Source organism: Ictidomys tridecemlineatus, chromosome 4 (assembly GCF_052094955.1).
Source record: "Ictidomys tridecemlineatus isolate mIctTri1 chromosome 4, mIctTri1.hap1, whole genome shotgun sequence".
In the NCBI taxonomy this organism is placed as follows: Eukaryota; Metazoa; Chordata; class Mammalia; order Rodentia; family Sciuridae; genus Ictidomys; species Ictidomys tridecemlineatus.
The window spans coordinates 40,635,313-40,779,491 of NC_135480.1; the positions used below are offsets into that span (position 1 = coordinate 40,635,313).

The following is a 144,179-nucleotide window of genomic DNA, read 5'->3' on the forward strand; positions in this document are numbered from 1 at the left end:
GAACTCATTGTTCCAGTCTGCAGTGCAGTTGCATTTGGTCATATAAACGAGTTTTCACCAAGAAAGGCTTCTGGGGAATCTAATATCTTTCCAGATAGAAAATAAAGGTAGAAGCAGAATGATTGCTACAGATACCTCACCTTTTAAAGGGAATGGTGATCATATTCATGGTTATTGATTATCATTTGAATTTCCTGGCAGAGAACTTAGGGTCTTACAATTGGACAGGCATACAATCTAAGCCCATCTGTCAGAAGTACCCTCATGAGAATGATCTGGAAATGAGCACTGTTAGGAACCAAGCTCTGTGTGGCACATGCAGGTGTGATTGTGGCTGTTTGGTAATGGTGGAGAGATCTGCCTTTGAGTGTCATCAATGGCAGAGGTGATGGTTTCCTGGTAGAAGTGAAGTACGTGTCCTTCTCATCCTGGTTTTCCCAGGATTTCCTGTTTTACCGTGTAAAATCCTCTATCCTGCTTTTGGGAAACTTTGACAGTTGATCACCCAATGGCTAGAATGACATAACTGATCCAAGTGTGTTAGTGAACAAGCTTCAGTATGTCCTAAACATACTGCTGTTAAAAACATCACAGGGCAATTTATAAAGAAAAGAGGTTTATTTTGATTCACACTTCTGGTTTAAAATTGAGGGGCTACCTTTGGTGACATCTTTTTGCTGGTAGTATTCTGAAGTGGTACATGGCATAACATGGCAGGGGACAGGAAGCACGTGAGAGGACTACCCAAACTGACATTTATCGCAGACCACTTACAAGATACCCCATTAATTCATTATCCATTAATTTCATGAATGAATAAATCTACTTGTGACTAAACAGCCCTGATCTCCTCTTACGCGTCCTACCTGGTCTCATTTCTTCATATCACATAATGGGGATTAAAGTTAACATGAGTTCCAGAGGAGACATATTTTTTTTGAACTGTAGCACAGTGAAAAAAGTTTCTGGAATTTAGTGCTAAGCAATGAGAGTGGCAGAAGCTTCTTTCCTGTTTTATGGTGGGATATGGGTTTTGTTTCCTGGAAGCTGGGCCTGGGGTCTTTTTACCCACCCTTTCAAAGATTTTTACTAGCAAGCAAATATGTTTCAGAGTACTCTTAAACTTGAATTAGCAGGAGTGAATTTGTTGCTTCCAAATATGGTTTCTGTCTAATATACCTTTTTTTTCTGCTTCAGTTACCTCAATGAAACCTGGAGTTAGAGTAGCCATCTTGTAATGTGACATTTTAAAAATAAGCATAAATACCAACAGTTAAGGATGGCAGATTGGAAAGAAAGAATGAGTTGTTTTCCTGCTGGTGTAATTGTTTTTTTAAAAAGATGAACAAGTCCTGGAACTGCCTATCAGGAAGACTCCTTGTTCCTGAGATCTTTGTCACTGTGTTTCAGTTAAGAAAACTGTGTGTTGATATGGATCAAGCATACTAATAGATACCAGCTTTTCTACTCATTTAATGGTATGCCACTTTGTCTTTACCTGCCAATAATGCAGTTAACAGCATCTTTGATGGTAAACTCTGTATTTTCTTGGATGCACATCCTATTTTTCCACAAAGTCTTGTTCTGTATTTTGAACTGTTTTCTATTTTTTAGTGTGTGTTTCCTTCTTGGATATGTTAGTGGGTGAAATTTATTAAAATATGAATATATTTGAATATATCAATAAACATTAGCTATACAATGATTAAAAGAATGGTAAAAAATACTATTCTAAAGCTGGTAGATAATTTTTGCTCATTTGTGCTATCACCATATTTCTGTAGAACTAAGTAAATACTTTCATTTTTTGCTACTTCAAAATGATATGTTGGGACTCTGAAAAATTGGTCCTGGAAGAGAGAGAGAATGGTTTATTTCTCTTGCAAACAAGGAGTAAGACAGTTTTCAACTGTGAAAAGTTTTACTGGGTTCCTTGGACCAGGCAGAAAGAGAGGAGAAGTAAAGAAAGAAGAGGGAAAAGGAAGAAAGGATATCAAAATCCATGGATGCTCATGTCCCATATGTGAAATGGTAGAGTAGTTGCATATAACCCATGAACATCTTCTAGTAAAATGTAAATCATCTCTAGATTACTTATAATACACAGTACAATGCTAATGCCATGTAAATAATTGTCACACTGTATTTTTAAAAGAAAAATGACAGAAAAAATATCAATATATGTTTAGTAGAGACAGAAGTATTGTAGGTCTAACTACATAGTATTGAATGAAATAAGAGGTGAACAATACTAAAGTAAGGAATGCCTGAGAACATACTTCTATTCCACTCTGTGAAACCCACTGTTGACAATTTGGTGTGCATACTTATTAAACTTTTTCTTTTAAAATATGACAGAGAATAATATTTTGACGGTCATTTGTGTACTTATTTATATTTCTTAAGAATGCACTACTCACCTTAGAATAAGATACTAAGATGAAATAACTAAGATTTATTTTCAAAAGAATATAATAATAAAGTGTAAGCTAATGTTCAATCCCTAAGTGGAGAGATGAAATTTGTGGGAGTTCAATAATCTTGAAATACAGGCAATACATATACTGAAAGGAGAAGCATCTACTAAGTTTATTTAGATTTATGTTATGACTCAGCAGTTCCATTCCTGGGTCTATAAGAAAAATGAAAACTGTTCTCACAAAAAAATTATACATGAATATTTAAATCGGAATCATTTAAGGTATCAAATGGGCTTTGAATGCATAAATTCTGTGGTAGGTATATATGTCTCAATAAGGCCATTTTTAAAATAAATTTATTCAGATTCCTTTTAGCAAATCAAGAGGTAAGCTTACAGGTGCCATTCATAATGTTCTTTGGTGCATAGACAAAGAAACTTTGGGTATTCATTCAAGTTTAAGCAAGATTGGATTTATAATTAGGAAGAAGCAAGGTGTAGAAAAAGGAAAATCTTACTGCTTATAGCTATAGGGGATGATAATAAAAAGATGAAGTCAGGAGTAAAGTCTTTTGATCAGATGTGGGTCTCCATTTCCTCCTCAGGGCTTTAGTCCATGTGGGGTTGTGCATCATAATAACATGAAGGGCTATAAATAGATGCCATTATTGTCCCACCCATTGTTCCTTCTTTGTCTAAGGCTTGTCTGTAAATTCTGTGGACAATTTCTATAAAATGTGATGGCATTGTACCCCAAGTGCTAACATATCTCTATTTTAATGTTTTTTTTTTTTTTTTTTTTTTTTTTTGCTCCTGGGTATTAGAATGTGCTTGACCGGGTTGGGCTCCTGGGACTGCTGAAGAATGATCATTCCTAGAAGCAATTCACTCAATCCATGAGGTATAGAGGTTGGTAGACAATGACCCTGTCTTCTGCCTCTCTGAGTGTCATGATTCTGAGCTTTGATTTAAACAGTCTCTCAGTGAGTTTCTTAGTGGAACTGAACTTCACTTTCCCATAACGGTAGTCTGCTGATAAACACATGCTTTTTCTCTTGTCTTAGTTCCTCACTCTTTGGAATCTCATCCTAAACACCGTACTTCATTCATGTCCTTATTGAAATTTTCTACAAGAATCAGGGGAACAATGAAATGCTGGAGTCGGGGGCAGGAGGTACTTGCTTAACTTTCCAGTTGGGGTATCTCATAGGAAATCAGGAGGCTGCAAAGAAAAATCTACATTGACGTAGGTCCACTCACATAATAACAAGGAGTGGGTGGCTATGATCAGGAAGAATATCTAATTCATTTTCAAGCCTCCCTTAATTTTTATGTATACTGTATACTAAGCAGAGAAACTGTGAAGTTGCTATTGAGTGCACTGGGGAAGAAATAGGGTGCTACACAGCACAGGCTGAGAGCAGAACACTGGATCAGGGTATTTTGGGGGAATATTACATAAAACTAGGGGCTTTTAGCTAGCAAAATCTAAATGAGAGTAAAATAGTAAGCAAGTGGAATACAATCGTTCTTCCAAGAAGTATTATCCAAGTCAAAAGACTGTTCATCAGACTCACTGGCCAGAGGATGCCCGCCTGGCTCCCAATGACCGGATAGATAAGTGATATGATGATCTTGATTCTTTGGTAGAATGTAGCTTAATTTGAGATTGCCTGATACTCTTGTCAGGATTTGATGGAAGTTATGCATTTTGGCAAGAATACTAAATCAAACCAAACCTAACCAAGCCAAATCAAACCAAACCTAAACAAGCCAAACCAAACACCAAAGACTGGTATTGTGTCCATCTCAGTGTATCCTATTGGGGATACATGGTATCAATATGTGTTGTTATTGGTGATTAACCCTGACTTCTCAGTAAAACTAATGTACACCAGATTTCTATGTGGTAAAGTTCTTATTTTTTCCTCAGTAATAAGCATATAACTTGTGGGGAATGATATTATAAGTTTTTGCAAATATTCTACTTTTTAAAAAACATTTTTTGTAGTTGTACAGAATACCTTTATTTGTTTGTTTGTTTTTATGTGATTCTAAGGTTCAAACCCAGGGCCTTGCATGTACAAGGCAAGTGCTCTACCACTGACTACAGCCATAGCCCCAAATACTCTACTTTTTTAAAAAATCATGCTTTACCATTAATTTTAGCCTATAACTGTTGCCATCTATCCTTGCTGGTGACCTAATGCTGGGATCACAAAATCTGACTATTCCAGTAACTCAAGAAAATGACAAAGAAACCACGCAACCACACAGAATTATCTTTTCAATAATCTGGAGGCTGTTCTGCGACCTTAAGGGTCCTTGGAAAAAGAGAGAGCATTGTAATTCTTTATTCTTATATAGGGAACACACAAGGGGAGGTTCCATGGAACATTCTATCCCCAAAAGGGCAAAGGGGGTAGCATTACAAAGGAATAGGTGAGCTCAATTCCTCTGGGTGCCATCTACTCCTAGGCCACACCTTGTTATGCCAGCAAGGGAAAAGCCCAAGTCATGGCACTACTGCACCAGACTATGGTGATCTTTCAGATCCCAGTGGTGTATCAGGACTTAAACGTGCATGCACTTGGAGTGGCTCCCTACATATAACAATTATTATGGTCTCCCATTCCTTAGTTTATCATTTTCTGAGGTCTTGAGTTATAATACTAGATTACTTATTTGGTATATCTCTCTCTCCTTTTTTAATGTAGGAGCTCTGTGCTTATATACTTTCCTCTGACAACTACCTTCATATTGCCTTCAACTGCCTTCATATTCTGAAAAGTCTTCTCTGTCTTTGTTTATTTCTAAGAATTTTTCTTCCTCTCCTGATTTCCTCTGTACTTCATTCATAATTCAAATGTATATTATTTGAGCTGGCATCTGAAATTCCAGCAATTTATGAGACTGAAGCAGGTAAGTCACAAGTTCAGGGCCAGACTCAGCAACTAAGTGAGGCCCCAGACAGCTTAGTTTAAATCCTGTCTCAAAATAAAAATCAAAAAGAACTTGTGATGTGGTCAGTTTTAAGCACCCCTGGGTTCAATCCCCAGTACCAAAAATAAAAGTGTAGTATTTAATCTTCATATTGTTAGAATGGTTCACAATCAAGGAATTATCTCTGTGTGTGTGTGTTCTCTAAGATTTTCTTTGGGACTTAAAATATGATCTAGTTTAGAGAAAGTACCATGTGCCATGAGAAGAGAATCAATTCAGTTGTCAATGGATGAAATATTCCATAGATCTCTATGAGGTCTATTTGATTAGTAGTATTTTTAAGTTCTGAAGAGTCTTTACTTAGTTAATATCTGTATGACCTATCTGATAGAGAGGTGAGTTAAAATCACCCCATATTACTGTATTGTGGTCTACTGATTCTTTATATTGTGTAGGGTTTGTTTTTATGTATATTGTTTGGGGCATAAATATTTATAACCATTATATTTTGTTGGTTTGATTCTCTTAACTAGCATAAAGTGACCTTCTTAATCTCTTCTGATTAATTTGGGCATAGAGTCTACTTTGTCTGATATGAGAGTAGTTAACCCTGCATGCTTTTGGATTCCATTTGCATGGTATATCTTTTTCCATTCTTTCACCATCAGTATGTGGATATATATGCCTATAAGAAGGTTTCTTGTAAACTACATATGGTTGGGTCTTGATATAAATTCCTTCTGTCAATCTATATCTTTTGGTTAAAGAGTTAAGACTATTTACATTCAATATTATTATAGAGATATGATTTTTATTTTCTACCATGTTGATTTCTTTTTTTCTCATTTCTCCTGATAAATTAGTAGATGATTTATATACCTGAAATTACATAGTTAAAAGTGCAATCACTTGACTTGATTCTCCTTTAATTGAATATTTTTTTCTAGTATAATTCATTCCTATGCTGATGTTCATGCTTATTTTTCCTTTTTTTCTGCATGAAATATTTCATTGATTATGCTCTGTAGCACAGGCTTAGTGGTTTTGTATTCTTTTTAGTTTTTGATTATCATGGAAGACTTTTATTTCATCTTCCTTTCTGAAGGGTAGTTTATAGTAATCTTGGTTCACACTTGTTTTATTTCAGGGCTTGGTATGTATTTTTGCAAGCACCCCTAGGTTTTAGGGTCTGGGTTGAGAAACCAGTTTGGAATCTGACTAAATGTGACCTGCCATTTTTCTCTTGTGGCTTTCAAATTTTATTCTTATTCTGTATACTACACATTTTAATTATAATGTGGCTTGGAGAGGAACTTTTTGATGTTTTCTATTTGAGGTTCTATATGGCTCTTGTATTTGAATTTCCAACTTGTTCCTAAGACACGAAAAAATTTGGTATTATTTCACTCAAAAGATTGTGCTAGGTGTGGTGGCACACATCTATAATCCCAGTGTCTTGGGAGAATAAGCCAGGATGGATGATTGAAAGTTCAAATCCAGCCTCAGCAAATTAGCGAGGACCTGAACAACTTAGTGAGACTCTGTCTCATAATAGAAAATAAAATGGGTTGGGTATGTTGGATGTGGCTCAGTGGCTAAGAACCGCTGGCTTCAATACAGAAAATAGATAAATAAATAAAAGAACGTGCATTGCATTCCTTTAGTTTGTTTTTTGGAGACTTCTTCACATAAATGATTCCTAGATTTGGTCTGTATATGTTATTTCAGATTTCTTGAATATTTTGGACATAGTCTCTTGACCTTTTCTTTATTCTTGACTTTATTTTCATGATTGTATACTTTGTCTTCAAGTCCTGAGAATTTGTTTTCATAGTTCTGTCATCTATTGGTGATACTTTCCATTTAACTTTTAATTTGATTTATTGAGTCTTTCCCTTTGAGGATTTTCATTTTATTCTTTTCCAGAATCTCTATGTCATTATTGAAATGATTTTAAACTTCCTGTATTTTCTAAGTTCATTTCTTATATCTTTTTAAGAATTTGTTCTAATTAGTTATACATAACAATAGAATGCATTTTGACACATCATACATAAATGGAGTATAACTCCTCATTCTTTTGGTTGTACATGATGTAGCATTACACTGGTTGTGTAATCATATATGCACACAGAGTAATAATGTCTGATTCATTCTACTATCTTCCTACTCCTGTACCCCTCCCCCCCATCACTCCTCTCTGTCTAATCCAAAGTACAAAAGGGTCCTCCATTCTTCCCTAGCCTCCTCCCTACTTACTTTCAATTAGCATCCGAATATCAGAGAAAACATTTGGCCTTTGTTTCTCTGGGATTGGCTTATTTTGCTTAGCATAACATTCTCAAGTTCCATCCATTTAGCAGCAAATGCCATAATTTCATTCTTCTTTAAGGCTGAGTAATCATTTCTTACACCTTCTTTTAACTCATTGAACATTTTAACTATGAATTTTCTAAATTCTTCATCTGACAGTTTCTCCACTGTGGTGTCAATGGAATCAGTTGTTGAAGTGTTACTAATTGTTTGGGATAGTTTGTTTCCTTACTTTTTCATATTGCTCATATGTCTATTGGGATGATTAATGACTCTACTTTTATGCAAGGGACTATTTATTGAGCTTGGTTCCTTTAAGAGCTCTGGGCTGGGCGAATATTGAAGTATTGGTACTTTCACTCAGCACTTTTTCTCTGCTGTTCCCAGTATCAACACAAATTTTGAGAAAAGATTTTAAACCCTATTTACTATAACCACTTCAGAGCAAAGTTTCATAGTAATCATCTTTTGGAATAATTAAAAAAAAAACTTGTCAATAATGTTCTCCATGCTTTCTCTAATCCAGATATAAAATTGTAGTAATGTTTTGGAATAGGTTAAGAAATTAATTATTAAAGATATTAAAATTACTATTATATTTTGTAAGGATAAAGAAGAGGTGGAGAAAAATTGGACAAAAGAAGAAAAGAAAAAAGTCATACAAGGAATATTTAAAATGGTAGAAATGAATAATGCAAATCAAAGGAAAAAAAAGACAAAATTTGATGGGGGTATTTGAGGTAATATAAGAAAGAAAAGAGGGGCTAAGGTTCTTATTGGTCAGCTCAGGTGCCTGGGGCTGCATGTTTGGAGGGTGCTGTTTTGTGTTTTGTGTTTTGTGTTTGTTTGTTTGTTTGTTTTTATATTGGGTGCAGGTGTACAGGATGCAGGCCTGAGGGATGTCAGTTACAGTGATTGCTGCAGGATGCTATACACTTGTTCCCCTCCACAGGGTCTTGTTTAAACTATCATAAAGTCTATTTCTGCATCTGAGGTTTCACTGTCAGCAGCTGTGAATATGGGTGCCCCTTTCCTCTGCTGGCTGGAATAGAAACTTGACCCACTTTTGTCTGAGCTTACTGCCTGAGGTTGTGAATCACAGGCATGTTTCCCTCAAGTACCTGGGATGAAGACCATTGGCTCACCTGGGTCTGTGCTCTCACTGCCTGTGGCTGTGAATCTCATCCATCCACTCCCATCTTTGCCTGAGCTCCTGCAGAGGCTGTGTTAAGTGCTGGGTCAGTGCTAGCACTCCCTGGGAGGATTAGCTCTCAGATTTTCTCCATCCTGCTCTACTTCCCTTGTCCATGGTGGAAGGGAGAGAGTGTCAGTTACTTTCAGCTGGCAGTGATCCCTGTACAAATTCCTTGTAGACGAATTATTGAGATATCCTGTTTCACAAGTGTTCCCTCTGGTTATATTTGTTGTTGTCTTTTTTTTTTTTTAAGAGAGAGTGAGAGAGGAGAGAGAGAGAGAGAATTTTTTTTTATTTATTTTTATTTTTTTATTTTATTTTATTTTTTTTTATTGTTGGTCGTTCAAAACATTACATAGTTCTTAATACATCATATTTCACAGTTTGATTCAAGCGGGTTATGAACTCCCAACTTTACCCCGTATACAGATTGCTGTATCCCATCAGTTACCCTTCCATTGATTGACATATTGCCTTTCTAGTGTCTGATGTATTCTGCTGTCTGTCCTATTCTCTACTATCCCCCCTCCCCTCCCCTCCCCTCCCCTCCCCTCCCCTTTTCTCTCTCTACCCCTTCTACTGTAAATCATTTCTTCCATTTATATTATCTTGTCTTACCCCTCCTTTCCTCTTATATATCATTTTGTATAACCCTGAGGATCGCCTTCCATTTCCATGCGATTTCCCTTCTCACTCCCTTTCCCTCCCACCTTTCATCCCTGTTTAATGTAAATCTTCTTCTCAAGCTCTTTGTCCCTACCCTGTCCTTGTTTACTCCCCTTATATCAAAGGGGTCATTTGGTATTTGTTTTTTAAAGATTGACTAGCTTCACTTAGCATAATCTGCTCTAATGCCATCCATTTCCCTCCAAATTCTATGATTTTGTCATTTTTTAATGCAGAGTAATACTCCATTGTGTATAAATGCCACATTTTTTTATCCATTCATCTATTGAAGGGCATCTAGGCTGATTCCATAATCTTGCTATGGTGAATTGTGCTGCTATGAACATCGTTGTAGCAGTGTCTCTGTAACATGCTCTTATTAGGTCTTTAGGGAATAGACCGAGAAGGGGAATAGCTGAGTCATATGGTGGTTCCATTCCCAGCTTTCCAAGAAATCTCCATACTGCTTTCCAAATTGGCTGCACCAATTTGCAGTCCCACCAGCAATGAACAAGAGTGCCCTTTTCCCCGCATCCTCTCCAGCACTTATTGTTGTTTGACTTCCTAATGGCTGCCAATCTTACTGGAGTGAGATGGTATCTTAGGGTAGTTTTGATTTGCATTTCTCTAACTGCTAGCGATGGTGAGCATTTTTTCATGTACTTATTGATTGATTGTATGTCCTCCTCTGAGAAGTGTCTGTTCAGGTCCTTGGCCCATTTGTTGATTGGGTTATTTGTTATCTTATTGTCTAATTTTTTGAGTTCTTTGTATATTCTGGTTATTAGGGCTCTATCTGAAGTGTGTGGATTAAAGATTTGTTCCCAGGATGTAGGCTCCCTGTTTATCTCTCTTATTGTTTCTTTTGCTGAGAAAAAACTTTTTAGTTTGAGTAAGTCCCATTTGTTGATTCTAGTTGTTAACTCTTGCGCTATGGGTATCCTATTGAGGAATTTGGGGCCCGATCCCACAGTATGTAGATCATAACCAACTTTTTCTTCTATCAGATGCCATGTCTCTGATTTAATATCAAGCTCCTTAATCCATTTTGAGTTAACTTTTGTGCATGGTGAGAGAAAGGGATTCAGTTTCATTTTGTTGCATATGGATTTCCAGTTTTCCCAGCACCATTTGTTGAAGATGCTATCCTTCCTCCATTGCGTGCTTTTAGCCCCTTTATCAAATATAAGATAGTTGTAGTTTTGTGGATTGGTTTCTGTGTCCTCTATTCTGTACCATTGGTCCACCCACCTGTTTTGGTACCAGTACCATGCTGTTTTTGTTACTATTGCTCTGTAGTATAGTTTGAAGTCTGGTATCGCTATACCGCCTGATTCACACTTCCTGCTTAGCATTGTTTTTGCTATTCTGGGTCTTTTATTATTCCATATGAATTTCATGATTCTTTTATCTATTTCTACAAGAAATTCCGTTGGGATTTTGATTGGCATTGCATTGAACTTATAGAGAACTTTTGGTAATATCGCCATTTTGATGATGTTAGTTCTACCTATCCATGAGCAGGGTATATTTTTCCATCTTCTAAGGTCTTCTTCTATATCTTTCTTTAGGGTTCTATAATTTTCATTATATAAATCTTTCACCTCTTTTGTTAGGTTGATTCCCAAGTATTTTATTTTTTGGGGGGATATTGTGAATGGAGTAGTTGTCCTCATTTCCATTTCAGAGGATTTGTCACTGATATACAGGAATGCCTTTGATTTATGCGTGTTGATCTTATATCCTGCCACTTTGCTGAATTCATTTATTAGCTCTAATAGCTTCTTTGTAGACCCTTTTGGGTCTGCTAAGTATAGGATCATATCATCTGCAAATAGTGATAATTTAAGTTCTTCTTTTCCTATTTTTATGCCTTTAATTTCTTTTGTCTGTCTAATTGCTCTGGCCAGTGTTTCGAGAACTATGTTGAACAGAAGTGGTGAGAGAGGGCATCCCTGTCTTGTACCAGATCTTAGAGGGAATGCCTTCAGTTTTTCTCCATTCAGAATGATGCTGGCCTGTGGCTTATCGTAGATTGCTTTTACAATGTTGAGGTATGTTCCAGTTATCCCTAATTTTTCTAGAGTTTTGAACATAAAGGGATGCTGTACTTTGTCGAATGCTTTTTCTGCATCTATCGAGATGATCGTATGGTTCTTATTTTTAAGTCTATTGATGTGGTGAATAACATTTATTGATTTCCGTATATTGAACCAGACTTGCATCCCAGGGATGAATCCTACTTGATCATGATGTATAATTTTTTTGATATGTATTTGAATCCGATTTGCCAGAATTTTATTGAGGATTTTTGCGTCAAGGTTCATTAGAGATATTGGTCTGTAGTTTTCTTTCTTTGAAGTGTCTTTGTCTGGTTTCGGAATCAGGGTGATGTTGGCCTCGTAGAATGAATTTGGAAGTTCTCCCTCTTTTTCTATTTCCTGAAATAGCTTGAAAAGTATTGGTGTTAGTTCCTCTTTAAAGGTTTTGTAAAACTCTGCTGTATACCCATCCGGTCCTGGGCTTTTCTTAGTTGGTAATCTTTTGATGGTTTCTTCTATTTCCTCTATTGTTATTGGTCTGTTTAGGTTGTCTATATCCTCCTGACTCAATCTGGGCAGGTCATAAGACTTAAGGAATTTATCTATGCCTTCACTATCTTCTATTTTATTGGAGTATAAGGATTCAAAATAATTTCTGATTATCTTCTGTATTTCTGAAGTGTCTGTTGTGATATTACCTTTTTCATCCCGTATGTTAGTAATTTGAGTTCTCTCTCTTCTTCTCTTCATTAGCATGGCTAAGGGTTTGTCAATTTTATTTATTTTTTCAAAGAACCAACTTTTAGTCTTGTCAATTTTTTCAATTGTTTCTTTTGTTTCAATTTCATTTATTTCAGCTCTGATTTTGATTATTTCTTGCCTTCTACTTCTTTTGCTGTTGTTTTGCTCTTCTTTTTCTAGGATTTTGAGATGAAGTATGAGATCATTTATTTGTTGGTTTTTTCTTTTTTTGAGGAATGAACTCCAAGCAATGAATTTTCCTCTTAGAACTGCTTTCAATGTGTCCCATAGATTCCGATATGTTGTGTCTGTGTTTTCATTTAACTCTAGGAATTTTTTAATTTCCTCCTTGATGTCTTGTAAAACCCATTGATCATTCAGCAACCTATTGTTTATTCTCCAAGTGATGCTTGATTTTTCCTTCCTTCTTTTATCATTGATTTTCAGTTTTATTCCATTATGATCAGATAAGATGCATGGTATTATCTCTACCCCTTTATATTGTCTAAGAGTTGCCCTGTGACATAATATATGGTCTATTTTTGAGAAGGTTCCATGTGCTGCTGAGAAAAAAGTGTAACTACTTGATTTTGGGTGGTATAGTCTATATATGTCAATTAAGTCTAGGTTGTTAATTGTGTTATTGAGTTCTATAGTTTCTTTATTTAACTTTTGTTTGTAAGATCTGTCCAGTGGTGAGAGAGGTGTGTTGAAGTCTCCCATGATTATTGTATGGTGGTCTATTAGACTCTTGAACTTGAGAAGAGTTTGCTTGATGAACACAGCTGCACCATTATTTGGGGCATATATATTTATGATTGTTATGTCTTGTTGGTGTATGGTTCCCTTGAGCAGTATGAAGTGTCCTTCTTTATCCCTTTTGATTAACTTTGGCTTGAAATCTATTTTATTAGATATGAGTATGGACACTCCTGCTTGTTTCCGCATTCCATATGAGTGGTATGATTTTTCCCAACCTTTCACCTTCAGTCTATGAATATCTTTTTCTATCAGATGCGTCTCCTGTAGGCAGCATATTGTTGGGTCTTCTTTTGTGATCCATTCTACTAGCCGGTGTCTCTTAATTGGTGAATTTAAGCCATTAACATTTAGGGTTATTATTGAGATATGATTTGTTCTTCTAGCCATATTTGTTTATTGATGTTTCTAAAACTGATTTGTTATCCTCTTTGACTATTTCCCCCCTTTACTGTCCTATCTCCCATTGTTGGTTTTCAATGTTATTTTCCATTTCCTCTTCCTGTAATGTTTTGTCAAGGATTTTTTGAAGAGATGGTTTTCTAGCTGCGAATTCTTTTAACTTTTGTTTATCATGGAAGGTTTTAATTTCATCTTCTATCCTGAAGCTTAATTTCGCCGGATACACGATTCTTGGTTGGAACCCATTTTCTTTCAGTGTTTGAAATATGTTATTCCAGGATCTTCTAGCTTTCAGGGTCTGTGTTGAGAGATCAGCTGTTATCCTTATTGGTTTACCCCTAAATGTAATCTGCTTTCTTTCTCTTGCAGCTTTTAAAATTCTCTCCTTATTCTGTATGTTGGACATCTTCATTATAATGTGTCTAGGTGTGGATCTCTTATGATTTTGCACATTTGGCGTCCTGTAGGCTTCTAGGATTTGTGATTCTGTCTCATTCTTCAAGTCTGGGAAGTTTTCTTGTATAATCTCACTGAATAGTCTGTTTATTCCTTTGGTTTGGAGCTCTGTGCCTTCCTGTATCCCAATGACTCTTAAATTTGGTCTTTTGATATTGTCCCATAATTCTTGGATGTTCTGCTCATGGTTTCTTAGCAGACTTGCTGAGCTGTCTATGTTCTTTTCCAGTTGAAATACTTTGTCTTCATTGTCTGATGTTCTCTCTTCTAAGTGATCTAATCTGCTGGTAGTATTCTCAATTGAGTTTTTAAGCTGGTTTAATGATTCCTGCATTTCTAGGATTTCAATTTGTTTGTTTTTTATTACCTCTATCTCCCTGTGAAATTGATCTTTTACTTCCTGGATTTGTTTGTCAATGTGATCTTTCATTGTCTGATTTTGCTCTCTCATGTCTTCCTTGAGACTCCAGATCATCTGAAGCATATATATCCTGTACTCTTTACCTGACATTCCGTCTGTTGCAGCTATTACCTCTTCTAAAGTTGAGTTGACCTGCATTGCTTGTGGTCCTTTCTTCCCTTGTCTTTTCATACTGCTTGCGTTTCTTTCTGCTTGGTGCAACTGTTGTGTTTTTGAAATTTACCCTCTATTTATTTATATTGCTCTTGTATAGTTGGGAAGTCTCCCTTGCAGGGCGGGTAGTGGCTGTGCTCCTCCTCTAATTACGGTGGTCTGTCAACCACGCTAATTGGTCGCAGGTCTGCCCCCACTGCAGGCACTGGTGGCTGTTCTGCTCTGACCCCACTCCAATTGTGGTAACGTAACTACCACGCCCTGGGGTCGTTGGTCCTGATCTGGATGTGGGTGGCGGCTCTGCTGTGCCCCCACTCCAATTGGTGTGACGTGTCTACCACGCTGGCAGACCTCTAGGCCGGTGGGTCGCAGTTCTGCACAGCCCCCACTCCCAATGGGGGTACCTGACTACCTCTCCAACGGGTCGCTGAGCCCCCCCCCCCCCCGGACCCGGGCGGCGACCCTGCTCCACCCCCACTCCAACCAGTGTGACGCGACTGCCTCAGTGTTATGTGTCCACCACATTGGCAAGCTACCTGGCCTGTCTTGCCAGTGGATCGCTGGTCCTATTCTAGGCGTGGGCGGCTTCTCTCTTCAGCCCCAGCTGCATTTGGGGTTTCATGATACCACGCCGGCGGGTCACTTGGCCTGCTCTGGGCGCAGGTGGAAGCTCCACTCTGCCCCCACAGCATCCAGCAGGACCCTGGCGGAGAAGCAGTCACCGCCGGTTCCCTAGCCTTGGGCCAAGGCAGCTTAGGTAGCAAGAACCCCGCCTTTCTGATCCGGATACACTCTCCGCTGGGAGCTGGCTCCAGCGAGCGACCCCCACGGGTTCCCCAGCCCCAGGCCAAAACTGTCCGGGGAGTCAGAACCCAGTCGCCCCAAGCTCAGCGCACGCTCCACTCGGAGCTCGCCTTCACAGGCAGTCTCCGCAGATTCCTCAGACCTGGGCCCGGTTAGCCCTGGGAACCCAAGTCCCGGGAACCCAAGTCCCGCTGCTCAGTGCCCGGCGCACGCCTTGCCAGGCACGAGCCTCCAAGAGTATTCTCCACAAGATCCCCAGTCCGGATCCTGAGCAAGAAATCTGTCTGCTAGACGCAGGCAAATACCAGCCTGAGATCACCTGTTCCATAGCTGAATGAGCTGAGATCAGCAGAACAATGGGATGATTACATCATCTCTCCGAGATGGCGGCTGCCGTCCTCCTCCGTGGTCAGACCGGTGACTGGAACCACCGCTTCTCTCCTCTGTCTCAAAGCCGGAACTCAGCACCAAGCGCTGCTGATGTATCACTGGCGGGAGCCCCCGAATCCGTATCGCTGTTCTCCTGCTCCTCGCTGTTCTCCCGCTCCGGCACCCTGCCGCACACCACAGACAACCAGCCGCGGAGCAATCAGGCTATGCGACCCTCCGTGCGGAGAAATGGAGCTCCCACAGCCGAACCTCGCACGATGGAAACCTGTCCATTAGATTCTGTAGCGCCTCAATTTCACTGGAAATTCCCAACAAGATATCCTTCAGCCGTTTCATATCGTCTTTCACTGGCTCAGTGACGCGGCGCACTGGGGTGATGCACTCCCTTCGCCGCCATCTTCCTCCTCCGAATTTTTTTTTTTTAATATTTATTTTTTAGTTGGCGGACACAACATCTTTGTTGGTATGTGGTGCTGAGGATCGAACCCAGGCCACACGCATGCCAGGAGAGCGTGCTACCGCTTGAGCCACATCCCCAGCCCAATTTGTTGTTGTCTTAAGGTAGAGAGTAGATGTATCAATTTCATTTCTCCTAGAGAAGCTGCTAGCTGTGGCTGCCATGTCGGGCATGGCTTTTAGCTTACAATTTGGTTAAACAGCTCCATCTCCTTCACTGATTTTGCTGTTCTTCACTGATTTTATCATGTTTTAACTTGGTTTGCTTTTCTTTCTCTCTGTTGTCAAGGAAGTAAGCTTATGTGCTTTTTCCTCTCCCTGTTTCTCTCTTTGTTACCCCTCCATCATAAATCCATGTTGGTCCTGGTTCAGGGGTAAGGATTTTGTCCTTATTTTATGCTTCAGTGACCAATCTTCAAGTCCCCACAAGTCTCAAGCTATCCAATATTGAGTTTTAGAGTATGTACTGTCATCCATTGTAATGCCAGATTCTTGGGACCCCAATAGACCTCCAGGAGCTGAATCCAATGCAATCACACAAGAGTCTTTATTGCAAGCTCGAGCCTGGTCTCACAACCATTCCTGACACAGCGGTCCCAGGGAGTCAGTTTTGGTCCTTTGTTCCAAAAGGTCTTTGAGTATCAACACATGGAAAGGTGTCCAGAGGGCTCTAGCCTGTCTCCATTCTCCTCTCCTCTCTATATTCTGCACTTCCTGATCAGCAGTTGGTCCTAGGGCCATGAGTGAAACTTGGCTGCAGATTCAAAGCAGCAGCACCTACACAGAAATATCCCTTCATGGACTTCAGGAGCTCTCTTTCCAGTTCCTCTTCAGCACTATTTGACCCTGCAAGCTCCAAGTTGTTCTCCCATGACAGTGTTTCAGGAGAGATGAATAATGCCTTGTCAGATTTTTCCTGATCTTTCTTCTAGACCATTATTACTCCCCAGTCTTTTACAATTACAAAAGGTCAGTTTTGTTAATAAAAATTCCTTTTCTTCCCTACAATATTATTATGGTTTAGATATTAGGTGTCCTCCAAAAGCTCACATGTGAGACAATGCCTGAGAGTTTACAGATTTTTAAAAATCTCCTTTCTCAGTGACTCTGCATCTAGAGATCTGGGATAGTGCCTAGGAAGTCTGCATTTCCAACAAGTAGTAAGTAGTTCAGATACTTCTAATGGAAGTCGTTGGGGACTTCTTTCTGGGAAAAATTTCAACACATTGTTTTTCCTTGTGGATCTTTCTGCTCACCTTTATCATTTTCCAAAGTAGAAAAACTAAAGAGACAGTGAAATAGGAACTACCACATTCTCCCATTTGCCAGGTTTTGGGGGGACACTCTATGCATCACAAATCACACAGCAAATCACTCCATACTGCAGGAAAATTAAACAACCACTCTTAACATTGATTATCACATTCACTAGCAGGAACAAGTTGGGTAAGGGTGATTAGTTAGTACAAGAACGGGATTCCTTTGAACTGATTGGTTTAAGCCACAAGGAGTATACCTGCTAAACTACATGGTTTCTCAGCATGTTATCAACCACCATAAACTACTGGGGGGTCATCTGGTATCCTAGGTACTTTCCCTGTCTCATGTTGCTTGATTTCTGTCTGCCTCTTTGGCTAAGACTATCTGACATCGTATAAGGAAACAAATTCATAAAAATAAAGCTCCAGCTTCACTAATTTGACATAGTAGATACTGCCATGGAGATCAAAAATGAAAATTAGAAAGTTTACTTGGCCATTTGAACTGTATGATTAGTAAAATAGGTTTAATTTACCTTCTTAAATTAATAACTGAATAATAGAATTTTCATTCTTTTCAATCACAAACATTTAAAAAATCTGATCAAATACCAGATCATAAAAAAAGCCAAAACCAATAAATTTTAAGACAGAAATCAACCAGATAGGTTTATTTTCACATAGTAAAATGAAATTAGAAGAGATAATTAAAATATAACTAGGAACATTATGTGATAAAATTTTGAAATACCTTGCATCAAAAGAGAAAATGAACTGAAATTTAGAAGAAAATTTAATTATGTGGTCCCAAAAATATTGTACAGTTTAATGGAAAGTATTTCAACACATTGTTTTTCCTTGTGGATCTTTCTGTTCACCTTTATCATTTTCCAAAGTAGAAAAACTAAAGAGACAGTGAAATAGGAACTACCACATTCTCCCATTTTTCTAGACCTTCTAGCTTCTTACTTAAAGGATCTGCTCTCTGTGTGAGTAAAAAATGTATTTCCTGAATGAACCATGATGTATGTGTGCATTTAAATATCTCTAAACAATAACTTGGGTCAAAAATCTCTCTTAAAAGCACTCAACCTCAGAAAAAGTATATCTGAGTTTTACTTGAAAAATAAATTTAAGATTATGTCAAAAGTTTGTTTGAATATCACTTTATTCACTGAGCAAGTTTAAGTCTCTTGAAATTTATGTACATATTACTTAAGAGAATTTTTTTGCATACATGTGTATCCTCTTCCTGAAAGAAGAAAGAGAGAAAACAAAAAGGAGCACTTATTTTCTGGATTAGTCCCAGTGCATACAACCTCACACAAACAGAGAAATCTAGTCAAACATTTTTGGGGACTGGAAGCATGCATCTCACACAAATTAAGCCACACTACATGTTACTTTTGAACATTCTTATCATTTTTTACATAATACTGGAATAGTTATGCTTAAAAATCATTTCACAGAAAATTGAACAGTAAAAAATGTGTATAGAAAAAGAGCATCACAATAGTCACAGGATTCTTCATGGCATACTTCCAGTCCAGCCAATGGTCTTCTGTAAGGCCATTCCTTTATAATCTTCAATTACATAAGAGCTATTCCCTATTCCTGACATAAAACACAGATGAGACAGGTTCTATTTTCTTTCTTTCTTTTTTTTTTTTGGTACTGAAGATTGAATCCAGGGGCTCTCAACTACCAAGCCACATCCCCAGACCTTTTTGTTATTTTGAAACAGGGTCTTGTAAAATTTCTTAGGGCCTCACTAAGTTGCTGAGGCTGGCTTTGGACTTACCATCCTCATGCCTCAGTCTCCAGAGCTACTGGGATTTCAGGTGTGTGCCACCATGACCAGCCTGAGAGGTTCTTTCAAAACAATAGATTCCCTTTATGAATGGGCAGTATAAGTTCCTCACCCTCAAAGGGAGTAAGTTCCCAGAGATCCATAGCTACTCTGATAGGGCCTGCAATTATTTTGGAACCAACTTTTACTTTTGACACATAATAGTTGTCTCCTTGAAGTTTCTCCAATTTTTCTCCTACTTTTATAAGATGGCATGGGAGAGAGGTGCTTCTTTCCACCCACAGTGGCCATGCATCTGCACAGTACCTCTCTCTCCTAAAGGAACACAAGCAGGATCCAAAGGAATAAATACGTTCTTCTTCCTCCTCCTTTGCTCTGCTTCTTTTTCCTCATCTTCTCTGGAGAAGTTGCTTAATAGTTTGGCTTAAAAGAAGAATGTTAAAGCCAGGAACATCCATGAGATGTAGCAAACTTAAGAGAGCATTTAATTAGGACCCTTCCTTTTTGATAGATTCATCTAAAATAAATATTTTAAAGGATTCAGTTTATTGTATGCAAATAAAAACTGATGAAGGTAAGACTGACAGAGAACATTTGAAAAGAGTTATGTGTTATTGTTTTCTTTTTTTGGCTAAAACATTTTATTTCACATAAGATCTCAAATGTTCCCTGGAACATTTCTGAAAAGAAAAAGTGATCTCAATTTGATTAAGGGACAAAAACAACTCGAATGCTAATAACCATGAAGTTATACTTGGTGTTCAGGTGCTCTTAATCCAGCCCTCCAATAAAAACCAATGGATTTGGTTAGATGAAACAAATATTTGAATACATTTGGCTTCTGATTTTCGTTAGCAAACTATGAGGAAAGTGATACCAATATTTAATTTTAAAATCTCTAAAACAAGAAGAAACTTCTCAGTAAGAAATCACAAGGCGAATACAAAGAATACATCAATATATTTTAAAAGGAAAGTACCATCAATCATAAGAATTAATTATCTTAAAAACAATTTCCTCTTTTGCTGGTTTATTCGTATATTCTCTATTAACCCAACACTCGGGTACATTTGTTTTAAAGCTGTAGTGGACAGGTAACTTTATGAGTTAAATTTGTCTTTATCTTACTATCTCGCTCTTCTAAATAAGCCATAAAAATAAAATAATAAAATTGTATATCCAAGAAATTAAAGTCCATGCTCTTCCTTATTTTCATCAGCACCCAGGAAGGAAACAATATGAACTTGTGTACAATGTTCATTGTAATAATGCAGTTTGATTTGACGAGGTAATAATATTATTGTGTCTGGGGCTTATTTCATGGTAACCCTGACTGGTTTTCTCAAGCATGAAATATATCTCCTCCACATATATAATCATCTTTCAATTATGAGTTCATTTCAAGTTACCCAAAAATGTTCATGAAATATGGATGACAAATTGGTTCTTCCAATACTGGGGTAATGGCCTTACAGTTTTATAGAATGCATAATCCCCAGTTTTAAATGCTTAATATTAATCAGTAGTTAATATTGTTCATCTGTCATATATTTAATATTATTAATGCTATAAAATTCATTTACATTAGATTAAGAAATACTACTTTAAAAAACCTTGTGATACAGTTTCTTTGTGTGTGATAAACACTATTCCTTTGGAACTGACCTGTAATTTGAAACTAGAGAATCATATGGTATATAATCGGACTGCATCTCTTTTTCTCTCTAGTTGTAACACACAAATATAATACTTTGTTAAAAAGAATAAGAGCTAAAATTGTTGTACACGTACACAGGTCTAAATTTGAGAGGAATAATTTGACAAATATTGTTCACTTGACTATCAAGTCCATCACATTATTTTTACTTTGTTGATTTTTCCCTTGGTGTTAAACTTTTTGGTCATTTCTCTAAGACAAATTTACATTTGATATATTGTGTCAAATCAACAGCCAATAATATGATCTCTCATGTGTCAAAGGCATAGGAACAAGGCACTGGGCATTGTGTACAGTGATACACCGATATGAAAATGCTGTAAACTTATTAAGAGTTAAAATTCCTTTAAGCAAATAGACCGCATTTCATAAATAACTTTACTTAGCTTATACAAATAACTTGTGCTCAAAAAGGCTTCATGATGCAAAACAGGCATTCCAGAAGAAAAGCAATTTAAAAAACTTTAACAATTTTCTAGATTGAAGTGAATATATAAATATGTATTCTTTAACTGCTAAGAAAACACAGGTAATTTTCTCCAATACCTTTCTTTCACTCACTTGAAGACCTAACAACTTTGTAATGTGGTTTTCCAGATAGGACAATCCACAGTCTAGAAATTATAGTTATCAAAGTATTATCATTAAGTAACTTGTTGTTAGTCTCTGTTGAAACTCAAACATTTAGTCTTTAGAAAAAAAAATGAATTCTGCATTTGCCTGGAAGAAGTATCTGGGAGTATGATGGAGTTTAACTTGTATTGGACAATTTCAGGAACAAACTCCTGCTATGATATTTAACCAATATTCTTTAATATGTGAGTTTTATTATGTCATCTGATTTTGGTGTTTCACTTGCAGAATTTAAAATGGCAGGATTTATGCGACTCAGGAGGTCTCTCTGCTCCCTTTCTTTATGTAACACTTTTCTTGATGGGGAGGAGATATAAGCAACCCAAAAGAAGACCATAAAAATGTGCAGATGCACTGCAAGGAGAAGGGACAGCCCCAGTCCAGTGTTTCATTCTGAACTGCAAAACACCATGATTTCCCATAATCTGATTCTACATGTGCTTTCAACAATCATTTATAGGACCCCAGAAAACAATATCTGGGAAGGGCCCAGAGGATTATGCGAACAATATCACAAAGTTGGCCTCTTATGAAAGTATATAAAATTGAGTTAAAAAAAAAAGGAGTAAAATTGACACATGGCTTTTGGCCTCTGGCCCTAAACCCAGAGAAAAAAATTGAAGTGAGACAGGTAACCAGCTGCTTTTTCATTATGCTGATTAGATTGTTGATTTAGCCAGCTGTACTTTGCTTTCTTCCATCATGACTTGCTTGGAAAATAGATCTGAATTAATTCCCAAGTTCTCTTTTAATTTCTTGAGCTCAAAGTCATGGAGAATCTTGACAGTCATTAACTTTTCTCGTTTGAGTCTCTCCTCAACATCTTTTGGAACATCAGGAATCATCCAGGCCAACAAAAATTTAACCAAGAACACAACGTGCTAGAAAAAATATAAAGGGAAAACAAAGATACTGTTAGAATTGTTAACCATCTGGCGGGAAATCCTTATAAATAATCTCACTCATTCAATGAAATGCATGAAGCTTGAAGTTCTTGGACTACCAAGAACCCTTTCCTTCTATCATCATCCATACACTGGCATTTAACAAGTATATAATTTAAATACATTATTAGAGAAAAATCAATTGAGTTTAATTACTGAATATACATTTTATTTCTGTTTATTCCTGATGAGCTAGTAAATATTTGTGAAAGAATTAGTTTCAAGTATAAAGGAAACATTTAAACTTGGTGATGTGGTGGTTGAGAGTGGACACTGAAAAGACACAAGCAATTTTGTTTTAGATCTTCAGAAAAGTTCAGGAAAGAAATCATTATATAGGTTGAACTTGAAAACAAGAGTATTAATTAAAGCTGGGAGCATTGATTCAAGCCTGCAATCCCAGCAGATTAGGAGGCTGAGGCAGGAGGATCACCAGTTTAGAACCAGCCTCAGCAATTCAGTGAGTTCCTAAATCAACTCAGTGAGAACCTGTCTCTAAATAAAGTATAAAAAGGGCTGGGATTGTGGCTTACTGGTAAAGTACCATTGGCTTCCATCCTGGTACAAAAAAAAAAAAAATTAAAAATTTTTGCAAGATGCCAGCAGAACATTCAGACCTTCTCTCTCTCTCTCTCTCTCTCTCTCTCTCTCTCTCTCTCTCTCTCTCTCTCTCTCTCTCTCTCGCGCTCTCTCTCTCTTTCTCTCCATACTCCACCCATGTAGCAGCTGAATAGTTCACTTTTACACAAGACAGCTGTGGATTTAGAGACATCGACATATGTTGAGAGCCACAGCCAAAGGAGCCCCAGCAAACTTCCAGCTGCCGGCTGATGATTGGCTCACAGCGGCCCCAGCAACATCTAGCTGATTGGCTCCTCCACCGAGCTGCTCATTGGGCTGTTTCCCTGCCCTTTCAGACCACGGAGCTGCTCATTGGGGGACTTCTTTGGCTCCACCCACACGACCCAGCCAATCAGCCTCAAGAGCAGGAGGATTGTGGGAGGTGGTGAGGTTGGTGTGGGGGAGAGGCTTGTGGAAGCCCGTGGTGGCAGTTGGGCTCTGAGGGTTTTTTTCCTGAGGAGCTGTTTTGCTTGGCGTTTGTAGTTCTAAAAATAAAGTTAGTTTCTTTTGACAAGTGGCTCCTGAATTGTGCCCAGCCAGACTGCGGCAGACATAGCCAAGGATGGCATTGTGGTACATACTGAAAACAAAAGTTTATGAAAAGGAAGTGCAGCATAATACACTAAGAGACCCCAGGTTCACTTGCCTTGCTCAGCTCTCAGTACACAGGCAACCATGAAATTCTCCATGAACAAGAAGTTGGAGGATTTTTCCCCATGGGTAAAATAACCCACTGATGAAAGTACAACTGCATTTACCAAAATTTTGTGGTTTTCCAATGAAATTTTTTATTTACTCCCTTTACACTCTACAGTGAAATCTCTCAAGTGCAATCCAACTGTAGGCTTATAAAGTTTAGAATCACCTTTTAATTGCTTCTTTCTTAAGCATGAGCAAAACTACCAACTAGGTAAGTCTCTAACGTGAAAGAAAAAGAGAGAAATATACAAACAGGAAATAAAAGCAAAAAGGAGCAAAAGAATAGTAGAATAAAAAACAAAGGTATCAATCTATCACATTATAAAAGAGAAAATAAATGGTTATTAGAATTTGAAAATATGAATTATTTACCTGAATAATAAATTAGAAACAGAGAGGTACAACAACAACAGCAAAAAGAAACAATTATTAAGGAAATGATACAAGTAAATGCTCTCAACTTGAGAGGTAAGTATGTTTTCAGATCTAAGTGTCCACAATGACTACGTTGTTAAATAGTGAGGAACTGTTATAAAAAATTACAGAAGTAGGGGTTACTGAGAAAATTTCTAAAGCTTATTGAGCTTCAAAGGAGACCATAAACAAAGAGTAGGAAATAAGAATGACATTTAATTTCAAAACAACCCTGAAAGCTGAAAGATGAAGAAAAGTCTTAAAACATTTCAAGAATACATAAAGCTGATGGAACAATAAGGAACATAACATTCAATCTTGAATTCTGTAACAAATAATCATTTGTGAACAAAAAGCCTTTATGGAATATTCAAGATATCAAAAGTTGACCATCCCAAACTGAGAAAGTTACTGGAAGATGTGCTTCAACAAATTAAACTAGCAAACCAAAAAGGATTCCCAATACCATTTACTGGATAGAAAGGTGATCTTCTGATGAAAAATGTAGAAATAAAAGAGTAATAAATTAATGAAGAAGTAAGTGGGGAGGGAAAAATAGAGTATGAAAGAGGGACAGCAAAATTACAGTAAAATCAATGTATTCAGAATATAATCCATGAAGCAGATGTGACTATTATTTCTAAAGTCACAATTTTAGAACTTGACTATTGTCACTAATCTACAATTTCGTATTCAAAACTCTTTGCATAGGGATGTTGTTTTGCCAGAGGTATGATATCAGAAAAGTGGGTTTAAGAAGCTAAAATATTTGCCTTTGGAGATTAAGATGAGGATGAGGAGAAATGCGTGAGAAGGCTCCTTTATGGCCATGTCAAACTATTTCATTTTTAAACTTCCATGTATAACCTTGATGATAATAAAAACAAATTCAAAAGAACCTGAATGGAATTGAATGTCTATGTGTCAGAGTTGTTTATTCTGGCGTTTTCTGCAGGGTAAAAGGTGCCTAACTTTGTTTTCCTTCTTCCTTAATGGCCTTCCTTATGATTTGTAGCAATCAAACTTAGCATTTGTAACACATCAAATACTCCCTCTGTATTGGTTATCTTTTCATGCATGTCTTGTCTCTGTAAATACATTAGATATTCCACAAAAGAGGATCCATAATATAATGAATGGTGAGAGATATGTGAGACTGGAGAGACTGGCTTGCTGGATGTTTAAGATCAAGAATTAAAGACTGAATTTAAAACAAAAGGGCCATGAAAACCATCATCTGGCTCTTGCCCTCTAAGTCCGCCTAAACCCAGGGAATAAGGGAACTTCTCTAAAGAGCTTTGCAAAGGAAAGCCAATCAGTGCACTTGCAAGAGTGGAGTCATTGGAGAAGTGAGATATCCCTGATGCTTCCAAGCAAATGGCACTAAAGAGCTAAGAAGCTGCTCTTAAGTTCCTGAAGACTGACTCCCATGAGAACTCAGCTGACCCAACAATAGATCTGAATGAAGTCCATTTGACCAGCTTGATCTTAAACACTTAGCCAAAGCAGTTAAAACAAAACCAAAGTAATTCCTGAGCATATAAAAGAAGAAGCAATAGTTAACTGTAACTTAAGATATACAATTGTGTTAGCCCCTAAGAATAAATAAGACTGGAGGCTACAAAAGACAGATTCTTAGGCAGGAATACCTGGTAACTATCAAGAAAAACTGCCAGAGTCAGAAGTTTTTAGTCAGTTTAAGGCCTATAGATTTTCCTAACCTCTACATGGGTAGGCTCAGTGTTTGCTAGTATGATTAGTATGATTATCTAGCCTGAAGTACCAAAATAAAAAGATCTTTACTAAATAACAGGTCACACCAGTAAAAAGATATTTTACAAAATCAGATGACGTTAAATAGCTTAACTACACCTTATGGAGACAGACATCTGTGACATTAAAAGTGTGTGTGTACATTCCTGATAACTCTGACAATGTTAAAGATTTATATTCCCAAATAAAGGCCTTGCCCTCTCCAGCCTCGTTAAAGGATAAAGGGACAATTTTATTGACTTCTTTCATCTTCATGATATTCACTGACATGTTCCAGATGCTGCAGCATTTATTTTGCATTAATCTCATTTCAGTACTCATGTCTTTTTGTTTCTCTCTCTCATAGAAGTACCCATCCCCAGATAACTCTATAACCTATTCCCAACAGCTTCGAGCTGAGAGGGACTGACGTAATTTCTAAAAAGGAAACCCCAAACAGCTTTCCCCACTCCATGTCACCTCCTCTCAGCTCGAAGCCGTAAGAGAAGTTGTCACCCCTTCTCCTTATAGTTGTAAGGAGTTCTTAAAATTAGAGAGGAGAATGAAGCCAGAATTAAAGACAAGAATTCAGTATAGACAGATATATCGGGTTGGATGAACAGAATGGAGGCAAATTTCGGTCTGGGAAGTAATGTCCTCACAGTCCTTTCTCAACTCTTATCAAGATAATCTGCTCCTGCTCCAACCTGTTGCTAAGGTAACCTATACCAGGAATTTTCCCTCCCTATAGGGAATTGTAAAAGTTGTTAATTAATGCACCTGGGCCCTCCCTCTTCCTGCCCAAATCATTTCACGTGGGCCCCTCCAGCCCATCTGCTTCTCACCTTTTGGCCATTCCACTGGAACATCTCCTAGGCCTAGTCACATATGCAGGAAGAAGAGAGAAATAATGAGGAAGAGAGAGGAGAACAAAGAAAAATATATAGAATATATAAAAGAGGCAAAACACTCTCACTTCTAAGGATAATAGGACACCAGCTATGGCCCCCTTCTCCCTACTGGGAGAAGTCTGTATTACCCCTTTTTAAATAAACCCTGCATCTCTTATTTTTCCAAATGAATTTCATGGTTGCTTTTTCTAGTTCTATAAGGAATGTTAGTGAGATTTTAATAGGAACTTCATTGAATCTGTATAGCACTTTTAGTAGTATGGCCATTTTGACAATGTTAATTCTGCCTATCTAAGAGCATGGGAGATCTTTCCATCTTCTAAGGCCTTCTTCAATTTTCTTTCAATTCCTTTCTTTCTAAGGCCTTGTTCAATTTCTTCTTCAATTTCTTTTAGTGTTCTGTAGTTTTCCTTGTAGAGGTCCTTCACCTCTTTTGTTAAATTGATTCCCAAGTATTATTATCATTTTTGAGGGTATTCTGAGGGGTAGTTTTCCTAATTTCTATTTCAGAGGATTCGTCACTGATGTATAGAAATGCATTTGATTTAGGGGTATTATGCTATTATGTCCTGCTATTTGCTGAATTCATTTATTAATTTTAGAACATTTCTGGTGGAATTTTTGGGATCCCTTAAGTATAGAATCATGTCATCAGAAAATAATGATAGTCTGAGTTCTTCTTTTCCTATTTTCATCCCTTTAATGAGAAGACCCAGAATAGCCAAAGCAATCCTTAACAAGAAGAGTGAATTAGGAGGCATCACAACACCAGACCTTAAACTATATTATAAAACTATAGTGACAAAGTAGCCTGGTATTGGCACCAAAGTAGACATGTAGACCAATAGTACAGAAGACACAGAGACAAACTCACGTAAATATAATTATTTCATATAGACAAAGGTGCCAAAAACATACATTGGAGAAAAGATAGGCTCTTCAACAAATGGTGCTGGGAAAACTGGAAATCCATATGCAGCAAAATGAAGCTAAACCCCTATCTCTCACCATGTACATAACTCAACTCACAAGTGGATCAAATACCTAGGAATTAGACCAGAGACACTATACCTAATGGAAGAAAAAGCAGGCCCAAATCCTCATCATGTTGGATTAGTCTTCCTTAACAAGACTCCTAAAGCATAAGAAATAAAATCAAGAATCAATAAATGGGATGGATTCAAACTAAAAATTTTCTTGTCAGCAAAAAAAAAAAAAAATCAGTCAATGAGGTAAAGAGAGACTCTACTTTTTGGAAGCAAATGTTGGCACATGTGATAGAGCACTAATCTCCAGCATCATATATAAAGAACTCAAAAAACTTAACACCAGAAAAACAAACAACCCAATCAATAAATGGGCAAAGGAGCTGAATGGACACTTCTCAGGAGAAGATAAACAACCAATCAACAAATACATGAAAAAATATTAAAAATCTCTAGTAATTAGAGAAATGCAAATCAAAACTACCTTTATTCTAGTCAGTCAGAATGGCAGTTATCAAGAATATAAGCAACAATAAGTATTGGTGAGAATGTGGGGAAAAAGACACACTCATATATTGCTGATGGGACTGCAAATTGGTGCAACCAATCTGGAAATCAATATGGAGAGTCCTTAGAAAACTTAAAATGGAACCCAGCTATCCCACTCCTTGATCTATACCCAAAGGACCTAAAAAGAGTATACTACAGTGATGCAGCCACTTAAATATTATAGCAGCACAATTCAAAATAACTAAACTGTGACAGCAACCTAGATTCCCTTCAAAAGATCAATGGATAAAGAAAATGAGGCATATATATGCAATGGAATATTACTCAACATTAAAATAGAATAAAATTATGGCATTTGCAGGTAAATGCATGGAGTTGGAGAATATCATGCTTAGTGAAGTAAGCTAATCCCCCAAAACCAGGAGTTGAATGTTTTCTCTGATAAGTGGATGCTAATCCATAATAAGGGAGGGCATGGGATGAGTGGAGGAACTTTGGATGGAACAAAAGGGATGGGGTAAAGGGAGCATGGGAATAGGAAAGATGGTGAAATGAGATGGATATCATTACCCTAGGTACATTCATGATTACATGAATGGTGTGACTCTACTTCATGAACAACCAGAGAAGTAAAAACTTCTGCTTCATTTCTGTACAATGAATCAAAGAGCTTTCTGCTGTCATGAGTAACTTATTAGAACTAATAAAATAAAGAACAATCTATTGGAAAATAAAATCAAAGAAAATTGACCTTACAATAGCACCACAACCATGAGAAATATACTAATTCACCAATGGGATACAATAAAGAGCATAGAAATAGGCACAGAAAATAAATAAACAAATAAACTCTGCTTTATATGCTTGCCTCAGCATGCTTCTCTAATGTTATACTTCAGTGTGTGAGGCAGCAGGACTTGTCACCGATAACTGGTGGTATCAGAAGCCTACCTCTAAAATTTACTTGATTTACCTTAAATCAACCACCTATTTCAGGAGGGCATCAATTTATTTGTCAAGGTGAATAAGTACAATTTATGAGATTGTTGTGACTTAAAATTGCCTCTGGAACCAGAATATAATAACTAAAATCTATAAAATCAGTGCACCACTTTCGTTCTCTCATCTCAGGGAAATGTGGTGACATTTTTCGTTACCTTTTCTGTCACCATGGTCTCTTTGACATGAGTAAGTAAATAGCGGGCAACTCATCTGCATTGAAAACATTCCTAAACTGCCTCTTATGACAAGAAATATTTCCTTCAAAATAACTTATTGAGATAAAGCTAATGAGATGTTCATCATTACCCTAGGTACATTCATGATTACATGAATGGTGTGACTCTACTTCATGCACAATCAATCCTTTTAATTGATTCTTTTTAGTTATATAAAATATTAGAATTCATTTTGAATCAATTATTTAAAAAGAGGTAATTCTAACTTTCTGATGAGCAGGTACCTTTCGAAATAGCTACCTAAAGTGAGAGGAAAGAGTAACTGGAAGGAAAGTTAAGAACAGCTTACTTCCATAACTATAATGAAGGTCATCCTAGCAGCAAGGACATGCCAGAATTGCATATTATGAATGTATTTATCCTTATCTTCGGGAGGGTTTCTATAATCTCTGTACCTGAAAAAATAGAAATAAAAGCAAAAAAATTAAGTATAATTTCAACTATAGAGACTTGGCATGAGCTCTTATTACCCTGTTCATTGACCTCAAAAGTCAGGTCATAGGATGATAAAACAAATACTTTATTTTTTGTTAATATAAAACATTTTCTTGTTTATATAAAACCATGGCTGCATGCTATTTATATGCAGAAGATCTCTAAAGGAAACATACAATTGAAACATCTCTCATGTCCTCAAGACAAACTTCCAGTTACCAAACTCTGCTGTCTCCATTTTTCTCTCTTCCTACTCATCACCACTTAGTTCTATCCCTCTCTCCACCAAAACTGCTTGTATTCTGTTACTAAATTAAAAGAACAGTTTAATCTTCATTTTGTTTAACCTTTGAATAATAGGATTTGAGATTGTTGACCATTTCTGTTTTCTTGAAACTGTTTTCTCTTACATGTAATGACACAGCATCAATCATTGTTTCTTACTAAATTTCTGGACTTTTCTTAATGTTCAACTCTGTGAGCTCATTCTCTTCTACAAAAGTCACTAGATATGGGATAACATTTCTTCTGATGCTAGAAAGTGATGAAACAAAACACAGTGCCCATGTTCTTAAACATTATACTATGATTCCTTTATGTCTAAGTATGGAATATTACGTGTTTCTGTCTTTTTGCCTTGCAACATTCTTCTCATTCTTTGTTGGAATCCCAAAGGAGGCAGTGGTTTAAGGCTTAAATTAGGTTAAGGTATCTTGATGTGTATGGGTATCTACCTACCCACCTACCTACCTATCCACCTAACTAATACTATCTTTAAATTCAAATAATATAAAGATCCTCACAGTGTATGACTTACTGAATGTGGAAAAAAATAGTTCATATCCCATTTCACACTCCCTACACAGAAAATCCCTTAAATGGGAAGACTCTCACATTATTATGTTATTTCTTTCTAATTCTACCTTTTTTTCTGAGGACACATAGATAAATTCAAGAAAGTTAAATGCACACATAAATATGATCATGCCGCGTGACAGACAGATATTACACATTGAGACTAAGGACATTTGTTGGTGAGCATTAATTTTGAAAATAATACACCAATATTGGGTCTAAGCCACAAAAAAAGCTGATTTATAGTGAGGGATTAGTATTCCAAGATTTTATAACTGCAAAGTGGCTGAGATGTGACTCAAACCTAAATGCATTTGTCTCCCACCAAGCATGCATGTTCTTTTCACCCACACTTTGTTCTTCTTACTTTTCTGATTATTTTCTTTTACAGTTCTACTATCCTTATCCAAAATAAGAAACTATCTGATATCAACATGATATTTACCCATAATATATTGTTTTTACTCATTCTATTTTCCCAAATTGGAATCAGATAATGTGTGAATTGTAGAATTAGCATGCATTATTTATCAAAGGTTTTTGTTGACTCCAGTAAATCCTTTACATTGTAAGACAAGAAAGAAATGGATAATGTAAGAAATACAGTTAAAGGGAAAAATTAAAACCTAGACAAAAAGAAACCTGCAAGTGGTGAACTCTCGTTTTTCCGAAGGTGCAGTGTGGTTTGGAAAATCAGCTATCAGGAATACCGACAGACTGTTATTGACATATCCTTTCAAAGGATGCGTGATATTTGTTGAATAGGCGTAGTAGTACACTAAACGGGGGATGATGTCTGATGTAAACGCGACAATAAAAGCCTGAAGGACAAAGCAAGAGAAAGATAGTGAGCTGTCAATCTTATTTTTCAAATGTACTATCTGTATATTTCTCAGTACCCAAGAGACATGGATGAAAAATGATTAAAACATTATTGTAAATCATTCTACTCATATGCCAGTCTTTGGTTTAAAACATGAAATAGCTTATTTATAGTGAGAGATGACTATTCCAAGATTTTACAAACTACAAAGCTGCTGAAATGAGAACTAAACCAAATGTATCTGTCTCCACGAAGCATGAACTTCCCCCCATGCCTTGCTCCTTTTTACTTTTCTGATTGTTTCCTTTCACTACTGTCCTTAACCCAAATTCTCATGATTAGAACAGCTCCATAATCTAGCTGTGTGTGTGTGTGTGTGTGTGTGTGTGTGTGTGTGTATTTTTACAGGAGGAAGATAAGGAGGAAATGGAAAGATAGAAGACTAGATGCTGATTAACCATACTTAATTGCTCAGTACAATTAATCTCAGCATTCAATTTCATGTGGATGTTAGTGTTCAATTCTTTCATGAAGTGTTGGAATTATACAAATAGCATGTTTTCTTTAGAACAGATGAGTCAATTTAAATCCATCTGGCTATGGCATCTTCATTTTTATCAGATTTTTTTTAAAGTCATGGTTATTACTTTTTGGCTACTAATCTATTTAGGTTTTCTATCACTTGTTGAATAAATCTGACATATTTTTATTTCTTAAGAAACTGTTAGTTTCAAATACATTTTTTTAGAATAAATGGCTACATAGCAGTCTCTCATATTTTTTTTCAGAATTTTGTTTTTTTATTTCTTTCCAACAAAACAGTTCTTGATTTAATTAGCAATTATGTTACTTTTGTTTGTTTTCTAATTTGGTTATTTATGATTTTTTTTACTTATTCTTTTTTTACATATCTTCTACTGATGTGTTTCATAAATTTCCTTTAGTATCTTAAGTCAAATGCTCAACTCATGTTTTCCTTTTTAAAAAATATAAACATGGGGTTAGGGTTGTGGCTCAGTGGTAGAGAGCTTGCATAGCATGTGTGAAGAACTGGGTTTGATTCTCAGCATTGCATATAAATAAATGAATAAAATAAAGGTCCATCAAAATCTAAAAAATATAAAAAGTTAAATTAAAAAAACATGTATAGGTATGAAATTTTTCACTGTCAGTGTGATTTTAATTCGTTCCTATATGTTCTCCTTTTAATTTTGTTCTGTCTATAATTTCATCATTATTTCCTATTATACAAAGCTTACTTAGAAGAATAAAAATTAAGTGGTTAGATTTTTTTCTTTGATTATGTTAGTATCACCTTCAGTTTTCAAATATATTATGGGTAAATATGCAATGTACAATTAGGATATTTTATCTTCTTGGCCTACTCTCACGATGAAATCACTATAACTAAAGACTGAGTTAAGTATCATTCACATGTCCCCATTCCTATGAAAACAAAATAGGACACAGTCACTCAACCAAAGTAGGTCCACTTACATTAGTTGCAACAGAAACAACGGCCATTCCATAAAGTATGTCTTGCCAAACGCCTATGCTATGAGCTTTGGCAGCTACAGGTCTCCTATACTGAGTAGTAAGTTTCCAGGCATCCACTCGTATCTCTATGATGTTATTCAGAAGGGCAAGAAGAGGGGCCAAAGGAAAAGAGGCCACAAATAGCGTGACAAATCCAAACTGGATAACTGTAGAGATTAAAAAAGAACCATTAACTCATGAAGAAGAAAAGAGAGGAACATATTTTCAAACTCCTGCCTCTTCTTTCATTTGAAGAGATCTATATCAGTAAAACAAACCAGGCCTCTTTCCTTCTGCCTATTGCATCCTCCACATAGAAGGCAGAATGACTTATCTGTTAGAAGTGGAAAGAACTTAGATGCATAGCTCAGATATTTTCTTGCTTTTTTTTTAGAGATCTGCTTGTCTGAAGAAAGAATCTATTCTTTGTCTTTATTTTATTTTGGTATGGGGGACAAACTCAGGGATGCTTTGCCACTATGCCTTATCCCCAGGTCTTTTAATTAATTAATTTTAATTTTTTTTAAATTTTGAGAACGGGTCCCACTAAGTTGCTTAGGGCCTCACTAAGTTGCCGAGGTTGGTTTCGAACTTGCAATTCTCCTACCTCTGACTCCCAAGTTTCTGGGATCATAAGCATGTACCATCGCGACTGGCGTTCTCTGCCTCTTATTTATGGTAAGTTTAGGTTTATGCTAATCTTCAAATTTGTATTCGAATTTAAATTTGTGTTGGGATAATTGAGTTTTTTTTTTCTGTCTTGTTATCCTACGTACATTTTGAGATGAATGACATCTGGATGCTTCTAATACCCAACAAAATTTCTGGAATAAGGTATCTGCTAAAGCCCTGATCTTATGTATTACCTTGTATCTTTCTGAGTTTCACTCTCTCCCCTCATTAAGACTTAGCAGGGGAACTATACCTTTGCAAGTGGGCTTCTCTTCTCATTTTTGCTCTTTTGATTCTAGCAATGCTGGAACCCATGCAGCTGACAGCCTGAACTTTTCTTCACATGAATGAAGAAAATATAATGAGAAATACAGAAATGACTTTCCATTTAAAGAAAAAATAAAGAATCTTCCACCAGTTTTCTATTTTAAAATTAGTCCTGAATATTTCTGTATTTCATCTTTTTTCATAATAATGAATCAGGTGTGTTATTAAGTGAATACATATTGACTCTCTCCTCTTCTACTATCTTTCCTGACCTAATAGAAAATTAAGAGAAAACATTTAGTTGAAGCAGTATGAATTTTCCAGGTTCAAATCTCAGAACTTTACCTAGAATATTTGTGATTCACAGAAAACTAATTAGGTTAAGTTTCAGTATTCTCAAAAGTAAAATGTCAAATAATGACTAGTCAGCACAATTATTTTAAGGTTAGAGATAATGAATGGAAGTTTCCAGAACAAATTGACTCTTAATGGGTCTCAATAAAGAGTAGGTGATTGAGGTCATCTCATGCATTGCTCCATGATTTTATGAGCCTTGGAAATAAATGAAAAAAAGTTGTCATCTATAATTCCACCAGAAAAGGATAGTCACTTGGGTGAAATACTCTAAGCAGATTATAGAGCAGTCCCCAGCACTAACTTTCCTAACATATCTCAACATTTCTTTTCTGTCCAACGCTTGAATATTTTATGCATTTATTATGTTCAGTTTGTATCTATCCTGCAAAACTGCTTTTACATTCTTCTCAGTCTGACATTAAGGATATTTACTAAATGCATGTCAGACTCTGGAAATGTTTTCCAACTTATTTTCTCTCTGAGCTTTCACTAAGGATAACAAGGAAAAAATAGCCACTGAAGTAATTTGAGAAGGGTGTTAATCTGTGATTCTGACTTAATTTGTTTCAACAATATTAACACTCAATTGACAGGAAAAATATCTCTAAGATTCATTTGTTTTGAAAATAAACTTTAATTTGTGTTCTGTTTAGTGAGACAGAGAAATGGTGAATTAACTTATCCATTTTTATCCACTCATCTTTTCACCCTCTATCCAATGATACTGAACATCTACTAAGTACAAGACAGAAAAAAAATATTAAGATCTGAAAAACCATTCATTTTATTCAAGCCAACTCTTTCAGAATGGTGGCTAGAAATTACCTGTTTCTAAGTATTCATAGAATAACCCCAGTTGTCCAAAAGTTTCAAGGTCATGATCCTGCTCCCAGCGACTGTACAATTTCTCAGAGTTGGTCCGAGCTTTTCGGCGTCTCCACCAATTAAAAACCAAGCTGTTGGAAGTGACAGAAGTAAATACATGAAAGCGAGCTAAAAAGGAAGAGGTCAGAGAGCTAGTGTGCTGAATCTGGAAAATGGCAGTAAGTAAATAACTGAAGGCTACAGAACAAGAAGTTTATAATTAAATTTTAAATCAAAATCTATTATTCTTTTCACCACAAATGTGGAGGTCAAGATTTCCTCATTGGAGTGATTAAGAAAACAAGACCACTCTGAAACTGATCATGGAAATATATTTGCTCAGATACAGATTTGTTGATCAACATGTGAAGAAGATCGCCACTAGAACCATTTAATAAACTTTATATTATCACAATATTCAGAAGGACATTCAAGGAAATGAAAAATAGAGATTGTTTATGAAGGAAAATATAAAGACTTTTATAGATGCAATAGTACTATAAAACTTTAACCAAATAAATTCCATACTATATAAAAATGTATTGTGATAATGTTCAATGTTTTGGATAACAAATGCTTTTTTTTTTAAGTAACATATCTATGAAATATACCATATTGACAGATTTAAGTACAAAAATATAAAATCATCTCAACTGGTGCAAAAATGTATTTGATATATTTCAAACATCTATTAAAAACTAGTCAGAGGTTTTAATAGATGTTTGAAATATATAACAAAAAACTTATCTGATCAAAAGTATCTAACAAAATCCTGAGGCAAACATCATTCTTAACAGTGAAAAAAATGAGAATTGCTCCCTTTAGAATCAAGAACAAAATAAGATTGTGCAGGATTATATTTAAGATTCTAATGTAGATCTGAGCTAGTAAAATAAGATGTGGGAAAAGTGAAAGAGAAAGTTGTGATTAACAATGACATGACTATCAGCATAGAAAAACGATATGAAGTTAGACAAAAATTATTAAAAGAGGTAATAAGGTTTATCAATATGTTTCATTCCTATATACCCCAAACAGAGGGGAAAATATGTTTTAAGAAGATATCATTTACAATAGCAACTAAAATTAAAAGTATCTAGAAATGGATTTGACAAAAGATTTAAAAACCTTTATGCACAAGTTTAAAATCTGCATCTGAACTCATTAAAGTACAAAATAAATCTCTGTGAATAAGAAGACTTGCTTCATAAAATATCAATTATTTATATTGAAATAATTGAGATGGAATTTCTATAAAACATCCAAAACATGTTCCATGTGAAATCTAACAATATATTTTTTAAGCTTTATAGAGATAGACAAAAAGATGAAGGATAGTTAATACAGTTCTATAGATAAGGACTAATTTGGTAAAACCTTCCCCTTCAGATATCAAGACCAATTATAAACATATATTAATTAAAAGATTATAGTATTAATGCAGGAGTAATCAAATTCTGGAACAGAATGGTGACCTAGAAATAGTTTTGCACTTCATGTATTACAAAAATGGTATTGTAGATTATGGAGTATAGGAAAAAGGAGTCTCTTAGTAAGAAATAATATAACAATTTACATATACATGTATGTAATTTATATAAACAAATATATACATAAAAATTTAGATTTTCACCTCATATCAAACATAAAAAAATGTTTCCACATATTAAGAATTTGAAAGTAAAAAACAATAATGTTAAAATATACTTTAAAATTTAGAAGAATTATGTAAGAGCATTTTTTAAATATTGGCTTAGAGAAGAATTTTTTAAACAAGATGTCAAAAATGTTAACATAGAAAAGACTGATAAATTCTACTATCAGCCTTGAGTATCCCTTATCTGAAATGTGTGGGACCAGAATTATTTCTGGATTTTGGAATATTTACTTGTACATAGTGAGGTGTCTTGGGGATTGGATCCAACTGAAAACATAAAATTCATAAATGTTTGATATATACATAAAATACATAGCCTGATGGTGATTTTATGTACTCTCTTAAGTAATTTTTGCATGACATAAATCAGAAGACCATAGATCAGAAGAATACTTTATCACTACAAATCTAAAAAACCTTACGTGTCTTTTCTAAATTTCTACAAACAGCCTGCTGAATGTTCTTCAATTTTTAGTTCATTATGATAGAATTTTGCTTGTTTCCTGATCTGCACGCCATAAAGTAGCCTGTGTCCACTGTGATGTTGAAAGTTACTTTCTTTCAATACACAATACAGATCTTAAATGTTAGCTTTTTGCAGATTTTTTCTTCTTTTCATTAATTCTCTAAATCCCCTTCAGCAACCTATTGAATGTCTGTCTGTCTGTAGCTCTGTTTATCCAGGTCATATGGTGGTCATTCCAGCACCATACTTGTCTGTAAAGATATTCTGCACTTACACTGCTCTCCATTTTCTCCAACAGCTTAACTTTCTGTGCCATAGATAAATTTAAGTGCTTTCTTTTTTTCTTAACACTATTACCAATGGTAGAACCTGCAGTCCTCTGAAATTTCCAAGAGTATCTTCACACCACAGGACAAAGAATAAGCAAAAAATGTAGTGTGAATAATTCATATACACTTTGGCCTCAAGTAAAGCATCATGGAGAAACTGTTGTTGGGGCAACTGATCTGTGCTTTTATTAGTATTTGTGAGTGTGCTTGTGTAGGGAAATCTGGGAATGTGTGGAAAAGATATGTTGCAGCTGAAGGGGGCTGGGTGGTATTTTTTCTGGGGAACACTAAATAGATCAGGTATTCGAGTCAGCATTTTGATTGAGACTCTCACATGAGGTCAAGTGTGGGATTTTCCACTTATGGCATCGTGTAAGAGTTCAGAAAGCTTTAGGGTTTGAAGCTTTTCAGATTTTGAATTTGGGATCAGGGTTACTTGACCTGTAATAAAATTATGTGCTTTCATCCAGATAAAGCATTGACCCCCAGTCAACAGTGATTTTTTTCTGACAAGAGCACCTTTTCAATGTCTAGAGACATTTTGTCTGTTGTAACTATAGAGTGGGTGGCCTGAAGGCATCTAGAAGGTGCAGACCAAGGATATTTCTAAAACTCTATGATGCAAGCCCAGCACAAGGCTGCAATCCTGTAATCCCAGTGATAAGAGGGGCTAAAACAAGAGGATTGCAAGTTTGAGGCCAGACTCAGCAACTTAGTGAGATTCTCAGTAATTTAGTAAAAACTTGTCTCATAATAAAAAAAAAAAAACAAAAAGGACTGGAGATGTGGTTTAGCAGTAAAGCAACCTGGATTCAATCTACGAGAACAGCAACAACAACAACAAAAATCTACCATGCAAAGGATATCCTGCTAAAACAAAGGATTATCTAGCCCTAACTGAAAATAGTGCTGAAACTGAGAAAGTATGGATACTATTAAAAAATAAAAAGATAAAATTTTTGTTAGGATAAAATATTTTCAACACATTTAACCAAGAAAGAATGAAATAAACAATGGCAACTAAATATTTAAAAATTCAGAAACCAGAATTTCTGAAGTATTCCTACAGATCAGTTAGGGGGAAAAAGTAGGAAAATATTTAAAACAACATAAATAAGTATTTCATTGAAAAGGAAACACACATGGCCAAGAATTTCTTTCATATTATTAATTGGGGAAAAGCAAAAAAAAAAAAAAAAAAACCCAGAATGAGATATCATTTATACTTCCCCATGTTGACAAAAATAAATAAGACATTATGAAGTATTGTAGCAATTGAGGATTAAAATTAACATTTATATATTGCTTATATACAAACTGAAAAACAAAGAGACAAAGGAAGGATGAGAGGGAACAGAAAAATTGAGATTTTTTGAGACAATTGTAAACAAATGCACACTGAAAAGGAGACTATCAGGTTCAATAAAAAAGCTTGTGAGAAATTCCAGAAACTCTTCCCTGTCCTTGACTCCATTCAAACTCCTCAATCCCCACAGCAGCAATGATTATCTTAAATTCTGTAGTAATCACTTCCCTTGCTTTCTCAAAACGTTTTATCATCTATGATATGTTGCATGTTGATCTTTAAGTGCAAGTTAAAGTTAATATGGAATTTAGTATTTTGCATGTAGATGCTTAATTATTTCAACATAGCTGAAAAACTTTCTTTACTCAATTTTTGCAACTCTTCAAAAATAAAATGACTGTATTTGTGTAGATCAAAAATTTCTGCACACTCTACAATCTCTATTCTTGTGATTCATGCTCTCTTCCATTGATTCATTCCTTCACCAATTCCACACTGCTTTGATTAATGAAATTTTATAGCAAATTTTTAAAAAGTGAGTAGAATAATTCCCCCAACTTTATTCTTCTATATCACATTTTTTAGCTATTCTAATTTCTTGGTCTTCTATAAAAACTTTAGAATGTGCTTGTCTATACTTACAAAACCCCTGTTGATATTTTGATTAAAATAATATAAGTGTATATAGCAATTTGGAAGTACTGACATTTTTACCATGTTATGTCTTTGAATCCATAAACAGGCTATTTCTCTGCTTTTACAATATTTTTTCTTTCTTTCATCAGGATTATGTATTTTTCAGCATACAAATCTTTAGGTTCAAAGAAAATATTGCAGTTTTTGGAACAACAATTTCTGTGCTAACCAATGTTTCTTGCATCCCAATTTTTTCTATGTTTCTTTCTGTTCATCTATATGTTTTAATAGTTCTTTCCATGAAGGTCTATGAATGCTAAACTCTCCTAGTATTTTAATATGTCTAAAAATGGCATCATTTCATCTGCATTTTAAAGAATAGCAAACCTTGTTCCAGAAAACTACAATGAACATTATTTTCACTTGTAAACTTAAAAATATTGTCTTTTACATCTAATGCTATCAAGAAGAAATCTGTTGATAGTGTAATGACACTTGTTTGAAAGTATTTTATTTTTGAATAGATTTCAAGACTATCTTTAAATATTCTAATATATTCTATAATAAATCTGGATGAGAATTTAATTCTAGTGATCTTGAATAATTTTCAGAATGCATTTCTAAAATTCATGTTTTTTTCATATTTGAATTATGTTCAGCTATTACACTTATTCCACTTATTCAAAGAGTTTTTCCCTATACCACTTACCTAAATTATCTTTTACTGGAACTACTGGTAGATTAAGATGAAAGCGTCTTAATCCTACAGATAATACTTTTAGCTATTTGGCATGCCAGGGATCAGATCCAGAGCCTTATGCATGCTAGGTAAGCATTCTACTGTTGAGCTACACACTTAGTCCTGTAATTTTTTGAAAACCTCATCTTGCACTGTACAATGTCAGAATTTCTTTGTAAAATTCAGTAATTTATTCTTAAATCATGTTCAGTCTGGAATTATACTCTGGAATTGTCACATCTATTGTATTTGTTATTTAAAGTATCCTTTCCCACTTATATGTAATTGACTCCCTTTCACATTTAGTTTTTCTTATTTCAGTTTTTATTCAATTACTTTCTGATTCTTTTTAATGACAGTGTCACTTCCCTTTATGTTTTTAATATAATCAATGTAACTTTTATGGGCATTGCTGGGAATTTCTAACTAAAACCATCAGCTAAACTAAGCTCATTTGCTAAAAAATTATTTTCTTCACAATATTTGTAGCATTAATAATTTGGTATTTTAAAAAATTCTTGTTTTTATTCCCTAATCTCTCTCTATCCTCCTCTGTGCATATTATAATCCCTCTTGTATTTGGTTCAGGAGCTAACTCTGTTCTGTCCTCTGGATTCTCAATCTAGAGCTATGATGCAAATAACAGGTTTGAGTTATTTTCTATAGGAATGTGGTGCTACAAATTATGAATCCAGAAGAGGGCTTGGCTGAAACCTATTACTGTTTAAAATTATGTTTATATTTATCCTTCATCAGCTCATGAAATAGAATCCTACTTGGCACTATGACTGTGGGTATCTTGGAGTAGAGGGAGATGAAGACAGTATTTTCAACCTTCCTTCAAAAATAAGAGAAAAAACTCAGTCCCTGGCTTTGAGTTTAGTTAACCTGACTAGTCCTCTGTTTATGAATGAGGCACTTTTATTCTACTTTATCCTGTAGGTGCTAAACTCTGACATTGTCATTTCCTAAGTAAGAACTCTGCAATGTAAGAAACATGATTTTATGATTCTTTATTTTTTTAATCCAAGAGAATAGTCACCTAATAATTGAAAACAACTGCCATTTGTTTTTCTCTTTTGATGATATATTCATTATTGCTCTTTTTGGATAAAAGAACAATTCTTTCACACATTGACCTGAAAGTTTTCTAGCATTTTACTCACAACCAATTTTTATGCCTAGATTGCATTAAACATGAATATATTTAACATGAAATAATAAGTAACATGCAGAATAATTTATAAATGATTAATATTTAGATTTCGCAGTGAAATATTAGGGGGAGATGATGATAATTACTTTTCCCTCAACTTCACTCATGCAAAAGAAATGCACATTTAAAACCCTGTGCTGTGCATAAAACATCACACTGTAGTCCATTAGTATGTAAAATTATTATTTGTCAATTGAAAAAAATTAAATTAAAAACTTTGTTTTTTTATTTAATTTTTTTAATTGACAAATAATAATTTTACATACTAATGGAATAAATTTATTTCTTTAAATAAATAATGAAATAAATAAAAAGGTTTTTATTTATTTTATTGCTTTAAAGTATCCTTTAGAATTGATTTTAAATGAAGGGTTTTTTTTTGATTAAATATTTTGTAACAAAGGCACCATGATAATAAAAATTTCCATTTTCTTCATGAGAAAATTGTTCATAGTTAATTAAATCACACAAAAACTTGTCAGTCATACATACGGATAAATGGCTTCTTTAATGTTTCCAAAGATCTGTTTCCCAGTCATTACAATGGTCATCTGTGTTGTCAATTCTATTAGACAGCCTCCAGGATCACACTAGTTGGAAACAAGTGGAGAGAAATAAATGAATGACAAAAAACAGAATTTTGTAAGAACTTAAAGAAACCCCAACCAGAAGATTAGAAACTCAAATGTTTGGTATGAAGGTCTATGAAGAAGGTAAAAGAAATATTAGTCCAATAATTTCAAGCACAGTTACAGATCAGTGCCAGGCTAACTGTATTACATTAATCTGTGAACTCTGTTAAAAACACAAATTTCTTTACCTAGTCCTAGAAAATTCTGAATCTTTATGCTTGGGTTAGGGTCAACCATTGTATTTTCCATGTGATTTGTATGTTCATCCAGGTTCAGAAACCACTGCTCTTGTCTAACTCTGTAGCCCACAGTAGGGCACTTTCTCCAAAAAAAGTAATAATTGGTCTTTTCTATGAAGCCTCAGGAATCAAGATCTTATTAAATTTTTATTTTATATTTCATTATCAAGCCATAAGAACTGTATAAATTCTTGTTCCAACAGACCTGAAAAGTCTAGAAAATGGCAGGATTCATATGTGTAGCGTTGGTTGTCAGACTTTTTTTGCAATTTGATAACATCTGAGTTAGTGCTAAACACAAGGAAAATTCTTAGTTAATGCTGAGTTAAGCCAGAGACTTCAACTTTAAAAAGAACTCTTACCTCTTCACTTCTCCACACGTTAAACAAATATGTGTATTTTCCAGGATAGCCCACAAACTTTCCTTTAAAGAAAGCTACATAGAAGCAGGATGAGTAATAATTTACAAACTGAAACAGGAACATTTTCAAAGTAAGACTGCTCTCATACTCCTGGTAAGTTCGAGGAATTTCTGGTAAGTAAAAAGGAACAGAAAAGTAAAGAAAAAGAAATAAAGAAAAGTCAAGATTTAATACAATTTCCTAATTGTCCTTAAAATATATACTCACTGGAATAAGTGAATGCCTAGTCATATTATTTTGAGAGCCAAATAAAATGCTCCCCACTCTGATCATGGCAGAATGATATTAGTAAAAATGATTTGTCTAGGCTTTCTGTTGAACCCTTTCTGTTAATATAATCACTGTGAAAGCCCAGAAAGCTCCATTTTTCACATTTCAAGGGTGAATACTTGTTGTGGGGGGGATCACATAGTCAGAATATGGAATTCAAATCCCTTTATGATTGAAGAACCATGGGGTTACTACCAGACCTGTAATCCTATAAACCTGCCAGAATTCTCTCCCTTTTCTATTTTCAATTAGAAAAGTTTAAACAAAGTGATTCTAATCAAGGGCAGAGATGTTTTCAACTGACCTGTGTTTCTTCTCAAGAATTAAAATGATGTATCAATTTTGAAAAAAATGTGATGGCAATTAATAACATAAATGGTACACATTTTTCCTCTCCTTTACTTAAAATGTATGATCATGGTTTGACATTCAACATATTCCAAAGTAAGAAGATATTAAATTCTCTTCATACTACCTGGAGTACCAGGAAGCACAGAAGTGTAAGAGAACATGTGGTTTTGAGCTAATAATTTCCCAATAGCACAGCTGACCCAGCCAAATCCATGACACTTTTAGGAATACTACAATAGTAACAAGTTATTCTAATGACACTGATAACTCCTCCATGATAGCAAAATTTGGTTGGCTTCCAAAAAATCTCTAATATGAATTCATTGATTTTTCTCAATGTAAAAAAGCTGTGACTTGATAGGTGCTTTTAAAAGCAGTTTATCTGCTATGGTTTTCTTGGTGTTGCTAGCAGAGAAAAGAAGTAAAATTGAAAGAGAATTCCAAATCTGAAGATTTGTGTAAGTAAAGCTACCTGGCATTGCTCATATCGGTGCTGGGTGAAGATTTTGTGGTCTTCTTGTCTGCATGGGACATGGCGCCAGTGCATATACAGGGTAAGGGGAGCATGATGAGATCCTGAGGTGAGTTCTAATCAGAGAAGATACACCTTGGGCTGTGTCTCAGATCTATCTCTAACTTGTTATGACAACTGCACTCTGTACTACCATCCTTGATTGAATCCTTTGCTTTACCCATGACCCACTTCACCTTCTCTAATGGTTTAGAAATTTAAAACACAAGCAAGAAAACAATTCAGGTTCTAAGAGTTGGCAACTGAAGAGAAAAGTACTAAATTTGAGATTTATTTTGGAGGAAATAATATTCTTTATCTCATGATATTTTCCCAAACCGAATATTTTCAAATAACCATATGCATGAAGTCAATTTTTCTTATATTGAGTGCATTGAGGATTTTAGTCAGGATTCAATTAGATCCATCAAGGGAGGATTAAAACAAGAATACTAAAAATTATCTAGAGTCTTAATTTTCTTCTTTGTCTTCTGTTCATCCTGCTTCCATTAAGATAGGCCTGAATGTAGCTATTAGCAGATTCTGAACTAGGAGGAGTGGATCTACTTAGAGATCAGAACTGCCTTAGAATGGTACTTGAGGAAATGAACTCCCTCAGAGATGATCCAAAATGGATGTGTAGCATTGGTAGGGACCTATTTTCAATCACAGTGATGATCTGGCTAGCTTACCCATTTTTGTAATCCAGGCAGATATCTTTTCATAAAAGAAATTCAAGATCAAGATGACAATAAAGTTCAAGCATGATCCTGAGAGTGATGTGGCTAACTGAGGAGTAAAGTAAACTTTAACATGCTGTAAGGTTGCCTCACTTTCCATGAAGCTAGCAAATGTAGCGAAGACGGACAGGCGGTACACAATCACTGCTACCATGCTGCTGACAACAAGAGCCATCTGGAGAAGGGAAGCAAAGCAAAGAATTAGTCATGCAGGTCTCTATCTGCAATACACACATTATCTCTTATGGCATTACATTCAGTTTAGCAATTGTCATATGAAAACCAAACCAGTCTTTCTTATGGATAGCAGGACACACACAGTTGCAAGGTAAAGAGTTAAAGGAAAATCACTGAATAGCAGATGGTTAAGGATAAAATAGGAAAAAAAAAATGTATTCACTCTCAGGCTTTTTCCCCTGACAGCATTTAGGAAACAACAACCAGAAGACCAAATCTGTTTTTTTATGGCCCTGCAGCTATTATTCCCCATCCTCCAACAAATGTAAAGGTTATAAGAAAAAATGAAGACAAATTTGTGCCAGAGATTATATGTGGCCTAAAAGTATGTGTATCTCCTTTAGAGAAAAAATTTGCTGATTCATGTTCTAAGTTGTAGTTGCAGAGATTCATCATAAATTTTGTACACGTGCTATTTTGTAAAAAAAAGATAGTCTTAATATCAATGGGTAGAGAACTTTTATTTTAAGCATTGAAGAAGAAACTCAAATTGAATGAGAACTAGTAAGCAGGATAGAATAATCTTTCTGGGACCATATTCCAAAATGTTTCTCAAAGAGCGTCCTGAATTGCCTCCTCTTCATTTACCACATTTCTACCATGGTTGTTGGAAATCTAAGAAAATAACATTTCTGTTAACTCTTTTAAGATAAAAAAAATTAGAACTTAAACAAGAACTGTTAAAGTTATAAATACAGTATATATGCATTGTTGACTACAGTCAACAACTGTTAATTTACTTATACTTCAATATACTAACCCCTCAGAAGGTAACGTCACCTCTTTTCCCAAATTAAAAAGGCTAACTGTTAAGAAGGCACAAATGTGGAAAGGTGAGGTAAGAAAATAGATTATGGTGATGGAGAAATCTGTCAGCTAAAAAATATGGGGAACAACTGACTTCCATACAATGGGATATACTAGTTATATTCTTTGAGTATAAAAATACTTATTTTTTTCAGCAAGAGAAATATATCATTTTATGTAGATATTTTAAATGTAGATAAAGATACATTAATGATTTTTATAAAACTAACCAGAGTTTATAATCAAAATATCTTTTGTTATTCTGGTCTGATTTCAAGTTATCACTTAATTATTGAATTATGAGATACAGAAGGTCAAACTGTAAGATAAAGTATCTCTTTATTCTCTTAGATCTTTCCACAAAGTCCAATTTTGAAAAATTTATGTTAATTACAATTTATTTTACATAAGAGATATAATCAAGATAAAAAGACCAGGAAGAGGAAGAGCAGGGGGGACTCCAGAGCCACCTCAGATGAAAATGTTGGGATAATCCTGAGGATACCTGTTAAAGAGAGGATAATGGTTGTTAAGGAAATGCTTACCCAGAATGTCACTGTGGCTCCTGATAAAAAGTACCATGGAATACGATTCCACAGAGGCATGTAAGGTTCCAATTCCTGCAATGTTGAAAAAAAATCATTGAAAATTTCAAAATCTGCCCTTGAAGTTGGTACTTCAAGCAGCATTGAAAATCACAGAGCATAATTAAAGTAGAACCCCACAAAAGGGCCCACAGTAAGGGACAAAATGGACACATATTAGCTGAGTTAGAGTTGTATTCAGGGCCTGATAGACAGAAAACAAGTCAAAACCTCAAGGGTGCTCTTAAGTGGACAAGATTTAATAAATTTATACTTTTATTCCCATTGAATTGAAATGAATGGCATTGCTCTATAATTGCTCTAGATGATATTAAATTTGGTGTGTTAATCATAGTGTAACTGTGTTCTTCCACAGAGTTTAGCAGATCAGATTTGCTACCTAGAGGTTTGAAAGTCATGGATAAAAGATTAATCACATAGGCTGACATTCTTAGCTATATTCAAAGGTAGGTATACTTTACTAAAGACATCTGCCATGTAGTAAAAAATAGTTGTCAGGGGCAGGATTGTGGCTCAGTGTAAAGTGCTTGAGACATTGGGTTTGATCCCCAGCACCATACAAAAATAAATAAATGAATACAAATAGTTGTCAAGAAAAATAGAAGATTTCACATTTTATGGATTTTCAGGATGGACTGAAGGCAAACAATTCTCAATGGCCTGAGCAGGCCAACCAAGGACACTACAGAAGTTTAGTGTCCCTGTGTGCATGTGTGATTTTTTTTGTGTTAATGTGTGTACATCTAGTGTGTGCACTCTAATGTGTGCATATTTGTAAGTGCACCTGTGTGTGCCCATGCAATTGTGTTGTTGTCAATGCAGAATTAAATGTAAGAATTTTGTTTGTGTGTAAACACCAAAAAATGTTCCACAAGTAAGAGAAAAAAAAAATCTGCCTCTTGATTTCAAAACCAAGTGAATGATTCACTGTGAATCAACACATATTGCTTTTCAACCAGTTCCAACTGTAAACATTCACTTCATCTTTTGTTGGTGATGGTATTAATTTTGGGAAAACTAAAAGAGTTGACTTTTTAAAAAAATAATATGAAATAGGAATGAATAAACATTATGTCTGTATCTTAATTTCAAACTACTACCCAACTTGCTCATGCATTTTCTGAGATGCATTTTATCCTTTATTCATTTACTAAACTTTTGTGATTTTTCAATGAAATATTATGTTTGGTGAATACTTGTATAGTGAAAAGAATTTTCAGTGTTATACTGAAAGAATAGCATCCTGAAAAGGTGAGAGAATTGTATGGAATAGGTTGTGTTTGAGACTTATTCTCTTTCAAACAGCAGATTATGGACAAATATATGACCAAAATTCTGGTCTGTGAATGCAAATCATCTTCCACTTTCCCATGAAAAAATGTTAGTGACTAAGAGTTGAATGACTCAGTCAAGTATATACAGCCTGTCAGGTACAGTGGCACAAACATGGAATCCCAGAACCAGGAGTTTTAGGCAGGAAGAAAAAATGTTCAATGCCAGCCTGAGCAACTTGGTCCCTTAACTTAGTCCCTGAGCAACTTAGACCCTATCTCAAAATAAAAATATAAAAGGAGTAGGGATGTAGCTCAATGGTAGAGCACCCTCCTGCTGAAAAAAAAATATAGCCTGTTTGCCAGTTAATGATTCTACAATTAAATTCCCTTACTGGCCATGCTCCTGAACACATTAATGCAATGATTTTACTACAATCAATTAAAAGGGACTATGTGAAGAAAATTCAGTCTAATGAACCATTCACTCATAAGCCTACTATCTTAATACTAACACTATTCTAATTTTTGCATATTAATTTGGTGTCATTTCTATTTCTATGTATTTATAGACAAAGCCCAAAATATACACATTGTTTTTCATTTTTCTTTTACTCACCAAGTATTAAAACTATGTACAATGTTACAATGGTTTGGGCTTGCTTTAAAACAACCTACTGGCATAAAGGTGTAATGAAAAGCATTGCATGAATTTAAAATGATTTAAGCTGTAGAGAAATGCAAATCAAAACCACACTAAAATTTCATCTTACTCCAATCAGAATAACAGAAAATAATAAATGTTGGCAAGATTGGGAGTAAAAAGGTACATTAGTACATTGTTGGTGGGACTGTAGACTATTACAATTCCCCTGGAAAGCAGTATGAAGAATTCTCAAAAAACTAGGGATAGACTCACCAAATGACCCAGCTATTCTACTCCTTGGTATCTTCCCAAAAGATCTAAAATCATAATACTACAGTAATATAGCCACCTCAGTGTTTATTACAGCACAATTTATAATAGTTAAATTATAAAATCAACCTGGGTGCCTGTCAATAGATGAATGGATTAAGAAATTATGCAGTTCTACTCAGTCATAAAGAAAAGGAAAAAAAATTATGGCATTTGCCAGTAAGTGGATGGATTTGGAGAATCTTATGATAAGTTAAATAAGCCAAATTCAGAAATTCAAAGGTCAAATGTGTTCTGTCAAATGCAGAATTAGAGTAAAATAAAGGAAAGGGGCTTGGGAAGGATAAGATAACAAAGATAAAGATTAGTAATGTAGAAGGAGATTGAAAGAGTAAAGGGATGGGTAAGGGCAAAGCAGAATGACTTTAAAAACTCATGTTATATGCATATATAAATATATCACAGGGAGCTTCATCTTTATACAATCAAATATAAATAAATAGATGAATGAAAGAAAGTCTAATAGAATAGAGGAAGAACACAGAAGGACAGGAATGAGAAGGGAGAGGAATAAAAAGGGGATCAGGAACTGAAATTGAACTTCAAGAATGTATTAGTTTGTCAGGATGACCCCAACTACTATGTATAACAATGAAGTGCTATACAAATGTAAAAAAAAAAATCATGTCTTGTAATGCATAAGTAAAATTTTAAAATTCAGGAAAGCTAATAAATTTAGGATTGTGATAAAAAAATTAATGAAGAACTAATAAAAATTAGAAAAATGTTTGAAAATGGGTAATAGTTCCACCCATTGGGTCAGTATAGTTTTCCTTCTATTTTTGTATGTTTCTGAAGATTTTCATAGATATATGGATATATTAATACATATGTACATATTACAAATAGAGAAGTTTACATGATTTATATTTTAGGAAATATATTAAAAGGAAATTAAAACATACATTATTATTTGAGAAGCAACCTAAAGCAGAGTGTTCATTGAGGTGAGCTGTCCGTTTCACAGTCTCCTAATGTACCTTTGTCACTGGGTTCATTTTCCTGTGTTTACACATAGCTTCAAATTCAGGTCTCAGTTGAAGCTGCTGCTGTTCCTCTTCAAAGTCCACTAAATCCCACTCATATTCCAATCTGGCCTGTCGCTGTTTCCAAAACTCCAAAAACAGTGTGACTATAGGTAAAGAAATATATTTTTTAAAACCCATAATAAAAGAAGAAACAAAATTAATAAGAAAATAATTTTCTCCCACTTCTTCATTATTTTGGCTGTAAGGTGGTTCATATTTTACAGGTGGCTATATTCTGTCATTGTTAGATTATGAAATTACCAATGATTAATGTTGACAAAATACTAAATAATAACATTCAAATAACTCATATACAAAAATTCAAGCTAATTTATTATTAGTTCAACAAAAAATTTTATTCAAGAATATTATGCTGTTTCTTCATTCATATAATTTTATGTAATATTTGAACTAAATATTTTAATGAACACTAAGATTTCTTTGAATGTGTTTTTTACTGAAATCCTTCAAGTTAACATACATTTTCTCAAGTTTAGGGAAATGTTACTTAAGAAGAATATTTAAGGAAAACATAAGAGCTATTTCCCAGTGTAGTGCAATCTTTCTCCCCCCCGCCTCTCTCTCTCTCTCTCTCTCACGCGCACACTCTAGCACACACGATTCCACATACTACAGTATATGTGTAACTTCAAATTTCAATGGAATAATAACATATTTATGGAAAAGTACATAAACAATTAATTATGCAATTAGAAGAATTTTCAGAAAACACACTCATTTATCAGCACAAATATATTTTAAAAAATAGAAAATGAGCAACACCACAGAAACTCTCATCATTCTGAATTTTCTGAAACAGAAGTAACTAGTACCTTAGCTTCTAAATCTTAACAGGATAGTTTCGCTGTCTTTGAACTTTTAAAAACTGGTGTCATACAACAAAAAATTTTGTTGAGTATGTCATCTTTTAAATTAAACCACAAATGTATTTATTTATTCTTGGCACAATGAACATTTGAGTTATTTATAGTTGTTAACTATTGAAAATGTTTCTTCTTTGAACATTCTAGGATATACCTTTTGGTGGGCATATATGTACCTTTTATGGAATATATATCTGGGAACAGAACACTGCAACAAAATCAGCTTGTTATTTTATCATTTAAGAAATATTTAACTTTTAAAGTTTCTTCTTACTCAATTTCTACCTTTTAAATAATAACTGTGGATTATGTCTGAATATTTTTAAAGCCCTAATTATATCTTTTCAAAGTATTACTATTCTCATTTAACTGCTCTCTCTGCCTCCAATATATGTCCTTTTCAATGCAAATATACCTATTGCCTGAATGCCAGTTTTTTGTTTGTTCATTTGCTCATATGTACATTTGCTTATATGCTCTTTTGCTGATTACAAAATATATTTTATTATGTCAAGAATGCTTAATATCATATCTACCATCTTAACTAATTTCAAGAGTACAATTCATTATTGTGAACCACAGGTTCAATGTTGTATATATCTCTAGAGCTTATTTATCTTTCTTAACTGAAACATTATGCCCATTGGTTACTGATTACTAACACTCAAATTCCTAATCTCTCAGTCCCTATCAACCACCACTGTATACTTTGATTCTATCAATTTGATTATTATAAATATTTCATAAGAATGGAATCATGCACTGCTTATCTTTCTGTCACTGTCTTATTTCACTGGAAAAAATGTACCTATGTTTCATCTATATTGTTAGATATTGTAGATTGCCCTTATTTTTCAAGGCTTAAAAATATTTGATTACATGTATATACAGCTAATTATAATCCATTTATCTATGGACATTTTGATTGTTTGCACATCTTGTAATTATGTTTCAATGAACATAGAAGTGGTAACATTTCTGCAAGATCCTGATTCAGCTATTTTGGGTAAATATCCAGAAGTAGGAATATTGACATATAGTAGTGTAATTTTTAACTTTTTGAGGAAACTTCATTGTATTTCTCACATTTACTGCAACATCTTGCAATCCTAAGAACAGTATGAAATGTTCCATATTCTTTGTTTTTACCCATGTATGTTTTATGTGTGTGTGTGTGTGTGTGTGTGTGTGTGTGTGTGTGTGTATATATATATATATACATATATATAAAATCCATCTTGAGAGGTGTGAGTTTATATCTCACTATGGTTTAGATTGTCACTTTCCTGACAACTGGTGACATTAGGCATTTTTTTCATATATGTGTTGGCCATTTGCATATCTTCTTTGGAGAACTTTTTATTCAAATCCTTAACCCATTTTTAATAAGGTTGCTGATGTCTTTATTTTTCTATGCAGGATTGAGTAAAGGATTTTTTAATACAGTTTGGATATTAAACTCTTATGAGATAAAAGTTTTGCAAATATTCTTCCATTCCACAGGTTTTGCTATCATTGTGTTTCCTTTTATCATAGAAGCTCCTTAATTTGATATAGACTTACTTGTTTATTTCTGAACATATTGCCTAGCATCTGGTGTCATGTCTATGAAAACATCGCTCACACCTGTGTCATGAAGCATTTCCCCTACACTTTATTCTAGGAGTTTTACAGGCTCTGATCTTATGTTTAGGTCTTAAACCCATTTTTATTTGATTGTTACTATGGTAGAGGGTTCAATTTCATTATATTACATGTGGATAGCTAGGATTCCCAACACCATTTGTTGATGGGATCTGGCTCACTATCACTTCTCCATTGTGTATTCTTGGAACAGATCCTAAAGACAGGTTGACTGTGTATGAGTAAACTTCGTGGAAATCAAATTTTCCATCAATTAACTACTGCAAAGTGTACTTCTATCATACCATATGTGACGAATCTATACTATTTTGACTGTCAATTTAAAAGAAAAACAGAGTAATTCATCTAGAAGAATAAGAGACCCAGAATAGCCAAAGCTATCCTGAGCAAAAAGAATGATGCTGGATCACAATCAGATCTCAAATTACACTAAGCAGTTACAGTAAAATTATTAGCATGGTATTGGCATCAAAATAGACATGAAGACCAGTGGAATAGAATAAAAGACACTGAGACCAATCCACATATATTCAGTCATCTGATGCTCAACAAACACGCTACAAATATATGTGAAAGAAAAAATAGACTTAAAAAAATGGAGCTGGGAAAACTGGATATACATGTGTAAAATGAAACCTGACCCTTATTTTTCACAATTCACAAAAATCAATTCAAAGTAGATCAAAGACTTGGGAATTTCTCCAGAAAATTTGCAAGCATAGAAGAAAACAGGACCAACACTCCAAAGGCATTAACTTTTTTTTTTTTTAACAAGACTCCTAAAGCACAAGGTGGGGGAAAGGAATCAAATGGAATGGCATCAAATTTTAAAAAGTTTCTGAGCAGCTGGGTATATAACTCAGTTGGTAGAGTGCTTGCCTTGCGTGCACAAGGCCCTAGGTTCAATACCCAGCACCATAAAAAAAAAAAAAAGTTTCTGCACAACAAAGGGAATGATTAAGAGCTTGAAGAGTAGGCCTACAGATTGGAAGGAAATCTTTGACAGCTGCTCTTCCAACTGGGGTAATATTCAGACTATATAAAGAACCCCCCCAAAACCACCAAAAAAAACCAACAACAATGACATCCATTAACCACTGCAAAGTGTACTTATGTAATTCATATACAAGAATAAGAGACCCAGAATAGCCAAAGCAATCCTGAGCAAAAAGAGTGACACCGGATCACAATCAGATCTCAAATTACACTACCCAGTTACAGTAACTAACCTAATTAACAAATGAGCAAAAGAATTAAACATACACTTCTCAAAAGAATAAATATAAATGCAATAAATTTATGAAAACTGTTCAACACCATGGAAATCAGGTAAATGTAAATCAGAACTGAGATTCCATTTCACTACAGTCAGAATGGCAATTATCAAGAACACAAACAATAATAAATGCTGGTGAGGGTGTGGGGAAAAATGTAGACTCATACATTAAATGGAAGACCAGTGGAATAAAGGAAGGGGGACAGGGGAAGAAAGAGGGAAGGAAAGGGGAAGTACTAGAGACTGAAATGGAGCAAATTATATTCCAAGCTTGAATGGTTATGTCAAAATTAATACCACTATTATGTATAACTATAATGCACTAATAAAAACATTTAAAAGGTAATTCAGTCTTTGTCTGATTCTCCGAACTTGAAATGGACTTCTATGAAAGTAGTCTTTAGATTGTGTTCCAGTCTTTTAACTGTGGTTTTCTTCCATAATAGGTTATATTTTACACAAACTTTCACTCACACATTTTATCATTTAGTGATGAGTTTCAATTTTATGAGACAGGTATTTTAACTCTATTCATTTTTTCTCTTGCATATACTAGACACATGTAGGGATAAAAATGTTTCAAAAGTCCAATATAAGTAAGCAGTTTTTTTTTTTTTTCTTGTGGTGCTGGGGATTGAACCCAGGGCCTTGTGTATGCAAGACAAGCACTCTACCAACTGAGCTCTATTCCCATCCCATTAAGCAGGGTTTTACCATTTGTTTCTTTATTTAAATTACAAGGAAAGAAAACTACTATAAATTTCTGAAGTAGTATTTGGTTACCATGGCTCTGTAAAACAATAGATGATCTAAAAGTGTTAATGACCTAAATGTGTAATAATGGAGAACTGATCAGGTAAAATGTGATAAATTGAAAAAAAGCAATTCTACTTAGTCATAAATACACATGTCCATATGTACACATGTACCTGTACCCCGTCATGCACATTCATTGATACGAAAGGAGTCCCATGAGGGGCTGGGGATGTGGCTCAAGTGGAAGCATGCTTGCCTGGCATTCGTGCTACCCGGGTTCGATCCTCAGCACCACATACAAAGATGTTGTGTCCACCAAAAACTAAAAAAACTAAATATTAAAATTCTATCTCTCTTTCTCTCTTTAAAAAAAAAAAAGAAAAGAAAGGAGTCCCATGATTCATTGTTTGCTGAGTAAAAAAAGCATGCTGAAAACAATTTATATAATATTATGTTGCTTATGTGAAATTACATGAATATAAGTCCCATATACTCAGAGTAAAAGATGCTGGAAAATTATGGAGAAAATAATTATCATATTTTGAGAGATTCTAACATTTCCTATTGCTATACTCTGCTTGAATTTCACATGAAGGTTGTGTGTTTTCATTATTAACAAACAAAAACATTGAAGGAAAACACTCCCTACCCTCAACCACAAAGCCTTCTTTATATTGAGTGTCAACTAACTTTGGAAACATCGCACCTAATGCTTCATTTTTTCAATTTCATATTGGAAATTGATGTGATATAGAGTTGTTCCTATCATCAGAATAAAAATTTATTTCCATAAGAATAACTCATGAAAAGGGCACTATAATGTATATCAAAACATGGGGATTCTGGGGGGAAATAGACTTCTTTTCTTTCTAATTAGTAGCAAAATCTAACAAATACAACTATGTGCATTTCACAGTTGGGCAAGGATTACTTTATCCGAGGCCAAAAAAAAAAAAAAAAAGAGGCATTTGTGTAAACCAGAAGGATTTATGGGTTTCTAACATTTCTTCTTGGCTGCTGTCTTCTGAAGAAATAAGTTCTAGTTTCAAAGAGAACAGAGGATCAAGAAATTACACTAACAATTTACCACAATACCAGGTTTGTTAAGTTGGCATATGGACATCTTTATAAGGACACCAAATCTTGATGCTATCATTACATGCAATAAAAAGTAAATGGTATGCATCTGCAAACCCGAACAAACTGGAAACTCCATAAGGGCAGGAATTGTGCTTTAATTATCATTGAAAAATCTTACTTTTTGTTATCCCAAGTCAGACACTGAGATGAAGACTTGATCCCAGATAATTGATGCCAAGAGACACATGTGACAGTTGAGGAAAGTTGAGATAGGGAAGAAGAAAAGGTAAAAATGGGTTCATAAATATGTTGCCATTTGTGGGCAACTGGAGCTCAGTTCTGTTGGGGGGTCCTCATCCTCTTATTAATTATATATATAAAACACCTCAGAATTACCTCTTGAGGTGTGGGAAGCTGAAGTTTTTACCCACTAATTTCCATCCCACATTGGATAAGGAATTCCCTTGGACATGAAAACCCTGGTAGCTGCAGGTATTCTTCTCAGGGGATAATGAAGCTTTGATAGCCATGGACAGGGGTCTCAGCAGAGAAGTGAGGGACTTGGGTGTTTGTTATATACTTCTTGAATTTCCTATAAAGGTCATGTGTTTTCATTACTAACAAACCAAAACACTGAAAGAAAACACTCCCTTCTCTCAACCACAAAGCCTTCTTTATTTTGATTCTCAATTAAATGACTAAAGTGTTGATCCTTTAACATAAATGGTCTGTTTATCACATCTGCTCTTCCAACACATCATATCATTCAGCTTAAACTTAACTCTTCACTACAACAAATATTTCTGAAGGAAAAAGTAATGGCGACATCTCTGAAATGCTCACTTTCCAGTGTTTCTTCCTACTGATGGAGTACCCTCTCTCTCCAAGGAGACATCTGAAAACTCTAACAAAGTATTTGTTGTAATCTGTCATTCACTTTATTTTACATTTACAAACAGTCTTTATAAGAATAATAAGAAAAAAGTTTTTCCAAAAAGTGTACAAGTACTTTCCAGAGTTTGCATATATTGTATTCTACCAGTTTATTTGTATGATTGTTGGAATATATAACACATTTTCTAACAAAATAATGTTTAAAAATAGTTAATTTTGTTTTTTTCTTTATTTGGATTAACTCTCCAAACTTAGTACAGTTTAATTGCATTATTTATTTTGGTGCCCAAAATATACTTTGAGCCACAAATTTGTATCAGGCACCAATTTAAGTGTTAGGGTTATAACCATTACTGTTGAATGCCCCCTCTAGTGTAAGCTTGGCCCACCTCTGAGTCTTCTGCAGTCACCTTGCACATTAAGTACCCATGTGGATGATTTTAAACAAATGGAACTGCAGGCCGAAATTAGAACAAGACACAAAGAATTCAGACTCAAACATTGTTAGGTAGCTTTCCACAGTTTTCAATCCTTGCTCCAGTTTGTATCCATGAATCCCTAACTTCCAGCTACCATATATTTATGCTAAGCCACTCCCAAATTAAGGGCTTATTGAAACTATCTTTACTACGGCACGGGGAGATAGTGGGAGCCTAATATATCTGATGTCTCAAAAATTTACCTGTTTCTTTTTTTTTTTTATACCAGAGATTGAACCAGGGGTACTTAACCTCTAAAGCACATACCCAGCTCTTTTTATATTTTATTTTGAGACAGGGTCTCGTTGAGTTGCTTAGCGCCTCACTAAGTTGCTGAGAGGCTGGCTTTGAACTCACAATCTTCCTTCCTCAGCCTCCAGAGCCACTGGGATTACAGATGTGTGCCACCACACCGGGCTTAAAAATTATACCATTTCTTAGAGAAACAAACAGATATTTAATAGAGACCTTTATTTCTCAAGGATCAAGGGGTAACGAGTTTACCTGTGTATTTACTTTAGAGAAGAAACAGTGGTCTGAAACCACCTTTGGTATCTAAGATATGTCATCTGAATATCTTATATGGATGAGCTATATAACATCATACGAAGAAAACTGTTTTGTTTTTATGGGACTATGTACTCACCCCAAATTCCCATGAATATTGCAAAGAATACTGTAGATTCATTATCAAATAAATGGGACAACTGTAAAAATAACAATAACAACATCACAAAGACCAGTTAGTATCAACTGCAATATAAAAGGAGGGAAATTCCAAGTTTTTTGAACATACCACAAAGTCTACATACCTTTGAAATCAAGCAGGTACTATTTAGTCTCCAATAATCACATACTTGATCACAGAGTGGGCACATGATCAATTGACCTCCAATTTCAGGGTCACAGATGTCAATACTACCCGGAGAACAGTAAAGTTATTTTGAAGGCAATGTTTTACAGTGAAAGTCTAAGCTACTATTATTAGAACAATTGTTTATATAGATTCTCACATAGAAGAGAAGGAGCAATGAAGTAGCATTTTCTGTAATGGGTCAAGTTATATTTTGAGGAGAAAAAATTTTAAAGCACATCATTAAAAACATTTTCAAGAAAGTATCTGGTGAAGGGCAGCTGCTGTGTTTGGGTCCTCTTTGGAAATATCAGTTAACTGAAAGCATAGGGAAATATTTTGGACAAATGCCAGGGAAATATCAATATTTGTTTCAGTTAACATAAGAAATATTTTCTCTGAGGAGCTCAGCTTTACTTACCTGGTTTGGTTAGAATCCATTAATAATATCCCATAAATAAGACAAGCTAAGCCAACTACAGCTGCAATTAGAAGCATTTCAGTGTAAAATCCCAAGAAAACAAAATAGATACCAATTTTTTCTCCAAAATAGTCCCTGTGAAAAAGATTAAAAAGAAAAATCAGAAATTAGAAGAATGGTGTAGTCTGGGGAGCTTCTGTTTTGTATTCAGACAGACATGCATTCTAATTTTGGCCCTGCTGCTTTCTAAATGTGTAATTTTGGTAAAATTTCTTAACTCTCTAAACTTCCTTTCACATAATAAAAAACAGGAAAATCCCTATCCCATCTATGTGAATACATGTAGGGATTAAAAGAAGTAGCACATAGGAGGAGGTGCTTGAATATAATATAAATTTAAATTTTATATAATAAGATAATTTGAAGAACTTCTAAAGTTTAGAGAAATTAAGCATTTTTTAAATAAACTACAAAGTACCCTGAAATGAAACCTCTAGCAATTAACCTGACACTTTAAAATCATGCTCATAATCTGCATGGATTTTTGCTTTACCCAATTTCTGACACTGACAGTGGTACTTGGAACATACTGTAGGTATATATGATCATCTTCCTCCTAGTTTGGATCTCTAATGGAGGAACATAGGTAACTGATCAAGGAATCTAAAAGGACTATTTAATAAAAATTCCACCAAGTATAGTAGTTCATCTCTTCCTTTATAAAGGTTTAATATTGAGCATAAATATTCAGGTCTCAAAATCAAGTTTGTTTTCTTTTTTAACTGAGTCCTTCTTTAGGAATCTAACGGCATAGTTTTCTCTGATTCAGAAAACCAGGTTTCATTGTTGCTTCTTACCTGGTTATTCTCCTCCTTATTCATACAGAGACTAGCTCACCAAATTTGTATGCTTTTCAACAGCTTCCTAGACAGTTAGATGTGATTAGTTTTGAGTTCAAGAGCATGTTTATGAAAGCATTTAAATTGCAGTTTTCATACATGCATCCAGGTCTGTAAAGGTTTAATAAACATCATTTCCCAATGAGAATTTCAAATGTATTTCTCATATTAAATATTAGTTTTATTGAACCTCTCATTTTTCAAAACTCTTTTCTAAACAGGCTTCTTTCTGTTTGTATAATCTTCATTCTTTTCAGTAATGATAAACATTTTGTATTTTTTTCTCATGGTTTATATATTTTAAACTTTTATTGGATATTTTTATTATACATGACAATAGGATTCATTTTTATATCTTCATAAAAGCATGGAATATAATTGGTTCTAATTTAGTTCCCTGTACATCCCCACCCCTTTTCCTTCCACCTGTTCCCTTCCCTCTAATCTACTATTTTTTCTGCTGTTTATCTATAGTTTTTTTTAAATTAATATCTTGTGGATGTACATGATGGTTTATTCACATATGTACATAGGGAAGTTAGGTCAGATATATTCTACTGTCTTTTCCTATCCCATATGTCCTCCCTTCCCTTCATTCCCCTTTGTCTAATACTCTGGTCTTTCTTCTAGTTCTTTTATGCCCATCTGCCCCATATTTGGGATTAGCTTCCACATATCAGAGAAAACATTCTTTGACTTTTTGGGACTGGCTTATTTCAGTCAGCATGGCAGATTCCAGTTTTATTTATTTACTGGTAAATGCTATTAAGTCATTCTTCTTTATGGCCAAGTAATATTCCATTGTGTATACATTTTAAATTTTTATTTTCCTTATTATTTTACAAATCACCATGACATGAAATTTAACTAATCTACCATTCATAACTTCCTTACAGTTACTCTCAACTAGGGTGAATGGACTTGCTTTCTCCCAGTATTTTACTGAAACATATAATAATTACTATAATACTATATAACAATAAAATCAGGAAAAAAGTATATACTGTTTTATTTTGTGGAAGATCATTTTCACCATGTTTATTTTCCTTTGATGTTTTGACATTATAGAAGCAAAAATTTTAGGAGGTATAAGGTAATATTACTCTTACAGACTTATAATTCCTCAGAAATTCAAAAGAAAACTAGATATTTCAACAACCTTATTTAAAAAAATATTTTTATTAGTTATTAATGGACCTTTATTTATTTATTTATTTATATGTGGTTTATATATTTGCCTCACAAATGCTAGGCGATCACTCTACCAGTGAGCCACAACCATAGCCCTCAACAACCTTATTTTTAAAGGACAAACTGCTTTTATCTACCTTTCAGATTTCATGAGTATTTTAAGGAGGGAAATAGTCAAGCACTTATTAGATAAAGTTATAAGAATTTATTGTATCTGGAAGTGTAGCAATTATTTTACTAAACTTTGAACTTAAGTTTAACAATAATTGATTAACACTTAAACTACTTTACAAGACATACCTACATTTGTATTACAGTAAAAATACATAGATTATCGAAATAAAATTTAAGATGCTGCTTAACCTATCTTATTATTCACAACAGAAATAAATATAACATTATGAAACACTCTACAAAGTCTCAAATATACTGAGACTCCTTTCTTTTGAGCATTTCCTAGGAAAAATGTGCCATATATTATATGTATATTATTTCTCAACCTACTCATTTTATTTACTAAATGTTCACATTGTTTCTGACCTTCTAATATCTAACAGCATCTGACAGAAGAGATTTAGCAATAATGGCTGTGCAATGATTATATGAAGTAATTAGTCTAATTTGGGGGAATGTACTGGGGATTGAACTCAGGGGCAGCGGCCACTGAGCCACATCCCCATTCCTATATTTCATTTAGAGATAGGGTCTCGCTTTGTTGCTTAGTGCCTTGCTTTTGCTGAGGCTGGCTTTGAACTCAAGATACTTCTGTCTCATCCTCCCAAACTGCTGGGATTACAGGCATGCCACCATGGTGCCTGGTAGGATTAGTCTAATTTTGTAAATCCAAGGTGAAAAAATTAGTCTGAGGTAGTACAAAGAATTAGATAGAATCTGAGATAGATAGGATGTCAGGGAGAGACAAAAGGAGACCCTTGGTAGAAGGACCAAGATATGTGAGTATGATCAGCCACACCTGCCTCATTAGTTAGATGAATAAAACCTCCAGTGTATGCTTGTACCAGATTATTAATAATGAGAACAAATCAGTTTCAATGCCAGCAGATACAAAGACCTACACAGAGTACCCATAAATGATTTATGACCAGACGGCTTTAACCAGGAAGAAACATTCTTAACCTTAAATATCAAATGATTGACATGGGATTTTTCACAAAAGCTTGTTAGGAAACCTGTACTTTTCTTCCCCCAAAAATCCCATGTGAAAATCCTATGTATGTCATTTGTCTTCTCTAAAGAGGCAAGACGAGTCTGCACCCTGCCTTTGGGGTGTGCATATCTTTGCTTTAATCAATCTTTCTTGTGCCCTGCTTTCAATGTGTTCTATTTTTTTTTAGTGGTATAAGTCAAGAACCCTCCCAGGCCAATTTGTGGACATACTGCCCCTTGGACCTTTGTCCAATGACAAACTGACTAAAATAGAGTCCCAAAGAAGGAATGAACAAATGCAAACATCCACTCTAAAAGAATTCATTTTCATAGCGAATTCACTGACAAATGAGAAACTTAGCTATTATATTATCTTGGAACTATAATAGTTCATTATAGTCATTGCTGTTTAATAGACAGTAGTATAACATTTTATTTCTAAACAGTGAGAAAAAATTTATAAAGTTGTTAAACTGGCAAGGAAAAAAGGCTGATAGAGCATATGAAATTGCAGTTTAATATGACAATGACAGAAATCTTGGTATTAAAATTTCCCCAATATATTATTTAATACAATAAAGTGATCATTGCCCTACTGACAGAAAAATCACTTATAAATATTCAGATGCAGGAATTGTAATTTGGTATGGAGATAACATAAACTATGTGAAATGTAGAAATTTATATTCCTATATTCTGAATCTCTTTCTAGACACCACAGTCATCCTGACTTCTCTATTATTTTCTACGTTCAGTCACCCACTAGATCCTAGGAATACTGCCATACATACACACAAAAAGTTTTCTAATCCATGGTCTCTCCTCTATTCTGTTTCCAGTGCCTTGTATAGGATCTTCAATATTTATTGCCACAATCAACAGCCTCCTTTCTTGCCTGCTTCAGTCTTTCTCCTCTTCTGGGTTTGCTCATTGCACCCCCAAACTATTATATTATCCCAAAGATAAATCTTAACAGGATTTTTTCTTTTTTCTTTTTTTCTTTTTTTTATTATTGGTTGTTCACAACATTATAAAGCTCTTGACATATCATATTTCATACATTAGATTGAAGTGGGTTATGAACTCTCAATTTTACCCTAAATGCAGATTGCAGAATCACGTCGGTTACACATCCACAATTTTACATAATGCCCTATTAGTAATTGTTATATTCTGCTACCAGAATATATGTTATGGTTTTAATCTTGAATTTTTTTTTCCTAAAAAAGATTGTTTGAAACTACTGTCCCCAATGCAGCAAGTTTCGGAGGTAGGGCTTTTAGGAAAAGATTGGACCATGTGAGATACAACCTCATTAGTGGATTAATCATTTAAATGGACCACTGAGTAGTAACTGTAGGCAAGTGGAAATGGCTGGAGGAAGTAGGACACTGGAGGGGCATGTTCTTCAAGATAATATGTCCTTGGTGTCTCTCTTCTCTCTCTCTCTCTCTCTCTCTCTCTCTCTCTCTCTCTCTCTCTCTCTCTCTGTATGTGTGTGTGTGTGCTTCCTGGCTGCCATGTTATGAGCAGCTTTCCTCCACAGCCCTTCTGCCATGATTTCTGCTCTATCCCAAACTCTAATCAATGAAACAGATTGGTATCACGAAGGTATCACGAAGTGATACCTCCGAATATAAAGCAAACTTTTCCTCTTCAAACTTGTTTTTGTCACAGCAATGAAAAGCTGACTAACACAGTATAATTCACATATGATAAATACACTTGGTTTAAATGCATAGTTCAAGAATTTCAAATTCAGGCTTTCATTTCATGTAATTACAATTCCAATCACATACACAGCGCTTCTATCAAATAAAAAGTTCCCTATGGCCCCTGAAGTTGACCCTTCCCTTACACGGAGTTCTGGAAAATGGCTATTCTAAAGTCAGTCCCTATTGCTGTGCCTTTTACATAATGATGTTTTTAAATGGAAACAGAGTATGTAGTTTTCAGTGGTTTTCCTTGTTAATGCAACATCAGAGAAATGAAGATGTTGCATAAATTGTTTCTGTTTATTTCTGAGGGAAAATATCCACTGTATGAATGTATGATAATTTGTTTATACACTCATCAGTACATGAAGAGTTGTTTCCAGGTTTTTATTATTAGAAGTTAGACTGTCATGAATATTCATATAATGATGCTTCTGTAGACATTTGCTTCATTTTTTCTGGTTATATGTAAGTGAAACTGCTGACTAACACAGAAACTATGCATTTATAAGAAATCTTCACACTGGTTTGTAAAGGTGCGGTACGATAATGTATTCCCACCAGCAGTGTTTGAGATTTCACATAGTGCTGCAGCCCTGCCAGTGCTTCTTTGAGTGTTTTTTTTTAAACTTTAGCTGATATAGGGGGTAAAAAGAGATATCTCAATAACATTTTAATTTTTATTGCCCCTATAAATGATAATATTGAGCTTTTATGTACTTATTAATCATCAGTAAACATGATTGTTTGGGGAAGTATCTGTTGCAATCTTTTGTCATTTAAAATTATTTTTGCCTTATTAGTGAATTATAAGAGTTCCTTAAGTACTATAGGTAAGAGTCTTCTATTATGTCTATTGTAAAAGTTTTCTTCTATTGTTCTGTAATTTGTCTTTTAATTTTTGTGACCATCTTTTAAGGAGACTATATTTTTAATTTTGATTAAATCAAACATATCGTTTTCTTATAGTGTTTTGGTGTCTTATGTGAGTTTATGCCTAACACAAATTCATATAGATTTTTCTTTATACTCTCTTGAAAACACTTTCAGGTTTTTTTTTTTTTTTGGCCAGGCATGGTGTCACATGCCTGTAATCCCAGAGGCTTGGGAGGCCGAGGCAGGAAGAATGCAAATTCAAAGCCAGTCTCAGCAATTTAGCAAGGTCCTAAAGCAACTCGGTGAGACCCTGTCTCACCCTTAGGTTCAATCCCCTGTACAAAAAAAAAAAAAAAAAAAAAAACCCACTTTGTAGTTTTTGCTTTTACACTTAGTTCTATGGTCCGCTTCAGTTCAAGTTAATTTAAATCTTCTTATGCTAAAGTATCAAGATTTATGTTTTGGATACACATATCCATTTGTATCAGCATCATCCCCATTGAATTTTCAGGTAACTTTGTTGATAATAAATTGATCATATGAACTCTCCTTTTGCTAAAGGTTTCATTTGGAAATGACTCAAATAACAAAGAAAAATTGAAAGTACATTTCATAGAATGCTCTGATTCTTTCATTGTAAGCATTTTGCTCCATATACATTTTCTCTCCCTCTTTTTATGGGTGTATATGATTGTCCACACATATATCTTTACCTGAACCACTTGAAAATAAGTTAAATACATTGTAGTCCTCTTACCTCTAATATTTCATTGTACATTCTTATTTTTATTGGTTGTTCAAAACATTACAAAGCTCTTGACATATCATATTTCATACACTAGATTCAAGTGGGTTATGAACTCCCATTTTTACACCAAATACAGATTGCAGAATCACATTGGTTACACATCCACATTTTTACATAATGCCATATTAGTAACTGTTAAGAATGAAGATCCTTTCCATAACCACTGTGAGAAAATTCAAAGGATAATGGCTCTTTCCTGCAGTTGCTACTTCTGTGATAATGCAGTATTTTTTCTGTTGCCTTTTCAGTTATCTACTAAACACCCTTACTCAGCTATTGGTACTGAGAATAAATTTTCTGCTAAATTTTTTATTCCATTGTTGAAAATGAAACACTCTGCTTGCTATATACGGGAAATGATTAACAGGATGAAAAGTTTTATAGTTACTGAATTTAAGATACACACTGTCATCCAAAGGAATATCTGAACTTCCTTCTAGTTACAAAAGGAAATTAGCAGGTGTTAACAGGATATTACAAATACACCAGCACTAATCGGAGACATAATGTGTCTACGAATTTAGGATTCTGAAAACCAACCCTGGGGAATACTTATTAAATGTCCACTTATGGTAGATAGTTGAATAATGTTAGGTGAATAAAAACATTTTGAAAAATGTAAAACATGGAAACCCTCATTCTCACAACTTTGTTCCTTAAAAAACATCCTACTAATATATTCTCCAATAGCAGATATTTCTGACAACGCTGAATGCAACAGTAAAAAAATACAGGACAATCTAATGTTTTTCATTAGAAAAACTCACAAATGCCCTATAAAATGCATAAAAAGTTCTTGCATACTGTTAAAAAGTATGAGACAGATCTTTGTATATCTACCAAAAAGGATATTAGTGATATATTATTTAGTGGAGAAAAAGAAATTCTCGCATCATAAAAATGATAAAAATGCCAAAAGATTATAACAGACACTTTAACAAAAATTGCTTATGGATAGCTAATCAGTACATCAAAAAAATACCACAGGTAAAAATATATTTATGTATATTCTCTTATGCAGACACATAAAAATAGAACTAAATAGATATCACAAAGCAAGAGAAGTTTATTCTGTGGAGTTTGCCAGAAATGGAATTTCCACTTAAAATTTTTACATTTTTATTACTTAAATTTTTCATAAATGTGCTATTCTGTCACTTAAAAAATTAAATGATGATTTTTCAAAACTTAAAATAGTCATCCAAGAATGAGTCTGATTAATGATTGACAGAGTCACTGGCTATGTGAAAGTATCACAATACAAGCATAAAATATATAAAAATACTGACTCTAGTGGCAGGGGCATCTGTAATCTGATTGCTCCTTTACTGATATCATAGCAGAGTCTCCCAATGGCCTGTGTACATGAAACATTGTTATCTTTCAACTTGAAAACCTGCAACCATATTGTTCTTGCTCAGTTAATAAAACGGTCTGAAGACAGTTCAGGTTATTGAGCAAATGACTTACAGATCTCTAAGATCAACATACACACAAAAATCTACCTGTTACCTTCCTCCTATCTTCTAGATTCTCCTACTATAGAAGAAAATCTATAGTAATATGTACTGAGAAGTAAGTACTCTTCCCAATGCTAGCAAATACATGTCTATTTAATTATTAAATAAATACAAAAGAAAGTACTTTTGTTATTTTTCTTCTACAGATGACCCTCTTAATAGCCAAGTGATTTGACCAACTTTATATAACTTTTAAGAGGCAGAACCTGATGATCTCATGGATTTTGGCAACAATTTCTGCTTCCAAATGAATTACTTGATGGTGAAAATTATGAGACAGAGAAGATATAAAATGTAATGGGTGAAAATGGTAGCAAAATGTAATAGCATAGTTTTCATTGTAAGATACTTACTTAATTAAATCTAAAGGCTGCTCCTTGTAAAAATAGGAAAAGCGTGCCCAATTCTGATAGAGTGTATACCTTTCATTGACAGTACTGGGAGGTTCTGCTGGCTTCCAATATTGGCCCTATAAATATTCAAAAAGAAGAAACAAAAGACAAAGTAAAAAGTAGACAAGGAAAAAGTAAATGAATGTTTTTTTTCCCCACACCCAGGAGGTTAAAGGACAAGACTAATACTCTCTTTTAGTTTTATATTTATGTTTTATATTCCACTGATGTGAATTTAATTACTAAAATCCATCAAAATTCATACTACTAGTGCTAATAGTGATTATTTACTAAGTTTTTACACAACTAACTAAAAATATGAGTTAAAATTTGAGACTTGGCCTCTGCTCAAACTGTTCCCTTCACCTAAAATGCCCTGCCTTCTCTATTCAAGTGCTCTTTACTCATCTCAGCTTAGAGATTCAATTGCTATGTAGCCAGCTCAGAATTAAGAGATAGGCCAATGTTTTTATTTTATAGCTAGAAGAATTAAACCCAAAGCAGAGTTAAGTGAATGATCTAAGTCATACTGCTATGCCAGGAAGAAATTCTTGTACAGTTCTCTTTGGTTATCACCAATAATCACTTGCCAACAAATGTAAATTATTGCAAATTTTAGCACTTAAGAGCCTCAGTATTATCTCATATATGACTTCCCTACCCATTGTTCGATACTAAATAGCTTTGCTAAGATCTCTTCCTGGCTAGCCAAATAAAATACTGTGTACAAATTTAGCTGTGTAATACATTCTGTTCTACTATTTATGTAGACAACTGAACTACTGAGGACCACATTGAATGCACACTATGTTTAAAATTTAGCACATGTGAAAATATATATGATAGAGTGTAAAATTCTGTATTGTACATATTCCAACTTCTTTCTTCTGTAGATTTCTACTGAATTTTGAGAAATAAAATTAAAAAGGAAAGAAAAGTAGCCTATATAGGAATCTTGTACAACTGATTCTGTAAAGCAGATAAGGGAAAATCCAGTATGTCAACTTGCATTCAGAAGTGAAGGTAAGAAAAGTACAATTGGCTGTTAAGTTATAGGTATCTCTAAAGACAACTCCATATCACTGAACTTCCAATGAGCATGACACTTGCTAAAAAGCTAGATGTATAGATTCAATTTGTTGGTGGGTGAGGATGTTAGTTTGGCCTCATGACGTGCCATAGAAAGAAGAGAATTAATGCCCTAAAAGTGAACAAACAAAAGTACTCAAAAAACAATAAGCCTTTTGTGAAGAAAGACTGACATAGAATGTGTTCAAGAATGTTCCTTAATCTACTTTAGATTTCTCTACTTTACCAAATGCCTATGGCATTTAGAATCCATAATCTCCAAGGAATGATTTTGCCCTAGGGGAAAAATATTTGTTTTTTGGTGTGGTGTTTTGGGTGGGGAGGTCATTACAGGAGGGAAAAGGATGGTTGAGATCTCTAAAACTTAAGTTAGGTGCAAATAAAATTGATATTCTTATTCAAGATGGTCATGCATTTTGGAAAATTCTATTTTATTCTTATAGGAAACATGAAAATTAAAAAATCATCAGTGTCAAACTAGAGTGGAGTGAATTCTCATAGTATTGATTAATATAGCATGACACAGAAGATTGAGGAAAGTTTTTTGCTTTGGGATTTTGGAAATTGTTGTAACAACACCACCTCCAGAAAATTGACAATGATTTATCTGCTACTTATTTCATTGAAAATATTTGTTTCTTCTATATTGTCAGAGAATATGTTTCTTGCAAAGAGACTATCATCAAAAAGTCTTTAAGTACGGCAGATTAGAACTGGAATAAAAGAAAAGATCCAAGGGATGATCCCAAATTAAATTAAATGCAATATTGTCAGCAGATAGTGAAATGAATACACTGACTATCTAAATCAGTAGATTTCCCTCAGAAACCCCAGAAACTAGGGCTTGGTTGCCAGGCTGTTTTCAAGTGGATTCAATGGGTACATCATGTAAAAAGTCACTTCCTTATGGAATCTATAAGTCTCAGTATTTTTTGATTTGCCAGTCCCAGAGAAGAATTCTTAATCTTAATTATTAGTCTGAATTGTTCTTATAGACTGAAACCTAGAACTTGTAGTGCAGTAGTGTACAACCTTTATTTCTAGGAACTGCCTAGTCTGTGAGCTTGGACTCCTGGTTGTGTTCCAATAATACCTAGGAGAATGTTTCCATGTAACAGAAACCTATTATGTATTTGATTAATGAATACATGAATGAATGTAATCTAAATCCATCATGACTTCAAAACTTTATGAGAAGCCAGGAATGGTAGCACACAAGTACAATCTCAACTACTTAGAAGTCCAAGGCCATAGGATTACTAGTTAGAGGCCAGCCTGGTGAACTTAGATCCTGTCTCAAAAATAAAATTTTTAAAAAAGGGTTGGGGTTGTGGTAGAGTACCTGAGCATATGAATGGCCCTGAGTTCCATCTCAAGTGTTATAAAAATAAAATAAAATAAAATAAAAGCTTTAAGAGAAAGACCTGATAAGTTCAGATAGAAATTTCCAAATATTATCTTCTAAAATGTTGACTAATCTGACTATTTTCAAAATGGGTTTTTAAAAATTCATATGAAAATGCAATTACTTTTAAAAAATGAACTTACATTGGAAACCTCAGCATCAAGAGGCATTGGGAAGGTGTTTCAGCATAGCTGGGGGAGTTCTCAAATTGAGGTCTTCGGGAATTTTCCCATCATGAATGAATTAGTCAAATTTTAAGAAAAAAGAAATCAAGTGGATGACTCTATCTCATAATAAAACAATTTGCAAATGTAAGAGTAAATTTCAAAGCCAAATCTGTACTTACATCATGGAGTGGGTAGGCAGATGAATAGGTATTAGAAGTTAGCAGTCTATCAATCCCAAACCTTTTCTTCCCATCTTCTACTCCAAAAGGACATCGTGAGAGAATATAATATACCTACAAGGTAAATACAAAAAGACTCTAGAACATTTCATAACTTTTATACTTTCTACATTTTTCAATCACTATTTATTTAACAATGTCCATTTTGTCTAAATGTAGACACACAGGCTGAGATTACAGAAAGAAGCCTTGCTTGGTTGTTTTGGGAGAAGATACAGGATGTGGGGTTATAAGGACTCTGCAGATATTTCAGCTCCTGGTTCTGAGAGTCCCCTACCCTTGCAGTGGGGTCATGGGTGGATTGATTATAATGTAGTTTGGTTCTATCATCTCAAGCTCCTCCAAGAGTCTTTTGTGCAGAATTCCTAAGATAGTCAGGATTCCAGATGGGAGTCTTTTTAAATATATATTTATTTTTTAGTTGTAGTTGGACACAATACCATTATTTTATTTATTTACTTATTTATTTATTTCTATGTGGTGTTGCCTTGCATGTGCTAAGTGAGCACTCTACCACTGAGCCACAACCCCAGACCCAGATGGAGTCTTAATATCACCAACATTTCACTTGAAAAAATACAAAGTAGAATCAATATATAGCCAAGATATTTGAATATTTCTTCACTTAATTACTATGATGATTTATGCGGGACCTTTACCTGTTATTATCTTGAGTTGAATTTATTGACTCAAGATTATCATATGTCCACAACTTTGCAATCATTTACATCTTTATATAATTTTTTTTCCTGTTTAGACCTTGGGCCTTGGTTTCCCTTGCTATTGTATTTCTATCAATTCATTCTAATCTGCTTTTTGTCTTCAGGAACTTTTCATAACTTCTACTTTAATGATTGTTTAATTGGTCCTTCAGCACTATTTTAAATGCATTTCCCACTCTTTTCTTTTACATTTCATCATTCAAGGACTTGCTGATTGCAATGTGGTGATTGTCCTTGAATCATCATTATCTAATGTGGTCCATTCATTTCAAGGGAAGTTTAATACTCCATCTTAATAAAGAAATCATAATTTATGCAAGGTAGTTTTAATTTTGATAAACAGTGTAATGAAACTATTTTATATACTTTGGATTATATTTCCTTAAGACATAGTCACCAAAATAAGAAGTTTGTCTTGAGTGAAAAAATTTGCTTTACCAGATATTAAGATAAATTACAAAGCAATGGTAATAAGTATAGTACTATCAAACAAGGAAAGCAGTATGGAGATTCCTTGGAAATCTGGGAATGGAACCACCATTTGACCTAGCTATCCCTCTCCTTGGTCTATACTCAAAAGACCTAAAAACAGCATACTACAGGGACACAGCCACATCAATGTTTATAGCAATACAATGCACAATAGCTAAACTGTGGAACCAACCTAGATGCCCTTCAATAGATGAATGGATAAAAAAGATGTGGCATATAAAGAAGTTTCTTTTTTTTTTCTTTTCATAAAAGCAATGCACTAGCATAGTCTGATGGTTCAATTTCCAGGTAAATTTAGGATAAAGCATTGGATAAATGGTGCTGTGGAATCAAACTGATGAGATGGTAGAGGTATCCCTGAGTATCAACTCAATCATATGAGGAAGAATGGCTTTTTCAGTGAGTTTGTTCCCAGAAAAAAAAAAAAAAAGTATAGGGGATTTCCTTAACTGTCCCTGCTTTCCAAGACTATAGAACTCCAGTAAATTCATTTTAAAAATAATAAAAAGATCAAAGGTACAGATTAGAGGCTAGAAGTAACCTATGAATTTGTGGTGTAAAAGAAATGTGAAAGTTGTCAGAATCAAAATGGAGTCACTTGTGTTAACCCTAACAACAAACTCGAAATAAAACTGGTAGGTTACATAGGAAGGATTCTTCTGCATGATTGCCTGATATTGTCACAAAAGGCTATCAGAATCATTTCTCATTAGAAATTTGCCCTTGTCTCAATTTCTTTGAATATAGTCATAGTTTAGAATGGAATACATATACCCAAATAAATATCTTATTCTTTGGAGAAGCTCTGATTATTTAAATGTAGGTTGACAGTGGATATTTGAGTCATGACAAAGTAGCACTGTAAAACAGTATGAAAAGTTCAGTGTTTTCAATAATTGTTACAAGTTAGCTGACCATATACAACGGAGGAAAATCAATTACTATTTTCTGCCATGCACAAAAATTAATCCTAGGTAAAGAGTGATTCTCAGTGGGATAAGTGAAATAATACAGGCATGCCTCTGAGATATTGTACAACACAGATCAGACCACTGCAGTAAAACTACACAATTTTTTTTTAGTTTCCCAGTGCATATAAAAGTATCTTTATAGTGCACTATAGTCTATCAGTTGCACAATATCAGTATCTCCAAAAATAGCAATTGCTATACCTTAATGAAAAATATTTAATTGCTAAAATATGTGAATAATAATATTGCATTCAGTTGAGTCGTAATCTTTCCTGGTGGAGGCAAGGGCATGTTTTTAATAAGAAAAATGAAGAGGAATACTTAAGATATTTTGAAAAAACAATCCCTGGCCACTATGATTAATATCAAAAGTGGCTTCTGTCTGAAGTTGAACACACAGTTGTGGGCAAGCATATTTCCTTATAGATGTATATTTTTAATAAAGTTGTGGTGACCTCTCTTCAAGTGTGTGATTTGGGGACTTTTTTTACATTAATCTTCCGAATGACTTATGTAATAGAGCAAGAATAGTAGTTGTCCCTTCTGAAGAAGGGGAATATAATTTAATGTTGAATTAGTCTATATTGTCACTGTTTATATGGAACAAGAAACATAAAAAAAGAGTAACATTTCTGTCTGATAAAGATCCCATTTCATTCCCGTGTGTTCACTGTTTTTTTTCCCCAAACTTTTAATGGGACAAGTATTATTAAATTACAGTTTGCAGAGTGCTTTGCATATTTCCTTCAATTGATTTTCACTATAACACTAGTATAATCATTATCATTGTTTCAAGAAGTTCTCTTTATTTAGTTATCTTATTTCAAAGTGACAGAGTTATGAGCTGATACCAGGGCATCTGATTCCGTGTCTCATGCTTTCATGTCCTTAGTGGTTGCCTCTTAAGTTTTTTTTGCTGATTTTTAATATTGGTATAAAAAGGAAGAAAACTTTCAGTTTGTGAATTCATGTTTTCATACCTAAAATCCTAGGAATTTAATACTCCCTTCAATGAACCTTTAACTAGGAATAAAATGGAACTAAGCTTCTCCTCTTGTCAGAAAAAAAAAAAAAAAAAGCACATCACCTCAAGGCATGGACCTTGAGATTTTTAGAAACCAGGTGATTGAATTAGTATGCAACAATGTGTAAGGGCAACACAAAACCTGAAATTTTCTTCTGAAGTCAAATAATAAGGATGATATCTAAAATTTGTTGAACATTTGACATGTGACATGTACTGTTCAAAACTTTTCGTATCTTAGCTCCTTTAATTCTTAGAGTAATCTGTGAAGCGGATACTGTCCTAATTTAAACACAAAGAAACTGTGGCACAGAATCTTTAGTTCTTTAGGAGACAGGTTTTTAATGGGAAGCTTAAAAGATCTTAGTAGTACAAATGGAGAGGAAATATTGATTCAAAAGGCTGAAATTTAAATTGAGGGAGAAAATTCTGAGATTTCTCAAATTCTATCTCTATATAAATAAACTGAAACATTAAAATTTTACATGAAATGATCAATATTCCTCATACTATTCACTGATTTTATAAAACCAGACTTGAATATTATAAGAGCAATCTACAAAGATCATATAAAATCAAAGTCCTCTGGCTCTCAGTTAAGGGATTTGTTAGGATGGCATGATTCTGTTTTTATTACTATATCCACAGTGTCAATGACTCATTTTTTAAATGAAAAATTGAGAGGCGTGGAGGATATCAGGTTTAAGTGAACCAAACAGATTTTCCAACCTGCCCAATACTGCCAAATGCTTATACCCTACCCATAGTATTGTACATGCACAAATATAAAAGCACACATAGTCATACATGCCATAGTTGGAGAGATGTGCAAGATCTTCTCTACCTACAATTCTGTTTCTTGATGAGGATGGAAAGAAGGTTGCTTCATCTTCAATGAGGAAGAGCTCCTGCCGATGTCTGCTGAATTGGGCAGTGAAATATTCAGGGCGAGGAAACTTCACTTCCTGTGGGAGCCTCACAGGCCCAAGCATATAACGCAAAGGGCTGTTCTCAGTTCGGGGAATATCACTCTCCTTAACAGGCATTTTGATTCCCAAAACTTCTGCATAAGTAACTAGTACCTCCCAAGGTGCATGAATCTTGACAAAATAAGTTCTTCCATCTTCTGAGTCCTGGATAAAATAAAGGCAAAATCAGTAAGCTTACTGATCATTTGTTATTGAGCTGATTAAAGAAACAAAACTTAAAAAAAAATCAAAGATGTCAAAGCATTTTAATTTGTTGAAAAACTATAGCAAAATTTTTAGAAAATTAATCTGAAAACAGATATAAAATACTTTGTATGAGACAGAGACACAGAGAAAATGTTTTTTAAAATATATTACATGGCCCATCAACATGCAGCCCTAAATACACAGCCACACATGGTTATGAACAATTTCTTTTCTTTTTTTTTAAGAGAGAGAGAGAGAGAGAGAGAGAGAGAGAGAGAGAGAGAGAGAAAGAGAGAATTTTTAATATTTATTTTTATTTTTCGTTGTCACAACATCTTTGTTTGTATGTGGTGCTGAGGATCGAACCCAGGCTGCACGCATGCCAGGCGAGCGCACTACCGCTTGAGCCACATCCCCAGCCCCGTTATGAACAATTTCTGAAAAAAACTTTTTTTCCTTGGTCCTGGGCATTGAACCCAGTGGACGCTTTACCACTGAATCAAATCACCAGCCTTTTTTAAAAAAATATTTATTTTTTAGGTGTAGTTGGACACAATACCTTTATTTTATTTATTCATTTTTTTATGTGGTGCCGAAGTTCGAACCCAGGGCCTCGCACAAGCTAGGAGAGCACTCTACTGCTGAGCCACAACCGCAGCCCCTCACCAGGCTTTTGTTGCTGTTTTTTTTCTTTTTTATTTAGGACAGAATCTCATTAGTTGCTTAAGGCCTAGCTAAATTGCTGAGGCTGGCTTTGAACTTGTGATTCTCCTGCTCAGCCTACTCCGTCACTGGGATTACAGGAATGTACCACAGTATCCAGCTGAAATAGCTAGCTATAAACTCAGAATTCTGCTTAGTTTATATAAGGGATATATCCAAACTATAAGATGGTCTCACTCTTCTTATCCAGCTTTTGTATAAAGCCTACATGAAGATGAAGAGCTTTACATAATAAAGGTCCATCATATAGCAGAATAAATTACAGATTGTGTGCTGTAATACACATTTTTAGCTAGTAAAAGTAGGAGAGAAATAAGAACTAAAGAATATTAAATTTAAAAAGCATTAGAAATATATAGACAGGGTGGGATCCTAAATGTGTCTTCAAAAACAATTTTAAAAGTGATTCTAGAAAAATGGTGAAAGACGGATAAAATATTAAAACCTTGGTATATTCATGAACAGTGCATCTTGACTTATGCTGTAATATATCCAGTTTAACTACTTAGTGTACCAGATTATAGACAGTCTTCAAAATAAGGATGAACCTAAGACCATGTCTTCACTTCTTTTGTATCCTGGAAAGATATATTATGTATGTTCATTTTTAAAGTGTTTTACTGGTCTCCCAACATTCTAGAAAGCATTCAAAAAAATATATTTTTTTAAATTGAGAAAGTAACTCTTATTCCTAATCTAGGAAACATATGATTTTGTAAACCAGATGATTACCCATTCTCTGAATTCAACAAAAATAATAGCAGAGCTAATACAACTACTAGGTGAAAGATCCTAAAACATTATTTTAAACATTAAATCACATGACTATATGCTGAGTTCTGTATTTCTAATATAAATTAGAAGTTCAAACGATTAACATTGTTATGACAGTACTTCTAATCCAATCTTTTTACTTTATTTGAACAACCTTCTTTACATTACTGACCTTTAAGACCATAGACACTACCATGCCCAGTGCAGATAGTTGATACATAGTGATCTAAACACAAAATATACCCAATTGAAGGCTGGACCAGGAGAAAACAAGACTTAAAACATAAAATTCTCATATAAATTATCAATTACATTTACCCTTTTGTCTTCAATTTCCAACTCAAGACCTGTTTTTCTGAGATTTTGTTCAAACTCTTTTCTTCTTTCCTACAGCAAAACAAATAAATGAATGTTTTAGTATTATTTGCTCAGTGCTATGCATACTCAAAATTCAAAGGCTGTGCTCCAGACAATTCTGGCTCTCTCAGCCTTGTCTATAAATGTACTCTATGTAATACCCTCATCTTAATGTCATGTGTTGCTTTTTACCTATGCATAAACATAAAACATAAAATACAATACATGGAGGAATAATCTCTAAAAAATATGCAGGATCTCTATTTGAAGAGGCATATAAAACTCCTGAAAAACACAAAAGTTTAAAAAGCCTCACAAACAGAGAGACATACTCCTAGTTAGAAAGACTCAACATTACAAAAATCAGTATTCTTGAAATAAATTATAAATTTAATAAATTTATAAGACAAATATCATCATGACTTTTTAATCTTAAAGAATAGAATAGTTTCTTAGAAAAAAAGTGCAGCCAAATTTCAATATAGGTCATTATTGTAAATAATAATTACTGTGTGGTTTAAAACCATGTATTGATGCTCCAAATTTTTTTGGCCTTAATTAAGATTTAAGTGAGAAGAATTTCAAAGTGAAAAAAAATTGTTAAAAGCCTTACTAGGATATTCAAGGACATTCATTGTCAAATAGGCATGTCTACCTTAAAGTTTCTGTAAACTTTTCAAAGAATAACAAATAGCTTTAATATGTTGTTCTTCTCCACTTCCTGGGTGGTTGGACTAGGCCTATGATAACACTGCAAATTCTCCTTCTTAGCTACGTTTTCATCATTGCTCTTTGGCAAAATAAGGCATACACAAACTTGCAGAAAACCAAAGATTGGATGGGGGACTCAACTATTGCTTTCAGTATTGATAAAGTGAATAACTCTTCTTCTAACTGCAGAAACACTTTGTAAATCACATGGTTATCCATTCTCTGAGTTCAATAAAGCTGATAATAGAGTGCATTAAATTGTTATCTGACAAATCATAAAACATTGTTCTAAACATCAAATCACTTTTGCAGAAGTTCAAAAAAGATTGACACTGTTATACTAATACTTTTAATACAATCTATTTACTTATCTAACCAACCTTCCTTTATTGTAAAATATATAAAAATGAAGAATATAATCCAAGCTGAACCACCTCATTCTAAGATTAATTTTTATTCATGCATGAATATAAAAAACTAATTAATCAATGTATATATAATATGCTTACTTTTTAAATAATTACTTGTTAAATTTTGAAATATACTCATGGTTTTCAATTAAGCACTAATATGATTATAAAATAATTCAATACAAAAAGTTTAAGACTCAGAATATTATAAAGACAATAAAAACATTTCAATCAATATAAATATGGTTTTTGTAGCAAAATAATGATTAACTGAATAATAAAAATACTCTCAAGAATAAAACATGCTAATACCACCCTGCTGATCCATGCAGGAGCTGAGGCCAAAATTAGGCCCAGGACTGCCCTGCAGACAGCAGACCGATGCAGAAACCTACACCTAGCCCGTCTACATCTTGGGACACTGGAGCCATCACCACAGCCCACCCCACACAGTAGCCTCCACCTTGGGACAATAGATAAGGCCTAAAGGCAGCTGCACCTCTGAACAAGCAAGACACCTTTTCAGCCCCATCTCTAAAAGTGGTTGCAGCCATCTTGGGACACAGCCACTACTATCTTGAGTTACCTCTACTATTGCCACCATCATCTTTAGTTCTAGTAGCATTTATCATGGGACATCAGCCAGAGACTAGAAGCCCAATACCAAGGTGAAGTACAGGTAATCTGCAGGGAAACTACAAGATCATAGGGTAGAAACTGTAATACATCAGATCTGCACTGCAAGTAGGAAGACACAAAGAAAACATGAAAAACAAGAGAGAAAAGTGCCCCAAACAAACAAAGATACTACAATAATAGAATTCATGGACAGAGCAATTGATGAAGTGTTAGAGAAGGAGTTCAGAATGTACATAATTAAGATGACGTATGAATTAAACAATTACCTAAGTGAGCAAATACAGGCAAGAATCCATCATTCCAACAAATAGATAAGGAACAAATACAGGTAGCAAAAGAGACAGAAATTCTGAAAACAAACAAATAAAAAAATAATCAGAAGTCCTTGAAATGAAGGATACAATAAATCAAATAAAAAACTCAATAGAAAGCATCACCAACAGACTAGATTACTTGGAAAACAGAACATCAGAAAATGAAGACAAAATATACAATCCAGAAAATAAAGTTAATCACACAGTGAAGATGATAAGGAACCATGAACAGAACACCCAAGAATTATAGAACACCATAAAAAAATGAGATATATTGGGATACAGGAAGGCACAGAGATTCAAACCAAAGGACTGCACAATCTATTCAATGAAATAATATCAGAAAAATTCCCAAATATGAAGAATGAATAGGAAAATCAAATACAAGTGGCTTAAAGGACAGCAAATGTACAAAATTACAACAGATCCACACCAAGCACATTACAATGAAAATGCCTAGCATACAGAATAAAAATAGAATTTTAAAGGCTGTAAGAGAGAGGAATCAGATCAAATATAGGGGGAGACCAATTCATATCAGCAGATTTTTCTACCCAGACCCTCAAAGCCAGGAAATCATGGAACAACATATACCAAACTCTGAAAGAAAATGGATGCCAACCAAGAATCTTATATCCAGCACATTTAAGCTTCAGATTTGATGATGAAATAAAACATTTCATAATAAACAAAAGATAAAAGAATTTACAACTAGAAATCCTGCACAACAGAGTATTCTCAGCAAAATATTTGAGGAGGAAATAAAGACAACGATGAGGAAATACACTAAAGGAAAGGCTAATCAAAGGAGAAACCAAGTCAAGTTAAAAACCAAAAATAAACCAAAATGACCAGGAATACAAATCATATTTGAATAATAACCCTGAATGTGAATGGCCTAAATTAATCAATTAAAAGACATAGATTGACAGATTGGATTTTTAAAAAATGACACAACAATATGCTGCCATCAAAAGACTCATCTCACATTCCATGGACAGCTGGCAATGGAACCACAATTTGACCCAGCTATTCCCCTTCTCAGACTATACCTAAAAGACCTAAAAAGAGCATACTACAGGGACACAGCTACATCAATGTTTATAGCAGCATAATTCACAATAGCTAGATGTGGAACCAACCCAGATGCCCTTGAACAGATGAATGTATAAAAAAAAATGTGGCATTTACACACAATGGAATATCATTCAGCACTAAAAAATAACAAAATTATGGCATTTGCAGGTAAATAGATGGCACTAAGCAGATTATGCTAAGCGAAGTTAGCCAATCACTAAAAAACAAATGCCGAATGTCTTCTCTGATATAAGGGAGGTGACTCAAAACAGAGTAGGAAGGAAGAGCATGAGAAGAAGATTACCACAAAACAAGGAAAAGAGGTGGGAGGGAAAGGGAGGAAGAAGGGGAATTGCATGGAAGATGGAAGGAGACCCTCATGGGTTCACAAAATACATATACGATGGTGTGAGGGGTAAGGGAAGGAAAAAAAAGAGAGAGAGATAAGTGTCACAGTACAATGGGTAGAGAATAGAAAGTTAATGGGTGCCAACCAAGAATATTGTATCCAGCAAAATTAAGCTTCAGGTTTGACAACGAAATAAAAACCTTCGACAATAAACAAAAGTTAAAAGAATTCGTAGCCAGAAAACCAGCACTGCAAAACATTTTGGGCAAAACACTACACGAAGAGGAAATGAAAAACAACAACGAAAATCAACAGTGGGAAGTAGCTCAGTAAAGGGAAAAACTAATCAAAGAGGAAAAACAAATCAAGTTAAATAACAAAAATAAACAAACATGATTGGAAGTACAAACCATATATCAATAGTAATCCTAAATGTTAATGGCTTAAACTCACCAATTAAGCGACATAGGCTAGTAACCTAGATTAAAAAAACAGACCCAACAATATGCTGCCTACAGGAGACTCATCTGATAGGAAAAGACATACACAGGCTTGCATCAAGAAAGTTTTTCTCCTGGTTTTGCTTGTTTTCTCAAAGTAGAAAAATTAACTGCTTATTTTTTAAGGAAATAATTCAGTAAAAAACAACACAAAATATGATTTTGTAGAGAAAGGAAAGAATTGCAGGAACAATATTCTTAAGTAGATATAAAGAAAAGAGTTCATATAATAGACATGAAAGTGCTATCCTGCCTTCAGCATTGGAAAGGTCATCCTTGGAGTGTGGGGACTTGGTTTTCTGGAGGTTTCTCCTCAATACCAGAACTGATAAGAGTGGCTCAATATGCTGAAACCATTTGTATACACAGAGTAGTTTATGCTAAACACCTAATTTTATTCTGGGAGTAAGGGATTTGGACATGCCCTAGGCAGAATGTGAGGATGTTACCATCCCACTATTAAAGCCTAAGTGCATTGAGTCTCTAATGATTTTGCCTAGTACATAAATGCTTTATATTTGTGGTCATATATTGTTTCTGGAGAAGGTAATTATGCCCCAGGGACTCTTGTAAGCTTATTCCTGCTTTCTCCTGGACTTTATTCTATGAGCCTTTTCTCCTTGCTGTTTTTGCTTTACATTATTTCACTGTAATGAAACAGCCATGAACATGACTGTATGCTAAGTCCTGTGAGTCTTTCTAATGATCAAAAAACCTGGGGGGTATGGTGGGAGTTCAGTGTTAAGAGCATGTGCTTAGCACATGTGAAGCACTGGGTTCGATCCTCACAGCACATAAAAATAAATAAATAAAATGAAGGTATTGTGTCCATCGACAACTAAAAAAAATTAAAAATTAAAAAAAAAACTAAGGGTGGTCATGGTGACTTCTGAAGAGTCAGTAAGAAGAAATAAGCTACAGGGCACATGTGGAGATGCTGGCCTTAGACAGAAGGATGAGTAGTTATTCTACAGTAACAGGAAGGCAGGCAGACTATACAGTTGAAAATGCTAGTGGCTAGAGAGATATGATGATAGAAACTTATAGAATTTCTCTTCTTGCAGCAGTTTTCTCAGTAAAGTATAAAAGTGTGGTCTGCTTAGTTTGAAATGTGGAAGTAGAGGTGTAAGAAAAAATAATAAGTCTCAAGCAGGAGAGTGGAGGACAATAGAATAAGGAAGTCAGATATTATTGCCATATAGCACTAAGGACTTACTTATGGTCCATGGGTACCTTATAAGATGAAGTCTAAGAAGCACGGTTTTCTTTCTGCATGGGTGGGGGCATTTAGAAAGTAAAAAGTTGCTTTTAATTAAGGTTGTTTTCTCAAGTATACTTGAAAGAGGGGCAAGGAACTTAATGTCATATATAAGAGTGGTTACAATTGTTGACCATCAGAATTAAGCTAGAAAAACATCAGAAAGAGGGGGATAAATAGCAATAAAAAAGGTGGTAAGATAATTATATTTCATCTAGTCCTGGGATTGAAAGAGAAGGGTATAGGTTAGAAGATTTGAGGAGCTGGTTAAAACATTTGACCTGTGAAATGAAATTATAAAGAGTTACAGTTATCAGGGAAGTTACAAGTTTCAGGGAAGTAAATAAGAGTTAGAATAATGCCTAAGATGACTGAAGAAGGGAGTTCAAAAAACAGAAGGTCCAAAGGAACAAAATAATCCTCTATGCATGCCCTGACATCAAAAGTGATTTTAAAAAGAGTACTGAATACTGAAAGTGACCAGGAAATACAGAAAGTGAGCAGGAGCTAAAATTGTAGAAAGATAAAAAGGGAAGAACCAGAGTCCAAGAAATGACAATTGTCAAGTGCAGAGCACTAGTCAATTTGATGAAATTCAAAACTCAGGAATTTGAGGAACAAGGGAGGGAGAATACAGTGTAATCAACAAGACAAATGGGTGAGCAACATTTACCTCATCTCCAGGGAAAGTAAGGAAAAATGCCTCCACTTGAGATGACTACCCCAAAGAACAGCCAGGAATAAAGGGAACATTAAGAGAAGAGATGAAAAGATAACAGTATATGAATTTCAGAGAACTGCCGCACCAGATAAGGAAAGAGTAAAAGAAGGAGACAGGACTAGACAGTCATATATTCTTGCGGATATATATAACTGCTTTAGTCTCATGACATTTACTTTGTGAGTATGTAAATAAATGTAAGTGTATATATGTACATCCATATATATGTTTATCATTGCACTTAGTACTTCATTTGAGTATTCAATATTAATTGCACTCCAATTATCATTCCAGGTATCTGGGTATATAGCAATGAATAAGACAGAGTACTTGGCCTTATAAACATAATTTATGGGTAGTAGAGGCAATAAACAAGTTAAAAATGAGTAAATAAATTGAGAACATGATAAGTGTTATAATGAAAATAATAGGGTAGGGAATAGATCACAACATGAAGGTTATTTCAAATCAGATGGATTAGTCAAACATTTTGAAAATGAGAACTTCATACAAAAAGGAAATAATATTCACAAACAATCTCATATTTTAAGACATTTAATGTCTAAAGTGAGCTAGGTAAAACATATATCAATCATTTGAAAAAAGAAAAAGAAGTTGGTCTCCAAACTACCCCCCCGCAAATAAAATTGACTTAAACATCCATTTGTAGGCTGCTTATTTTGCCGCCTGCTCACTAAGTTTCAGCCTTCAAGAAAACTTCAGAGCACTTTCACATTTACAACATAATTCAATGTGGACATCTACATCACAATACAGAATGGGCATCTCTTTTATTCTGGTTTCTCTAGATAAGCACTTACCGCCTTTAACTCTGCATCTTTCTTTATGTCATCAACATAGGAAAGCACAAAATCAATTTGCCTGACTCCATCACGGAAGAAGATAGAATCTTTGCTTTGTGCCCTTTTTTGAAACTGCAGGAGACATCAATGAGATATTTAAAAATATTGTTTATTCTCAAATAGCAAACATAAGAGGATATTATTTAAAAGTTGATTACCATCTTATATTTGATCTTAAAATAATAAGTTAGGGCAAATAACCAAGAATTTTCATCAGAAGAGAATGCTTACTTTATAAAGTGAAATTCCACAAGGGGGGTTAAATAAAAACAACTCAGGAGGAAGGTAAGAATATTAACTACATGCACACACAATAATGCTGCAACTATACCAAATTATAAAATGAACATATGTATATATTAATCCCAAAATACACAGAGTCTTATTATACTTATTAAACATACCAATTAGTTCATTAAATAACGATGATTACACACTTCTTCCAGGATGTGATTAATTTCAGACCAATTAATGGCATCTTACTATAAGAAAATAAATTTCTGATTGATTGTTCCAGATATTTTCATATAATTATCAGTTTTTAATTCAACTTTTGAAGTGTTAAGAATAAAATCAAGGCACAGTTAAAAATTAGAAAGCTGGTAGCCTGCTACTTGGTCTCACTGTAAATAAGTTCTCATGCAAATCTCTCTTCCACCATTGATCTTGGGTGAGTTACAATCAATCTTTTGTTTAAATTTATGGAATTATCTCACTATTGTAATCAAATTTACAAGTTTAGGTTTCATATGTTGTGTAGTTCATTTATTCCTTCCCTTTCAGAACAGCAAAAAAAGTACTACAGAGCTTAGAAAAAAGAGATTTCATGTTTGACTTATTTAGTCTTCTTTACAGTCTACATGCAATATGTAATACTTGATACTTCTAGTAGTTCGCATGTAAAATTTAGAATCATGCAAATAAATTATGAAGTGGATGTCCATGCAATCATTTTCTACTTGATAAAGCTAACTTGCAAATAGAGAACTAGATGTCTGTATTTTCATAAATGGTGGTTTTATTAGTTTTTGATTTTCTTTGATGGTACCAAAAATTAAAATGTAGAAACTCCAAAGTTATGTCTGAGTTTTTGGCACACCATATGAAGAACTGAATAATCATTTATTCTTTCCTATAAGAAAGTAAAATAACCTGAGAAAACTCAAATTGCTATATGTTATATGGTATACTTTGATTATAAATCAGTCAAAAGGAAAAGAACGGAAAACAAAACAAAAAAGCATTGGCACTCTTATAAATCATCATAATATCAGCCCATCTTATGTAATTCCGCCAAATTCATGGAAGCTAAGTGGGATGAAAAAACTAAGCAAACTAAGTATAGTCTAAGTACAAATTTAGAGATAGAGAAGAAAAAAAAAACACTCCTCTTGCTCTGATTCTGTTACAGCCACATTTTATATGGTAGGTTTGTTAAATGACTACTATTTTTACAAGTGATCATTTTGTTTATAGAAGCTAAATGTAAGTCCACAAAGAACAGTTCTAGAACAACCCAACTTTCTCTCATATGTAACACTGATTATAAATGGTAACATATTTGTAAAATACAGAAAAAAAAATCACTGGTGTCTTTGCAATCACCATTAGGCACATGTTTTAATATTGTTAACAAAAACTGATTAAAATTAACTGGGGCAAAAATGTATAATTCTGCTACATATAATAGAATACTATTGAAACACATCTTGTCTTTGTTTTGTTCAAAACATGACACAAAGACTATATTTTATAATATATGCATACATTAGTGTTTATATTTGATTCTGAGAAATGTCTAAAATTAAGCAAACTTCTGGAGTGAATTCTCTTTGAATAATGGGTTTATTCTGAGGTTCATGACCTATATTCCTGACAGGAGTTCATATACCTCTGAACTACATAAACTCTCTGTGCCTTAATATGTGTATGTGTATGTGTGTGTGTGTGTGTTCATATACATTTTTAGGAAGAGGGTACATAGATCTCATTATATCAATGATTAAGAATCACCATTCTTAAATGTCAATTGTCAGGGAAGTAGGAATTGGCAATAAAATCCCCCCATATTAATAGTATTCATTGGAAGAAAATTGAGCCATCCAGAGCATAAGCAACATCATTCAACACTATTTTACCATAAGACGCCGCTTCAGGAACAAATTGAATCGCTTTGCAGGCTGTGAAGCAATCAACAGGGAGTTAGCAACCTTACTCAGGATTAAAAAGTTTAAAAAACAGAAAATCAGTATTAAACAAACCTTTAGTGTGATTGCTCTGTGTTGTGTGGGTATGTGTGTGTTTGTGTGAGAGAGAAAGAGAAAGGGGGGGAGGGAGGGAGATATTAAAGCTGAAGGGTAAAAGGTTAACAAGAAAGAAAAAATGAGAAAGAGTAATAAAAAATTACTTCAAAGTAAATTTCCCTAAATTGTTTGTAAAGAAAATGTAGGTGAAAGATGTTTGTGAAATTGAATTAAGGAAAAAAAGAGGTATAATGAACTGAAACATGGCAATAATTGAAATATAAAGCAAAAATATATATTCTTTAAATATGCCTCTATACATCAGACAAAGAAAGCAAAATTACTAACATTAAATATTCTAGGATGATATATAATGTGGAAAGTTTACCCAGGGTTTATTTCTTAAATTTTCTATAACTTCCTAAAACACCGAAGAAAAGAAAAAGTCATTCAATTACTGAAATGCTGAATTGTATCCTAGTTTCTGTTATCATGGATAAAATACCAATATGTAAAATACCAATGAAATGTCTTTAAAATATCTGTAATAATCAATGTTATCTGGAAGAAAACAAAATCAACAGCACAAAAAGGGCAGTATTGTGCATACCTTACAGTGTCATGAAAGAATAATAATCCAACAAAATTACCAGTGAAAGGGTTCAGTTCTTAATAAAAAGTTTTGTTTCAACTATTCTCTTTCTGGAATAGATTGAGGGGACCTAGGCAACTGGTGACCACTGCGGGTGAAAATTCCTGTTCTATAAAGTAATGAGCAGTTTTGTGTGTAAAAAGACAAGAAAAACAAATGAAGAGATAAGAGAAAAGCCTAAGTGCCAGACAGGAAAGTGGAAAACATAGACAAACAGAATTATAGAGCAAAATAAATTAAAATGACCTTTCAATGTTGAAAAAATTAGTATCTCACATAGAGAGAAATGAAAATTTAAACTAAAGCAAGGATACTGAACAATTTGTAATAGCTCTCAAGAGGCTCTCAAATGGGCAAAGATCTAAAGGCATGACAGCCCAGTTGACGAGGCTGTAGGGAGACAGGCACTCTCATTAGAATAGATGGGGTGGAATTTGGCAACATATGGCAGGATCACATGTGTCTTCATTTTCTAATAAAGAAATCCGATATAGAAAGATATACTGGCCAAAGTAGCTTAAAATTAACCTCCACGGGTATTCATTGTAGCCTATTGGATAGCCTTTTAAGAATTGAACCAAATAAAAATAGTTAAAACAGAAGGACTGAGAGGCCAAAGAAGGAAGAAACTTTTTTTCTGAAAACGCTTTATTTCTCATTTTCAACTGAGATGGATTTAACTTCAAGTCAATAAAGTCTAAGCCTCAGGGCACTTTACTTGCACCTGCCACTTCAGAGGATTTAGGAAAGACCCTAGCAATATGTTCTCACGGTTAAATAATTTTTCAATTGGTTTTCCTTATGGAAAAACACCTAAATTTTATGAGATTTAGGCATCATAATACCTTATTTGATCTGTGGTTTTCAACTTTGGAACCATGTAAATGATTCCAAAACCAAAAATAAATAGTAAACCAACAAAATTTCAATTATTTTAATTTGATCATCTCCACAATCCTCATTCAGAATACTAAAGCTTAGGACCCTGGTAAAAAACAAACCATCATCTATATTGAAACTCTTATTTTCCCACTTTCCAAAATGGCATTTTTATTTGCAGAGTGAAAAATTTGGAGTCTCTCTACTGACTTCTTAATTGGTATTTAAATTTAACTTTTAAATAAGTTGTATTTCTTCATGATTATTTTTAGGCATCTCTTTATAAGTAAGAAGGGTGATGTAACAGAAAAAAATCCAAACTAGGTATCAGAAACTTAGCTGTAGCCAAGCACGTTGGCACATGCCTGTAATTCCAGAGGCTGAGAAGGCTGAGGCAGGAGGATCTCGAGTTCAAACCCAGCTCAGCAACTGAGCCAGGTTCTAAAACACTTAGCAAGTTAAATAAAAAGGCTGGGGATGTGGCTCAGTGGTTAAATGCACCTTGGTTCAATCTCTGGTACAAAAAAAAAAAAAAAAAAGAAAAGAAAATTAAGAAAGAGACAAAAAAATACCATAATCTTAGCTCTAGTCTAGGATCCATCCTTTAACCACCCATACTAATGATGTGGATCAAGTCATAAACTCATTGGACTTTTCATTTTCTCTTTTGCAAACTAGAAGTTATTAAAATGCAAGCAAAATGCTATGCTTAATATGTCATTTTCATTAGTGTGACTGATGTTATTTTCCCTACATAAGGTATTTTTACAAAAGTAATGAATTATCAAATACCATGTGTTAGGGTCTTCAAAAAGACTGCATTGGGAAAGATAGCATCACCTTGCAGTCTGCAAAAAGGTATCCCATGTGTGCCATTGTTAGTACCAATTGCTTACCATTCGTTCTTCATCGATGAGAAAACAGGTTTCTGCGCTCCTCAGGCTCTGTTAATAGTGTGGAGGGGGGAAATATAATGCTGTCAATAATAGTGTCTATCAAGCAAGTGGAACTTTTAAATTTCCATAACAAAAAAAATAAGGTTTCCTATGCACAGATACTAAAATGGGAACTCAAGTGAATTATGAAACTCCTGAAAGTGTACCTCAAATTTTGTATATACATATATATCCATGTACATGTATGGATCTAGATATCTATGTATGTGTCTGTGTGTATACAAGTCTCTGTGTATAAAGAGAAGGAATGGATCTTTGAGAAAGAATGATAATTTGGGAAGTACTTTTATTAAATAATATGTGACCTAAGAAATGCTTAAGAATGTAATAATTTTACAGGGAAATAACCAGAAGCTCTATTCTTCGAATGCACTGAATTTTGAACAGGATCAACCAGAAGAGCAGAATTAATTGTTATTTTCTGCTTTACAACATTGATTTTAAAAAGGTATCATCAGGATTCTTAAGAATTTATAGTTATATAAAACACTCATAGGGCAATCTGGTAGGAGTTAAGTGGCAAACCATGCCAGGAAGAAGTGATCTCTGTGTTATTAAAGAGGATGAAGAGATAATTTTGAACACATGTAAATTATCATAGCACTTTATTCAATATAACTTTACATAAAAAGTAGTGGGAATGATTAAAGACTTGCTAAAAATACTATTCCACTTACCTGTGATTCTAACTTGTGGATTGTGAATGACTTTCACTAGAAAATCTAAATATATCAGCTATCAAATAAGGAATATCTTAATCAGTCAATTCTGAAATAGCAGTCTCTACAAATAAAATGTATAGTACCATAGTATATTTTCATTGTATATTGATTTTTTAATCACTTTTTAAAAATTATCCTACAGAAAGGTCAGTTACTTTGCTTAACCAGTGTAGTACCTTATAATCTCTCACTTCAGGAAAAATAAGTTTGGTCTGATTTCCATCAAAGTCTGTGGTTATATCTCCAGTTTGCAAAATGTAAAATAAAATAATGAGTTTTTCTACTTTTTGCTGCGTATTGCATTATCTCCCTTCTTACTGACCTCTTTATTTGTCAAAAGACTGTTACCAATTCTACATTTCCCTCAACAGTGGCAATAACCTTCATTTCTCAGGTGCTTTCTTTCCTGACTCCAACCATCAAAGGATTTAGTGAAATAGTACAAAATGAAACAAAATAATAAATGGATAAGTAATACAAACTTTAGTAGCAAAATGGGACACTATTCAGAAGCTATAAATCATCATAGACACAGAGAAGTCAGTCATTCTGAATATTTGGAATATTAAATAGAAAAGATGTGGAGATTGAAATTCAGAAAAAAAATAACAAAACTTCTACATAGGAATTTTCTGGTTTTGAATTAACTTATGCATATTTCATTATGTATATTTAAGGTATTCAATATAATGTGATCTCACAATGGTTTTAATTTTCATTCTCCTGATCTTTAGTGATTGTTTAGCTCTATTATATATATACGTTTTGGGCATTCTTATGTCTTCTTTGGAGAAATAGACATTCAGGTCCTTTGCCCATTTTTTTAAAACTGGGTTACATGTTTTTCTACCTTTGAGTTGTAGAGTAAAATTTACAATATTAACACATTATCAAATATGTGGTTTGTAATTATTTTCCCAGTCCACGGATTGCCTTTTCAGTTTTGTTATTTCCTTCCCTGTGAAGAAGTTTCTAGTTTGATGTAGTACCATTCACTTATTTGCTTTTGTAACCTGAATTTTACTGTGATACTCAAAAATTCAAGGACAATTTCCAGGAAATTTTTTCCTAAGATCAGTAGTTTCAGATCTCACATTTAAGTCTTTCATCTATTTTATCCATTTTGAGTAACTGCCATAGGATTTAAGATAAGGGTCCAAAAACATTCTTCTACATGGAAATCCAGTATTCCAAGAATCACTTACTGCATAGACTATCCATTTCCCACTGAGACCTCTTAGACTGAGCCCTTATCAAAATTTGTATGACTCTATCTTTTTGGATTTATTTCTGGGTTCTTTATTCTGTTCGACTAAGTGTGTGTGTGTGTTCGTATGAGTTTACATATGGATTTTATAATTTATTTATAATTTATTATTATTAAGCGACTAACATTCAATCAGAAATACATAGAAAACTTCAATAAACCAATAACAGAGAGAGATAGAAGAAATAATTGTAATCCATCAGCAAAGAAAATCCCAGAACCAAGATGAATCCATAGCTCAATTTTACATAGGGTTCATAATATAGTATTCTTAAAGAAGTAATATTGTCAGGTGAATTGTGTTATATTCTTATATGACTATTCCACAATGAAACCCACTATTGTGTGTAAATAATATGCACCAATAAAAATCTAAGCAAAAATGGGAAAAATAAAAGAAATATGGAATGATCAGCTCCTAAATTTCATAGATAAAATAATATACCAATTTATATAGTTTCACTTTACAGAGTCTTCATAAATTTCTTCTTCAATATGTAAAACTAACTACATTTGTATACTTGAGTAAGTTTACCATGACATCCACACAGCAAAATTAAATAAGAGATAAAAAGTTCTCAATAAATATTGGCTTCTTAAAATTAATCTTTAGTTACTTTCCAGTGGTCATTGATAAGTTTGCTATTTGTATCATAAATTTTCAATTCATATGAATTTTCTTATCTCCAAAAGATTGTAACAATGTTTAATGACGACCTATATTAATTTTAAATCAGAGTAACTCAACACTCTAGAATTCAGTTCTTCACTCTTTAAGCAGTTATGAAAATACAGAACTTTTCAATGCACAAAACAATTTTGAAATAAGGAAACCAGAATTCCTATACATACTTCTGTCATAAGTAGCCCAAACATTCATCAGTTCATTAGCCCAACAATTACTAATGGATTAAATTATTCATTGATTCTAGTCATCTCTGCCTCAATCCAATATGCGGATGAATATTATATTAACATTTCTGTTTTAACAATTACTGAAAAGTAGAGTTTTCATTTTTATGGCACTTGAATATTGGTGGAAAAATACTGGCATTAAATAATGAAGGTTGTACTCACTTTAAAAATATTTTGAAATAATGATAGCTTCATGGGAATTTTCCAAAATACAAGAGATCTCATATACCCTTGAATCAATTTCCCCTAATGATTGCATCTTACATAATAACAGAAAAATATCAAATCTAGGAAACTAACAAGAGTACAATATGTGTATAGTTCCATGTTCTTTTATCACATATGTACATCTGGATGAGAACCATACCAAGCAATATACAGAGCTATTCCATCTACAAAGATCTCCCTCATGCAACCCTTTTAAATTTCTGTCCATTTACCTTCTCCTCAATGTCAACATCCCCTAGGAACTACTATGTTTTCCTCCATGTTTCTAATGTTGTTTCAAGGGAGTTATAAAAATAGAGTGAAAAAAAATACGTATACTTCTGATATGTATTTTTTAATTCAGCACAATGCCCTGGAGCCAAGTTGTGTACATATACCACATTTTGTAGATTCCTCAAAAGATTAGAAAAGGAATCACTAAATGACCCAGCTATGCTAGTCCTTGGTATTTATTCAAAATAGGTGCCATCACCTTACATAGTGATACATGCCTATCAATGTTTACAACAGCAGAGTGCACAATAGCAAAGTTAAAAACCAGCCTACCAGTTGTCTGTCAACAGATGAATTGGGCATATTTTCATGTGCTTGTCTGTCACCTCTATTTCCTCTTTACGAAAATGTTCCATCACATATTTTGTCCATTTTCTAAATGGGTGGTTTGATTTTTAATATTGAACATTTTTATTATTTTATAGATGATCTTCAATTTACAATGGGGTTATGTTTAAAAAGCCCATCACAAGTTGAGAATATTCCAAAACGTAAATACATCTAATACACCTAACCTACCGAGCATCACAAGTCAGCAACACCATATACTCTAGAGTGTGTGGGTTACTGTGTGTTTTGCTGCTGCTGCCTAGTATAATGACAATGTATCATGCCATATATTACAGGTTCAAGAAAAGACCAGACTTTAAAATTCAAGGTATAATTTCTACTGAAAGTATACGATTTTCATATCATGATATCATACAAAAAACATAAGTTGAGCTATAAGTAGGAGACCATCTCTGTACCATAGACACAAATCCTTTATTAGATAAATAATATGTAAATATTTCTCTCAGTGTGTAACTTGTACTATAACTGTAAATTCTCCTATGATCTTTCATAGGACAAGATATACTTAATATGACAAATTCCAATTTATCAATTTTTTTCTCTTATATATCTTGCTTTTCTGTTATGTTTAAAATCTCTTCAACATGACTTGGTTTTCAAAGAGTTTAACTTACTTTTTCTTCAAAGTTTTTAAGTTTTATGTTTTACATTGAAACCTATATTCAATGTTGAATTAATTTTTTTATAAGGTGTGAAGTTTAGGTTGAAGTTCCCAGGGATGCCCATGGATACACAAATGCTCCAGCAACATTTGTTGAAAATACTATCTTTCCTTCATTGGAACTGGTTTTTATACCAAAACTCATTTCGCTGTATGTATATGAAGCTATTTCTGAGGTCTCTTTTTCTGTTTCATTAATCTACATAGCTTTCCCTCCCCAGAATACAGCTGAAAAAAAAATCTTGAAATAAAATGTATTGGTGATTCCTTCCACTTTATTCTTTCTTGAAACTGGATAATCTCTTACTTCCTTGTCATTCCATATTTTTTAAGAATAAACCTGTCTATCTACAAGATGTCATGCAGATATTTTGACAGGAATTGCATTAATCCATATGCCAACTGGGGTTTTCATATGTTCACTGCCAGTATATATAAACACAATTGAGTTCAATATGATTCTCTTGCATTTCATGACCTTGGTCACCTCTCTTAACTAGCTGTAGGTTTATTTGTTTTTTTTTTTTTACATATTTGTTGGAATTTTCTATATAGACCATCAAATTTTCTGCAAACAGGGACAGTTTTATTTGTTCCTTTCTATTCGTGTGCCTTTTATTTTCGTGTCTTATTTCAAGACTGTCAGCACTTTCTTTAATAAAAATGGCAAGTGATCTTTATTCCTGATTTTATGAAAAAAGTTTTCTATCCTTTACTATAAAACATGATGTTACTGAAGGTATTTTGTGGATATTCTTTAACAAATTAAGAAAATAACCCTCTATTCCTACTTTTCTGAGAGTTTGTATAGGATTTTTTTTCTTTGTCTTTAATGCATGGACATTGAGTCTTAACAATTTTTTTCTAATAAAATATCATTTTTATTCCTTAGCTTTTTAAAATATTTTTTTCTAGTTGTTGATGGATCTTTATTTTACTTATTTATATGTGGTGCTAAGAATTGAACCCAGTGCCTCACGCATGCTAGGCAAGTGTTCTACTGCGGAGCTACAGCCACAGCCCTCCTTAACTTTTTAATATGATGTTTTTCAAATAATAAATGATGTTTACATCACTGGAATAAACCCCACTTTTTCATGGTATACAATTCTTTTTATACATTACTGAATTTTATTAGCTAATATTTTATTAAATATTTTTTGTTTATGTTATGAAGGATAGTATTTTCTGTTTTGTGAATCTCTTGTTTTATTTTTTGTGAATATCCTTAAGACTTCCTTCATTCAATTATGCCTGAAATTTTCATTCCTGAAGTGTATTTCACTGGTTATAAATTTCTGCAGTTATATACTTTTGAGTTATATACTTTTGAAAATTTTTGCACCATTTCCTTCAGAATCTAAATTCTTTATAAGAAATGTGCTGTCATTTTCACTACTTTTCTCCTAGAGTTAATGTGTTGTTTTTCTTCACTGCTTTCAATATTTTTTCCTAATTCTCAATTTTAGGAATCAGTTTTACCCTGATTCATCTGTAATTTTTTGGATCATCTTATTTGAGGTTCCTTCAGTTCTTAGAAATTGTGGGTCTTAATGTCTTTTGACCCTTTGGTATTCCAACTATGATTTTCTTGAATATGTCTGTAGTTCACTCTCTCTCTCCTCTCTCAGGACTCTACTCTCCTGAATGCTAAAACTTTTGTTAAGTCCCACAGGTTCCTCTGCTGTTCACATTGGGCAATTTGTATTCTTTTATCTTCAATATCACAGATTCCTTACTCTATTCCCTTGATTCTCCAAGTAAGTATTTTCACTTCTAAAGTTTTCATTTTACTCTTCTTTATACTTCTAATTTTTGATATCATCTTAAAATTGGCATCTGTTAATCATATTTTCTCATTCTTCCATTTCTTGGCATTGTGAGTCATTTCCTACAAAAACATGGACTTGGGAATATAATGTCTTGAAACTATTGATTTAAATCTGCTGATACTACTTCCAGGTGAGTAAGCAGAGTGATGCCTCACTTCTCAGTGAGAATAGAAACTCAGCCTCTGTGGACCTGGAAGAAGGCAGCAGTGGAAGGGTTTCTCATAACTGCTCAGTTGAGGTGAGACTCCAATCTCACCCATAGGCCTTCCCTGATTCCAAGAGCAAGAATGCCTCATTTTCAGTTCCCAAATGCCCTCCACTGTCACCATGGTGGGGAAGCTGGTAGAGGTGGCTTCTCTTCCTGTGGGCAGTGATGAAGCTTCTAACTTACCACCAGACCACCTCTGTCACCTCCCCAGCAAGGAAGAGTTGCTGCACCATTTTACACTACTGGGTATGGAAGTCCCAGTTCCTCACATGGTCTCCACTGACACCATAAAGGGACAAGATGTCAAAAGGACTTTTATCACCTGCGGGAATGAAAGTTCCAGCTCTCTGTTCAAAATTCTCTGACACCAACACTACAGGGAGTCAAAGGACTTTATCACCAACAGCTGGGGGTGAAAATCTAGCCTCCATGTTTAAGCTCTGGTAGAGGGGGTAGTGATGGGGCCTTGATTCCCCACCCCACCCCATGGTGTTTGGCTGCAATAAAGTATTTACTGGCTAAGAGTTTTCTGTCTTCCTAGGTCAGCCTTTTCCTATACAGAGTAGGCATTTCTTGAGATTTTCTTTTCCAGTGTCAGCATTTCTGGTTGCTGGCTTCTCCAATAGCCAGCTACAACATACAAAGCAAAGAGTAAACCCAAGAACTAACTCCATGTTTTTTTTTTTTTTCTTGTGCTTCTAGGCTGCCCATTTTTGGTCTGTATTCTTCTAACTTCAAAGTCCTTTATGTTTGTTTTATATATGATGTCCAGAAGTTTTAGCTGTACTTAGCAAAACAAATAGGATAAAAATTTTCTACATCTTCCTGGAAGCAGTAACTGCAGTTATTACTATGTCAATATGAAAATAACAACATATTTGTTATTATTTGAATTGGATCAGTCTCATAAAATAAATCTTTCCTCTGTCTACACTAATGACATGAAAACTTATGTTTCATGATCTTTATTTTCTAAACAATTGTCTTGATTTATGTATTCACTTACTCAATATGTTTTAATGTATATAATGTAGCACATTATATCACTCTGGTTGTGGAGACCCTGCTTTATGATAGTGATTTTCAAATATAGTGACATTAAGAATCATATTTAATACTTTTAAGAAAATCATAACAACTTCATCCTTATCCCCAAAGATTAGTAGTCATATGAGATTGGTTCAAGAGTCTGCATTTTAAAAAAAAAATTTTATTCAGATGATCTGCAAACTATACCATTAAAAAATCACTGGACTATATTATCTTCATAGTACCTGCCAGTTCTCATATTGCTTCTCTCAGTATCATGCTCACTGAGCTTTTAAAGGAATCCTAGGGACTTTCTGGGACTTTTTTTTAAGTCAACCATCATATTTATTATTCAGCCAATTCATCCAGCCAACCAACCCACAGCCAACTTATCCTGAAAGGATATGTTTCCCCAAATGGTAATTTCTGTTATTCCTAGAATTTTTATTTGAATGCCAGGAATAGAATCCAAGGCCTGAGACTTACTAGGGAAGTGCTCTACTACTGAGCTACATCTCTGACTCTTTTTATTTTGCTCAAATGTGTCTCAAGCTGGCAAACCTCCCACCTGAGCCTCCTGAGTAGCTGGGAATACAGGCATATGTCATTGTGCCTGGCTCCTAGAAATTTATTTTTTAAAAAAATGATTTTATCTGACTAGATACCTCTAACTTAACTTTGGGGCATCTACCTTTGTGAGAGCTATGCACAGTTTTAAATCAATTAGAACCTACCAGAAAGATTATTTTATTGAATAAATGTCAGAATGTTTATACTTGGCCTAGAAGCAATATAAAGTGTAATATTTTTTAAAAGCTTATATAAGTAAAATAAGACATTTGGTTGAAGTAATTCTAGGTTTTTACAAGTTGTATATTATTCCTCGGTATCTTCAAGGGATTGGTTCCAGTATCCCCTGTAGATACCAAAATCCATCAATGCCCAAGTTCATTAAAAAAATGGCATGGAATTTGCATATAGCCTCCACATAATTTTTTGCATACTATAAATCATCTCTAGATTACTTATAACATCTAATATAACGTAAATGCTATGTAAGTAGTGTTGTATTGCATTGTGTAGAGAATAACGACAAAGAAAAAATATAAATGTTCTATAGAGTCACAATTATCTTTTCCAGATATTTTTGATTCTCAGCTGATTAAAGCTACAGATGTGAAAACCACAAATAAAAAAGGCCAATTATTATTATTTTTAAAAAATTTTTTAGTTGTTTAGAGACCTTTATTTTATTTTATTTATACGTGGTGCTGAGAATTGAACAATGCTAGGAAAGCTCTCTACTACTGCACCACAACCCCAGCCACTCATTTTATTATTTATTATGCTATTCAATATGTTTATTTAACTAAAGTTGAATCAATGAATTCTAACAGAGTGACAGATTAAAACACATAACATACTAAAAATTCTTAACATAAAAAGCGGGTTCAGAGACTGAGGTTGTGGCTCAGCGGGAGTGCTCACCTAGTACTTGTAAGGCCCTGAGTTCAATTCTCAGCACCACAAAAAAATAAATAAATAAAATAAAGGTATTTTTACTTTGTGTTTTTTATTTTATTTTTAAAATTGTGTCCAACTACAATTAAAAAATAAATATTAAAAAAGAAAACAGGTATGAATAAGCCTGTATTAAGCTCTCCCAAAGGGTTTGGTTGAATATTATTACATTGTGTATGAAAGTCCAAAATATCGAGTTCATTTCACAAAAAAAGGTTAAAACATTCAAACTTAGGTTTGTTCCTTATAATAGCTAGAAAGATCTATTACTAAATCTGCATGAAACATGGACTTACAAAAAAGTGAATAGGTTGGAGGACAAAATAAAATCTAGCCTGAGTAAATAAAGTACAAAGACTTAACTGTTCATAGGAAGGATACTGCTAACTTTGCCTTGGTAAATTTTGTCTCTTAAATACAAGGGAGTTAATACATATATAGTTCACTTACATCACTCGTGTCGACACTATAGATGAATTCTTTACTGTTTCTTCTCCCTAGATAAAAAAAGAAATGGAAAAACATGTTTCATTGGTCAGCTGATGGACTACTTTCAAAAACTTACACAAAGAGAAAACTGGAATTCAACAAACAAATGCAATTCAGAGCAAAAATACTGGGAGAATACCTGGAAGACCATTCTGGGCATTAATTATTGAAAACAGCCTAAAAAGACATCTCGCTAAAACCTGTTTATAATCTAAAGGAAAATACCAATTACTGATGTGTAGGATATACTCTCATCCACTAAGAAATAAACTTAAGTTTGATCAATGGAGTTATCAAACCATAGGCAGAAGGCAGTAAGAAGAAAACATTCAATAGAATGTCCACTGGTATCTTCTAATTCTCAGCACGAGACATTAAATATTTTCTTCACTTCTTTCTTGGAACTGAACCAAACTGGTTTCAGGGGAAACACTATCAGAGTATACCAGTTCTCAACAGGTTCAGATTACTTTCCCAACAAACAGATATTGTCATAATGGCTATGTTCTTATTTATTTGGACTGAAATACATGTTCAAATAAGTTTCTAATACTAACAAATATTATAATGTAGAATTCTTTTTTTTTTCTCTAGTGACTCCAACTTGGACAAATACTATGAAATATTTATCAACTCAAAAACTTCTTACATAATTTTTTTTTAAATCACAAGGTGAATGAAATAAAATTCTGGTATCACTTAAAGGCCATCCATAATAAATAACTATAATTTTAGGAAGAGTTAACATATGTTCTAAGAAAATAGAAAATCACAAATCCATCATTTATATACTTTCTCAGAATCCAAGAAACAATTAATTTTACAAAATAATTTTAAATAGATGAAAAAGATTTAATTTACAACAATCCATTCATTTTCACAGATTATTCAAATCACTAATGATTAGTGAGAATCACAAGAGGGTAAATACAGTACCATAAATGTTTTGAGAAACAAAGACTATATTCAAATAATTTTATTATAGTATATTATTATACCTGTTCTATCCTATTAGTTCATATTATCAATTTCTTACTGTGCCTATTTTATAAGGTAAACTTTGTCATAAGTATGATATCATAAGAAAAAAGCACAATAATCTACATATAGGACTTGGTATTATCTGAGTTTCTGGAATCTACTGGGGGTCTTAAAATGTATTCCCCACAAATAAGGGGGACTACTATCCAAAGTGTATGATGTGTTTTAATAAACTAAACAAAAGATTCCCTATCCTTCCTTTGAAGAGTACAGCAAAAGTTCAGAGCTCTCAACTATCTCATAAAGGGCATAATGTCTATCTCATAAGATTTGTGTGAGCATAAACAAGAGGCCAACAAATAGTCTTATTTTGATACTGTTATTACTCTTAAGATAGGTTCTGTTCCTTATTAATAATAACTATCATAAATTTCTTTGGATTAAGTTTCAGCATGTCAGAATAAAGTTGAAATGATTTCTTTCCTATTTGCATTTTTTGTTGTTGTTGAAGGATCTGATCTTAAAATGCAAACAGTTACTATAACGAAACGTGAAAACTAACCAACTAGAGCTTAACTTTTCTGAGTGGAGAATTTCTCATGTAAAAGAGAAAAATATAAATTAAAATACTCTGAAAATATGTAGTACAGTACCATCAAAAGAAATGTTTTCCCATGAATACTACCTTGATATACAGCTGAAAACTTCACAATGTCCAGAACACCTATCACTGCATTGAATATGGAATGCACACTAATCTGATGTTCTTGTTTCATGGTTTGCATGTGATTTAAGTGTATTCTGAAAGCTTGGTCCCCAATGTGGCAATGTTGAGAGTGGGTGGAACTCCTGGGTCCTAATGGCAGGTAATTAGGCCACTGGAGGCAAGAATCTTTGAAGAGATTAACATAATACTCAGTGACCCAAATTAAGACAAAAGCAAGATTTTATAAAAAGAGCAAGCCTTGCTCCTGAATTTTTTCTTATTTCCTATCTTGCCATGTAATATCTCCCTCTCAAACACAATTGCCATCATGCCATTAATAATGTTTTGATGTAGCCAGAAGGTGTTCAGGTTAAATAAATGGGGCCACAAAATCTTGGTCTTGCAGCCTCCAAAAACTGTGATCTGATTAAACCCTATTTTAATAAAGTATCAAGTCTCAACTATTTTGTTATAGCAACACAAAGTGAACTATACCTTATAATGAATAGGTAAAAAACAGTATTTTAAGAAATACATGCTTTGTCTCTCAAGGTATTGTCTTTGAACATTGACCTAAGGAGGGTTACATTTTTTTTTAACAACAAAAACAGTCACTATTACACTGAAGAAGAATGCATCAAACAAGATATTGTTCCAAGGACGAACAATCCATCAAGTACAAGTCTAAGGGTAGGTTTATTGATCATTTATAATACCATTTTTTATGAAAAGAAAGTTGAAAATTGCAGACACGAATCCCTCCTTCCTCTAATTATTTTTGCCCCATTTAACGGAAAACAACAAAGTTTAAAAACATTTCAAATTTATGTCTGAACTTGTTACACTTCATTTAATTGAGGATTTAGAAAAGAGGAAAAGAGAATCCTCCAGAAAACCTCCCATCACGACTAGTCCTCCTCTCACATTTAACCTTTAAACTCACTGCTTTCTTTCACTGAAATGAACAACTGTTCTCTTCCCCTGCTGACACCTGCTTATATTTCACATTATGTCAGTTTAAACATTCTCCTTTCAGGCCTTGCTGATACTGCCGCAGGAGTACACTTTGTAAGGAGGATCCTTTTCTTAGGAGCATACTTTGTAAGGTGGATTGTTTTGTGAAAAGCAGAAAAATTCAGGATAGATTTATTTCCTCATACATTACTCACTGTGTCTCTCTCACGCACAATGAGACGTTCATACATGCCATATATTTACACAGACTTTCACACTCCCTCACAGAGTATGAAGATACATTAACGATGATGCATGATCTCCAAACCACTGTCAAAACAGGTCTATCTGAAAGGACAGGATTTGAAGCCAACAACTCCAAATCAACTTCTTGCTATTTCTCCAATTTCTAAGTGGCTGTACTCTTCTTGTGGAGTAGAAACAAGAGATATGAAGGTTTGGTACCAATAATTGTGGAGAATTATCTAATAGATGCTAAAAGAAAAGCCAGCTCAAAGACTAAGGTCTGAGTTTTCACTGAAAGCATATTCCTAAGAATATACTCTCCAGCAAACCCAGAGTCCTAAAATAGCTCTTGAATGGTCTTCTCACCTTACATTCCTACCAGCAGCATAAAATAAAATATAGTTTTGTGCTAGCATAATAACATTTCTGTCAATAATAGACAACATATAACACAATGTATGTAAGATTATAATATATCCTAGATGTATAATAGGCTATACCATCCATTTTTGTGTAAGTACTCTATGATGTTCCCACAAAATGAAATCATCTAACAATGTATTTCTCAGAACATATCACTGAAATTCAACAGCTCATGACTGTATATACAATCAAATATCTACATTTCTTAATGATAGGTGGTTTTATTAAGCATGATGCTTAATATACATGCAAAGGTATTAGTTCTATGTATAGATTCTAAGCATAGATTTTTTTTTTACATTCAACTTTCAAACTGTCTCTTCCAATGCTAACTGTACATAAATCAAAGCATGAACCTTGCAAATCAGATTCCTTATAATGTCAACTACTTAGTAATTCAATTCCAGTGATATTGACCTTTTTACTGTTTGTTTACATAACTATTTAAGTGTACTATTACAAATTTACATTAGAATTTCATTTTAAAAATTAGTAGACAGTAGGAAAATAGCCAATCAGAAATATCTGAATAAAAACAGACTGAGGAAAATGCAACAAATCAAAAATTTCACATTATTATATTTAACAGACCAGATGTTAATTGTCTCTCTAGAAACAAATCTTATTACATGTAAATCAATTGTTTAATTCTCCCATGTTTAATCTTTGAAGGCAATTTAGGCAACACATAACATATAAAACTAGTTTACATGTAAGGAAATGAACTTACTCTAAAAAAATCCTTTGACACTATAAAATGTAGAAATGAAAGTGGCTTCTAAAAATTGATTGCTCCAGAACCTAGAAAATTTTAGCTTTCTTTGGCCAGCACTTTTGTTTTTATAACTGTGTCACTTAACTCGAAGGTGGGGAGGGATCTAAAAGGGGATTTCTAAAAATCCAATGGATTGTTGATATTAAAATAAACATCTTAAACACAATGCACTTTCAGAAGACCCTATTAATAACAGAAGATAATGGGTAACAAAGCCAATTCAGTAAAGTAATTGACATTTTAATTTTGCATCCAGAATATAAAAGATATTTGAGTGGCCTTGTCCACTCTCCTTCTTGGGCCCTGCTCCCACCAATGCCACAACTCTCTACAACTTGGATTCTGGATCTGTGAACAAATCTGGGCACAGATATTTGGGAAGGATAAAGTCATAGATTTATCCATCAAATATATAGTATTATTCATCAATTTCTTTTTTCTCACCTACATCAAAATCAGATGAGAGAGCATAAATAAATTACAAAGCTTTGGTGCATTCCTATAATTCCAGCAACTCAGGCGGCTAAGGTAGGAGGTTGTCAAGTTCAAGATCAGTCTTAGCAATTTAGACAAGGCTAAATAAAAAGGATTGGGAATGTAGCTCTATACAGTGCAGTGTCACTAGTTCAATCCCAAGTTCAAGTAAATAAATAAATAAATATTACAAAGTCTTTTGTGATGAAAAGAGAAAACTCAAGTCATTTGGGGAAAAGTACTAAAACATTTTTAGAATGAACTTATGCTGCATGTGACTTCATGTTAAAGTGATATTAGTTCCAAGTATAGATTCTAGTAAGTAAAATCATCAGACTCCAAACAATTGAAAGACAGTATTGGTTAATCTCTATAATGTTATATTAAAATATATTTTCTTCATTATATAAAGAAGGGTGGGGAAGTAGCTCAGGGATAGAGTGCTTGCCTAGCACATGTGTGGCCCTTGGTCTAATCCCCAGGACCATAAAAAACAAAACAAAACAAAAAAATTATACAGAGAAAATTTCATCATATACATTTATTCCCTCCACTCTTCCTTCAATAAAGAATAAAATTTTGGGCTCTCATAGTTTTATCTGAAAAGGATCAATTTTAAAAAATTACTGAATGCTATAAATGAAAAAATCCATTTAGACTCTTCAATTACTAAAATTAAAACAGGAAATAAATCTCAACAAAAGCCTAAACCATCAAATGAATATGAAAAATGATTTTCAATTTTATACTTCTAAAAGCCATTTGACTGTTTTTTTGCAACACTGAACAATTATTTTTCCTAATAAATATATTTATCAGTCATTATTCAAAGCATAGAGTTGTTTATAGCTTCATTTTCTTCTATCCTCAAATTAGTTTTTATTTTTAAATATCAATGGATCTTGATTTTATTTCTTTATATGCGGTGCTGAGAATCAAACCCAGTGCTTCACAAATGCTAGGCAAGCACTTTACCACTGAGCCACAACCCCAGCCCCCTCAAATTAGTTTTTTTAAATGTAAAGGGGGGGGCATGAGGTTCAAGTGACCTGGAACAAAAGAATAAAAGAAGATAACCCATGAAGTGGAAGAAAATATTTGTCATATATATAAAAAGAGGACTGATATCTAGAATATATAAAGACCTCTCACAAATCAATAATAAAAGGAAAATTAACTCAAATTTTAAAATGAGCAAAAGGATTTGAAAATAAACATTTCTCAAAGAATATATAAACATATACAAATATATGTAAATACACACATATATATATAACAAATAAGCATATAAAATAGTTTACACATTAGTCATTGGGGAAATACAAATAAAATCATATTAAGACACCAGTTCACAACTACTGGAATAATTATAATAAAAGCAGACAATAACAAGTGTTGGGAAGTGAAACAATTTAAATCCTTATACATTACTGGTGGGAAAATAAAACAATACAGACACTTGGAAAAATAAGCAACATAGAGCTAGTACATGATCCAGGAATCCCCTTCCTAGGAATATACCCTCCAAAATATGTTTTCAATAACCCATTTGACCACCACCTAATAACTAGATTATTGTGGTACATCTCTACAATGGAACATTACTTAGCAATTAAAAGTCATCATGAACTGATAAATAGATGAACTTCAAAAGCATGCCAATATACATAACCAGTTGCAACAGACCATGTATTGTATGATTCTACTTATATGAAGTGTCTGGAAAAGGTAAATCTATAGAGAATGTAAATAGATTATTGGCTGCCTGAAGCTATTTTTTTGGTGGGAACTGAGAAGGATGGGAAATGACTGCATAGGCAGTTTCTATTTGGAGTGATGAAAGTGTTCTAAAATTACTTTATGGTGATGATTACAAAAATCTGTAAGACAATTGAACTTTACTCTTTAAATGGGTGAATTTTATGGTGTATAGATTATATTTCAATAAAGCTGTTTTTAAAGGATACAAGGATGCAATAATACACTATTTCTTGGGTCTCTGAAAACTGAATAGTAACAGTATGCTCGTGTATTTCATTACTTTAAAAAAGGTTGCTTTTCAGGTTTAGATCAAATTCTAAACTGGACATGAAATTATTGTCATTGAAACTATTATGAAATTATTGTCTCGGAAACTGAGCAAAAAACTAAGTGCATTTTAAAGAAAATGTGTTTATTAAAATAGATCCTCAGAGCATAGGTCTGTGCAAAGAATGGACAAATACTTCTCTACAGAACTTAGCCTTCAACTCAAGCTGTTCTGTTAAAACAGTAGTGTCCCCAGGAACAAAGGAATCTCAGACAGAGAAACTTTAAGGTCTGTGCCTCCCATAATTGAGCATCTCCACCCATGATTGGTAATCAGCAGACAGGTAGGCAAACAGACCGGAGGGCCAGCTCCCTACAGGAGAGGGCACCCCATCTTGCACTCTAAGCTGTGACTCCCTTGGGGGAAATCCCTCCTTTCCAGTCGGGCCCTGTGAGGAGGCTCAGCACACTCCAGCAGCCCAGAATTGCACAGGGGCTCAGTGGAGTCCTGGGGAGCAATGAGGGTGGCACAGGAAATCGCGGGACAAGGAAACCCACCTACCCAGCTCAAGCACCCAATGTCCATACTGCTGTGTGTCTTGCGCAGGGCTGGCCACTCAGCGAACGTCCCCGGTACTCCCGCGGCAGGGCCGCCAACGTCCCCTGGGTCCTGGTGCTGGGAATGGAGGGGTCCACGCGGGCAGCCCGCCCTCTCCCGGTGCCTCTCCAAGGGGGTCCTACCTTCCTGCTCCACCATTTCCAGGAGGTCGGGATCGCCCATCTTCGCTAGCTCGTTGATGACACTGTCGCGGGGACGGGTGTCGGTGGCCGACCACTGCGACCAGCGGCGAGACAACCTGGGGGCGAAACTGAAACGGATCCTGGGCCGCGGCAGTGGTAGCCGGGCTTGCTTGGGAAGTTCGGGCTTCTCGGGGCCGCTGTCCTCCGACTCCGACTCCGACTCCTCCGACGCCTTCTGGATGGTCTGCACTTTGGCCTTCCTCTCCAGCGGGAACGTCCACTCGTCGTCGGGGGACTCCGGCTCCGCGTCCTTGACCTTGCGCTTCACCGACCTCTCCCGGTAGCGCCTCTCGGCTCTCTCGGTGTACGCCTCCCTGTACGAGTCCTTTCTGCTCTGGCTTTCCCGGCGCTTCCTTTTCGCCGGCTCTAGGTCGCTGTCTCCCCACCTCTTTCCCCGCCCCTCGTCCCGACTTCCCACCTCAGGACCCGCCGGCGCCCCACCCTCGGGAACCGCCATCTCCAGGCCCTCCCGCCTTTCGAGCGGGGCGCCGGCCTCCTCTTCTCCGCTTTGCCGCAGCCGCGGCTCCTCCACCTGCTGGCCCTGCTCCTGCTCGGGGCCCGCCGCCGCCAGGCTCGCCCGCCGGCGGTCCGCCTCCTGGCCCTCGGCCCTCCGCCTGTCTCTACTCTCCCGCTCCATTCTCAACAGGCTTCGCCCGTCCTTCACCCGGGCCACCCTCGCCTCGGAATCCGGGCTCTCCGCGACTATCTCCCTCCTTCTCTCTGAACCCTCCTCAGACCCCGCTGCCTCAGCCAGTTGGTCCTCATTCATCCGCCTGGCCCCCACCCACTGTGGGTGCCACCGAGAGAGAACCCCCTCCCCGGTTCGGGAGTTACTTTTTGTCGGGTGAGAAAAGTCCCCGTCCCTTAAAGAGACCCCACCCCTTTACCGCCGGTGAATGGCTGGGGTCTCCAAGATTCCAGCAGACCTGTCCTGCCCAAGTCTGAGCACTTTTTCTCTGGGCACTGCCAGCTACCTGGACGCTGAGCAGAATCTTTTCTATAGTTGAGAGAAAGGAGAAAGTCATGCGTTGTGGCCAGAGGTGAAAGTCAGACTCCACTCCTTAAAGGTTGCATAGCTTTTGGCCACATTTCTATAAGCTTCAGTTTCCATATCTTTAGATGAGAATAATAGTATCCACCTTCTAATTCTAGTGGTGTTGTGAGGAGCAGAGTACTTGGCACAGAGTGTGTTATGAATTTGGCGGCTATTAAAATTAGCCTGTATCACTTTGAGTCCTACTTTGATCCCTTAGTGCCCAGAGAACTTGAACCTGATGCTCATAGGCCTCTCTGGTTTTTTGTTGTTGAGACCCTGTCAATTGCCAGCTCCATAATAGTCAGGATATAGGAATTACTGTCCAATAGGGAGCAGGAAACAGATGAGTGGTGATGAACTGAAAATGATGCAGACATCTGAGCAGATAGGAGAGCTTTGAGAATGTTGAAAGAGGGACTGAGTTTTGAGATAATTTCAGAATAAGGAAGAGGTAACCAAAGAAAACTTGGTCTTTATTCATTGCTCTGAACTGTATTGTTGTTTTTCCCATTCCACTGATATTTTCAAACGGAGAATCACCTTTGGCAGATGAGGAACTGGCATATTGAGAAGTTTTTTGGTAAAGTTGGTGAAGGTCATGCATGGTTTACTGCAGAACTGAAATCACTTTTCACCTGTATCTTCTCTACTAAAACTTCTAGGAATCATCAGTTCTTGCTTGCCACGTGATTCAAGACTACAAGCAATTCCCTAGTTGATGTGTTCTTGAATTATGTTTGAAAGGGGAATATGGACAAGTCAAGCAATAGATTTACATGTGATTATAATAAATGGGCGAATGATGACCAGTTTGTATTTTACCTCTTGATTATTAAACTTTGTTTCATTCTAATGAATGTTTGATAATGTGAATATCTCAAATGTTCTTCTTCCTATAAGATAAGTATTCTGCATACAGGAATAGATGCTGTGGATATTATAAGTAAACAGATGGGTAGAATCTTTGCTTTACATTGATTAAATAAAATAGAAAGAAACAATATTTTTTCTGTAATTTGTATAACTCTGTTTCATATTTCCTGATTCTGCACTATATTCAAAGTTACATATATGAGAAGATATTATGTACAGATGATTTTCAAGAAATTAAATATTTTTGAAACCAAATTTGCTAATATCTTATCAACTTTCTTTAAACTTTGTTAATAAAATGTTGAAACCAGCTGTGTTCTTTTCACATAACATCTTATCCATAACTTTTTAAATCTTGAGAAATATTATTTGTATTAGAATCATTGACATGTTTTTGTTGTTTATCCATTTATAATTTTACAATTTCCTCCATCTCTACACCTTGCCTCTTTGTACACAGTCTGCAACCATTCATTTCCAGAATTATGTACTGAATACTGAATACATATTCCTTGAATGTAGTTGAACACATAGGTAAGTACTCTATTGGGATCCAAAAGGCTTGGCTTGGCTTGGCTTGGCTTTGTTTTTGTTTTTTCTCCTCTAAATGATTTCAGCTTTTGTTTAAATTATTAAAAGCATCTGGTAACATCTTTATGTAGTTTTTTTTTTTAGGTCTTCTAAAGCGTGCAGAATTATTTAAATGATTATACAAACAGCTATAAAGATATAAATAATTATACTTTGAAAACTAAGCTGGCAACTGGCCACTTGAAATACTTGTTTGCCAACTGATGTGGAAAAGTATGAATTTGCTATAGGAAAGGGTTGTCAGTATATAGTGTATGAAAGAAAACTTGAGTGTATAAAAGTCATGTGAGTGCTCTTAAGCAACATCTGTGAGTGTGTGTGTGTGGTGGTGGTGGGGGGTGTTTTAATTCTACCAGCCTGATTGGATCAGTGGATTTATGTTGAAGAGTGTAAGTTTATGATATAGAATTTGAATGCTAGAAAAAGACTCGGGAAGTCAACTAATGAATCCTCCCTTCTGGTATTTAAAACAAAGATGCTGCACCTCTAGTCTGGTCTGGATCAATCTCAATTTCTCTAAGTGTCAAACTTTGACTCCTAAAATAAGTTTCCTCCTTTTGGATTACTCATCATGCAATGTTTATCCCCTAAATTATAATTTACTTCATGTATTTTCAACATCACCATAGTCCACAAAAATAGCATATTCTAATATATGGAGCTTTGTGACAGGGCTCGAAAGACCTGCAAACTCTTTTTAGCCCCTTAAAAATGTAAGCAGTACCATCCTTGCTAATCCCATGCCTCTCCCTTTCCCTCCCACCTCTCTTCCATATCTAGAATTCATCTAATCCTCCCATGCTCTCCATCCCTACTTGACCATGAGTCAGCCTCCTCTAATCAGAGAAGACATTCACATTTGTTTTGAGGAGGATTGACTAATTTAGCATTATCTTCTCCAATGCCTCCTATTTACCTGCAAATGCCATGATTTTATTCCCTTTTATTGCTGAGTAAAATTCCATTGTGTATATATACCACATTTTTTATCCATTCATCCACTGAAGGGCATCTAGTTTGGCTCCACAGTTTAGCTCTTGTGAATTGTGCTGCTATAAACATTGATGTGGCTGTGTCCCTGTAGTATGCTGTTTTTAAGTCCTTTGGGTATAGTCTGAGGAGAGGGACAACTGGGTCAAATGGTGGTTCCATTCCCAGATTTCCAAGGAATCTCCATACTGCTTTCCATATTGGCTACACCAATTTGCAGTCCCACCAGCAATGTATGAGTGTACCTTTTCCCCCACATCCTTGCCAACACTTATTGTTGTTTGTCTTCATAATAGCTGCCATTCTGACTGGAGTGAGATGATATCTTAGAGCAGTTTTGATTTGCATTTCTCTGATTGCTAGAGATGATGAGCGTTTTTTTCATATATTTGTTGATTTCATATATTTGTTCTCTTCTGAAAAGTGTCTGTTCAGGTCCTTGGCCCATTTGTTGATTGGGTTATTTGTTCTTTTGGTACTTAGTTTTTTGAGTTCTTTATATACCTTAGAGATTAGTGCTGTATCTGATGTATAAGGGGTAAAAATTTGCTCCCATGATGTAGGCTCTCTGTTCACCTCACAGATTATTTCTTTAGCTGAGAAGAAACTTTTTAGTTTGATTCCACCCCATTTATCATTATCCAAAGTACACTTATGAAGACACGAATTGGGTGTCAACATACTTTATATACAAACAGAGAGATGAAAAATTGTGGTATGTATGTGTAATAAGAATTGTAATGCCAAAACAACAACAAAGTACATTGTATAAAGACAAAAAAAAAAAAATGTGAGCAGTACAAAGACCATGGACAGATGATTTGGTTTCTTTGAAGCCCAGGTCCCATCTCTGAAATACTGAGGTTCTTAACTTGGTTCAACTTTCTTCTGACATTGTTGTGAAAGTCAAATAAATCATATGCATGAAAGAATTTTAGAAACAATAAAAATGTAATAAACATGAGAAAGAGTTTTATCAACTGCCAGAGGTAAAATAATAGATTCACCTTGAGACAGGAATCTAGATGAGGGTGTTGCTTCTCTCCATATGCAGACACTTTCTGACTTCATACAGTTACTACCTCCTGGCTTTAGAGAAGGGTCCAAGTTTCTTTATTTGCAAAATTTATCATGCTGAAACCTGGCTTTTTAGGTCCTGGGCTTAGTGTGAACCTAGTTTTATTACTAGCACCTTCATCCCTGCCCGTTGCCTGGCATTCTTCCCTCTCTTAGAGAAAAAGTTTAGTACTTAGCACTTACATACATGCTTGATATTTTCCAATCTAAATGCCTAAGGATGACATGGCTCTTCTTCATTGTAATAAGAATGCAAAATGACATATGTTTCCTGACTAAAGGGATTATGGCGACCTTCTCAGTAAAACATAAAGAACATGGAAGCATCGTCTCTCCCATGTCTCCATGTGACAGTAACTGAGGTTACAAATAGACTTTGCTTTTAGTCTTCAAATGGCTTTTGATCATATATAGGGAAAAACCCAAACACATTTCTTGTCAGTAGGCTTGCAAATGCTGTATTTACATAATCTGGGCCTGGCTAAATCTCCATCATTATTTTCCACCTCTCTTTCCCACATAAAGGTTTTCACACAGATGCTTGATGGTTCACTCTGACATCATTTAGTTCCTTACTTCAAAAGACCTTTGCTAACCACCTGAAGAGAACATCCCCACATCAATATCTATTTACTGAGAGTCAATTGTGTTCATAGCATTTATCATTTCCTAACTTTTTATATTTGCTTGTGCTCATTTATTTGTGTACAAGCTCTATGAAGGCTGAAGTTCTCCTCTTTACTTTTATATCTGTGACACTTGGAACCGTAGTGACAAAAAGAGGTTCCCAGTAAATATCTATAAAAGGAATGATTTGACTCCGTGCTATCATCAAATTTCACATTGCCTCAGTCTGGCTAAGGGTTGACTTCTCCAATGTCTCTTGCTTCCAAGCAGCTGGGAGAGTGATCATATTACATATTTGGATTGCTCTATGGCTCTGAAACGCTGAGTGTCAGAAAACTAATTTTCTAATACTAAAGAACTATAACATGTACCTAAGGGAACTACTAGACTTAGCAGAGTTAGAGACAGTAATTTGGGAATTCCCTTCACCATCTGGGCACCAACCTCCACTTCCCTGTAAAGGAAGCAAGCAACAGCAGCAAATGACAGGAAGAGAGTCATTTGGGGTTGTGGCTCGGGTAGTACAGTGTTTGCCTAGCATGCGTGAGACATTGGGTTCAATCCCCAGCATCACATTAAAAAACTAAATAAAATAAAGATTTTGTGTCCATCTACAACTAAAAATATTTTTTTAAAAAAATGACAGGAAGAGGTCAGTGATACTCTGTTTCTGAAGCAACAAGTATGCTTTAGTATGACTGCCTCCTCTTGTTTAAATGGGAGATGCTTAGAATTGTTATTTTTTCTTTGTCAGACACATAAATAGGACTCCAAAAATAAAATCAAATACTCTATACTGGTTGCATCAAAAAGTAGGCATCTGGACTTTGGGTCCTGAGTGGATGCATCTATATTACAAATTCTCAAGCATTTTCTTTACCATTAAATCTTTTAAAAAAACAAAACAAAACAAAACAAAAAACTGTATAATGCCATTGAGGAGACTATTCCCCAAACTCATTCTTCATTGTCCTGTATCAGTCATTAAGTCCAATACCTCTTTCCAAACACTCCACAATGGCTTCCAAGATCTGTACCTTTCTCGATCTTCTTCAGTAACTCTTATCCTTCTACTCTAGACAGTGTCATGTGGAAGAAAGAGCATGTACCTTAAAATCAGACAACTGTGGATCAGGTAAATTTACCTCAATCTTGAATCCTCCCTCAGCTACCATATGGATGGGTAGCCTTGAAGTAGAGGGTTAACGTCTCTAAATCCTAACTTGCTCATCTATATAATAGAAACAATCATATCCACCAAAAGATATGGTTATGAAAATTAAACAATAATGCTCTCTTTGGCCTCAGTATACATTAAATGAATATTAGTTTTTACCCTTCTTTTATAGCCTCTATGATTTCCTTATTTCTTTTACCGAAATTTCTATTGTTTTCTTTTCCATTTACTCTTTTTCCATAACTATCACTTATTAAATCTCTCAAATATCCAGCTCCCCACTAATTTCTCATTGAAGATTTCTCAATTCATGATACAATTTAAAAAAGGTACTTACACATTCTAACATTAACCTAATTTGAGAATACCTAAATCTCTATCAAGTGTACCCCATACTAACTTGGCTTCCAAACTCTTCCATTTGTTTCAAAGTCACCAGGAGAGACAGGCATGGTGGTGTATCCTTTAATCCCAGAGACTCAGGAGCCTGAGGAAAAGAGGATTGCAAATTCAAGGATAGCCTGGGCAACCCAGCAAGACCCTACCTCAAAATAAAAGGGGCCAGGGATGTAGCTTAGTGGTAAAGTGCCCCTGAGTTCAATCCCCAATAGCAGAAGTAGCATCAACTAGTGATTTAAATTTATAATGGCTCCTAGGTATCAGTATATTGGGGATCCGTTTTTTACTCTAGTTTTTATTATAATGGTTTGTTGTGAACACATATAACCTGACGAGTCCTTACCTCAACTCTGTTGGGTACCTTGTGCTTTCTCTCCCAGAGCTGCTTCTTTACCACAATATGGGGTTCCTGTGCATGTCCATGCCTCAACTCTGACATATGTAAACCCATAAGTAGGAAAAACTACAATGTGGGGCAACTCTGAACAAGAAATATGATGAGTAAATATTCCTCTTTTCCATTATTTGGAGGGCCAGTTCTGAGATGCATTTCACATGGCTCTTCAAGGGTTCCTCAGAAGGACTAGTGCCTATTTGCCAACAGTGGTAGCCATTTCAATAACAGTCTTTGATTGGCTTTCTTTTTATGTTGAATTCTTTCATGCCCCTGCCCCTGACTCCTCTTCCAAAGTGTCATTTCCTCCAAATAAATTTTCTGTACACAAGTCTTATCTCTGATTCTCAGGTGAGGGGAAATTCAGGGTAACTAACATTACAATTTTTTTACATCCCTTTAAAAATCACTTAGGAAACCCACGCAAAAAAAAGGTTAAATGACTTTCCAAATAAACATTGTTATTACAATACAGAGCAAGAGCTTGGATCCAGGGTAAGCTAACTCCCCTCTTCATGGTTTAATTACCATATTGCTTTCCAAGGGGGAAAAAGTTAGTTTGGATTTTGTTGAATATTTCAAAAAAATATATCTAAACTCTCTGGAGTTTTGCCCTTTCTTTTAAAATGTCTCAAGCACCAGGTGCCAGTGGTGCATATCTGTAATCTCAGTGACTCCAGAGGAAAGGCAAAAGGATTACAAGTTCAAGGACAGGCTCAACAATTTAGCAAGATCCTGTTCCAAAATAAAAAATTTTAAAAAGGCTGATAATGTAGCTCAGTAGCAAAGCTCCTTTGGGTTCAATCCCCAATATATATATAAAAAATAAAAGTAAAAAGTTTCACTCATCAATTATTGAATATAATTTCATCTTGTTGGGAGCCACAGTGGGTAATTTTGGGGAACATCTAGAAACCATTGTTGCTTCATCTTTTCTACTGCTGTCAGTTTACTGCCTGACTCTCTGATTCCTACAATAGCCTGTTAGTGATTTTTCATTCTTCCAAACGAGCATTATAGTTTAATGGAAGTGATATTGGAGAATTAATCCTTTAATAGCTTGATAAAACTGATTTCAAATCCTAACTTACTTTTTAACTGTGTGGTTTTTTTGTTGTTGTGTTTCATATTTTCTCTAAACTTCAGTTTTCTTATTTATATAAAGAAAAAAAAACCAACCTCTCTCTTCCAAGGATGTTTGGTGAGTTACATGTAATGATTCATTCCTTCATTTTTTTTCAAATATTAAAACACAGGATGTCAGTTTCATTTCATTGTGTTCATTGTTATTGTTGTTGAGTTTAAGTAATAGAGTGTTGGAGAAGGTGGGACGTTTTATTGTTTAATGGGTATTAATTCCTTTCATTTTCACAAACGGGTTCTTAGATCTGTAATGCTTCTAGTAATCTGTGGAGCAAATCCAAAGATTTCTGAACTTTAACATTGTAAGTACATGATGCATAAAAATGTCAATACAAATATTTCTTGAAGCAATAGAAGCAACTCTCAAGACCCAATGGAATCACATATTGATTTTAGTGCTCCATTAAGCAGTGTTCAGATGAGCTTTAGTGCTATGGAAATGAAATAAAGACTCCTGAGAAATAGTAGGTTCCCATTAAAAAATGACTTCATGCTTGAACTCAAATATGCTGTTACACAACTCGTGTTCCCTAAAATATATTATAGCCACTACTAATGTTCTAAAAAGGTCCTTTAAACAATTTGGGTTAAATAGAAAAACAAACTTCATTGAAATATAGAAGCTTCAAGGAAGTGAAAGCATACAATTCATTTACACTAAAATTGGTCAGACCGTTTGTAAAATATATTTTAAAAACACAATCTATTTTCAATATGTCTAATTTATATACAATTTTACCATGTGGTAGAAAGAAAGTGAAATTAAAGAGTTCCATTGCCTCGGTGGTGAAATCTGGGTTTAATCCTCCTAATTAAATCTTCTATATGCTCCACCCGGTGGCTACATGGTCTTTACCAGTGTCATATCAAGCATCAAAAATATATTTGATTCCTCCCAAATAATGAGCATGTTAGTAACTGAGCCTGCCGTACTTTGTAATCTCCTGTTTTAAGGAGAAAGTGGTTGATCATGTTCTTTATTTAGTTCTCCCAAGCTAGTTATTTGAAAGTAAGCAGTCTTCCCCAGAGAGATGAGCCTACTCTGCCTGATTATATACTTGCTTTACACTGAGGGAAAGGCTCTAAGTCAGAATTGCCAGAAAAATCAAGGAATGGGAATTTTGAAAAACAATGCAGGTTGCTCCTAAAATTAGCCGGTTACCGTCCACTTCACAAGAACAGCCCTGCAGATCAACGTCAGGGCGGGGTTTGAATGACTGACTTGTCTAGGTATGGAATTTAGCCAGAAAAGAACCAGTGTATAATACTATATATATATATATATATATATATATATAAAAGTTAACATCTGCAATTATCTAGTTATTTGGTTTCATTATTTTGACTATTGTTCTATGAAGGCAAGAAATGTCATTTTTACTTGTCCCTGCATTCTCCATAGGCAAGCACAGGGCACAACACAGGAATATCCATCAACTGATGACCAGTTGAATCTCTCCTTCATGTTTTTGCTCTCTGGAATTTCCTCATGTGGTTTCTTATCTTCCCAAGTAGGTTATAATCATTTGAGAGCAGAGACCATATCTTACATTCCTCCAAAATCTTCATGCTGGTCTTCTTTCAAAATCACTGTTGATACTATCGCAGAGCAAAATGAGAATTTTAGCAGTTTTAAGAGCTAACAAACTGTGGTTTTGCATGCTGACCCACTGCAGCTCTGCTTACTGACATTTAACCATAGAGGCTTGCAATGACTAACAGGGACCTATAAAAGATAACCACAGAAGCAGAAGGAGAAACAGGCAATGGGGACAGAACAATCCTGCTTTAGGCTTAGTGCAGTAAAAGTCTCTAAGCTATATGAACTAAGAGTCTATACATTGTTAACAAGCCGATTCAAGCTTGTCAAGGAAATGTAGAATGCCACCTTCAATAGAATTTCACCAACTCGCTTGCCTTGATGTACCCCAAACTTGTTTACATATGAAAGTTAAAGCCCTCCTGTGCTTGGAGCTCAAACTTTTCGAATTGTCCCTCTGAGCCTGGCACCACTAATAAAGTGTTGCTTCCAGATTGCAGTGTTCTGAGTCTCTCATTTCCAATTACAACACCTGTACCATATTAAGTCCTGAACTTGTGCAAAAAGTAAATAAAAACAAAAGTGGTAATAATGGGATGATTTCTGTAAAACATGTCTAAGTGTACATTGAGTACACAAAGTCAGCAAATTTGAATATTTTTTTCCTATTTCATATCAGTTTCACGTGATTCCATCAAACTTCCAGGTAGTAATAAATGTTAAGAGAGCAGAGCAAAAAACCTGAATTCTGTGCCATCAATCAAATCTCAGTCAAAGCCCTGACACTCATTGGTTTTCAATCTTGTACAAGCTCACAATTTTGGTTGGTCCTCAGACTGAGTTTTAAAATGGGTGTGATGCCCATTTTGGAGCGTTAGTGTGAAAGTTAGGTGAGCTGAGATCTCTATAATCTCTAGCCCATTTCAAATAAATAAAATAGCTTTTCCTCCCAATCACTTCATGTAAGTATCTCAACATTTCTTTAATTCAATCTGCTCATCTTCAAAATGGGCAAATTAGGTGTGATAGGTGTCTTTATGGATCAGTTTAAAGCTTTTCGATATATCCTTTAATCTCTCTAATAATTATATGAGGTAGATATGGTTATTATTGTTCCCATTTTACAGACAAGGAACTATAATTGTGGCCCAATCCTCATGTGTATAACTACTACAGTATACTACAGTTTTAAACCAGCTATAAAATCCATTAGCAGAAAAAATTTTAGTGTTCAGACAACAGGATATGGAGCTTGTATAGGAGAAAAATAAAAAGGACGATGGTCCTTGTGTGAGTGTGAGAGGGAGAGGGTAAAGATGTCTGTGTCTGACTTGGACCATCTATTTTCTTCTCAAAGCATGCATGAAAGACAAGTATGCATCATACTTGATAAATATTTGGGGTCCTAACCCTTCATTTGTTAGGAGCATGGGGTGGCGGTTGTTTATCTCTGAGTTAGAGTTTACAAATCTGCTCACATAGTAGGTTTAGCCGTTTTGAATAAAAGAAGGATAATGGCCCAAGAATATAGAACGTATTCTTCTTTATTCTTTCTACCCACCCCCCACCCAAGTTCTGGGGGCTGGGGATTGAACCCATGGTAAGCACTCTACCATAGAGCATCATTCCCATATCCTTCTTTTGCTCATCTTCTTGATTTTTTTTAAAAGCTCTCTCCCTTATTTATTTATTTATAAGTTGGGTTCACTATGTTACATAAACTGGGTTGGAACTCTGGATCCTCCTTCCTCAGCCTCCTCAGTAACTAAGATTATAGCCATGTGCCACTGCATCTCACCTTAATAATAATTTTAATCAACTTATTTCAATTCTGATTCTGGTACTATTCTAAGGACTTTAATATATTGACTCTTCTACAGCAACCTTGAAAACCAGATGCTTCTGTTAGTCAGCTCTTCACCACTACAACAAAGTATACAACATAGGCTACTTATAAGGAAAAGAGTTTCTTTAACTCACCGTTTTGAAAGGTAAAAATCCAAGCAGCACAGCACAGGCTCATCAAGGACTGCTCCTTGGCTGTATCACCTCATGACACAGGCAGCAATGACAGGAGTGTGTGCGAGAAGAAAAAACTACAATTGGAACCAGGAGCAGAGAACTGGATAAGGTCATGCTTACTCCTGTTGGAACAACACTCTCCTGATAAATACCAAAAATCAAACAAGAATTATCAAGGGATTGCAAGGGAAGTACTTCATTCCCCAGTGACTCAAGGATCTTCCACTCCCTGTTAAAGCCTTCACCATCTCCCAGTATCACTGTTCTAGGGACCAATCCTCCAATGCCATGAACCTTTGTGGGGCAGACACAATTAAACCTTACTCAAACCATAGCAATGCTATTCCCTTATTTTTCCGTTGAGGAAAGTGAGGCACAGATGGTCTTAATAACTTTCTCAAGATCACATAATTCCTATGTTTCACAAAGGTAGATAGGTTCCAGAAATTCAACTTTTCTTTTTGTGTGTAATTCTGTTCTTTAACGATTTACAAATTATTGATTCTATATATTATTAGCTGAAAACTACTACTACCAAGGAGATGTGTTCTGATACCTAAGTGATTGCCAGTTAATATTGTAGAATTACCATTGGGGATTTTCTCCACTATCAGGAATAGCATAATTCACTAACTGCCTCTAATAGCACCATTAGGGTTTCATTCATTTGTATCATGTGTTAGTCAACTTTTCATCACTGCATCAAAATAACATCAAAATCAATGTAAAGGGGGAAACTGTTACTTGATTTTTTTTTTTTTTTTTTTTTTTTTTTTTTTTTTACAAATTCTGTCTACAATCAATCAGCTGGTTCCAGTGTTGTGGGCCTCAGGTGAGATGGACAAAAATGGCAGAGAACATGAGGCAGAGCAGAGCTTCTCACTTCATGGTGGCTGGAAAGCAAAAATGAGACAAAAGGAAGGGACAAGATGTAGTCCCTCAGGACATTACCCCAAGGACCCACTCCCTTCAAATAAGTCCCACATCTTATGATTCTATTTTTTTCCCAAAAATGTAGTCATATTCCATATCAATCAATGGATTGATCCACTGATGAGGTTAGATTCCCTCATGATCCAGTCATTTCCCAAAACTCCCACATCTGTGCTTTGCTGCATTAGGAACAAAGCATTTAACACATGAGCCTTTGGGGACATTATGAATCCAAACTATAACAGGTAACAAGTCACTTCATTTTAGATACCTATGGTAGATGAGCACATTAGCCTAGACTAGTCTCTAAGGGTTGGGGAGAAGAAAGAAAGTAAACCCTGCAGTATTGGAGAACCGCTGGGAAGTTGAGGCTGGATCTGGTGCCTTGGTGAGGAAAAGACAGAGGGGGGAGAAATATCTCTCAGATTGGACAGTCACAACACTGAGATACCTACTATGTGCACTAGTTTGTGAATGAGAAAACTGATGATCAGAGAGGTTAGGAATTTCTCATAGTCATACAGATATTAAGCAGCTGAGGATGACTTTAAAATCATTTCTGAACCCATATGTAAAGTCCTTATTTTCCCATTACTCTGGGTACCTTCCAGGGAAGAAATTAGTAGAAAATACATGGATTCTCAACTGAAGGAACACTTCCATAGTGGAGTATAGACAGTTGAATAGTGTATTCCCCCAAAATATATGCCTAAACCCTAATCTTTGGAAACCATGAATATGACGTTATTTGGAAATATGATATTTGCAGATAAAACTAAATTAAGGATCTTGAGATGAAATCATAGGCCTCTCTATGTAGAAACATGGGGCAAAAAAAAAGATTCTCCACCATACATTGTCTTCAGCCATCACTTCCCATTTTGCCCAAAATTCTTTCTCCCAGTAAAGTATCTCCTCTTGCCACTTCTAAAGACCCTCAAAGAGCATTTGTAGAACATGCTCAAAATGCAGGCTCTTGGTTCAGTCACAGCCAGCATATATTCTCCTCTGCCTCTTATTCAGCACCCACTTGTTTTAATCCAGAACCTTAGGAGGCAAAAGCGGGGCAACCAAAGCATACTTGTAACAATAAACACGTGAAAGCATGGATGTTCCTGGAATCCAAAGCAGGGCATGTAAGGAAGGGAAGGGAATGACCTTCTCAATTTCCTGCCAATCGTGACACAGCGGCAGTGCCAGATCCTAAGTTCATCATGTGAGAGGCTCCCTCATGCTCCAGTCTTATCTCCTCTCTCCCCAAGGACATCTGTCACACCAGGCACAGAGTGTGGGCAGCAAGCACGGTCCCACTGCCTCAGCTCCTCTACTCTCTAGTCTCTTTCATTGTCTGGGTGTGTGTTTGTGTGCAGGTATAGATTGTTTCAGTCAGCTTTTTTGCTGCTATGACTTAAAGACCTGACCAGAACAATGGTAGAAGAGGAACAGTTTATTTGAGGGTCCATGGTTTCAGAGGTTTCAATCCATAGAAAGCTGGCTCCATTCCTCTGGGCTTGAGGTGAGGTAAAACATCATGGGAGAAGAGTGTGGCAGAGGGAAGCAACTCACATGATGATTAGGAAGGAGAGAGAGAGAGAGAGAGAGAGAGAGAGAGAGAGAGAGAGAGAGAGCGAGAGAGCGAATATCCACTTGCCAGATACAAATATATATACCCCATAGCCATCTTCCCTATGAATTACTTCCTCCAGCCACACCCTACCTGGCTCCAGACACAACAGAGTTAATCCCATCAGGAATTAATTCACTGATTTGGTTAACGCTGTAATCTGATCATTTCTCCTCCACACCTTCTTGAATTGTCTCACACATGAACTTTTGGGAGATGCCTCAAATCCCAACCATAACACCATAACATATATAACATATGTATATATATCATATGCATATATATATATACATATATATATATATATATGTATATGATATATTGCTAGGAGCCACAGCAAAAGTATTATGATACATGGCACCTTTGTTTTAGGTGACTGCCAGCTAGCCATTGAGATGATATGATTATGTTAAGATTTACATTCATATGGAAATTGGTCTCCTGCTGTTCACCTAGCCTGCTACTGGACTCATGTTCCGGGACTCCCGGAGAGTTCCCATTGGTTGGGGAAGGATAGTAGGAGGGAATTTCCGGGGGAGGTCCGGGCCCCCGGTTCCAGGAGACACACACACATGTGTGGACCGGCTTGCTAGCGGGACGCACACGGGTCACTGGCAGCCTTTTTAAAATAAAACTTTGTTTCTGCTCGAGCGGCTTGTGTTTCTGTGCCCAGCCGGGTTGCGACAATATATATGTATATATATACATGCACACACACACACACACACACACACATATATATATATACACATACATATACACATACACATATACATATATTCTTTGGTAAGAAGATATATATATATGTATATATATACATATATATGTATATATACAGACACACACACACACCACAGTAAAAAATATATATATAAAGAGAACTCTAGAAAAAAGAGTAATATTCTCTACCCACACCAAACTCCACACCAGATAACACAATCATTGCATAAGGCAAGAGTAAAAAGAAACAATAGGATTATTGGTACTGAGCAAGTGTAAGGTTGTAAGAGATAAACAACTCTTTTCCTACCATCAACCCTATTGGTGCTGATGTACTGTCAAAGACTCTGAAGCTTGATCTGACTTGTTGCTCTTTCCAGTGCCTGGAAGGAAGTTTCCTGCTCCAAGTCTTGATGGAAGATTGTTAATTGATGAGAAGTTCATAAGGTCTGGTTTCTGGACTTTGACTCCATCTGCCACAGGTTTTAGGTTGAGAATGGAAAAGATGGAATTTGGCCATTCCATTAGCCCTGTGGAAGCCGCCTCAGGAAAGTTGCCAGCACCCACTTAGATCAATTTTACCTGTAGAGGCTAAAAGCAGACCTGATGTGAGAGAACTGATGCCAAATGCAGTTCAAGAAAGAAGAAAAGTAAAATAGCAGAAAGAAAAAAGGACAGTGAGAAAAAAAAATGATAATGAGTTAAGTTTAAAAAACGAGTTCAAAGTCAGAAACAGACAATAAGCATGTGTTAGGGAATTAAGTGCAATGTGCTGTGCTAGCTTGAACATTTATTTCCTTCCTAATACCTGGGTTGAATCTGAATCCTTAACGCAATAGTTCTAAGAGGTGAGATTTTTTAGGTAGCCATTAGGCTGTGCAGATTCTACCCTCATGAATGGATTGGTGTCCTTATAAAAGGTCTCAAGGAAAGGAGTTTTGTCTGTGTTGTTCTTCTGCCACACAATTAACTGCTAAACCTTTCTTTAGAGTCATAGAAATCAGATGGCTTTTTAATAGCCTTCCTTAGTAACTAGTGCAGGAGGTGGACATCCATTGTGAACTTTTGGAGAAGACAGCATTCACTGCCTCCTCCCTTCTCCATGAAAACTCTCCCCTATCTAGTCCAGGAAGGAACTGCCTTGAGGAACTAGTCCCTCTGTATTCATCAAGGCTCCCTTTGAATAAACCTGACTGCTTCCCACAAATCTTCTTTCTTCAAATATAGGTATGCTAGCAGCTGGCAGCCCAGACATTCGATTATTGTGACAGTTTGCTAGGGATGCTATAATAAGGTTCTAGTCGCTGGGTGATTTGATAACACATTTATTTTCTTACAGTTCTGGAGGCTTAAATCCAAGATCAAGGTTTGCTTTCTCCCAAGGACTCTCCCCTGGGCTAGCAGGTAGCTGACTACCTTCCCTCTGTGGTTTTGCACATCTGTGCTCCCACATCCCTATGTCTTTTTTGTGTGTCCAAATTTTCTCTTCTTATAAAGAGATAGTTTTGTGGTATTAGGACTGCACCTTGTTACTTCTTTTAATCTTAACTCCATCCTTAGGGCATCAACATATGAATTTGAAGATAAGAATGCAATTCAACCCTTAATAGATATATATTCAATAAGATGAACAAACATGCTTTGGGTACAGTATAAATGCTAATTCACATTAGTTTTATGCTTTCCCTTAAACATTTATCTAACGGAGGTAAACACTTCTGAGCCTAAGAAGCATTTGAAAAGAGTTCAAGAATTTTCTAGCTTTCAGAGAGTTAAAAAGATCACTTAAATACACAAAATACTGTTTCAATTCAGTAATTAGGCTGCGCCAATTTCCCAATATTAATTGAGTGATTCAATGCTCATTACAGGTCAGATTATTCTCCTTCCTCCATTTGTGCTAAGGTTGACACATGGCAGCTGCCTATCTTTAGAGAAGAGAGTGTATGATAAGTCTCTTCACCTGTCTGCCCTCCTCTAACCTACCTACTAACTGCCGTTTCTTCTTCTGAGGCAAAGGGACAAGACAGGAAGTAGAGGTAAGAAGAGCCACAGAGGTGTCCTGACTCATTGGTCTGGACAGCTCTGTGCTTCAGCAAATGCTTAAGTAATCACCTTAATCACCTAAGTGCCTTAGTGTTCAGCAGGGATGAGCACCTCTTTCCAGCAGTTCTCTTGACCTGAGTGCATATGTCCTTATTTCAAGTGACTGCTTGTGGTTTATTTTCTTAGACTCCTGTAACCATCTGGCTATATCTAACTTCGTGCAGCTGAAGCCCTCTGCCTTTCTAGTCAGCCTTATTAGCCAGGTCCAAGGGAAATTCTATAATGACATTTGCTCCTGGGGTGTTTATATTTGGTCAGTAGGGAATCTCTCTGTTTTCTTGCACTAGCCAAGCCTGAGAGTTTAAGCCTATCCCAATGCAACTCCCACGATTATGTTGCCATGGCCTCCGTTGGCATTCTGACACAAACCAGCTAATAGTCCTCAAGATTTCACAATTGAAGGAACACATTTTAATTACTGCAAGGTGGTCCTAGAAGCATTCTCCTGCCTCAGAAAGCTTGAAGTAAAGACAGTTTTTCCAGGTCTGGGGTGGAATAGGTAAGAATTCACACGGTAGAATCAGCTTTCTTCAAGGAACTCTCTCTGGTAATTTTTCTGTCTGCTCTCCAATCTTTCTGTATTTTTGGTTTGGTGCAGATATTCAAAATAAGTTAAAATTTCACATCTATTTTATGTTGGGTATACGGTCGCAACACACACACTGACCCAAAGAGGGTCAGTGGGTGTGTGGAAGAAATAGAGACCTCCTAAAAATATTAACTGATGGAAATAGAAGTAGATTAATTAAGGATTAAGGGGAAAAAAGATTAAGGGAGAAAAAAAGAAGGGTGGTGGGAAGGAAGGAGGGAGAGAGAAAGATAGGCCAAAGTGTGCTACAAATGTTTTTAAAATAAGTATTAACTGGTGAATAAAGATGATTTAAGTTTTTCTCTTTATACATCTTGAATTTTCCAAGTAGATTACAATGATTTTAAAAATAAAAATTATATTTTATAATAGCTTTGGAATTACAGGGAAATTGGAAAGATAACAGGAAAATTCCTCCAGTACCCTACAACCATTTTTCCCCCTATGGTTCACATCTTATATCAGTAGAGTACATAATGTTATTGTTACTAAACTAAAATTGATATATTATCAATAGCTAGTTCCTACTTTATTCAGGTTTATTTGCATTTTGCCCAGTGGCATATTTCTGTTCTAGGATGCTATCCAGAATGCTACAAGTAAATTCAGTTGGTTTTTCTAGTGATCCAGCCTAAGGGTGTGGAACTTCCTTAGTTTTTTTCTTCATTTTTCTGTGACAACCTCTATAGTTTTGAGAAGTACTGGTATAACATTTTATAGAATGTCTTTCAATTGGGATGTATTTGATGATTTTCTCATGGTTAAATTGGGGCAATATAGTTGGGGGAAGAAAAATCACAGAGGTAAAAGCTATTTCCTTCACTGCTTACCAAGGGTAAACACAACCTGTCACTGTAGATGTTGACCTTGATGACGGAGCAGATAGTGCCTGGTGAACTTCCATACTGTGATGTTACTCTTTTTAATCTACTATCATACTTTTCATGCAGTTTGAAAGGAAGTCACTATATACATACAGACCATACTTCAGAGAGTGAGGAGTTATACTATCTTCCTTGAAGACAAAGTACCTACATAAATTATTCAGAATTCGTCTGCATTGGAAATTAGTCTCATCTCTGATTTATTTATCTAATAAGTTATTTTTATCAGTATAGACTCATGGATATTTATTTTATGCTTGGGGTATATGATACTTTTTATTAGGAAAAAAGACTGAATATTTCTAATTTGGAATCAAACGAAAATGCAATAACAAGCATGTAAGAAACTTTAATTGGACATTTTGAAGTAAATTAAATTTAATCAAATATAATTATCTTTGTAAAATAAAAAGAAACTTTTCAGTAGCATAACTACACTGAAGGGGATAAAAGTACTAACAAAATAACCTTTAAATATATTTTTTAAGCCAAATAAATTTTAGACAGTGTACTTTAGTGCCTTATTTCAAGGATAAAATAAGCTACAAACTAATTCAGAACTCTGCTTGGTTTGCTTGTCTTTCACAGTAGTATGTTTGTTGTATGTTGTAGCAATTGTGAAACTGCTTTCTGTGTGTTGCGGGATTGAGTGAAGACATTGGCAATATATGAATGCAGAGTTATCAACACAAAGTAGAAGAGGACTAGGAAGAACTTTGCACTGTTGGATGGGAATTTTCCACAGCTTTTATGAAAAAGAAAAAATACAAGATGAGCACAGAGCACTTGGTGGTAGTGCAAAGTAAGAAAGTGCCCAAAGAAAAACGTAAGAGTGTATGGCAACAGTGGAAGGGGGCTGGCCTGAAATGCCTCCCAGAGCCCGAGGCTGAGAAGATTGGTATTAAAATAATGATATTCATAGGTTATATTCCAATCACTGAAACAATCTGTGAGCTCATACTGATAAAAATAAGTGAATGAATAAAAGGTGGAGAAAGAAAAACTGCAAATTTTTTCCCAAAAGAATAGCAAATATTTTACCAAGTTACTAACTTCTGCCAGTTTTGTATGAGAATACCAGTTTTGCTATACTCATTGGCACTGAATAATATAATTTAGTTTTTGTTTGTATTTCATTACATGATATTTTTTGTATGTGTGTGTGTGTGTGTGTGTGTGTGTGTGTGTGTGTGTGTGTAGAGAGAGAGAGGAGAGAGAGAGAGAGAGAGAGAGAGAGAGAGAGAGAGAGAGAGAGAGAAGCGAGCTAGATCTATAGCTAGAAATGGAGACAGAAATAAAGAGATAATTAGGAGAGATATGGAAAGGAAGGAGGTGGGACACAGTGTATATGAAGAGAGGAAGTTTGAGAAAATAAAATATATAATTTAGATGTTGATTTTTTCATCTTTTTAAGATTCCTAAGCAAGAGATCATTTTTCTGGTTGATTTTCGTTGCAGACTCCTAATAGCAATCTGATAGTTATGTTTCTTTAGATTACAACAGATCTGCTGGCCTCCATCTTGAAGTAGCATATGAATTCTATTTAGAGAGTGTCTTTCAAGAGCATACATAATATAACATTTTTTTTAAAATTCCTCTAGTAATTTTTAAAAAATATCCTTTGCTGAATTTCTGACCTTTTCTTCAGTATTTACTGCCCTCTGGTGTTTGCAGAGGTTTCTAGTTGGTTCCCTGCTTATTAGGATTCCTTGGTATAGATGAATACCATCTATACAGATTGAGCTAATGTTGAATGTTTTTACATTTATTTCAGAAATGACAGTCATTTGGGAGTAACCCCAACATTAAAAATCTGGGGGATTTCCATCTGGCAAATGAAGAATGCAAATTGCCTGTGCAACACAGTGACTGGAGGGACTCTCCTTTACAAGGCCAAAAGATGAAATATTCACATTCAGTCTGTGAAGTTGACTTTTTGGTGTGTAGAAAATGTTGTGAGAATAAAAGCAGCAAGAGAAAAACACAACTAACCAGGAGCTGAAAGGAGCAGAGGGAAAGAAGAAACTTGTAATTTATTCTTTCCAAGGGATTTTTCCTACTCTTGAGGATTTCCTATTCTGGGGGAATTTCCATTTTTCATCTAATATGGAGATTCTATCATTAGCCATTTCTTCAACTTTGGATTAGTTCATTTGTTTTACCTATGCTTCAGTTTTTTTCTCATCTATACACTGGGATTTACCTAGTTTAGTAGTTTTCAGACCTTTGTGAGAGAACAGGAATTTACACTTATCCCAATAAAACATTCCATGGGGTAGAGCAAAGGTAAAGGAATATTTCATGCAGAATACAGGACAGGAAGCAACATGGCACTTTTATTAATTGGAGTCTACAGTGGCTAAAATAAAGAAAGCAAGGGGTTGGGGGGCATGTATGCAGATGAAAATGTTGTTATATAAAAGGAAGAAAACAGAGATTGAATATGACGCTTCATTTGTAGGTCATCTTTTCCTGCAATTCTATGAGACCTCAGCTCCCCGAACTGAAAAGGAGAGGTAAAAAGCAGTGAAATAGCAGATCCTCTAACATTTTACTGCTGCTTCTCCGGTTTTATATGCAATGTATCTCCTTGCAATGACACTGCCCTTAAATGAGCAGCTACCTTTGTTTCTAGTGCCATCTACCCTTAGTGTAATAACTACTGTGGTTTCTTTTACTTCATCTCTTCAATGTATTTGGTGCATGAGAAGTAAGAAAATTGGCCTATCCAAAGGAAAGGCTGGCCTTTGATCAAGTTCTTGGAAGGTAACCTCAAAACCTTAGTGATTCAGGTGCCTTTGTTATTATGTTGGGCCTTAGGACCTTACCTGATAATTTGTGTTTCTGAGATAGCCATGGTACATGGTAAGCACCTCTGGTCAGATGACCTAAGTTCAACCTCCATGGAACACGTGGGTATTGGAGATTGAGTTCAACATGAGCATGATTAAATTAATAGTGTCTAAGTAATTATCTCCAGTAAAAATCTGGACCTCATATCTTTTTTTTTTTTTGGATACTGGGGATTGAACCCAGGCTTACTTAACCACTGAGTCACATCACCATCCCTTTCTTTATCTTTTATTTAGAGAGAGGGTCTCACTAAGTCCATAGGGCCTCTTGAACTTGCTATCCTCTTACCTTACCTTTCCTAGTCACTGGGATTTTAGGTATCCACCGCTGTGCCCAACTTTGGACCTTGGTTGAGAGTCTCTGGTTGGCAATACTATGCATACTACTCCTGCTTACTGTCATATATGTGACCAGTAGGAGGTGACACTGTCTGTTCCTGACTCTATAGGGAGGGAGTGGCTGGGTGTTCTGTTTGGATCCCTCCTGGACTCTGCCCACTGTCTTTTCCTTTGGTTCTAATTTGAATCATTTCCCTATAACAAATGTGACTTTAAGTATAATGGCTTTCAGTGGGCAGTGAGTCTGTGTAGAGAATTATAGAGCCTAAGATGGCTCTGAGTCTTCAGAATTTAGAGTTGGTGTCAGAAATCTCGGTCAGATTTGTCAGTCTAGAGCACTGTACCCTTATCACTGCAATTTGCAGTTTGGCTACTGCTAGGTGATATAGAAACAAATCAAAACTTTTGAATGTTTCTTTTGATTATTTGGATGATTGTGTACTTTAAAAGTCAAATCTCTTTTGCATCTGAAGTGAAGATTTGTCTATCCTTCCGTTTCAAAGGCCTTCTTACCCTTAGGAGATTAAGTGTCAAAATCCGAAAAACATTTTCAGAACAACACCAACACTGGTATCATAGTATTTCTGAGTATCAAAATCTTTAAGCTGTGTATTAGACAGTGTCCAATCAGAAGCTGAAAACTATGTGATGATTCGAATAGGGAGAATTAAACCCAAAGAATCATTGACTGTCAGAGGAGATTATACCAATGAGGGTCTGATGAGTAAGAAGAGAAGAGGATTCTAAGGAATACAGGAGGTAGCATATACAAAAAGCAACCTGTGGGGTTGGGAATGTAGCTTAGTAGTAGAGCATTTGCAAAGGGCATGAGGCTCTGGGTTCAATCCCAAGTACTGCAAAAAAAGAAAAAATAATAGGCAACTTTTTTTTTATGGATGTCCAGGAGACATCCTACCTTCAACCCTAGGCTGCAATCCAGGCCTTGGTGAAGGAAACTCTGCTCTGGTCCATTGGGGGCAGAGAAATTTTAGAGATCATTCATACTTTGAAATGGATGGAGTTCTGCCCTGTGGAACTTACAGAAAGTCAGGGAAGTTTCTCACAGAATGTTGTATGGAGAGTGAGGCACTCCAATCCAGTCTTCCAGGTGAGGGGATGCTGGGGAAGCTGCTGTACACTGGCTGCTGCCTACGCTGCCTACTGTAGGAACAGGATCTGGGGAGCCCTGCTTGCTGCAGAGGATGGGGTACTAGAGAAACAGTTCACCAGAAGAACTGGGCACTGTAGAAGCAGTGGGTGCTTCAAAGTCCTTTTGAACCAGCACACCACAACCATTAAGAAAAATTCCCTTCTTCTGCAATCTTTCCTGCACCACCTACTGAGGAAGCCTAACATTTTGCCAGCTTTGAAAGAAAAAATGTTGAAAGGACCAGCTTTGTTTTCACAGAACAGGCAAAATATTATGAATTTGAATCTGGGAAGAAATAAATTGGTCAACAGCAGCATAAGCTGAAAGGACATCATAGGTTATTTTATTAATCTGGAAGTTAAGGGGCTTTTCTACATTTGCATAAAAAGGAGGTAGAGCCAAGGCCAGATCTTAAATCTTTCAATGCTTAGGCTAGTATAGTACCATTTTTACCATGTGGACATGCATCTGATTTTACTTTTAATTTCAAGTTATATTCTCCTGGAATTATTTTCTCTCTTTAAAGTGAAATCAACAAATAGAATGACTATAGTTCTGGGGACAGAAACTCTGTGCTCAACAGAACAGTGAAGAAGGAAATATGCTCACTTTATATTAGGAAAGTAAGACTTAATGTGTTTTACTCAATGTCTAATGATAAGTGGCAGCGAATTTTGTCTCATTCCAAAAGCTTGGTCTTAGCCTTTATATAAGTGGAATCAAACACTTATTATCTACAGCCAGGAAATTCTTGCTTAGGTAAGAATGGGAGTATTCCCACCAATAAGGGAAAGGAGATGATTGTAAAGTGAGAGAGATGCCAGCATGTGTTGGGTGTTTGCTTGTGTACAGGAGGGATATGCTACGTGGGAGAGGGTTGTGGAGAGGTTAGGGTGGCACTGTTTCCTGGCAGCTGAGTTGAGGGGGGAAGGCAGTGTGAGGCAGGGACTAGGGTAGGTCTGCAGAAAATAAGAAGCTGGTACAAATCATTAGTGCCTCTCTTGTTGCTTGCTTAACTTGTGGAACACAAATTCAGCTGCCTGGTAGTTTCATCTCTCCTTTTTGCCTGCTTCTTCAGCTGTGCACTGTAAATTTTATTTTTAAATGTGAGATTGGGTAGCTACATCATTTAAATAAGACAGGGCTTAGATTTTGAGCAATTCCTCCAGATTTATAATACTATCACAAATCTCATTCTCAGTGTAGAAGCAATGGAAACCTTGCCAAGTTCTTCAGACTACATGTAGTATGGTACATTTGTCATATAGCCTCTCCTTAAATGTGGTTTATTTGAGTCCTCCGATAGGAAATATTTTCCAGTGGGATGATTGAAATGTCACTTGCAGTTGGCAAAGGAACACCTTCATGTTCATGAATGGCTATATTTAGATCAGCCTGCCTGTAAAGGTAGATCTCTGGTTTGTTACTGGTCAACTGATTCAGATGGGTTGCTTCTGAGTTTCTGAAGTTGTGTATTTAGAAAATGCAATGTATGTGCAAATTCTCATGAATTTGCCAACAAATGCATACATTTTGAAAAGCAGATTTATAGTAGAAAGAGACAGAACCATAAAAAGAATTAATAGAATAATAGATCTGGAAAATATCTTAGATACATTCTTTTCTGATCCCTTAATTTCATGTAAGTGGAACAGGAAACTTGAGCTGTTTCTTTGACAGACAGCTTTAACTTCAGAAGTTCTTATAATAATGTATATATGTTATCATGGAAAGTAACATACGGACAGGAAATTGAAGTTGTAATTACAAAAAAAAAAACTCCAGAGCAAACTTTGAAACTTATTGCTAAAGGGACCCACACCTAACCTAGTCTAAGTCCATTTTTAAGTTGTTAAAGAGAGCTCCAATAAAAGGAAGGCCTTGGGGCTGGGGTTTTGGCTCAGCAGTAGAGTGCTCACCTAGCACATGCAAAGCCCTGGGTTCCATCCTCAGAACCACATCAAAATAAATAAAATAAAGGTATTGTGTCCAACTACAACTAAAAAAATATATTTTTTTTTTAAAAAAGGAAGACCTCTCAAAGTCAACACCAGAAATGACTTCTCCTATTCTTCTGTTTGTGACTTGGACATCTATTAGGTATAAGACTGGGCTCTGTGACCAGTAGCATCATTTATCTTATTTGCAAAACTGACATAATAAATCCTAAAGGTTTGTTGTGAGAATTAAAGGATTTAAAATATTTTTAAAAAGTGGTTTCAAACTATGAAGCACTGTATGTTCATGTAAGTAAATGTGAGTATGCTATATACTAGTATATAAAGGTAATATATTATTGCCTGTACTGTTTCTAGATAAATCTAAGTTCTGACTATAGTTTTTTTCTTTCTCTCAGTGTTTAGAACTGTCATCAGAGAAAACAGACAGCACTTAAGGCAAATCTACAAATTATATAAGTCACTGAGAGTTCACATTGTAGGCATAAGTAGTCACAGTTTCCTGTTAGGAAATGTGCCTAAGGTTTCATCTGTTTTAGGGACTAAAATAAGTTGGGGGCTAAAGAGCAGGCTACTGTTCATTTTAAAATCATTTAAACACTTATCTTGTTAATCTTGGCACATTTCTGAAGGAAGATAGGAGACTAACCCCAGCAGGCGTTTTTTTCTGAGCTGTAAAACTGCCTCTTGTCACAAAGATTGTAGGAAGTTTACGTTTTCATTGAATAAGGCCAATCAGCCCACCATAGATGGCCTACTGTCCCCATCACCCCCCCCCCAAAAAAAAAACTTGAATATTTCTAATGGAATGTGAATGGCCACACTTAGTCTGTGCTCTGCCTGCTCCTGCCCACAGTATGGTTATAAAATCAACTTCTGCCTGCTCATCTTCCCCAGTGCAATACTTTCTTTAGCACCCTGTTTTACTGTTTGTAAAATTAAAACTCATTTGAATGATTTAATAGACTCAAATTGGGTCCTCTATATGCTTCCCTTATTTCTTCCTCACAATATTTAATTGACTAGTCAGAATTTTATTTCTAGGAACCTCTTCTTGAGTTTATTATGTTTCTTCTAGAGTTTCTTGCCAAGACATAATATTATAGCTGAATGTTGGAGATATGTTTCATTATAATTACTATTATTTGTATTGGCAATAACCATTTAATAAGATACTTAAATTTTATATAGTTCTTTGTCTAGTGCTTTATATAATGCTTATACATATATGTCTCCTTACAGTTATACATGTGCTCAGTGACACTCAAGCAGTTTTGCTTGAATGGATTTAATTTATAATAATAATTATGCAATAATGTTTTATTATATAAATATTATTTACATTTATTAAATAAATTATTATTTATTTTTAATAAATTATCATTGTTATTATTTTGGTTAGAGTTTTAAAATCTGGGTTTTAGTAAAAATACATTTAGTAAAAATATTTAGTAAAAACATTTAGTAAAAATACATTTACTAGAATTGTTGAACGGGGTAGAAATCTTACAGCTTAGGGTAATTCAAATAATATCATTTGAGAAATGAGAAGTATAGAATTCAGGATTTTATGAATAGTTCCTGAATCCATCAAATGACCAGAAGATGCACTCTTGGCAAGGGAGAGTAGGAAAGTAAAGCTTCTACATAATACATTTGTTTATAATTTTGATAACTAGAAATGCGAAGTAAGAAAGGGAAAAATAAAGTTCAATTCACTACCCCTCAAAATAAAAACCCAGGTAAGTTATTTATTTTCCCATGACATTGTTAATTCCTGCTGCTCTCGACATGCTTGCTTTTTTTTTTTTCTCTCTCCCCTGTGGTTGTACAGTGCTTGGCAAACAATAGACTCTTTTGTAGTGAACCAGAAGATATTCCCTATTTCAGTTTCATTTTAAATTTATAGCTAGTGGAACCAAAGCAAAGGGATCAATTAATACATTTTTTCTCCTAATAATTCCAAGTACGTCATGCCACTGGGAGAGGAGTTCCTTGAAGGTTAGATTCTTCGTGAGAAGGGAAGAAATATATTGTTACTATCTAGGGAAATTTTTGCTATAAAATATAATAATAGTAAACATTTATTGACACTTATGTGCCAAGGGGTATGCTAAATATTTCACATGAAATTTGTCATTTTAGGATTCACAATGACATTATAGGTGAGATGCTATTACTATTCCTATTTTAAGAGGCCAGCTCTGTCATTGCTTTGTAGACTATATTGAGGGAGTATTCCCGTATCCCTATTTTATTTCCATTGTAAACCCTGAAAATCTGGAATGTGTAAGTCTAAGAAGGAGTACAAGAAAAAAAGAGACCAAAGATTAAATGCATTAAGGGGGTTTACCAGATAGAAGCCCTATCAAAAAATTCAGAAACTAAGAGCAGAGAGTTAATTGCAGTAAGATGAGAAGTTTGGTTTGGATTTCATGTTGACTAAATATTCTTCGTATTTACAACTGTGGCAGAATGCAAACATTCAGATGATCTCAAAATAGAGAATTGATTTTCATTGCATGCTTTTTTTTTTTTTTTTTTTTTTTTTTTGCTATTCTACAAGAGTTGCAATTTTTTTTCTCACCTTCTGGAAAGGTTTGGAGATAAAGCCTTTTTTTCCCTCAAGGATAAGGTGGGGATTACTTAGGTCCCACTTTGATAAGCCACTAATGTCAATGAGAAAAGTGCCTTTCCACTTTTGTTATTTGTGTTGAAAGGAAGAAATAAGGGAAGCATATAGAGAGAGGCAGAGTGGATGTGAGCAACAGAAGGCAGAGACAGGGTCCCCTTAGGAAAAGGCTGAAGAAAATAGAGAAATAGGCTTGGGTCCTGGGATTACAAGGATCCAAGCTCAGACTTCTAAATATGCCCCCAGAGAAGCCTCAGCAAAACCTCTGAGAAGAAGGGCTATGTAGTAGGTCTAAGGAGGAGAAATTCATCATCCTTTGTCTTCCCCTAACGACACAAATAAAGATTGTGACATTTCTCCTCAAGTCTTCACTGTTAAAGTTAGCCAGGGATATCTTTTGTCCTATTTAAGTCAAATATTCAGCAGGAAATGGTGGAAAAGAAAGGGCCGGATCCCTGTGGGATCTCAATAAGACACACTCTTCATATCCCACCTCAACAGCAAAGGAAGACTCAGTACCTTTTGGGCAGGTTCCTTGTAAGGACAGGTATTGTTGAGTCTAAGGTGGTTTTTTTTTTCTGATTTTATATATATATATGTATATATATATATACATATATATATATATGTAGAGAGAGAGAGTTTAAACTAACTGTATGTTTCTCAGATATATATATATATAAATATATATATTTACATATATATATATATATATATATATAGAGAGAGAGAGAGAGAGAGAGAGAGAGTTTAAACTAACTATATTGTTAGTTCACTAATATTATTTTACCATCTATGGAGCACTTAGCTACATGACATGACCAAGGACTTTGCTACATGTTCTCATTTCATTTGCAAACCCTGTGAGTGAATACTTTTAGTAGCAGGGAAACTGAGTCTCTGAAAGTATTAGTGTTTTGCCCAAGATGACTCAGCTAAGTGGCTTTGCAAAGAATTTAACCGTTATTATCCAAATAAGGGGTGATGATAATATGGCCATCACATGTCCCTTTACTCTCCTGAAAATGCTTCCTATATTTAGTGTTGAAATTGGATAATGAACTGTATTCAGACAGTTGTTGTTATGTCGGCAGAGAAGGTTTGTATGAAAGCACAGAGGAACAGACTTCTTGATGTGGAAGTGGAGGCAATACGTAAGCTAATGCAAAAGCACATATAAGATTTGGGGGTTTTTCAATACATCTTTAATTCTGTGTCTTTTGTATTTGTCAAAATACTAACACCTGTTCCAGTGTGTGGACAGCAGCTACTTCAGCAATTTGTACTATGATATGGAAGGACTTTGATAATAGGGTCATTCCAATATTTGAGGGAAGTAGAGTAAGTTATAAATGCCATAAGGAGATGAAGCTGGTTTTCTGACTTGGGAGCTATTCAGGCAGAATTTCAGCCTACATTATGCATCTCCTTTCCACTGTCTTCTATTTCACCATAATTAGTAGGGTTAGTTATTTTGGTCTTCTCCAAGTCCACTTAAAAAGAGAAATTAATGGGTGTGTATGTGCAGTGGGGCAAGACTGTTGGTTAGCTCTGCAACCTAAGCCCGTAAGTGTGTACACCTTATATTCCCAAAATGAACCAGGGAATACTAGTCCCACAAATTGCACTCTAAATTAAAGACTCTGTGGTCAAATCCCTTTGGGGAATATGGCAGCCATTCCTGATGTCAGTGAGGATAATACATTTACAGCCAGCAATTCTGTGATGTGTATGGCAGTCCCAAGGATTGCAAGGCATTTGGCATCCATGTTGCCTGGCCTTCAGATGTAAGTGGAGGACTTCAGTTATGGTGATGATCAGATTGTCCATAATACATTTATAAATGACCTTAGGTGATAACAATAAGCCTCACTGAAAATGTGCTGCTATCATCTTACACAAATACATTCAGCACGCAGCACGTGGGTATATTAAAGATTCAGGGAAGAATTCCCTTTATTTGTATTTTTAATCAATTAAATATCTCCTAAATACCTATAGGATTCCTTTCCCCAGCCCCTATATTTCTCTTTAAAACATCAAGTGACATCTCTTTAAATGTCCTTTTGACAACACTGTTTTATGAAGAAGGAAAATGAAAGGAATATTAACATGTGAAAAGACACAAACGATCATATAATATTTGGAGTGCACTTAAATCCTTCAAGTGATTGGGGATCTAATCATGTATTTATTTTTATGACCAACTGCCCCGTATCTATCTAGCTGGTGTGGATCAATCCATTATTTTATTTGATGCAGTTAGTAATTCATTATTTAGTTTGAGCAGCTCAGGTTTCATTTTATAAACATTTCATCAGAAAACAATAAAGGATCCTTACTCAAGATCCTTGCCATAAAACAAACAACAAACAAAAAACAGATGTGAATAAGGCCTCTATATGCACTTCACTCATGTTTGGGTCATGTACAATTCTCCTGCATTAACTGTGAACCCTTTGACTCGTCTTTGTTTTCAATTAAAAAAGATTAAACTAGCTAACCACCTGCATGCAGATGTGTAATCATGCATTAGTAATTATAGCAAAACAGCATATTTTCCTATATTTCAAAGTCCCATTTTGCCAATGAAAGAAGCTGTTCCAGAACCAGCCAGTGGCAGAGATGGGATTTGGACCAAGGAATTCCAGTTCTAGGGCAGAATCTTTATACTGCTCCACCGTGTGATCTTGAAGCCAGAATTAAACAGGCAGTCAGTGTAGATAGGTAAATCGAGTCAGGTCTGTCAAGGAGGCCAATTTGGAGTGAGTCTGGGAAGTTGGAGACTGTCCCCTGAGGGATCTTATCAAGAACCTGCCCCTGTTGCCAAGGTAACCTGCCCCAAGAATTTCCCCTCTCTACAAGGAGCTATATGGTATGACTCAATCCTGCCCTCCCCACTTCAGCCCACCTATTTCCCACTTTTAGGCCATCCCACCAAGCATTCCTGGGCCTAGTCACTTAAGCAGGAAGGAGAAAGATAAGGGGGAAAAGCAGGTGAACAAAGGAAGCCTAGGACATATAAAAAAGGCAGAACACCTCGCTTCTTGGGATACCAGGATACCAGCTATGGCCCCCTTCTCCCTCCTGGGAGAAGTCTATGTTACCCCTTCTAAATAAACCCTGCTTCATATGCTTGCCTCGGTTTGCTTCTCTAGTGTTACACTTCAGCATTCGGGGAAGCAGGACTTGTCTCTGAAAACTGGTGGTATCAATCTCATAATGGAAGAAGGACCACTGAGAAACGGGAAATAAGGATTAGGAGTGAGAGGTGGTTGAAAAGAGAAACTAAGCTTGGATAGAAGAACTTTAAGACAGAAATTCTCAGAAAGCCATTATTTTACCACTCTAGTGCTAAAAAAAGGTCCATGTCCACCCTGCCAAATACACCTTATTTCATGCCGCCCATACAAGTAAAAACTGCTTTGGTGAGCCACCAGTACATGGGATCTCTATTATCAAGGAGCCCAGATGGCAGGTTGGAGTTTCTTGGGGCACAAAATAACAGACCAAATAAATGTTTTCCTTTTATCTAAATGCAGTGTAAAACGAGGGTTGGGTTTCCTAAATTCCAGTTTGTCGTGGGCAGGTCTTGATAAGATTATATGGTTGTTTCTTAAAAAAAAAAAAAAAAACCTCAAATATTCCTTTCATCCCATTTTCAGTCACAGCACATGTTTTTCTTCTGCTGTTTTACTAAAAGAAAAAAAAAGTTTTTTTGGATACTAATTTCTTTTTCTTGTGGTAGCTGTTGAAATGGATTCAGAATAAACAAACAGTACTGGAAAGAATATTCTTTTGATAATCTTCTTTATTAAGAGAAATCTCTATATGTACTTTTCTCATCTTAAAATTCCAAATGATAAAAAAACTGTCTCATTACCAGCAACCAAACCTTGGATTAAAGTTTTCCTAGCAAACTTTCCCCTAGGCTTGTTTCCCCTTTTTATGTTAAAAATAACAAAAACACTTTGCTTGAAAGCTTTTTGAAATATAAGGATGTGGAGGAATCAATTGTTGGTTTTGGAAAAAGTGATACTAGAACTATGCTTCAAAGATGAAGTCCAAGACTCAAACATGTAGTAGAAATCTGGAGTGAGGGGGAAAAGCATATACATGTTCATGCCTGATGATGATAAGAACTAACACTCTATCAGTGTGAGTCAGGTCACAAGGTATGTAGGCAACTGTGGCAAAATCTAGATGGCATGATCCATCTAGGAAGGGCAAATACCACTGTGCCACAGTGGGTTATTGGTCTCAAAGGAGACTAGAAATCCAGGTTTTAAACATTGAATTTAAACATTCATAAAACATTCCGTGAGGGTGTATGTTAAATAGCATGTTCTGTGTCTCACTGGCTCTTAGCTTAAATAGATTAGTCCTAGCTCCACATTCCTCTGCCCTCCCAAACCTTAATCTTTCAGGATCAGGCTCATACTGGAACCCTTTTCTCTCCCTGGAGTTGGTTGTCAGTGTGTAGGTATTAAGTGTTTTTGGCTTCTGAATTCTAACAGCCAAAGAGCCAGCAGGGGGAACCCATAGACTGTGTGACTCAAAGCAAAAGGACAGGATTTTTAAAATTTATCCACAAAAAAAATTTCTTTAAACAATTTTGAGGACCAACAGTCAACTTATGGTGGTCTGGCCAGTAATTTCAGTAACTGACATGCCAATCCTTTTTTTTTTTTTGTCTATAAAATAATGATATCCTAACCACTACTCATACAGCTGGAAACATTGAAATGCAAGCTCTTGCCTAATGTGTTAGTCACCAGATGGAATATGCACAATGCTGAAAGGGGAAATTGTTTCCTTGTGCAGCTGGGTGAGTGGCTGATCTGTGGTGTGCCGTATTCTTTTTGACACAAAATGGGCTGACATCTACCATCATTTCACTATGAAGGTCCTACTATGTGAAGATCAATGTACTAAGTACACACTTTTATAACTTTTATAATATTGATTTGCTTATCTTCAAGGTATGTTTAGGCTAACTGTGAAAGCAAATCTACACACCCAGGGGGAAAAAACACACACACACATAAACTGCTGGGTTAATATAGTCTATCCTGTAAAAAAAACTTGAACAGCATTTCCTTCTAACCTTTATCTTGTAGTGGTACATGGATGATATTTGTAAGCCCAGGAGTGAAATTTAAAGGTTATGGAAAAATGAATATCTCTAGGTACTCTGGCCACATCTGGCCATATGGAGAGCTGTGAGTGTCAGTCTCTGGAAAGATCTTTAGGTCAGGGAGTTACAGAGCACTTGTTGAGAGGTTCTGCAATAGATGAGTGAGAAAGAGAAGGTAACTATAGCGGCCCCTTTGGGAATGCCTTTTTTTTCTTCTTTTTCCTAGTGTTGATTTATTTTTCATCAACATATTTCAAAATATAAATTAAGCTCTTGGTGATTTTCTATTTAATTTTAAAATACAGAATGAAATTAATGATTTTTAACTTTCTAAAAAATTTTTTCCTAAGTAAGGGCTCATCCTGCCCACAAGGGTTCACTCAGCCTTCTTCGGCTCACTCATATTTAAATGTTTTGAAAGGTCAGAAAGCAGGGTCAAAAGAGGGAAAACTGCCATTACTACTATTATTGTACCTGAGTGAAAGTCTCATGGATAATCTGTCTCTGACATTAATCTCCATATTCATACTAGTTCTTTAAAAGACTGGACTGTGACTACTTTGAAATAGAATAATGACGAGTTCTCATCAAGCATATTAAAGATGGATGGAGGCTGAGCAGTGGTGCATGCCTATAATCTCAGCGGTTCTGGAGGCTGAGAGGGGAGGATTTGTGAGTTCAAAGCCAGCCTCAGAAGCAGCAAATCGATAAGCAACTCAATGAGACCTTGTCTCTGAATAAAATACAGAAAAGGATTGGGGATGTGGCTCAGTGGTGGAGTGCCCCTGAAATCAATACCCAGTACCCCCCCCCCAAAAAAAAACCACAAAAAACTGTTGGAGTTATGAGTGAACTGGAGAGGACTGAATCCTTTTCAGAATAGTATCAAACGTCCACATTGTTGCACAGTGACTTTTCTTTAGTCCTTTCCTTCATGGCTAATCTAATTATTTTATGCCTGTTAAACAAATATGCCTATATTCTTTGAACCTGAACACAACCTCTATAAGCAAAATTAGTAGAAAGTTAAAAAAAAATTACCTTTCTCTCAAGTTGGGAAACCTATGTGTAGAATTACAAATTTTGATGTTAACAAGCTGCCAAGAATTCTGGTCATGGTTTAATTTATATTTTACTTTTAGATTAATTTGCTTATGTTGTTGCTAGGGACTGAACTCAAGGCCTCACACTTGCTAAGCACATGCTCTACCTCTGAGTCCAAGAGAGACTTGGTTGAAATTTTAAGGGACAAGGAATGAGAGAGATAAAATTTTAGGCAAAGAATAAACTAGAAAACTTGCTTTTCTTTGCCATTCCCTTCTTTACAGCTACTTCTACTTTGCAACTACTTCTAGGCCTACACTGTGTTATTGAGAAGTAGGTTATATCAGTGAGAAGGGGCTTGGAATTTTGTTGTGACTTTAAAATTTGTAAAATCTTTAGTAAGGCTTTTACCTTGAAGCAGGCCAGGCAGGCCTCAAGAGATGATGCTTTACTTCCAAAGAGTGGGGGAATTCTAGAAGAACAACATAATTTTCCAATATTCTCCCAAGGAAATAGTGGCTGCTGGTCTTTACAATGCCATCAGGACGCTAGAGGTCATTGCTGTCAAGATAATAGTTACTTGCTGTTATAACAACTAAACTCTTCAACACTCTATTTCAAATTTTATTGGAACAAAATCTCTCCCAATGGTTCCTAAACCAAATTCCCTATTTGAGGTTAGGATATTTACTTTCTCAAATGGGTGTCTACCTCATTTAATTCTCTGTTATACTATTTATGACAGCTGCCCCCAAACTTCTCACCAAGAACATCATCACTCATGTCCCTGGGGCCATCAGTTAGAACAGATCTACAGCAAGATTTTATAACTGTGGAGTCCAAGGAGAGAATGGTCATTTTAGGAGCGAATGAAAAACCTAGCATGGTATTAATATAAATGAACCACAAAGCACTCCATAAAACCTTTGGTGGGTGAGTTGACCACTTGGGATCTTTGATCTACAGGGAGGGTATGTGGGAGGTAAGAGCCCTCAACTTACTTAGCCTATATCAACCTGCAGGATCATTCTCAGCCTGGGATCCTTTAGCCAATAATGTGCGTGATGTCTGCTTTTCTCCAAATATATTTTTAAGAACCTAGTAGAAATCTCACTTTTTCTTTATATCCTTATCCCACAGGTTAGAAACAAACAAACAAAATTTAAAAAAGAAAAAGAAAAAGAAAAGAAAGAAACAATAAATAAAGCAAACTTAAGTTCCTTATTTTGGCCTAGGATTTTACTTTCTGAGTTGTTTAGAGTGTCTGTTACCTGTGACAAGAGCCCTGATAAGCTACATTGACATGAATTGCCATGATTTAGGAAGAATTTTTAAAAACCAAAGATTTATGAGTGACAGATTGAGAAGTCCTTCAAGACATAATGATAGTACTAAAACAACAACATGTAGTCTGTTTAATGTTTTATGCATTATCTCATTTGTACATCTCAATTGTGCTGATGAAATTAATAGAATTTAATGAAAACTATACATCAGAGAAACTGAGTGATTTTCCAAATTTTTGGAGGGTACGAGGGATTGAACTCAGGGGCATTCAACCATTGAGCCACACTCCAAGCCCTATTTTGTATTTTATTTAGAGATAAGGTCTTGCTGAGTTACTTAGGGCCTCATTGTTGCTGAGGCTGACTTTGAACTCACAATCCTCCTGCGTCAGCCTCCAGAGGTACTGGGATGACAGGTGTGCGCCACTATGCCTGGCTGATTTTCCAAATATTAAACAGTGCTGTTCTAACCACTATCACCTCCACTTGGAATTAACACTTTTTTGTTAGGTACTACATAGTTCCCATAGCACTGTGATTATGAATATGGACTCTGGACAAAGATTGCCTATGTTCAGATAAATGGATAAAGAAATTGTGATATAGAAGCACAATGGAGTATTAGTCATCCATAAAGAAGAATGACATGATGACATTTGCTGGTAAATGGATGGAACTGCAGATTATCATGATAAGTAAAATAAGACATTTCCCCAAAGTCAAAGGTCAGCTGTTTTCTCTAACATGTGGAAGCTTTGGGGGGGCATGAATAAAAAAATAGAAGAAAGATCAATGTTATAGATGAAGGCAATTGAAGGGAGAAGGTATGAAATAAAGATAAAAGAGAAATAATCTGACCTGGCTTTCCTATGAACATATATAAACATACCACAGTGAATCTCACCATCATGTATATCTATAAGATACTAGTTATTAAAAAAAAAAAACATTAAGTGAATAGCAAAAAGATCCCAGTAGAGTAGAAGGAAGAGAACCGAGGAGGGAGGAGGAAAGGGAAAGGGGAAGTACTGGGGACTGAATTAGAGCAAATTATATTCTATGCATTTATAATTATGTCAAAAAGAATCCTAATATTATGTATAACTAAAAAAAAAAAAAGAAAAGAAAAGAAAAAGGAAAAAAAAAAAAACCCTGATTGCCTGTGTTCAGATCCTGAGTCTTTCCCATATTAACTGTAATCTTGGGAAAGTTGCTTAATTTTCTCTGTTTAGTTTTCTTAGCTCTAAAACAGGAATAAGAATATTAACTGGCTTGGGGGTTAGTGTCATGATTATTGAATTAATACATGAAATTATTTAGAACACTGCCTGGGATAATAAGTATTAATTGATATAATATATTGTCATTAATGTATTTTCAGATAAGAAAATTGATTTTCAAAAACTCAAGATCCACAAGTTTGATTCTGTAAATCTTGGATCTAAGTCCAAGGTTCAGGTTTGGGTTACAACAAAGTTCCCGTTCAAACTCAACCTTTTTCTACCCAGGTGTTTATGGCCTTTCATCCTGTCACCCTTTCTAAAATTTACTACCTAAGTACTGAACATGTTGTACACAATAAATTACTTAAAGAAGTGGAAGATAGAATACTTTTTTTTTTCTTAAGGGGATTATGACATAACTCTATACCCAAGACTAAAATGTAGTATCATTTGACATCAGTTTCATGTTGTTAAATTATTGGCTCCTGAATGTAGAAATTTAGAAAAATAGAAATTCAGAAAAAAAGTAATATCTATTGAGTATTGGCTGGGGCAAGTGGGAGGCCCCACGAGAAGAGTGGAAGTCTGACAGGTTTGGAGAGATGAGTACATTCCAGGTTGAAGGGCAGGCGTGAGCAAAGGTAGAGGGAAAACAAACATGTCAGCTCTAAAGACAGAGGGGACTAGCCTGACTGATTCTGTATGTCTTCAAAGATGTGAAAGAAAAAAAAGATTAAATAAGATGTGATCCAGTTAAAGGAATCCCAAGAGTCAGGCAGAGGAGCATAGAATTAATGTGAAAGATACAGGGAGCCATTACAGATGACTGAAAATGGGATTAAATTGATTAAAGTGGTGTCTCAGAAAGATTAATCTGGAAAGAAACAGTGAAAACAATTAGAATTATGAGTTCTCAGCTTCCCTGGGAAAAGGATAAACCTGAGGTATAGGACATGATGGCCTGTTCAGGAAAGGGGCAGAAAAAAGGCCTAAAAAACACAATCTCTTATGGGATACAAGAAAATAGACACCAGGGCAGATATAATTTGCAATCTATTAAACGTTTGGTTTCCATGGCATTTTAAAAACATGGGGAATTTCAAATAAGTGGTGAATTTCTAACCATCTTTTAAAAGCTGGAGAACTTAGTAATGTTCGTCTTGAATTTCTGCAGAGTGAACTTTAGAGCTGAGCAATGACAGCCCAATTAGAATGAGTCACTCACTCTGAAATTAACCATAACCTCCACCAATCCCACTTCTTATACTTGCTTAGACCATGTGACTTTGACCCTGTGATCCCTGCTTTAGGACTTTTGGCCTGGGATGTTTGCAATGATGATAGTAGCAAATAAACGGTTTATGAGAATAGCCTAAGTTTCTCAAATTCCATCTCTAGATTCTTCTTTCTCTCTTTTTATAATGTATAGAATTTATGATGCCAATTCTTATGACATCTTCATTATGACAATAGGAGATAATGATTTATATCAATACAAACTTCATATAATCTAAAACAAAATATGCATTTTAAAATATCACTTGATTGTTAAGGTCTGTAGACAAGTCAAAATAACATGTGGTATTTTGCCAGAAAAATGTTAGAGTTCGTAAACAAGTCTGGATGGTGCCTGGCAAAATGCCAGAGGGAGTGGTTTGAGAAGTAACAAAAGCAAGCCATTAAGTGTGGAGATTCCTTATTGGTTGACTTATGTATCTAGTTTATGCTAATTAAGATAAGCTGTACAAAATGTATAAATAGCTCTGTTGCCCTACAATAAACGGCTTCCATTCCTGCTGCATCAATCTACAGAAGTTATTCGTCACCCCCCGGTTATTCTGCTACAGCCGGACTGCGGCACTTGATCCTAACAAATATTTCACTGAGTGTTCCTGCTTTCCTAGATAAGGAAATTAGAAATAGGTAAAAGCAGACTGGATTCAAGGCAAAATTTTTTCAGAACACCACAACAGAATATACAGTTGTTATTTGATACAATCAATATTGGGAATATTTAAATTAAAATTTAGACAACTTTTAACTTAAAAATGAACTTTTAAAATGTGCCAAACACTGTATTAATGCTTGTAAAACACTTGGAATGTTTCTTGGTACATAGTGAAAACTCAATAATTATTCATTTCTTGTCCCTTCATTCAAGATAATGATGATAAGATAGGGAATATTTGACAGAGGCATGCAAACTGAGTTATTGCAAGACTGAATAAAGAAGCCCATGAAACAAATATGTCATATTACCAAGTGCTTAGAAGACATTCAATTATTTTCTTCTCTGAGCCATCTTTAATCTATAGCTTATAAATTTAATACATGAATATTATGTAGGGAAAATATAGGATACCTTAGATTTTCTGACCATAGGGTATTTGGTAAAATATGTGGGAAAGAGTTGAGACATTCTCGACTTCTTAACTACTTCTTCAATACAGACCTTTCAAAATCAGAGAAAGGTATAAATAAAAATGGCAACATCATAAAAAGGGAGCATTAGTTCTATTTTATCCATAGTCAATTGATGCTATCCTTGGAATATAATTAACATTCTCCCCCAAGGTTACACTTCGAATTTGTCAGAGAACTGAGAAATCCAAGTCTTCTGATTCACAAGCCAAACCTCATGCAGTCAGTTCATATTTTTTATCAATTTATATACCACATCCTACATTGCATGTTTTGCTTTAAAGTAGTTTCTTAAAAAGGGGAAAAAAATAAAGGGGAACCAAATTTATTTTTGGTGCCCCATCAAGAAAATTCAACTTTGATAACATTGTTCCTGTAAGGACCTTGACATTTTTTACCATTTGAAATGCTAGTGTAGCCTGGAATACTGATTTGAGAGCACTGACTTTGGTGTCAATAGTGAGAATGACTCATCAAGGCCATTGTTTGCAGAACACATTTTGGGAAAATGAAACTGTGACTACAATCTTCTGTGCTTTGTCTTTACAACTGAAATTAACAATGGTGGAAAATTCCAAACAAACTTTCGTCCATATTTTCCCATGTTAGGAACATTTCAAAGACTTACCCTCATCTAAGAAATAAGTATAGGCTATCTGACTGCCCTGTAGTGCCTTCCAAGAAAAGAAGAAAAGGTATTAAGATTATTGTGTATAGTACAAGGATTAGAACCCTTCTTATGTTTTTAGAGGAAAGAACTAGGTGAATGAAAATTACAAAGGTGCAGGTTTTGCCTTACTTTAAGTACAAATTTGTCTTGCAAGTTTCCTAGCTTTAAGTAAAACATCAGCAAATATATTTACTGATTTTCTGCTTCCAGTGTTTAAGTTGCTCTCTGTCTTGACACATCCATCCTGCATTGCTTTTTCACTTCACTATGCCTCAACAAAGACTGTAAGCCACCTAAAATCAAGCACTGTGTATGTGCTTTTTAGTTCACTCAGGTGCTATGATACGTTATCATACACTGTATATTACATTATTAATAATAAATTTAT

The 144,179-nt window shown here is 35.1% G+C and overlaps 1 protein-coding gene across 6 annotated transcripts; it reads right to left on the bottom strand.

Moving 5' to 3' along the window:
- Positions 1-18,569: 18,569 nt before the first annotated feature.
- On the bottom strand, positions 18,570-105,181 carry Ano5 (anoctamin 5). Of its 6 annotated transcripts, none has more exons than XM_078046340.1 (22): positions 104,294-105,180; positions 96,927-96,973; positions 87,407-87,454; positions 84,875-84,916; positions 82,695-82,808; positions 75,856-75,924; positions 73,714-73,998; positions 69,597-69,710; positions 66,718-66,833; positions 58,189-58,323; positions 57,727-57,832; positions 57,561-57,621; positions 49,854-50,005; positions 46,567-46,641; positions 44,930-45,152; positions 43,046-43,119; positions 42,305-42,402; positions 35,425-35,555; positions 33,265-33,470; positions 31,587-31,765; positions 29,944-30,049; positions 18,570-22,460 (listed from the first exon to the last, which is right to left on the bottom strand). In XM_078046340.1, exons 1-22 carry the CDS (start codon positions 105,120-105,122, stop codon positions 22,239-22,241), a joined length of 3,432 nt encoding a protein of 1,143 aa, XP_077902466.1. In that variant the 5' UTR covers positions 105,123-105,180; the 3' UTR covers positions 18,570-22,238. The 6 variants fall into 6 exon arrangements, 5 of the variants coding, with proteins under 5 accessions (XP_077902466.1, XP_005336019.2, XP_077902468.1 ...); XM_005335962.5 differs by having other exon boundaries at positions 43,046-43,215; positions 104,294-105,179; XM_078046342.1 differs by lacking the exon at positions 58,189-58,323 and having other exon boundaries at positions 43,046-43,215; positions 104,294-105,179.
- Between the last annotated feature and the right edge of the window lie 38,998 nt (positions 105,182-144,179).

Excerpts from the sequence above, each read along its gene's own strand:
- Ano5 (XM_005335962.5), bottom strand. The coding sequence starts at position 105,122 with ATGAATGAGGACCAACTGGCTGAGGCAGCGGGGTCTGAGGAGGGTTCA. Across the intron at positions 50,006-57,560 it reads AATATTCATGGGAATTTGGG|TCACACTGTTTTTGGAGTTT; the intron begins GTGAGTACATAG and ends CTTTACCTATAG. Across the intron at positions 35,556-42,304 it reads ATTAAAGAAGCCATTTATCC|CTTGGTTTTTAATTGGTGGA; the intron begins GTATGTATGACT and ends CACTTCCAACAG.